The following is a 121,896-nucleotide window of genomic DNA, read 5'->3' as shown; positions in this document are numbered from 1 at the left end:
AGAAGGACCCTGAAGAGTCGTAGGGTTTTGGAAGCCAATGAATCACCATGAAAGGTGTCAGTTCTAACAGCTGGAGAACTCAAGGTTCTTAGCTGCTCTGATCTACAGTTTTCTGATGGGCAAAATAACCAAGAGGAAAGTCTGACCTCTAGCCTTATGGAGTACACGTTAGATATTAGGTTTGCCAAACCAGGAGCCAGAGCCATTGTCTCACACCTGTAATCCTAGCAACTTAGGAGGCTAAGATCTGAGGATCATGGTTCAAAGCCAGCGTAGGCAGGAAAGTCCATGAGACTCTTACCTCCAATGAACCACCAGAAAACTGGAAGCGGTGCTGTGGCTCAAGTGGTAGAGCACTTACCTTGAGCTGAAGAGCTGAGGGACAGTGCCCAGGCCCAGAGTTCAAGCCCCACGACTGACAAAATAAAAAGATACTAGGTTTGCCCACAAGTGTGTCAGTTGTAAGGCAACAAGGACCAACAGTAGTAGCTTGGAGCCCATGCTTCTCAGATCCCCACATGCTGTCTGAAGTGAATGCCTCCCCCAGAGCAAGAAGTTTCTCTTGGCTGACGTCCAGTGATGCACCCCACCTCCCCCCGAGTTGCTCAGCTTCCCTGCTCTGCAAACCACAGATAGCTGGATGGCCCGCAGTGTCCTGTAGACAGCTGGGACTGGTTCTGTCCTAGAAATGATACCCCAAACCTTAGCACCTGTAAACAAGGCCACACAGAAAAAATGTGGGATGCCCTCCCTTCCCCCACAACTTCTGCCAGAGTGGACGCCATGCGTCCACGTACGGTCTGGCAATGTACGTCTGGTCATGGAAAAAAGGAGGTAGAATCTAGACACTGGGGTTCTGGAACACAATATACTGTTTTCTAAGTGCTAGTTATCTTTCCAAACATTTCAGATACATGTTCAAACTTCATGCCTGAAACACCACCGATTTATTACAGTTCTAGAGGTCAGAAGTTCAACATGGATCGCACTAGGGTAAACCCGTGGTGTCAGCAGAGTTGAATTCCTTCTGTAGCCTCCCAGGGAAATCTTCCAGGTTCTAAAACCAGGCTGCCAACAGCCCGTGGCCCCTCCCAGCATTCCCGTTGCTCTGACACGCTCCCACCTTCCCGTCCCCCTCTTTGACTTAGCTCTCCTTCCTCCTTTTGCACAGTGAACGATCCTTGCTATTACACTGGTCTCCCTTGGGTAATCCAAGAGAACCACCTAGCTCCAGGCCTTAATCACAACTGCCGAGCCCCTATCGCCAAGTAAGGTAATGGTCACAGGTTCCAGGAATTAGGACAGGCATACACTTCATTGAAGAGCCATGTTCTACCTACCACATAGTGACCCCTATTACAACTAAGAGATGGCATGTCTGTGTCATTATGTCTAGATTAGAAACTGAGGTGTGTGGGGAGGTTATGTAACTTGCTCGGGATCACACAGCTCTTAAGTGGCAGAGACGGGAATGAACGCTAAGAGGTCAGTAGAACCCTTGGTGACAAAGGCATGAGAGAGGGGGAGAGGCCTGGAGTCCAGCCACTCCCAGATTAGCAGACAGAGATGCCAGATTCGTTTCTAGAAAGCTAGGGAGTTTCCTATGGAGATGGTGAGGGGCATATTTCTGCCCTAGGTCCCAAGTCCAGAGACACAGATCTAGGTCCAGCCCTGCTTCTAACTCAGAGATGACAGAGGTTGAACAAACTCCTGCCACTCTCTTCAGCTCCTCATCCAGAAGACAGGGAATGGGGAGAGGCTGAAGCAACCAACCTCAAAGTTCCTCTTAGGGGCTGGGAAGGTGGCTCAGTGGTAGAGTGCTTGCCTTACATGTATGAGGCCCTGGGTTCGATTCCTCAGTTCCACATAAGCAGAAAAAGCCAGAAGTGGCTCTGTGGCTCAAGTGGTAGAGCGCTAGCCTTGAGCTGAAGAGCTGAGGGACAGCGCCCAGGCCCAGAGTTCAGGCCCCATGACCAACCAAAAAAAAAAAAAAAAAAGTTCCTCCTAACTTGGGTTCCTCCCTGGGTGGGAGGGCCTAGGCTTTCCTGAAGAAACCTTAGACCAGGGCACTGCAGACATCAATCAACACACAGCACAGTGCAGTGCCTTCTTTTGATAGGTATGTGGGGGTGGGATGGGGGCAGCTGTTTCTTAACATCCCTGTCCTGTGTGTGTGTGTGTGTGTGTGTGTGTGTGTGTGTGTGTGTGTGTGTGTGTGTGTGTGTGTGTGTGTGTGTTACTAGGGCCTTGTACTCTAGGCCCTAAGTACTCCACCACTTGAGCCACACCTCCAGGCTCCATTTTGCAGACTAGAAAGTGAAGCTCAAATAAATCACTGTCTCACACTCCTCCACCAACACAAAGGCAAATGCAACACACACCAGTCCTCCTTCCCCCAGCCTCCTAGTCCACATGGGCTCCTGGATGACAGTAGGATTAAATGCTTCAGCTTTGGTTCTAAGACACTTTCTTTTCCTTCCTTCCTTCCTTCCTTCCTTCCTTCCTTCCTTCCTTCCTTTCTTCTTTCCTTCTGTTCTTTCTCTCTGTCCCCCCCCCTTTCCTCTTCTCTCTCTTCCTTTCTTTTTTCTTCTTACTGCTTCAAAGTGAAGGGGCCCTGATAGATCACAGGTGAGGTTGTGTTTGGAGTGGAACAGAGCAGTACCTGCAGGTGACACAATTAAAAGTGGGCAACCTTGTGTTGGCCTCCAGCACTCCCATGGAAGCATCAACCGGGCCCCCGAGCCACTGGGCTTCAGGTTCCCTTGGGTTTAGGGTCTGGGAGACCCGTGGAGGCTGCAGGGAATCGTGCCACGCCCCGAGGGCCAGAGCAAAGACCAATCCGGTGGGAGAAGGAGCAGGGGCAGGGCAGGCAGTGGCAGAACCATTTCCTGGAAGATGGCGGAGGGGTGATGAGTGGAGGAACCGGTCACTTCCTAGCTTCCCCCGTTCTGAGGAACAACGGCCCTCCACACATTCCCAATGGGGTGGGGAGAAGAAGGGGCTGAATGTAGCTGGTCCTCAAGCCCCACAACGCCTCCTCTCCTGCCCCCACCTGAACCCTTGACCCCCGGCCTGCAGCCCCCGCAGTTTCCTGTTTGCCCACTCTGTTTGCCCAGCCCTGGGGACAGAGCTGATCCTTGAACTCTAGGTTCCACATGGCCAGCACTGGGGAGCAGTGACAGGGCTGGGGCTGAGCTTATCAGCCTTCCAGCCCAGCCCCTGCCTGGAGACATAAATAGGCCTGGGGAAGAACTGGACAGAGCATTGGAGACAGTTAACAGAGCTCTAGGGAGGTGAGTGCTGCTACCTGCTCCGGGGTTCTCTGTGCCTCCCCCCTCCTTCCCCCCCCCCCCCCCCCCCGCCTCCAAGCACTTGAGACTGAGGGCCCTGGATACTCAGGACTCTCCCCACTCCCAGCCCTTCCTCCTCCTGGTCTGGCTGGAATGAGGAGCTTCTCTAAGACTGAGGCCCCCTTCAACCAGGCCCCTCTTCTCCTCCAGGTCGTGCCCAGCTTGCAGGATGAAAGCCGTGGTGTTGGCCGTGGCTGCGCTCTTCCTAGCGGGTATGTGTCTCTCCTCTTGAGTCCGGCCATGGGGGGAGCACTTCTCGCTCTGCTCTTGGGTACTGGGGGAATAGGATTCCTCACTAGTGCCCTCCCCACCCCTCGGTGCCGGCCACCTCGCAGCAGAGCTGGCCTGACCTGCGGGTATCTTCCCTTTCCCTCTGCTCCAGGGGGCGAGGCTCGGCATTTCTGGCAGCGAGATGAGCCCCAGGCGAGCCCCTGGGATAAAATTAAGGAGTTCACCACTCAGTATGTGGACTCGGTGAAAGACAGTGGCAGCGAATACCTGAAGCAGTTTGAAACCTCTGCCTTGGGAACACAGATGAAGTAAGACCCTGCCCCCCCCACCCCCCCACCCCCCCCCACCCCCCACCCCCGCCTGGAGCCAGGGACAGGCTGCTGGTTGCAGGGGGGTGGAGAGGGGGGCAGAGAAGCCAGTAGAAGAGAGGCTGTAGCCAGACTGGCCCCAGCCTTGCCTGCTGTTGGAGGAGCTGGCTCCCCAGCAGGGCTGGAAGGGGCCACCCAAGCTAGGTGAGCCAGGGCTAACTAAGCACAGCAGGGGATGGGGGCCACTGGCTTCAGAGACAATGGAGTGGTTTCTCAACACGGGGTACCCACCCAGCTCTATCCCCTGCTAGCTCCTCTGCACAGTGGGATGTGGCGGAAGAATGGGGTGTTGGTGTCAGAATGTATGGGGGAAAGTAGGACTAGACCTACAGCCCACTCAGCGTCAGGGGATGCCCAGGGGTCACCCCAGGAAACCTAGGGCACCCGGGGGGCCTGCAGATCTGAGCTGTCTGAGTCCTCGTCTCTCTGTGTCTGTGTCCCACTCCAGCCTGAAACTCACGGAGAACTTGGACACGTTGAGCTCCACCTTCAGCAAGCTGCGTGAGCAGCTGGGCCCGGTGACCCAGGAGTTCTGGCAGAATCTGGAGAAGGACACCGAGTGGCTGAGGCAAGAGATGAGCAAGGACCTGGCGGACGTGAAGCAGAAGGTGCAGCCCTACGTGGACCAGTTCCAGAAGACGTGGCAGGAGGAGGTGGAGCGCTACCGCCAGAAGGTGGAGCCCCTGAGCCAGGAGCTGCGCGAGGGCGCGCGCCAGAAGCTGCAGGAGCTGCAGGAAAAGCTGGCGCCGCTGGGCGCGGACCTGCGCGACAGCGCGCGCGTGCACGTGGACGCGCTGCGCACGCAGCTGGCGCCCTACAGCGAGCAGATGCGCGAGCGCCTGGCCGAGCGCCTGGCCGCGCTCCGGGACAGCCCCAGCCTGGCCGAGTACCAAGCCAAGGCCCACGAGCACCTCAAGACCCTGCACGAGAAGGCCCAGCCCGCCCTCAGCGACCTGGGCCAGGGGGTGCTGCCCGTGCTGGAGAGCCTGAAGGCCACTCTCGTGGGTGCCATCGAGGAGGCCTCCAAGAAGCTCAGCAACCAGTGAGGCCCAGGCGCCCTCCCCCCAGCCCCGCCCCAACGCACCCCACCCCACCGCGTTTGCTTTCTTACAATAAATGTTTCCAGAATGGGAAGCAGCTTCTCTCCCTGGGGCAACCAGCGGTCGTGGGGGCGAGGAACACGCAGTGGGAGATCTGGGGTGAAGGGCTGGAGGAGGGACTCCCTGCCCGAGGCTCAGCTGGGCCCTGCACGGACCCTGTCCTAAGCAGGCGTCCATGGAGGGGAGATGGCAGAGGGTCAGGCAAAGAAGCCGAGTGCCCCAGTGCCCCGCGCCCGCCTTGCGGATCGAGGGTCTGGAACTAGGGCTGGCCCCGCAGGAAGAAAATTCCCTGTCTCAGAAGTGATCTGGGGACCCTGAGCTCAGGGAGGTGGCCACCAGCCTCTGCCAGCTCTTTAGAGCTGGGGGGGGGCTGGGGTCCCCAAGGAGCCATTGGGACTTGAAGGATTTGGGCAAATGTAAATGAAATGCCTTCTTTATTCCAAAAACCTCTTCAAAACTCAGCACCAGACACACACACACACACACACACACACACACGTTTAGGGAAGCCTACTGGCCTGAGCAGGTGCCGGTGACTCACGCCTATAATCCTAGATACCCAGGAGGCAGAGAACTGAGGATTGCGCTTCAAAGCCAGCCTAGGTAGCAAAGTCTGTGACACTCTTATCTCTAGTGAACCAGCACAAAGCTGGAAGTGGAGCTGTGGCTTAAGTGGCACAGTTTCACCTCCAAGACGCCTGCATACCATCATGTGTCTTATTGCTCCCTTTCCCCAAATCCTGAGTAGACTGCTATTAGAGCTATGTTGCCGGCGGAAAGCCGAAGCGTGGAGGTGTGCAGTTGCTCACGGAATGCAAGACAGGATGGGCGTCTGTGATGATGATGATGGTGTGTGTGTGTGTGCACGCATGAGTGTGTGCAAGCATGTTCGCATGCCAGATCCCTGCTCAGAGGCCGCCCCTCCCCCATCATGCTCACGTCTGTATGTCCCTGTGTGCATCCACATCGCAGGGCACCCGGCGTGTCCCCTCCCCACGAAAGCCTTTTGGCCCCGTGTGTGGGCCTTTGCATGTGCCTCCCGGTCTCCATCTCCAGTGTATACAAGTGGGCTTTGTAGTTCCTAGTTGTTCAGAGCTAAAGCATGTGGCAAACTGGATTTGCTGGGGGGTGGGGGAGATTTCCCAGGTGTGAGGGCTGAGACCCAGGCAGGTTTCCAGGAGGAAAGCTGTCTCCAGCTGGGGCACTAATGCCATCAGGATCTAAGAGGGGCACACAACTTCCGGGTAAGGGGAGTTGCTTTCCTCAATGCCGATAGAACATAGGCCTCAGCCTCAGCTCTGCAGCACGGAGCAAGCGCCTTCACCTCTCTGCACCCCAGCGTTTCATCGGAGAGCGGGGAGTCTGCTCTGTGGGCATGGCACTGTCTGGTGTGACCATCTGCTGGGTGGTGGGGACAAGGGACAGCCAGCTGGGGCGACTCCATGTTCCTTCTTGGTTCCAAGGACACTGGGCACACACAGCCCAGCCCTGGTCTCAAGGACACTCTTTGTGCCACCATACCAATGATGACCATGCACCAGGCACCACGTGCATTTAAACACCGAGTCATTTCATTTGCACAACCCTCCTGCAGCAGCGGGGGCATCGACGTGCACGCTTAACAGGTCAGAAACTGAGGCAGGCACAAAGTGGTGAAGCCATCACCAGAGCCTCATTGGGTCTTACTCCAGCCTTCGCTCCATCTACCTCCTTCCTTCGAGTGTGCTTAAGAGGTCGGGCAGCCAGGGTAGAGCAAAGCCAGCTGCTCAGTGTTGGAGGACTCACAATCTCAATGCCAAGATTGACATAAAAGTGCCAGCCTGGCACACAGCACACGGTGTAGCCACGGACACTTTATCGTAGTGTCTATCAGCGAGTCGGCCATCCCTCTTGATGGCTTTAACAGCAGTCATTCTGCTCTGACAGATGAAAGAAACTCGGGCCTTGAGCTCTCTCCCGCATCCCAGCTGCTGAGCATGGCCCCCCAAAAACAGCCACAGAAGCAGCCTGGCTCATTCTCACACCGGAACACACACGGCACGCATGGGACACGCACTTGTGGCAGCTTCTCACGCGTGTTTATTGGAGGCAGCCTGCCTGGAGGTGGGCTGGGGGTTCTGACAATACTGCCCCTCTCCAGCTACCCCAGGGGCAGCCCAAGGCTGCAGGACCCAGCGTTGCGGGCAGGAAGGGTGGGTGGATGGATGGACGGACACGGAGCGTGCTGGTGTCAGGCGATGTCAGGAGCTGGGGTTGGCTGTGTCTCCGGAGTGGAATCCCAGAACCCAGAGAACTTGCCGGTGAACGTGCTCCAGTAGTCTTTCAGGGAGCTGAGCCCACCGTTCATCCAGCCCCTGGGGGTCAAGAGGAGGCCACAGGGATGGGCGGGGGGGGCGCATCTGCAGGCAGTGGGGCACACAGCCCCTGGTTCTCCTGCCCGCCCCCCATCTCCTAGCAACGTCCTGAGACATTGGGCAGGAAGCACCCAGACAAAGGGTGACCGCATGCTTCTCCACGCTGCTCCCACCCCCCCCCCGCCCTAACCACGGCCGTTCTGTGGCCCCAAGTGAAGGTCGGGAGGCTAGGGAAGGGCAGGGCCGCCGCCGGCAGTGCAGGCGTCCCCATGGGCTGGGGCTGCCAAGGGAGGCAGCTTCTCCTTTAGACATCTCTGGAGGATTCATGAGCTTTGTGAACCAGGCTAGGTCACTTCACCTCTCTGAGCCTCAATAAACTCATCTGCAAAGTGGAGGAAATCAGGGTCTCCCCAGCCCTGGGGACTGAGAACACGCATAAGGACATGTCAGCCATGGCTACGCAGGGCAGTGGAATCGGGGGGGTGGGGGGAGAACCAGACTGCAGACTCATGAACAGAGGCTGTGCGAGCAAGGTCAGACTCCTGGTAGCACAGGTCAGGACTTGAAGCAGGCACAGCCCATCCCAGCAGCCAAGGCGACAGGTGGGGGGTGGGGGTGCGTGGGGTTCCCAGAGCACACCTCCAGCGCCGTGCTCAGGGAGCGAGTGGGGAGGACTGAAGAGCCACCTTGGGGCTGCACAGGGCAGAAGTGGGGGGCGGGGGGCGGCCGAGGCTGCGATTCCCCCTCAGCCTCCCCGCTGCAGCTCTGCACAGCTCTGAGGGATCCGGACGGAGGCACAGAGACGCTCAGGGAAGCCCGATTGCATCACCAGAGCCTCGTCTGACCAGAAGAGAGGCCCTTGGCATACCTGGCCTGCTGTGCCATCGGGTACTCCTTCATGCTGGTCAGTGCGTCCTGGGCAGTCTTAGTGGCGTGATGCACGTAGCCCTGCATGAAGTCAAACAGGGAGGCGCTTTCTGCCTCCGATGCTCCTGTGAGGAGAGCAGGTTGAGCGGGGGTGCATGTACCTCCACACTCCTCCAGGACTCCCTTCCCAAACAGGGTGCAGGGTCCCCAACTCTCCCCCAGCCCAGGTCCACAAAGTACTTACGGGCAGAGGCCAGAAGTGCCAAGAGAGCCAGAACAAGGAGCACCCGGGGCTGCATGGCGTCACCAATCCTGCAGGGACGAGTCTTGGGTGGGACACCCCGTGATAGGGACCCCGAGGATCCCCCTCTCCCGATGCCCTCCCTGGGGAACAGTGCGGCCCCTAGATGGAGCCTGGGGGAGGGCATGGGGGGAACCTCCCCCGCAGGCCCTGGGAGGACTGGGGGAGCCCCCGAGGACATCTGCAGGAAAACCCTGCAGAATGGAACTGGAGGCCCTGGGGCCGGGGTCTGGCCTGGTCTCTGCTCTCTCACGCGATTCCCCCTCAGCCCTCAGCTGCCCTGTCTGGGGTAGGATGAGCATGGAGATGGCTTCTCCCGGCCACGAGCGTGCTCAGTGAGGGCAGCGTGCAATTGGTGCTTCCCGTCCCCTCCCAGCTTCGGGCAGTGACCTCCCTTTCCTGGGCCTCTGTTTTCTCGAGGGCACCATTGGGCTAGAGGGATCCTCGTGGAGCCCAGAGGCCTCCTTGGCTCTGGCAGGCTGTGTCCCGAGCTGGCTGGCTGGCTGGGCATGGGGGGGGTCTTCTCTGTCCCCTCCCTCCTGTTCTCCCCAGGGACATTACCTGGCGAGGCTGCTTGCAGGGATGGACTGGGTAGGCCGGGCAAGAGGACTCCGACTGTTTTATATTGCTCCTTGGACAGGGGGTACTGAGGGCCCGGGGAGCTGGACAAAGGTCACGGTTGAGCAGGGGAGCCAGGCCAGCCGGCCCATGTTGCCAACAGAATTGAGAAATCCCTGCAGACTCCCTGTACCACCTCCCCTGCCAGCCACAGGCAGATGGGCTGCGCCTTGGGGGGGGGGAGCAGGAGGGTGCCCTGGGGAACTTCCACGAGGCTGGTGAGGAGCACCTGGGGGCCCTCTTGGCCTGGTACTTGAGTTTTCAGGCCCCAGCCCAACCCCTCCTCACAGCCAGCAGGGGGCGCTGCCTGAGACTCAAGAGCCACTGGGTGGACAAGGCCAGGGGCACTGGGGTAAAGGCACAGAGAAGCAGCGGGCAGGACCGCTTGGGGGAGGCCACACAGCCGGGCTCACGAAGCCTGCCCCACCTGCAGCACCCCCACTTCAGCCTCCATCCCGTGCCGCCTCCTCCAAAGCTGAGCCAGGGCAGGGGTTGGTAGGAGAAGGGCAGAGGCCAAGCTGACTCTTGGACCTTTGTCCCTCCCACCTCCCCAGTGCCTCAGCTTGCCCTCTGGACCCACTGATAACACCCAGGCAGGAGCTGGGCTCATGGCTGGAGCTGATTCTCTCCCCCCTGGCCTCAGCGTGGCACCCACAGCCTCGGGGTGGGGGGAGGGGGGAGGGCAGGGGGTGGTGAGGTCAGTCCCGGGGTGGGGAACAGAGTTGCTGTGAGAGGCAGTCAGCCGTCCAGGCCCCACAAAGGGTCCCGTCAGGATGGCGGTTTCAGGGGAGATTGTCTTCTGGAGCCAAGAAACCCTCAGTTTATCATTTGTTTAATTAATTCATTTATTTATGTATGGCAGTACTGGGATTTGAACTCGGGGCCTTGTATTTGCTAGGCCAGTCCCCTACCATTTGAACTCTACCTCCAGTCCCCAAATCTCACTTTCCTCTCCTGTCCCAGCGTGTTTCTTACCCTAGAGTCCAAGGGCACCGTGGGGTTCAGCTCCCAGGCTGGGGTGCAAGCCAAGGTTCCTGGCCCTGTGCATGCAGAGAAGGGCTGACGCGGTTGTTTTCCATCTGTGTGGAGGCCTTGGAGGACCTGTCACCTCCCCTGCACAACCCAGGGCCACCGAACCCAGGAGTCCAGAAAGTTCAGGCAGAAAGGCCACTGAGCTAGGTGGAGACTCTGGTGTGGGCTGGGACGGGTCTCCCCCATCGCCGGTAGCAGGGGTCACTCCTGGACCCTGACCCGAGCTGCCCTGGTACCCACCGCTCCCCTGGGGAGAGTGGACCCCGAGGCAGACCCAGAACCTGGGAGGAGAGGCCGAGGGTGGGAAGGGAAGCGCTCTGATCAGCGGTAGCCCGGCCTGGCCTCTGGTGAGCGGGGCCTCTGCTCCTATCCAGGGGAGGCTGAGCACACGCGCCCTGGGATCCAAGCTCCTGCCAACACCTTGTGCAGCCTCAGCCCTCTGCTGTGCCTCTGTGGAACGGAAGTTCCTCTTAGTAGCCCACTCAGGTCTTTGCTGTGATAAGAGACACTGCCACCCCACCAGCACTGTCCTGGAAGCCCGGCCTTGTGACTGCCCCTGTGGAGGGGGCAGCAGGGAGGAGGGGGCCTGTCTAGCCTCACCAGCCAGGAGGTCTGCCTGAGCACAGACAAGGAGACGGAGGCTCGGAGAGGAATGGGTGGATTCTGAAGATCACAGGCCCTTTGTGTCTGCTGTCCCCTGAGCGCAAACCTGCCTAGAAGGCGGCCACGAGCGAGCAGTGCAGACCCTTGGCTCTCCTCCTGGCCCCACCTCTGATACAAATCACCTGCAGACGGATTCCCAGCAGGCCCCCAGCTTGAAAATGCACGTGCATGGGCAAACTGGCGCCACCCCTCCCCGGGCCCTGCTGGCAGCTGAGTTATTTGAGGCCGCCCGTGGCTCTGTCTTCTTCCTGGCGGTGCTCTGGGGTGCGCTCGGATGGCACAGGCGGGTACGGTTAGGCAAGCCGGTGAGACAGAAGCATCTTAGCCCATGTGACCAGCACCCGCTGCCCAGACTGCAAGTCTGGAAGGTCAAGCTGCAGCCGTGTGACTCATTCTTAGCTGGGGGGGCCTTTGCACCCAGTTCAGGCCGAACTGTGCTCATTTGACAGCAAGATGATGACCGATGGGTCAATGTTACAAGGAAGCGAGCTTTCATGAGTACAAACATGGCTGACGTTCAGGGAGCACCTACTGTGCGCTGATGGCAAGCGTTACACAGCTTATCTCACCGGATCCTCGCAGCCTGGAAACTGAGGCTCAAGAGGTTACAGAACTTGCCCCAGGTCGGGGCTGGAAAGGTGGCTCAGTGGTAGAGCGCTTGCCTTGCATGCATGAGGCCCTGGGTTCGATTCCTCAGCACCACATAAGCAAAAAGAAAAAAGCTGGAAGTGGCGCTGTGGCTCAAGTGGTAGAGCGCTAGCCTTGAGCTGAAGAGCTGAGGGACAGCGCCCAGGCCCAGAGTTCAGGCCCCACGACCGGACCCCCCCCCAAAAAAAGTAAAAAGAACTTGCCCCAGGTCGGGCAAGTGGAGCCCACAGACAAACACGGGGAGCCATCACAAAGCCATCATCATCTCCTGGCAAACGAGACTTAGCACCATTGTGGCCGATTCTCCTACAAATGACTGGACGTCCCGGACAGGCCCTGTGTTAATGGAGGCGGCGTCGCTTGGGTGGGCGGTCCGGGCTGGCTGAGGGGTGCCACCTTCTCGGTGGGTCTCACCGCATTTGGAGCTGCTGCAAGGAGTCTAATCACAGAGAGTGCCCTGAGCCGCTCCCGCCCGCCTGTCTTGGGGGGCTGGGGGAGCAATTGGGCTTCATGCTGGTCTCACCCTGTTACTCTAGTGACTTTCCAAGGGCAAAGGCCTCAGCCTGCTCCTTTCTGGAGGGCAGTGTTCTTTCATTGTGCTCCTGGCTTTGGTCAAATCGGGACAACATTACGGTTATTTATTATTTATTAATTACCTAGCTATCTGGGAGGCTGAGGTCAGGAGGAGCATGATGCAAGGCCAACCCAAGCAGAAAAGTCACAAGACCCCACAACCACAGGTGGGTGTAGCGGCTGAGCCCCTCACCCCAATCTACATAAGGGGCCCAGACTGGGAGTACCATGCTCCCAGGTAGGCCAGCCTGGGGAAGGAAAGTCTGCAAGATTCTACTTCGGTGGACTGAAGCCGGATGAAGGTTTACGTGCGATTTCAGCAGTGACAGGAAGTCTAAAGTAGCCCCAGGAGCCCCACTCCTGAAATTACAGCCCCCATCCCCCATCTTCAAAAAACAACTAGCAAAATGCAGGGCTGGAAGCATGGCTCAAGCAGTAGCGTACCTGCCAAACAAGCACAAGCTCCTGAGTTCAAATCCCAGTACTGCCCTAAATAATCAGCCCTGCGGGCCCCCACTTTGAAAGCACTATCTCATTTCAGGTACCAAGGACGCAGTGTCCACAGGTGACACAAGCTGGCAGTGTGATGCCCCCCTCACCTCCGTCCTCCTCCTCCCCGCTCTCCCCCTCCCCCCCTCCCCCCCACCTGAGAGGCAGCCCAGCCCTTCTGGCTCTCAGCTCAGCGGGGCAGGGCGGGGGCCGTCTCCACGTCTCCACCCAGAGGAGACTTGGCCCTTGTTCCTCCAGCCTGGCACAAACCCAGAGCTGCCGGTAGGGCCTTGGGGCATCAGTCCTGGCTCAGGGGCTCCCCTGGGCCCCCTAGGCCTTGTTTGTCTGGCAGCCTCTGGCTCCCTTCCTGTTCTCCTCCACAGGGTGGGGCTCCGGATGTTTCCCATTGCTGTCTGAGCCCCAGGCTTGGCTTCCACGTAGTCAGTCTTAGGGTCACTAAAGTCCAAGAGGCCTCCTGGGAATGTGTCACCTTCCAGCGTGGAATCACACTGGAGAGGAGGCGGGGAGGGCAGGCCGGAGGGGCTTTAAATGCGGGGCTGGCTCCGAGCTCAGACACATACCGAGAGACACGGGTGAGCCGCTCGCTCGAGGACCTCTCTCCAGCGTCCCCTGACGGCAGTGCAGCGTGACCCTTCGGCCCAGCCAGGAGCCCATCATGTTCCTGAAGGCTGTGCTGCTGACCCTGGCCCTGGTGGCGGTCACCGGTGAGTAGAAGCTGTCTTTGCTTGGGACTTTCAGACCCCCATCATGGGGGAGGGGGTAGAGAGGCCCAGCCAAGGCCAGAAGACAACACCGGGGGCCCAGCAGCTCCAAGATGGACCCGAGGACTGGTGGAGTGGGAGAGTGGGCCCAGGCCTGGCTCCCGGCTAAACCCAGAGAGGGACACATGTTGGGCCAGGAGCTGCTATGGAGGAGCCAGGAAAGCCGTCGGACCTCAACAAACTGCTTTCTGTTCTATGCCCAGGGGCCCGGGCAGAGGTCAGCCCGGACCAGGTGGCCACTGTGATGTGGGATTACTTCAGCAAGCTAAGCAGTGATGCCAAGGAGGCCGTGGAGCAGCTCCAGAAGTCAGAACTCAGCCAGCAGATCAGGTAAGGGGCACGGCCCACCGGGCACGCCAGCGGCCGGCCGGGCTGAGCGTAAGCACCGCCCCAGTGCTCACCTGACGCACCGCCCGGCCACTGCCTTCCAGAGAGAAGCTGGGGACTCACAGGTGCCATTGAACGGCCCCTATGGTGTCCTCCTGTCTGCATGAGTTCAACAAGTGCCACTTCCTGTCATGGAGGCCGGGGAAGGGGAAGGACCAGGCGAGTTGGCCTCTGAGTTATCAGGAGAAGCGACACTGGAAAGCCACTGAGTACAAGAAGGAAACACCTGGGCTGGGAAGGTGGCTCAGTGGTAGAGCGCTTGCCTTGCATGCCTGAGGCCCTGGGTTCGATTCCTCAGCACCACATAAGCAAAAAGAAAAAAGCCGGAAGTGGCGCTGTGGCTCAAGTGGTAGAGCGCTAGCCTTGCGCTGAAGAGCTGAGGGACAACGCCCAGGTCCAGAGTTCAGGACCCACAACCAGACCCCCCCCCCAAAAAAAAGAAGGAAAGACCATGTGATCCAGTGGATCTGGGCTGATAGGGACATCAAAGTCCAATCCTTACTGGAGAGTCAAGGAGGGGATGGGACCGGCGACCATTGACCGGCTTAGGTCACATGATAGTAGATAAGGACACTCAAGCACAGAGTGAGCGTCAGCGATTCAAATCCAAAGCAATAAGCAGGGGCCAGAGCAGCGCCTTCAAATCTGTGACTCTGGGCGGGGCCACGAGGGAAGATGGGGACAGACTTGGTACCCATGAACACTCACCTGTCCTAAGCAGAGGGTTGTGTAAGTGGGCAAGGCCCTCCTACTTAGTGCCAGGTGTGATGGCAGCGCTCTGTGCCCTTTCCCTCAGCACCCTCTTCCAGAACAATCTTGGGGACGTGAGCACCTACGCAGAGGACCTGCAGAAGAGGCTGGTGCCCTTCGCCACAAAGCTGCAGACACGCCTGGTCAAGGACTCGGAGAAGCTGAAAGAGGAGTTTCAGAAGGAGCTGGAAGACCTACGCGCCCGCCTGCAGCCCCATGCCGACAGAGTGAGCGAGAAGATCGGGGACAACGTGCGTGAGCTACAGCAGCGCTTGGAGCCCTTGGCCATCCAGCTGCAGACGCAGGTGAACACGCAGGCCGAGGAGCTGCAGCGCCAGCTGGCCCGGTATGTGCAGCAAATGGAGACGGCGCTGCGTGAGAACGTGGACAACCTGCAGGCCTCGGTCACGCCCTACGCCAACGAGTTCAAGACCAGGATGGACAAGAACGTGGAGCAGCTGAAGGGACAGCTCATGCCCCATGCCAATGAGCTCAAGGCCAAGATTGACCAGAGCGTGGAGGAGCTGCGCCACAGCCTGGCCCCTTATGCCCAGGATGTCCAGGAGAAGCTCAACCACCAGCTCGAGGGCCTGGCTTTCCAGATGAAGAAGAACGCCGAGGAGCTCCAGGCCAGGATCTCAGCGAACGCCGAGCAGTTCCGCCACAAGCTGGCGCCCATGGTGGACAACGTGCACAGCCAGCTGACGGGAAACGCCGAGGGGCTTCAGAAGTCGCTGGCAGAGCTGAGCAGACACCTGGACCAGCAAGTGGAGGAGTTCCGGCGCAACACGGAGCCCTACCGGCAGAGCTTCAACCAAGCCTTGGTGCAGCAGATGGAACAATTCCGGCAGAAGCTGGGCCCCTACACGGGGGACGTGGAAGGCCACTTGAGCTTCCTGGAGAAGGACCTGAGAGACAAGGTCAACTCCTTCTTCAACACCCTGAAGAAAGAGAGCCAGGACCAGTCCCTGGCCCTCTCCCTCCCGGAGCAGGTGCAGGAGGTGGTGCAGGAACAGGTGCAGGAGCAGGTGCAGGAACAGGTGCACCCAGCCACCCTAGAGAGCTGAGCTGCCCCTGGTGTCCTCACACTGTAGACACCTGTCCTGCCCCATTACCTGTGCCTGACAATCAGCCTGTTCCTACCACCACAGACACCTGTCCTGCCCCGTTACCTGTGCCCGTCTATCAGCCTGCTTCCACCCCTGCAGAATTCTGCCCTGCACTCTTACCTGTCAATCAATCTGTTCCCACCACCGCAGACACCTGTCCTGCCCCATCACCTGTACCGGTTGATGAGTCTCTTCCCACCACCTCAGACACCCGCCCGCCCACCTGTCAGTCTGCTCCCAATCATTTCTGGTATGAGCTTGAGGATACCTGTCCGGTAGGAGGTGATGTGCTCACTCACTGCTCAATAAAGTTGCCAAGAAATTAGCTCAGTCTGATTGCCACGTGACTCCTCATGACTCCCGTGTGCCGGAGAGGGGTGTGTGGGGAGGGCTGTACAGGGAAGGGGAGACAATGTCCCCTCTCATCTGCTACCACTTGCCTCCATTTAGCCAACGAACAGTCCGTATATGACGACGCAGTGTAGTAGTCATATAAGACTAGTATCTGGGTATCGATCAATGAGCAAATGACTTCTGTAGGGCTGTAAGGGACACATGGACTCAGTGTCTGGCCTTGGGCGCTCCTGTCCGGAGGAGAGCTTCACTTTGTATATAACGCTATGGCTTTGAAGTTATGTATGTAAAGTTTACTTTTAACTCAGCCCACCCCAGTCCCATAGGGAAAAAAAAAGTGATTCATAGCTGGGTGCCAGTGGTACTCCTATAATCCTGGCTACTCAGGATGGTGAGGTCTGAGGATCACAGTTTGAAGTCAGCCTGGGCAGGAAAGTCCATGAGACTCTTGTCTCTAATAAACCACTAAAAAGCTAGAAGATGTAGAGAGCCAACCTTGAGCCGAGAGGCTAAAGGTCAGGGTGCAGGCCCTGAGCTAAAGCTTCGGTCCCAGCACACACGCACAATCTGTGCTTGCTTGAGAAGTATCTTGATCCATGGTCTCTGGAACTGAGGAATGAAGTAGGGACGTGCAGGAACCAGGAGCTCAAGGACTCACCGTGGACAGCTGCAGCCTCTGGAATGGGATCTGCCCAACCTTCAGAGCCTCCAAGCAGGAAGTCCCAGAGAAGAGCCAGCCCAGGCCTGCTTCCCAAGTGACATCTTGGCTGTTGGCCAAGGTCTCCTCCCCAGTGTAGGCCTTCGGGTGGTCCTGGCAGAGGCCCAGGGGGCTGTGGGGGCTGCTCTGGGTCTCTTTTCTGCTCGCTGGCAGCCGCCCGAGTACCTGCTTGTTGGGAGGGATAAATGTTTGAGACCTGAGTCCACCTGGGCTTGAGGCCTGCGTGAGCTGAGTAACTCCTGGGTGACTTGGGGCTGTCACTGAATATCTTTGGGAACGTAGGGAGGATGAGCTTCAGCTCAGGGTTTTTCTGAGCATTGTATGGCCCGACTGGCGCTAAGGTGGATATCAGGTGCAGTGAAACGTGCTGTAATTGATTACCCCTTGCTGCTGTGGCATAATGACACTCAGCAAACATGATCCCGGGCTCCCTGTCACCCACCTCCTCATTTCCTGGCTCCAGGCCACGTGGGCTGGGGGGGTGCTGGGGGGACGATGACCCTTCAGGGCTCCCTGGCCCCAGCTGCTTGCACTCCAGGACAAGGCCACACACAGCAGTGAGACAATGAGAGGAACAGAGGCTGTTTCCAAGCCAGTCTGGAAGCTTCTGAGAGGCTCAGTAAACATCCCCTGGGTGCTCCTGGTTGCATACTGCCTCCAAGACTGGGGAGGGCGCCTTGGTGTCTTCCAGACCTCCGTTCTTGGTGCAATGTCTGGGCAAGACTGACTACAGGACTACTACTAGTTCTTGTTGTTGTTGTTGTTGTTGTTCTTCTTCTTCTCCTCCTCCTCCTCCTCCTCCTCCTCCTCCTCCTCCTCCTCCTCCTCCTCCTCCTCCTCCTCCTCCTCCTCCTCCTCCTCCTTCTCTTCTTCTTTTGTCGATCCTAGGGCTTGAACTCTGGGCCTGGGTGCTGTCCCTGAGCTCTTCAGTTCAAGGCAAGCCCTCTACCACTTGAGCCATGGCACTGCTTCCAGTGATTTATGGGAGATAAGAGTCTCATGGACTTTCCTGCCCAGGCTGGCTTTGAACTGAGATCCTCAGATCTCAGCCTCCTGAGTAGCTAGGATTGCAGGTGTGAGCCATCAGCACCCTGCTTGACTCCAGGCCTCCTGAGGATCACACTGCAGTCTTGTGTCTACCTGGATGAGGCACACCTGGTCTCTCTGCTTCACAACGTCACTTTGGTCTTCGGACTCTGTGTGGCAGCCATCTCCTGGCTGCCGCAGTGGCCGGGATGTGGCTGGAACTTTTGATCTTCCTGTTTCTACCTCCTGTGCTACTAGGATTGCAAACCTCCCTAGATTTGGATTTGCGATGGTGGATTTGTGGCCTTTTCTTCCACTTGTCCTGTTGGAGGTCTTGGAAAGGACAGAAAGAAGGGAGGGGATGGGAGGAAGGGAAGGAAGGGAAGAAGGGAAGGAAGAGAAGGAAACAAGGAAGGAAGGAAGGAAGGAAAGGAGGAAGGGAGGGAGCTATGACAGAAGGAAAAGAAAGAAAAGAGGAAAAATTATTTTTACTGTGACTTTAGGAGGGTTTCTAGCAAAAGCAAAGTCAGACACACGCATTCAGTTTGCCACACTTGTTTCGAAGTACCCAAAAGAAGCCTACACACATGGCAAAGGCCTGGGACACCTCCTCTAGAACCTAAACCATCATTGTAGTCAGCTGAGAGGCCTTTCAGACTCTGAAATTCTGAGTGTTGTGGACAGGAAGTGCTTGTTCAGAAAAGTATGTTCTTCTACTTAAACATTTATCTTAAGGAAATAATCATGGAAATGCTTGCCTTTAGCTATCAGGATGTGCACTGCACTGGTTTTTAGATTTTAAAAAATTTATTAGAAATATATTTATTGAAATGAATTCTAGGAAATGAACAAAAAATAGAAATAGCACAATGTACGAGAAGAGGATCGTTCAGCACAGTATCAGTGGTTCACATGTGTAATTAGGAAGCTTAGGTTTGGAGGATGATGGTTCCAATCTTGCCCAAACAGAAACTTCCATGAGACTAATCTCCAAAACAACCAACAAAAAGCCAGGCTGGAGACATGACTCAAGTGGGAGAGTACCAGCGCTTAGCAAGTAAGCCGAATAAGCACAAGGCTCTGAGTTCAAGTTGCTGTACGGCAAAAAAAATTAAAAAGAAAAACAAAAGGAGATTGCTTTATAAATCTCGGTCTGCCCATTTTACCGCCCACTAAAAGCACTCAATGGCATGGAGGTGTCTGTATGTTATACTCTTTAAATAAAAACAATCAGGTTTCTAGACAATTTGATCCCACAAAAGTAAACTTGCAAAATATGGCTGTGCACACAAGCCTAGATCAATAGTATGGAAGAACACACAAGTGCTGATGGTGGAAATGTCCATGGTTACTTGTCTAATCCCTTCTCTATACTTGATACTTTTTTCCATGTTATATTCTTTTGAAGATGAAACATAGCTATTTAATCATTTTAGTTAATATTTTACTATCTTAATAGATGCAACCTCACATTCTGTCCAGAGATCTTGACAGCCACCGGAAATCATTCTGCCAAACTGCCTTTCCTCAATAGCAATTTTTTTTGGTGTGGGGGGGCACACAGGCCAGGGCCTTGAATATACTGGGCACACACTCTACCACCGAGCTAACCCCCATCCAGTGGCCTTTTACTAGAACTCAGAGGGCACTCTACATAAAAATACACAGAGAGCAGAAAGAGCCTCCTCAGGAGGCTCATTAAAGCCCAGGAGTTGGAGGTAACATAAGGAGAGCCTGTCTCAAATAACTAGATAGATAGATAGATAGATAGATAGATAGATAGATAGATAGATGGATGGATGGATAATTCCCCACAAAGACATTTCTGTTGCAAGCCACCGATCAGAGGTGCCTTGTTTGCCCTATATTGAGCCTCTTTGTTTCTGATGATGACGACTACATAATGAATCCTCCTCTTCCCAGTTTCCTGGAAGCCCAAGGCCAGTGGCACTGCTCTTGCAACGCTGTCACTGCCTCTTGCCTGTGTCGTTTGCCTTCTGTACCAGGTCACTACTTGCTGATGTTGTTTATGCTTTTTTTGCTCCTCAAGTTCTTTCTCTCTCTCCCCCCCTCCCATCTCTATCGTCATTTCCACCATCATTTCCAGTAGCCTCAAATCTCTGGTGATGAAGAGAGGGCTACATAAACAAAACCGAAAAACAAACAAAAACAAAAAAACAGCTATCACTAGTGACGATCTTTTTATCTTTGTTGGCACATCAGCCTGGTATTGACTCAGTGGCGGGTACGTCCCGTGGTTTCATGGTCCCCGTCACTGGCCCCACCCCCCCGTTGCGCCACCAGCAGGTGCTGCTGACACAAACATGGGCTTGTGGACACTTGGAAGCCACCAGGGACTGTGGTGTGGGAGGGCAAGCGGGCCCAGGACCTGGTGTCCTGGCTGCAGCTTGAGCTGTTTTGCCTACGCAGGAGACAGACAGGAGAGGCGGGACACGGAGGGGCTGTGGTCAGAAGCAGAATGGGACCCCGGGAGGAGAGGCCACTTCTGCTCTCAGGGGTGACTGGGCAGCATTCCTGGACTTGGCTGATCCTTGGCCTGCTGGCCCTGAGCTACTCTTTCTGTGCCCTGGTCAGCTGACGTGGACTTGCTGTTTGTATTCAGTGTCTTCTCTCTCTCCTGAATGATAAACCTTGTCTTGGGGTGAAGGGAACGACTTCTTCTCTACTATGCTGGGTCCCTGGCTTTTCCCAATAAGAACCAGGGAAGTTCTTGTTTACTTGTTCATTTTTTTTTTTTTTTTGGCTTGTCCTGGTGCTTGAACTCAGGACTTGGGTGCTCTCCCTAAGCAGGACTAGTGCTATACCATTTGAGCCATAGTTCTACTTCTGGCTTGTTTTGTGTGTGCTAAAAGTCTCACAGACTTCTCTGCCTGGGCTGGTTTTGAACCATGATCCTCAGCAGCTGGGATAGCAGCATGAGCCACCCAGTGCCTGCTGTTTGGTCTTTTTTTGTTTTGCTTTGTTTTGTTTTGTTTTTGGTTGGTTGTGGGGCTGGAACTCAGAGCCTGGGCACTGTCCCAGGGCTCTTTTGCTCAGGACTGGCTGTCTACCACTTTGAGTCATAGCTCCACTTCCAGTTTATTTTAGTGCTTAGAGGTGACTCTCATGGGGACTTTTCTGCCCAGGCTGGCTTCAAATCCTAGATCTCAGCCTCCTGAGTAGTTAAGATTACAGATGTGAGTCACCAGCATCTGGCTCTGTTCCCTTTCTTTCTTCCTTCCTTTCTTCCTTCCTTTCTTCCTTCCTTCCTTTCTTTCTTTCTTTCTTTCTTTCTTTCTTTCTTTCTTTCTTTCTTTCTTTCTTTCTTTCTTTCTTTCTTTCTTTCTTTCTTTCTTTCTTTCTTTCTTTCTTTTTTGCTGGTCTTGGGGCCTGAACTCTGGGTCTGGGTGCTGTTCCTCAGCTCTTCAGCTCAAGGCTAGCGTTCTACCACTTGAGCACCTTCCCGGCCCCACTGTTCCATCTTTTCAAACCTTCTTAGACCAGACTCAAGAAGGCTGGAAGACTTGGAGAAAGCCCAGGCTACTTTTCCAGGCCACTTTTTACGCTTATGCAGTAGCCACACTGAGCCCTTCATCTTTATCTGCCACACGAGATTGAGGTAGTACCCCTTTTTCTCTCCAGGATCTGCAAAGATATCTTCCACATAGCGTGTATCCTATCCCTCCAGGGTCCAGCCACACGCACCTCAGAGTCGTCCGCCATCAGCAACAGCAAGCTTTGAACGTCTGACTCAACTTGAATCTCCCATCTAAACCTGGAATGTCAGTCATTCCTGGTCACAGAATAGAAGGCTCTGGACGGACAACTCGCTCATTGTCTTTCCTGCATCATCCTTGGCTTTCTCTCTCTCTCTGATGGTGCAGTGTTCTGTCCCCTCCCACTTTCCCTGGTGCATCTTGGCCTTCTTCTACTCTGTTTCCTTGGGAGCGGGTCTGGTCTCCACCCACTGTTCCTGGTTGTTAGACAGAACCTCTGTTCCCAGACCAGGATGTCTTGGAGGCCGCTCCTCTCCTTGTCCCTGTCGCTGCTTTTCACACCCACTGAGGTCTCAGGCTCTGACGCAGGCCAACCAGTGAAAAACCTAAGCAGGAGGGTGAGGCCCTGAGCACATGCGCTCCCCCCCATCTTTTCTTTTTTAAGTGTGCCTGGCTAATACCCATTGATCAACTGGAAGCTGGAACACTTTCAAAACATCGTTGCTTTTTCTCTCCTTTCTCTTCTCCTTGTGGATTTATACATTTTGCTTTAAAAATTGCATTTTAAGGTCTTTTTTATTGGGATTTTTAGGAAACGGCTGAGGCTAATGTAGTTGATCAATCTATCATCCCGTACCAGAAACTAATTGATGCTTTTTAGTGTCTTTCTCCATATATTGGCTTGAAAGTTATCCATTCTTTTGAGTCTTTTAATGGGTTTTCCTTAAAAATTTAATACTGTTGCCTGGCTCAACAAAGTCTAAAGATGATCAATATTCCTATCTTCACCCTGGATATTGCAAAGACTGGGCAGTGCTTCAACTTTGATCTCTCCTTGCCCATTTTTCATGTTATTTTGGTCTAATATTTTAGTTCCTCATTGTTTTTTTTTTTTTTTTTAACATTTTCTTCAATGGTGGCAGTGGAGATAGGGGAGTGAAGTAGACAGATTAAACTATATATATGGCTTATATATATAGTTTATATATATATATATATATATATATATATATATATATATATATATATATATATATATATATATAGTTTTAGGTAGAACTAGATGCAATTGCCAACATTTGATTCTTAGTTATAAAAACTAAATTCAACCGGGAAGTGGTAGCTCATGCCTGTAATCCTAGCTGCACCGGTTCAAAGCCAGCCTGGGCAAGAAAGTCTGTGAGACTCTTATCTCCAATTAACCAGCAAAAAGCCAGAAGTGGATCTGTGGCTCAGGTGGAAGAATGCCAACCTTGAGGGCAGTTTCCAGGTCCTAAGTTCAAGCCCAAGTACTGGCACCAACAAAACCCTAAAACCTAATTTCATATACACCCATCATATAATGTATATGCAGCACACAAGGAAATATGAGCGTGTCTTGCATTTGTCATTTGCATTAGTTTAGATTCAGTCAGAAAAACAGAAGTCATATCATGTATTTAGGTATGATAGGCTTTAATGAAGGAAATTAAACTTAAAAAAGTGTTGGGAGGGCCAGAGAAGTGACAAATGGTTTGTAATACTGAATAATTTTCTGCTTTGTAATAATGACTGATTCTCCAAAAACTCACCTACAAATGTAAAGCTCTCCTCCTTATCTGTCTATAACAGATGTGACCCCCAAGAAGGCCTCCAGGAGCAGCTTTAAGTTCCACCCTTCTATTTGCAACTTTAGTGAAAAGTAATGGTTGCTTCTCTTCAATTTCACATTAGCTGGCTCTAACCGTGGACCATGGACAGAAAGGGATTCTGGGGGATGTAGTCTGAATGACTTCTGTATCTCAAGAAAGACCTTTAGAAGAACGTCTTCAGTTGTATTGCCAACGGACAATCCAGCGCAGCTGTAATTTATGGCATAGCCTTCTTAAGTTTCAGTCCTCAATGAAAGCCATTAGAGTACCAAAAAGGCTTCCTTTTTTTGTTGTCCTGATAAAATCTACATAGAATTACCATTTTAACTTAGAGTTAGAGCAGCTGAACATTAGCCTTTTGTTGAAGATGAAGGTACAACAAGGGAGGGGCATCTCCCTCCCTCTCTCTCTCTCTTAACAAATATAAACTAAATCTGAAAAAAAAAAAAGAACATGCATTCACTGGGAGGTGGGCTATTTCAAATAGAAAGAATAGCATGCACAAAGGGGCAGCACCTGGGGAGGTGCCCAGGAAATGCCAGAGTTTTGTGCAGCAGGAGGTGAGATAGGAAATGGGCTGGGATGGGAGGATGGACGGAAGGGCAGGGCTGTGGTAGAGAGACCCTATAGGTTCTGAGCACACTCAAGGTGAGGGGCCACTAGGGTTCTGGCAGTGTGGAAGCAGCTTGAGAGTGAATCATTCCAGGTACACCAGGAGCACAGGTGAGGAGCTTACGAAGGTGTCTGTTTAAGCATGTGGAGGGAGGCTGTCACTGGAGAAAGATCTGAGCTTCAGGCCTCTCTTCCTCAGAGGCCCTGGGGGTGGAGTTTAGCCTTCCCCATGGATAGTCTTCCTCCTGCTCCAATTCCTGAAGTCCAGAGTCCCTGGCCCCCAAACCACTACACCTCACTTTCAACATGGCTTCCCCTGCTTCATCCAAGATTCTCTCATACATAGAGAGATGGGAGGGTCTTGAAAGCCATAGATGCTGGCTCTTCTCAGGTTGCCCAGTAGCTTGTCCTGGGGCTGGTAAGAACTGCTTAGACTCTAGACAGCAGCTGTTCCTCTAACTGGCCGGGCACAGTTGAGTAAGAGCGGGGCCTTCCACAGACAAACAGGCTGCGTGTATTGATGGGATGGCTCATGGGCCACAGGGAGGTTGCAGGTCATGGGATTTAGGGGAACTGAGTGAGGGAAACCCCACTCCTACTATCGGTTCTGGAAAGTACTTGTGCAGGCCCTGGTACAAGGGAATGTATTAACCCTCTGAGTGCCAAGCAAAGGGCAGGAGGTAGGAGCTCGGAGGTAGCTGGGGTCATCTTCGTTGAACTTCCACGTGTTATTTACTCAGAGCAACTGTTATCAGAGGCCCAGGCGCCTCCATATAAAGCAGAATGTCTGCTCTTGGTGCCCAGAACTGAGCAGGTGAGCAGCAGGGGTGAAGGAAGGTGGTGGTCTTAGTTGGAAGGAAGGGAGTGGCAGAGAACTTTCTGGAGATAGCTTGGTGGCAACTAAGGCTTCCCCCTCCCCACCTCTGTGTAAGCTTCAGTTTTCCTAGCTATGAAATGGGAGGCAAGAAGACGAGAGAGAGAGAGAGAGAGAGAGAGAGAGAGAGAGAGAGAGAGAGAGAGAGAGAGAGAGAGAGACAGACAGACAGACAGACAGACAGACAGACAGACAGACAGACAGACAGACAGACAGACAGAGAGCACCAGGGAACAGGGAGGATGATGGCAGAGCAACCTTTGTAAGGCATACCCTTCTTGGGGACTGAGGTAAGAAAGGAACCCCTGACCCATGTCGAAGAAGACTCCAAGACTCCCAGACACTCCTAGGTGAGCACCAACCTCCTCTGGGGTCCCTATAAGCCAGGGAAGGGGGTAACAGGATTTGGGCCAGGCTACTGCTAGAGTTCTTGAAGTAAGTCCCTTCCTTTTTTTTTCTTCTTAATTTGGTACTGGGGTTTGAACTCAGGGCCTTGTGCTTGCTAGGCAGGTGCTCTACCATGTGAACCACACTCCCAGCCCAAGCCTTCTTTGCTTCTTCACCTTGCCCAGGCTTCTATACAGTGTTCTTTTCAAGAGTGCATCCATATCCAGCATGGCTGCAGTCCTCACCTGGGCTCTGGCTCTCCTCTCAGGTGGGTCTGACTTCAATGTGAGGGTGGGGCGGAGGCTGGGATGAGGGGTCTACCCCCCTGGGGGAGGAGGGATGCCCCCTAGTCACCCCTTCTTTCTCGACAGTGTGTGCAGCCACTCAGTCACAGAAGGGCTTCTGGGACTACTTCAGGCAGAGCAGTGGGGACAAAGGCATGATGGAGCAGGTCCAGCAGCAGAAGCTGGCTCGGGAGTCTGTGTGAGTGGCCCTGGTTTGGGGGAGGAGCCAGCAGGAAGGTGAAGCGACACCCTGCCTCCCTCACCCTGTGGTCCTCAGCCTGACAGAGGAAGCACGCTGGGTTGTGCTTGCTCTGCTGGCATCTGCCACCCTGGGATCTTCCACACTTCCTGCCCCCGCTTCAGTTGTTGGCCCCATACCAAGGCATTCCATCAGATCAGTGGAGGATTCCCAGAATGGAAGGATGGTGTGATCCTCTTACTCATGTGTGCACTGACTTCTTTGCATGAAGTTTTAGGTCTGGATTTGCTTGCATGTGTAATGCGTCTGTGATTCCTGTGTGGTTGGTTGAGGGTGAGGACTAGACACCCCGGCTCTGGAGCTTTCTCCCTACATCCTTAGTTTCCCCAGAGGATCAGAGCATGATGGTTCTGGGGTAGAGATGATCTAGGCTAGTGGACTGATGGCCTGCTTGTCCATCCCTTTTCCAGGAGCTTGAAAGATAGCCTCAAGCAAGACCTCAGCAATATGAACCAACTCCTGGAAAAACTGGGCTCCTTGAGTGGACAGGGGAAGGAGCCAGCCAGTCTGGAACAGGACTCAGCGGGCATACGCCAGCAGCTGCAGGAGGAGCTGGAAAAGATGAGGGTGCACTTGGAGCCCTACATGGCTGAGAAGCACAAGCTGGTGGGCTGGAATTTGGAGAGCTTTCGGCGGCAGCTGAAGCCCTACACGGAGCAGCTGATGGAGCAGGTGGGCCTGCGAGTACAAGAGCTGCAGGAGCAGCTGCGCGTGGTGGGAGAAGACACGAAGGCCCAGCTGCTGGGGGGTGTGGACGAGGCCGTAGGCCTGCTGCAGGGTATGCAGAGACGCATGCTGCACCACACGAGCCGTGTCAAAGAGCTCTTCCACCCTTACGCGGAGCGCCTGGTGACTGGCATCGGCCACCATGTGCAGGAGCTGCACCGCAGCGTGGCCCCCCACACTGCAGCCAGCCCTGCGCGGCTCAGCCGCTGCGTGCAGAGGCTCTCGCACAAACTCACCCTCCAGGCCCACGCGCTGCACTCGAGTATCCAGCAGAATCTGGACCAGCTGCGCAAAGAGCTCAGTGCCTTTGTCCAGGCCAGTGCAGACGGGGCTGAGGAGGGGACTGGTCCTGACCCCCAGCTGCTCTCCGAGGAGGTGCACCAGAGACTCCAGGCTTTCCGCCAGGATACCTACCTACAGATCGCTGCGTTCACCCGTGCCATCGATCAGGAGACAGAAGAGGTCCAGCAGCAGCTGGCACCACCCCCACCAGGCCACAGGGCCTTCGGCGCAGAGTTCAGACAAGCCGACAGTGGCAAGGCCCTGAGCAAGCTTCAGACCCGTCTGGATGACCTGTGGGAAGATATCACCTACAGCCTTCATGACCGGGGCCATAGCCAGCTGGGGGAGCCCTGAGGGTCTGCCGTGTTCAGGCTCATTCCCTAACTCTTTGGCTGGGAAGCCCTGGGCCTGAGCTTCTAGCATGGCTTGTGGTAGGTGGAGGGTCCTAGCCTGGACAGATGAGGCTGCTTGCTGTTACTACCTATCCAGCCTCCTCCATTCCCCCATCTGGATGCATTACACTCACCAGGCTTTGCAAACCCAGCTTTGGTGCTCATTTGGGAATCCTCAGGCGTGTGACCTTTCAGGGGTGGAGGGAGTGGGGAGGAGATGGGGAGATGGCTTGGGAGCCCATGTGCCATGGTGCTAGAAGCCGGTGCCACTACAGCCCCGAAGTTCACTCCTGTCACTTCTAGCCTGGTGATGGCTGCAGCTGGTCCACAGGGAGGTGTTCTTGTTTACCCAAGGGGTTCTGACAACCTTCACGGGGAGCAGAGGACAGTTGGAGGAAAATGTAATGGTGAGAGCATGGGAAGGTGTGGGTAGGCCCTGGCTGGCCGTGATCCTGGTGGGTGAGTGGTGAAGCAGTAGGAGGATTGGGCAGAGTCCTTATTTTACTCCATCCCTGAATGAGGGACTGAGCTCCCCAAACGACGGGGTCTTCTTCTTCTTCTTCTTTTTTTTGGGGTCCGGTTGTGGGGGCTGAACTCTGGGCCTGGGGGTCCCTCAGATCTTCAGCTCAAGGCTAGCGCTCTACCACTTGAGCTGCAGCGCCACTTCTGGCTATTTCTATTTATGTGGTGCTGAGGAATTGAATCCAGGGTCTCATGCATGCAAGGCAAGCGCTCTACCACTGAGCCACCTTCCCAGCCATGGCGGGGGGGGGGGGTCTTCTTAAACCTTCTGGGGAGGGAGAGCATACTGTGTGCCCTCCGTATCTTCAGCCTTTTCTTTCTGACTCCCAGGCTGAAGTCTAGACTTCCAGCTCAAATGAAATAGATGCTTGTGATGGAAGTTCATTTGCCTGGTGTGACTCATTTGGATCCTGTCGAAGAGTGGTTGTCTCGCCACTGTCCCAAAGCACCCATCACTCACTCTAATCTCTTACTTCCCCGTCTCATTGACCCCCTTCCCATCCCAGTCTGCCTGAGGGCCGGCTCTGGCTGGGCTCTGTTTCGGGGTTGTCATACTTGATGTGACAGTTGTCTGTCACACCGGAGGGAGGGAACAGGTTTTGAGACCCTTCCTCTGCATTGGCATGGTCCAACAACCTGCTTGCCACCACTATGGAGTGCAGGATCCCTGACTTGCTAGCTCTGAGATTTCTAAAGATGACCTGCCCCCTTTGGATCCTGCTGTTTCGGATCCTGCTTTTTGTGACTAATTATCTTTTGGGGGCCCCACAACTCTTAACTTCTCCCAACTTAAGATACACTAAGGGACTTCCAGCATCACCTGGGAAATGGGAAACTGAGGGCTAGGGGGAAAGGGTAAATCACTCTTTCTGCACTGCCCTGCCTGCCTCCTTCCCTCCCAGCTCAGCTCGCGTCTGCTGGCACCTAGAGACACAGACCCTTCCTACCACAAGCCTGCGCTCCTCACGTCCACAGCCTCCTCATTCCTGACAGCCTGCATGTAGCCACTTTCAGCTCAAACACACAGAGAGGAAGTTTATCCACCCCCAAAAGTGTTTTGATTGTTAGGAAACAGGGTGAGGTGAGTCAGCTGGGTTCGGATGTGGTAGGGATGAGGGGGTGGGAGTAAAAACAAGAGCTGTGTCAGAAATAGGGATCTGAAGGGAGAGAGAGACAGACAGACAGAAGGAAGGGGGTGGGATGGGGGGGCGGAGAGGCTGGATACTGAGGGAAGGGAGGAAGCTGAGGGCAGGACCTAGAGTCAAAAGAGGAGGCCCTAGACCCGGGGCAGTGTCAGGCTCAACACTGGGCCCAGGCAAGGCTAATTCAGACTGCACCTTGCTCTGGACAATCCAGTCCCCTCAAGGCTCTGGAAGACAGACTGCGGGCCAGCGGGCTCCTGGGCACACCAGACGGCCTAGGGTCTGCCAGCGGGAGAAGCGCCGGCGGGGCGGAGCTCCATCTGTCCGGCTGTCGGTAGCTCTCAGACGCAGCTCTGCCAGGGTCTGAGTCAGCGGGCTCTTTAAGAAGGGGCGGGGACAGTGGCTGGCGGAAGTGGGCCCGTCAGGGCGGCGGAAGAGGTCGGGCCAGAGAGCCAGCGGAAGCCGGAAGCGGAGGTCGGAGCTGCGCGTGGGGCCATGGCGGCCGGCGGGGCGGTGGAGCCGGGCCCCCCGGGGCCTGCTGCCGTGCCTCCTCCTGCCCCGGCCGGGCCGTCGACCGCTGGGCACCTGTTCCGGCCCCTCAGCGCCGAGGATGAGGAGCAGCAGCCCACCGAGATCGAGTCGCTGTGCATGAACTGTTACCGCAACGTGAGGCCGGGCGGCCGCCGGGGCGGCGCGGGCGGGAGCGGGGTCGCCGGGCCCCGCCGGGACCCGAGGCGGGCCGGCGGGGGGCGGAGGACGGCGTCTCACTGACTGCTCCCCCAGGGCACGACGCGCCTCCTGCTCACCAAGATCCCCTTCTTCAGAGAAATCATCGTGAGCTCCTTTTCCTGCGAGCACTGTGGCTGGAGCAACACGGAGATCCAGTCGGCGGGCCGCATCCAGGACCAGGGAGTGTGCTACACCTTGACCGTTAGGGGCCAGGAGGTGAGAGCGTCCCAGGAGAAGGTCCCGGCTCTGATCCGAGGGGTGGGGGGGGGGGGGAAGCAAGGAGAGGGAGAGGGAGAGGGAGAGAAGGAGGGAGAGAGGGAGGACTGGCCCAGGCCATCAGACCTCAGATCCACTGTCCGAAAACTAGCCTCGGAAATGGTATTGGTGCTTGTCAGGCGCTCAAGGGAGTCAGGATTTGTGAAAGTGTTTTGTGAATTTTGTTGAGTTTGAAGTCAGCAGGAGTTGTTGGGCTGTTGTTGGGGCAAGATCAGGGGGAAGAAAGGAAGAGACATATCAACAGATCGGAACAGGCTTTAATTATTGCTGCAGCGGGACTCCAGGTAACACAGAACAGGGTCGGAGAAGCCAGCAGGGAAGTGAGTGGGTTTAAGGTTTTTATACATTCAAGGGTGAGATCTGCTTTGGAATGTGTTTGGCCTGTCCTATTTAGGGTTTTATATAGGGGTATCCTTCTGATCCTGACGGTCCTGCACTCTCAGATAAAGTCAGGGGGGAAGTTTTCCTGAGAATGAGGAGGGTTCCCCAGGGGAGGGTGGGACTAACATGGAGTTGTGAAAACAAAGCAGATTCCCATCAGAGGTCCTATATGTGCCCACCATTCGGGCAGGGTGGCTCAGCCATCTGTACTAGTGAATGGTTGGGACCTTTCTGAACAGGAGTGGGGTCTGACGGAGACCGTTGTGGTTATTTGGGGAGGAGAAACTGTACTTCTGACCTCTGGATTCAGAGTTGTCCTTTTTGCCCAGGACATGAACAGAGAAGTGGTGAAGACAGACTCTGCCACTACCCGGATCCCTGAGCTGGATTTTGAAATTCCAGCTTTCAGCCAGAAGGGAGGTGAGTTTGAGATCTGGGTATTTGGGCTGTGTGGGGCACGTGTGCTGCATGTGTGCGTGCATGTGTGTGTGTGTGTGTGTGTGTGTGTGTGTGTGTAAAAGTGAGATCTTACTCATTTTCTTGCAGAAGTCCTCGTGCCAGGCTTAGTGTATTTCCTATGGTTTTTGGCCATGAAATCATGGTGATTTTTTTCTTTCTGTCTTTGAGTAGGGCTTGAACTCAGGGCCTCTCTCATTTTCACTTTTTTCCTCAGGGCTGTTACGCTACCACTTGAGCCACACCTTTAATTCCAGCTTTTTGTTGGTTGGTTAGACCTGAGTTTTTTTGGATTTTTTGGTCTTGGCTAGCTGACCCTTAGATCCCAGCCTCTTGAGTAGTTAGGATTGATTATAGGCTACCAGTCATCAGTCACCTGGCTATCATTGTAATTTTTATTGGCTGAACATCAATGCAGAGTTTAGGCAAAATAGCTTGCATAGAGTTTAATGGTAAGGTCATGATGTGCTTATTTTAGAATTTTCCCTTCAGTTGTCAGAGATGAATGGAACCTAATGCTTGACCTCTTCCTTTTATAGATGAGAACATCAAAGCCCAGAGAGAACATTTGTCTTACCCAGGATTATATAGGCTTTTGATAGAAGAGCTAAAACTCATTTCTCTTATTTTTTTTTCACAAGCTCTGACCACTGTGGAAGGATTGATCAGCCGTGCTATCTCTGGCCTGGAACAGGACCAGCCCACGCGAAAAGTAAGCTGGGCATGTCTACTTACAATGGCTTAAGGAATCATTGCTTCTATGTGTCTGAGTTGGGGCACTTTTTGGAAAAGCCTGTGGTGTTGCTTTGGCTTCCTTTCTGAATCCCTCCCTCAATGTATATTCAAGCCTCGTCTCAGCCAATGTAACATTATTTCTGATCTTGGGTTACCTTTGCTTCCTGGGTATTTACACTGAACCATATATTTATTATATGAGTGATAAAGATGCATTTTAGTTATCTATCTCCCTGGCTGGCTAGGGAACCCCGTCAGAAGGTTTTGATTTACTTACTGTTATATCCCTATTCTGGCATGAATGCCTGGGCAAAGTGGTGGACTGAGAAATGAGGCTCCCTGGTACTACCTATAAAGTTCAGATTCATCACATCTCATGGTAAAGTTTGAGTCACACTGTTCCCATTCACACTAAAATCGGTATGGACTTCCTGTTGGAATGAACATGAGATGAACATGAGATTGGGGCATGAGGTATATCACAGGGCTGTCCCTGTTCATGACAGGAAAATGAAGATGCCATAGCTGAAAGAATTGACGAGTTCATTGTCAAATTGAAGGAGCTAAAGCAAGTGGCTTCACCTTTCACTCTGGTAAGTACCGAGGGACTATAGTTGCCTTCAATTCAAGGGAGGTTGGGAGAGATCATTGAGACTATCTGGGGCTGGGCGCCGGTGGCTCACTCCTGTAATTCTAGCTACTCAGGAGGAGGCTGAGATCTGAGGATCGTGGTTCAAAGCCAGCTTGGGCAGGAAAAGTCAGTGAGACTCTTACCTCCAATAAGCCACTCAGAAAACCAGAAGTGATGCTGTGGCTCAAGTAGTAGAGCCTTGAGCTGAGGAGTTGAGGGCAGTGCCCAGGCCAAGAGTTCAAACCGTTCAAACCCTTTGACTGACCACCCCCTCACCACCCCCCCCCAAAAAAAAAGACTATCTGGGAATTTTCCACTGTGTGCTCATAGTAGGTAGTGGGATGTATATGATTTTTTTTTTTTAATTACTCTTCACTCATCTGTCAGATCATTGATGATCCATCAGGGAACAGCTTTGTAGAAAACCCACATGCTCCCAGGAAAGATGATGATTTGGTGGTCACGCACTACAACCGGACACTTCAACAGGCAGAGATGCTGGGGCTCCAAGTAAGTGACTCTTGAGCCAGGAGAATGCTCTGGAAACATCTTGTACTGGGGATTGCTTAGAATCAGTGGGAACTTGTTTTCTTGCTGCTTCCTCCTGAGAATCCTGTTTTGTTCATTTCCTCTCATTTAGTTCAGGACTTAGCGTGACTTCCCAGGAAGGATGGTGGTGGCTGTAACTCTGCCTTCAGCCCTGGTCTTCCCTTGGCTGAGGTTTTACTGTCTGTCTAACCCATGAGTGGAGGAAGGCATTTTCTCTTGCTCCAGAGCAGGAGAAGGGAGAGCTGAGTCTACCTGCTTTGATTTGTACCTCTGCTCTTGTAGGCAGAAGCACCAGAAGAGAAGCCTGAAGAGGAAGACCTCCGAAATGAAGTAAGTCACTATGGCTCCTGTTAAGGAAGGAACAGAGGTGTTGACTGTGAGGCTGTTGCTGTTCAGGGTCTGTTTCTAGCCAGCACCATCTCTGTAGGGTACCACTATCATTCCAACTGTGACTGTTGGAATGCGACTATCCTGCTTAAGAAGGCTTATCTAGTGTCCTCATATTGTGTCCTAGGTGCTCCAGTTCAATACAAACTGCCCAGAATGCAATGCTCCAGCTCAGACCAATATGAAATTAGTGCGTATCTTTTGTCATCAAGACAGACATGGAGATTAAACTAGGCTTGGAAGATCCCTTCAAGGAAGTGTGTGCTTTATCAACAGTGATGAGGAGGATGTTGCCTTTGATTACACCATGTACCTTGACTGTTGGGTTCAAAGGAAATAACCAGGCCAGGATCTGGAGGCATCTGTGTGTGGCCTGAAGCATCTTTTCCTTCACACGGTCACGGTGAGGGAGTGTGTCCTCTCTTGGAGGACTTGAGCCTGCCTTGTAATATGCTTCTGGAAATCTTGGGACTAGCATATGTTTGTGTGGAGTTTGGCTTTGCTTTTTCCTCGCGGGTGGTCTTGTTCTCTTGAAAGTCAATTTCCTTGACTCAGTCTTCAGAAATCCCCCACTTTAAGGAGGTTATCATCATGGCCACTAACTGCGAGAACTGTGGGCATCGGACCAATGAGGTGAGCGGGCTCCATTACTGGGGAGGAAGACTGGCTTTGGGATAACCTCAGCACCCTCCTTCCTAAGAGATGTGAATGCTCCCGGGTGGGGTGGAGAATACTGCAGGTTGGGTCTTGACTTAGGCTTAGTGTAAAGAGTGTCCTTGAGGGACCTGAGAATTAGTCTAGAGAAGGAAGGCTAGACAGGCCATAGGTTGGCTGTAAGGGAGACAGCCCTGACCTACTTTTCAGGGAGGCAGATTGGACTTAGGCATTGAACCCAAGGCTTTATGCCTGTTACCACTGAACTACATTCCCAGTCCCTGATTAAATTCCTAAACCAGTATATAATGAAGGGGTCCGTACATCAGATGCATTGGGCAGAAGGACTGAAGTGAATCATAAAAGTCTCTTTTAATCCCCAAGTCAGTATATAATGAAGGGGTCCGTACATCAGATGCATTGGGCAGAAGGACTGAAGTGAATCATAAAAGTCTCTTTTAATCCCCAAGTCATCTTTTTTTTTTTTTGGTCCGGTCGTGGGGCCTGAACTCTGGGTCTGGGAGCTGCCCCTCAGCTCTTCAGCTTAAGGCTAGCACTCTACCACTTGAGCCACAGTGCCACTTCCGGCTTTTTTCTTCTTGCTTATGTGGTGCTGAGGAATCGAACCCAGGACCTCAGGCATTCAAGGCAAGCGCTCTACCACTGAGCCACCTTCCCAGCCCCCCAAGTCATCTTTTTGAAATGGTCAGCCCAGGGTTTCTTGGCAGTTTGGGTTAAGCTTTAGCATGCTGCTAGGGTTAGCACTTTGCTCTTACCACTGTTGGTGTTTGTGATTGGGTCCCAGCTGCTGCTATTGGTTTGAAAGGCTCTGTCACTGTAGCTATTGGTTGGCCAGCTTGCAGTTCCAAGCCTACAGAAGTCTGAGGTCTCCTTGGCACAGGTGAGGCTTGAGGTCTCTCTGCTGCTGCTCCTGACTGCTGTCTCTGCAGGTGAAGTCTGGTGGGGCAGTGGAGCCCCTGGGCACCAGGATCACCCTCCGTATCACAGATCCCTCAGACATGACAAGAGACCTCCTTAAGGTAATGTGCTGCCAGGAGAATGGCTGTCTTCTGAGAGAAGTGACATTTTAAAGATAAGATTTGGGGACGTGATTTGTGTCCTTAGTTGGAGGTTTGATTGGGATTATAGATTCAGAAGGTGAGCCCCAAGTTCTTTCTGAACAACGCTGTCCAGTGTCTGTACTGCTCCTCTTCTCTGACCTCTCAGGGCAGGACACCTGACAGTGTGGGACTCAGACTCAGCTTGTTTTATTATGTTTCATTTTGTTGGGCAGTAGAGGCTCTAGCTTTAACTGGGAATTCAAGAGAAAACTGGGATTTTGAGTTTGTCCTCAAGTTCTCACTAGTGGTGTTAATTTGGTAGGAGGCCTCTGGTTGGCTTTCTTTGCATCTGACTTAAATTTGTTTAGTTTTTACCCTCTGGGGATTGAACTCAGACTTCTTGAGTGCTAGGTTGATGTTCTTCTATTGAATTCTGCCCCATCTCCTGATTAAAGTCTTAATTTGACTTTGTCTTATAGTCTGAGACATGTAGTGTGGAAATCCCGGAGCTGGAATTTGAACTAGGAATGGCAGTTCTTGGGGGCAAGTTTACCACTTTGGAGGGACTCCTGAAAGACATCCGGGAACTGGTGAGTACCAGAGTTCATGGATAGCTACTTGTCACAAAAAAGGGGCTGGAGCCAGACGCTGGTGGCTCATGCCTGTAATCCTAGCTACTCAGGAGGCTGAGATCTGAGGATCAGGGTTCAAAGCCAGCCCGGGCAAGAAAGTCTGAGAAACTCTTATCTCCAGTAAACCACTGGAAAACCGGAAGTGGTGCTGTGGCTCAAGTGGTAGAGTGCTAGCCTTGAGCTGAAGAGCGGAGGGACAGCACCCAAGCCCAGAGTTCAAGCCACACAACCGACAGAAAAAAGGGGGGGGGGGCTGGAAAAACCTCAAGCTTCCTAGTTCTGTTACACATGGTGGTACACTCCTGAAATCTCAGCCCTAGGAGGCAAAGGCAAGCGGGGGTTATAAATTCCAGGATGGTTTGGGTTACCTGGTGAGACCTAGTTTCAAAAACTCCCTACCCCCAAGAAAAATAATGTTGATGCTTGTAACTGGGAGAGTCTTTGCCTTAGAAAGCTGATTTGAGAGATGTACCATCTTATATTATGAAGAGATGTTTATGGGAGATTTTGAATGGAAATTTATAAGACCATCTTTGGGTCAGTGTAGGTACTTTGTGATCTTTGATGTGGTGAGGGTCTTTTAATATGTTAAACGTTTTAATGTGGGCTGGGAAGGTGGTTCAGTGGTAGAGCACTTGCCTTGCATACATGAGGCCCTGGGTTTGATTCCTCAGCACCACATAAGCAGAAAAAAAAAAGGCACGAAGCGGTGCTGTGGCTCAAGTGGTAGAGTGCTCAGCGCCCAGGCCCAGAGTTCAGGCCCCACGACTGGACCCCCCCCAAAAAAAAAAAAAGTAAAAACGTTTTAATGTACATGTTTTAGTTGACTTCACCCATATATTTGGCAGTTTTATCCAACTACAGATTGAAAATACCTGAAGGCTGGTGCAGTGGTGTGTCCCTGTCATTGCTAGCAATGTGGGGAAGCATATGTAGGAAGACCTTGAGTGTAAATAAGACTTTACCTTGAATATAACCAGTGGAAAAATGGCTGGAGGCATGGCTCAGGTGCCTGTCTAGCAAAAAATGAGGCCCTGAAGTTGGGTGCCGGTGCTCATGCCTGTAATCCTAGTTACTTAGGAAGCCGAGATCTGAGGATCGCAGTTTAAAGCCAGGCCAGCCTGGGGAGGAAAGTCTGTGAGACTGTTACCTCCAATAAACCACCAGAAAACCAGAAGTGGCTGTGTGGTTCAAGAGTTCAAGCCCCACAAGCAACAAGAAAAAAATATGAGGCCTTGAGGTTCAGCCCCCCCCCCAGTATCACCTTCCCCCCAGAAAAAAAAATACGAGGGGTAGGGTTGAGTGTATAGGGGGAATTGTGTCTGTACTGAACAAGTACAGGCTTTTTTTCTTCTATTGTTTTCCATGATTGATATAACAGGACAACTGTTTATATAGCATTTATATTAGGTACCATAAGTAATCAAGAGATGCTTTTAAAGGATCCACGAGGATATGGTGTCTATTAGGAGTCCTGGAGCTAGCCCCTTGTTTGTGTTTTAAGACAGGGTTTCATACTGTAGCTCACACTGGTCTGGAACTCCAATTCAGGAGTTTGTTGCTTCTGCCTCCTAAGTGCTAGCATTATAGGTGTGCATCACCACTCGCAGCTTACCTTTCTTCAAATTATTAGAAGACTTTAGTAGATTTGGTTTCACATTGCTTTCTTGGCATACTGATTGATTCTCTAGGCTCCCAGCAGTAGCTTCCTGCAGTAGCAGGACTGTATAGGATGACTAGACGAGGCTTCTCTGATTGGACACCCACTGCCACTCCCCAGCTGGTTATAGTCAGGCCTTCTTATAAACATAAGTATTCTGGCAATTTAGATAATCTTTTATTACAGGTGACCAAGAACCCTTTCACCCTGGGTGACAGTTGCAATCCTGGTCAGTCGGATAAACTACAGGAGTTTAGCCAGAAGCTGGACCAGGTGAGAAGGATGCTGGTCAGTTGGTACTTGTGATCCTTGTGCCTGGCAGTGATGTAAACTGTATTTACTGCGCCCTTTTCTCTGCAGATCATCCAGGGTAAGGTGAAGGCCCACTTTATTATGAATGATCCAGCAGGAAACAGTTACTTGCAGGTACAACAGACCTTCCTGGATGCTTCCTGTAAATGTGTTCTCTCATCTCCCTTGAGTTGTATCACATTTCCACAAACAGAAAGACTTGATTCTAAATGTACTGCCCTTTCCCAGGGATCCTGCGGCAAGAGTTAGAAGAGAAGGGCAAAGGGGGAAGATGGGAGGAATTTAAAGATGTGTAAAGAAAGAAAAAGAGGATACTTCCAGACTCCTTTCTCTTTTAGTCTGCCTTTAACCCCAGTTTCATTCTGCATATCTGTGGATTGAGGAGAAATGGTGACCTGTCCAGAGGACAAGATAGGAAAACAAGGAGGCTTTAAGCTGGGGGAGACAATCTGGAAGTTCTTTGTGATTCAGACGGTTACTGTACTTTTCCCTTCCACTTTCCTTCTACATCTGACTTGCTATCCTTTCCATAAGAGGTTCAAACATAAAATGATTAAGCATCTGGTGATGTAGTTCAGTATTAAAGAGTTTAACCTACTGTGCAAGGCCTTGAGTTTGAATCCTAGTACCACCAAAGGCGGGGAAAACAGAAGCTGGGCACCAGAGACTCATTCCTGTAATCCTAGCTACTCAGGAGGCTGAGATCTTAGGATCGTCGTTCGAAGCCAGTCCAGGCAGGAAAATTCATATCTCCTCCAATTAAGCACCAAAAAATCTGGAAGTGGAGCTGTGGTTCAAGTGGTAGAGCACTAGCCTTGAGCACAAAAGTTCAGGGACAGTGGCCAGGCCCTGAGTTCAAGCCCTAAGACCTGCACACACAAAAAGGTTTTTTATTTTTATTTATTTTTTATATTTATATTTATTTATTTATTTTTGGGTCTGGTCGTGGGGCCTGAACTCTGGGCCTGGGCGCTGTCCCTCAGCTCTTCAGCTCAAGGCTAGCGCTCTACCACTTGAGCCACAGTACCACTTCTGGCTTTTTTCTTTTTGCTTATGTGGTGCTGAGGAATCGAACCCAGGGCCTCAGGCATGCAAGGCAAGCGCTCTACCACTGAGCCACCTTCCCAGCCCCCACAAAAAAAAGTTAAAAAAAAAAAGGGGGAAGACCTGCCTGGGGTTGAGTGTCCCACTCCTGGCCCACCTGGGTTTGGTTGCAGTCCACTAGTTCAGCCTGGCTATGGGGGGGAGGCTCTTAGGAAGGCAATACTCATTAAGGTCTTAGGAAAGTGGAAAGACCGCCAGCAGCTGTCTTTGGGAGGGGCGAGTGGCAGAATGGCACAGGCAATGATGGTCTGCCTTGATCTTGCAGAACCTGTATGCACCTGAAGATGATCCAGAGATGAAGATGGAGCAGTACAAGCGCACCTTTGACCAGAATGAGGAGCTAGGGCTCAATGACATGAAGACAGAAGGCTATGAAGCTGACCAGGCCCCACCGCGGTAGCAGTGGCAGGCTCAGGGAACAGCCCCAGTGGGTACTGTTTATACTGACTGCAGGGCTGTTTGATACTGTTGGACTAAAGCTGGGTGTGTCCTCTCCCAGCACCCCCCTTGATGGGGAAGATGCCAAGATACTTAGGATGCCACAGATGGGGCATACTTCCTAATAGTTCGTGATGCAAATTTAAGCCTGCTGCCACTTGACCTTATTTTGGAAGTTTTGAACTGGCCTTGGAAGACACCCAGAAATGAACCATGATCAATGTGATCATCACCATCACTCTACTCCCTCCACCCTGGTCAGCCTTTTTCCCTTTTTTGTCCTCTACCCAATGTCTGTCCTCTTAAGGTTGGACCTCTGAAGTTGGCAAAGGTGAAAGACACAGCTGCATTGTGGAGTTAGTTTTTGGCATGTGTAAAGTACTGGCTTTCAACAGAAAGGTCTTCTGGGTTTGTGTGGGGTTGGTACAGGTGAGGAAGTTATTAAGATGATGACTTTCAAACAACACTGGCCTCTGTATTTGTTGTCTTTTTGGATATCATGTTGGAATTCAGCCTCTCAAGTTCAAGTTTAATTCCCCCAGTGCCACCCCAAAATAAACCTAACCTTCTAAATTGGATTAGTTGTAAAACAGTTTTCTCCGGCGTGACCATGGTCACTGGAGAGAGCTGGTCTTCTGCTCATTCCTTCACCACATGCTTGCTTGCCCACTTAAGTAGGGCACACTGTGGTTGGTGATCATCTGGCCTTTATATTTGCTTTTGTAGAAACACCATAAAAATCTTAAAAGTATATTTTTTTGTGAGGGTACCGGGGCTTGAACCCTCTTAGCTTTTTCTGTTCAAGACTTGGCACTCTAGCATTTAAACCACAGCTCCATCTCTGGCTTTTTGGTGGCTAACAAGTCTTAGGAACTTTACTGCCCAGGCTGGCTTTGAACTACTGCCCTTGATCTCAAAACTCCTGAGTATCGAGGATTACAAGTGTGAGTGCCTGTCTTGTGCTTATACTTTGAGTCCTTTCTGGGAGAAAGTAGCTCTAAAGTTTTACCCACTTTACAGATAAGGAAACAACCTTAGAATTGTTAGTTAATACCCAGAATGGAAAACGTCCATGTGGCAGGCTTCAAACCCAGGCCAATCAAGCCCTGAAATCTGAGCTCTGATTTCTGAGTTCAAGTCAGTGTTGCCGTATTTATTAGATGCAAGTGGAGGGAGAAGCGAAGTCAGCCCTGGACACAGGATACACACTTAGCTGATCCTAGCATTGCCCTGCATGTGAAGGTTGAGACATGAGTCTCACCAGCTAACTGCCGAGCACTGAGAAATGCCTATTCCAATGAAAGTAAAATGTACTGAGAACTCTGTCAGACACGGTTCTAGTCGCCTAGCGGGGCGATATTATCTCAGTCCTCCCAAACACGGGTCTTTGTACCACTGTGACTCCCGTTGTCCGGTTAAACTACCCGGGTTTGCACAGCTAGGAAGCTATGGACGGGTATTCAAACAGGTGCACTGCAGACCTGGCGCCGTCGGTCCTCTACCCTGGCTCCCAAGTCGCGGAAGCGGGATTGGCCCGGGTCAGTGAGTGCTTGTTTTGTGAGGATACAAAGAAACAGCCGCGCCATTCCCGGAACGTCCCCAGCGCTCCCGAGGCGCGCGCGCCGCGCTGTACCAGTGACTTCCTCCTCCTGGAGCCCGCGCGCACCGCCTCTTCCGCTTCCGGCCCCGCCCCCGAACGTCCGCGCGTCTTACCCGGCCGCCTTCGTTTCGCGTTCTGGAAGTTTGTCCCCTGCGCTGAGCCGTCTCCGCTCCGCCGCCGCTGCCATGGCGGCAGCTCCGCCGCTCTCCAAGGCCGAGTATCTGAAGCGTTACTTGTCCGGGCCGGACGCTGGCGTCGACGGAGCCTCCGAGTCCTGTCGCAAACGGCGAAAAAAGCGTCCGAAACCTGGCGGGTCCGGCAGCAAGGGGTGAGTCGGCTCTGGCGGGGCGGGGCCTGCGGCGCCCGCCGCCCCCTCTCCCGGGGCTACGCCTCCCTGGGCCGCCAACCGCCGGCCCGGCCCGGCCCGGCCCCGGCCCCGGCCCCGGCCCGGCCCGGCCCCGGCCCCGGCCCCGGCCCCGGCCCCGGCCCCGGCCCCGGCCCCGGCCCCGGCCCCGGCCCCGGGGCTCTGCGGGCCCGACCCGCCGGCCCTCCGCGTCGTTCCTCGGAGCGGCGCCCCCGTGTGCACGCCCGGGCTTTTCCCGCCTCGGAGTCTCGCCTTCTCCCCCAGGGGTGGGATGCTGTGCCCCCACCCCCCCTCCACCCCGAGAAGGGCGGAACTCCTTCAGAAGTCTCCGGAGTCGGCCTGTGGAGTCCCCAAATCCCAGGGGCCCGCCCCACCCCAAAGACCCACCGCGCGGTGGCATGCGCCCCCCACCTTCCTAAAAACTGTGTATAAATTCATCTTGAGCTTCCGAGGCAATGGCCCAGTGGCTTTGAGTAACATCCCCCCCCCCCCCCAAGTTCCTCCATGTGAACCTCAGCGTGGCAGGATTGAAAGTAGGAGTTTTACACACAGTTAAAGGTGAGGCTGCACTCCCATTAGAGTGACTGCCACATTGGGCGACTGGTGCCCGTTTGAGAGGAAAGTTTGGACACAGGGAGGAAGATAGTCGTGTGGAGGTGGAGGCTAAGATTGGACTGGGTTTATGCTGCCACAAGTCATGATCTGGCTGGGCCAGGGAAAGCTCTTCCTCAGAAGGCTTCTTAGCAGACATGGCCTTATGGGCACCTTAATTTGGGGCTTGATTTCAGCTTCTAGCTTCCGGAACTATGGAGGAAATACATTTCTGAACCTTGTGCTTGTTTCTGGGCAGCCTCCGGAAACAGCCCCCATGAAGTAATTTTTTTTTTAACTTCTGAGTCTGAATTTCTGAATTTCCCAAACATAACTTATATTAAATGATTGAATAGATGTTGTATAGTGGCCTCTCAGATATCTTCACGTTACAGTTCATCTGTGTAGCATTTATTGAATACAGCTGTCCTTCAGTATTTTTGGACAGCAGGCACTGTTTTCTCAGATCCACAGGTACTCTCCTTATACTAAGTGGCATGGTATTCGTATAAATTTTAAATTATCCTAAATTACCTGTAGGTGGTTATCCACAGATATGTTAAAAACCTAATTATCTCCAGATTGCTTTTAACACCTAGCTCAGTGTAGGTGTTGTGTCATGGTGGGTTTTACTGTATTATTAGAGACTTGTGACCAAAAGAAAATCGGTAACTGCTTAGTACATGTGCGGTTTTTTCCCCCGAATGTTTAGAATCTGTGGTAAGTTGAGTTTTCAGATCCAAGAACGCATGGGTATGGAGTAAATACTTTCTTTCTATGCCGTTTACTGAACATTGTTGAGGAAACCTCTGTGAATAAGAATATTTTAGTCAGTATGATGTGGCAATGCTCATTTATAATCCCAGCACTTGGGAGGTTGAGGCAAAAGAATCAAGAGTTTGGGACCATCCTGGACTACATAATGACTGTGTCTCAAAATGAGGGCAAAAATGGCCAGGGATGATGGTATACTCCAGTGATCCCAGCACTTGGGAGGCAAAGAGATTTTAAGTACAAGGCCACCCTGGGCTACATAGTGAGACTTTGTCTCAAAACCAATAGTCAACTAATCAGTCCATTAGAGCATATAGTTTAGTGGAAATAGAGGCTTTATATAGCTAACTATACTGGTAATTGATTAAATTCTTTCATAAAAATACAATGAAGATAATCCAAGAGTATATAGTAGAGACATTTAGATCCAGGGAAGTTATATTTGTGCTAGGACCAGGAAAATGAGTAAGAAGTTCCTGGTAAAGAATGAGAAGAAGTTGGACGCCAGTGGCTCATGCCTGTAATTATCTCGGGAGGCTGAGATCTGAGGATCGAGGTTCAAAGACAGCCCAGGCAGAAAAAGTCTGTGATACTCATCTCCAATTAACCACCAGAAAAATGGAAATAGCGCTGTGACTCAAGTGGTGGAGCTTTTGCCTTGAGCAGAAGAGCTCATGGACAGTGCCCAGGCCCAGAGTTCAAGCCCCATGACCGACAAAAAAAACCCCAAAAAACAAGGAAAAAAAGAATGAGAGGAGTAGGCCTGATAGAGGGAAGGAACTGTGAAAACTGACTTGGTAAGGAATTTCACTCATTCTAGGCATCAAAAGATTACCGGCAATAAGGTGAACTAAGCTAGCAGTGGCATGGGATAAAGTTGTTTATATAAACAGAATCTGAACTGTGAAGGATTTTGAACTTTATTTTTAAAACAGGTAAGTTCTTAGACTTCTATCTAGGATCTTTTTGATCTTTTATTGTTGCCATATAGAATGCGAATTGTGGATGATGATGTGAGCTGGACGGCTATTTCTACCACTAAGTCAGACAAGGAGGATGAGGATGATGATGGAGATTTGCCTGTGGTACGTATCTTTTGTAAAATCCGTTTGTTAGGACTTTGAAATGATGCAGGCTTCTCAGTCTTGTGGGGAAAAAGGTGCACACACAGAAGCACTAGCTTGCTAACTTGCTAGCTTGGTCAGTACCCAAGTGTCTTTCTCTGCAGAAATATTTTGAGGGTGGAGCAGGAAAATACAGATGCAAAACAAGGTACCTTGTCCACAGTTACTCTGCAACTAGAATTCATTATGCCAGCCATTCTTTATGTTAGCTGTCACATGGGAAGAGATCTGAGTTAGGGTGGGGAGAAAGAAGTAATAAGAGAGGAGATATGGGTCCAATAGAACTAAAAGCTTTCTAACACTGTTGAAAATGCAATGGGGTTTTGTGAGATAACGAGCTCTCTGTCACTGAGCTCCCTGACAGAGGTTTTTAGTTGTAAGGGATAATACAGAAAAGATTCTAATTTGTTTGGGAGTTTGAAAGATGTGAAATGAGGTTTTACCTTTGAAGGTTCTACGATTTTGTGTATACCTGAATGACTTCCTTTGGTTTCGATTCAAGACCTGTCAAGGCTGGGCATATTGGCTCACTCTTGTAATCTCTGCTACTGAAGAAATAGAAGTTAGGGAGATTGAGGTTCTGGGTAAAAACTGAGACTATGTCAAATAAACTGGGCATGGTTTTTATACCTGTAATCTGTTATTTGAGAGGCATAAGCAGGAGGATTACAGTCAAGGCTGACCCTGGGCAAAACCTTGAGACCGTCCTTCAAAATAACTAAAGCATAATAGAGCTAGAGATGTGGCTCAGGTGGTAGAGTGCTCTATCTAGGAGGTGTGAAGTCTTGAGTTCAAACTCCCACCACCAAAACACCTCTGTCATTATGACTGCCTGCATGGTAAGAAGGGTTTTATAGGACCTAAAGTCCTTGACTATTAGGAAGGAGAAGGAAACAGCCTGATTTAACTCTGAATATAAATGTAAGACTGTGAAAAGAATTTCGATTTTGGCTCACAAGTGGCAGTTGTATACCTGGAAAGTTAATGAAAAGTTTGTAATGAAAGAAATTAACCTTTGAAGGGAAATTGAATAGCCAACAAACAAATCTGCAATGAAGCCAGAAGTGTGACATGAGATATTTATGGAGCAAAATTAACCGAGGATCACTGTGTACTTTTCCATGACCACTCCTGTATGGATGTGTGGGCACCATTCATGTTAGAGATGGGAATGGTCATGCTTTCAGGTTCTTGACACAACTTTCTTGGCTGGATTCTGTGTTGTCCTCAGCAGAGTGTCCTTACTCCCACAGGTGGCTGAATTTGTTGATGAACGTCCAGAAGAGGTAAAGCAGATGGAGGCCTTTCGTTCCAGCGCTAAATGGAAGCTTCTGGGAGGTGAATTCCAAAAATAGATAAATCTAAATTTCCCACTTACAAGATGGGTCTTTTTCCCTTGTACATTTTTCTTCTAGAGGAATGCATAGATTATATGAAGAATGATGTGTGTCATGAATCCTGAAAGATACAGTGGGAAAAAGAACTCAGTACAAGTAGCAAGATATGGGAAGTTAGAGACCATGCTTTGGTATTAGGGCTGTGAAGACAGAATGTGACTTATTTGGAGCCTTTTAGCACCCATTCCTCTGCTCTAGGATAGGAGAGCACTTTGAATAGCATTAGGACCTGGAAGGAGTCTATAGAGAGCAGTTTGGATGCCTTGGCTATTTCTATCCTCTCAAGGACCAATGTTTTTGTCCTTTGGTGAGCGAATTTCTCTGTTCTCTTAAATATCGACATTTTTCTATTGCATTCTGTGCTGCTTGCTCACTCCAGACCTATCCCTAGGCTAATAAGTTAACTCTCAATCCTGAGCTCTCACAGTTCTGTGTAGATAAGATTACAGGTGAAAGCCACCAGCTAGGCCCCATTCAGCTTTTATTTGTATTTGAGTTCCCCAGGAACTCAATAAATATAAGAACTTGATGGAGAGGAGGAACTAGAATTTAAATATGTCCTGATTGCTAAAAATATTTTTTATTCTATTAGGTCTCAAGCTACATATTGTTTCCTCAGCTACATATTTTTTAAAGATTGTGCATGGATGTTGGACTCAAACAAACCTGGATATAAATGTTTACCTCTGTATCACATATCAGCAATGTGGTTTTGCAAATTTAGTTTTTTTGAGTATATAAAATGGGAATAACAATATATCTTAGGCTTGTCATGAGGATTGAGTAATCTGTATAACATGTTGGTAAGTGGTCAGTTTTTTTCAGCCCCTCACACAAGGGCCATAAAGACATGGACTAAATATTCAACAGTGTTTCATTTTGGTATTCAGTCAGCTTTTGTTTTTGAAAGAAGAATGAGTATAAATTATGTTATGTAGGATAAATACCAGCAGGAGCCACTTAGTAGGAGCCCTTTATAATCTAGATTTTAGAAAGTAGATTGAAAGTAAGAAGATGGGCTCTTGCCTGTCACTTTATCTTTTTTTTTTTTTTTTTGGTCGGTTGTGGGGCTTGAACTCTGGGCCTGAGCACTATTCCTCAGCTCTTCAGCTCAAGGCTAGTGCTCTACCACTTGGGCTACAGTGCCACTTCCGGTTTTCTGGTGGTTTATTGGAGATAAGAATTTCACGGACTTTCCTGCCCAGGCTGTCTTTGAACCGCAATCCTCAGATCTCAGCCTCCTAAGTAGCTAGGATTACAGGCGTGAGCCACTGGCGCCCAGCTGTCACTTTATCTTAGTGGCTGTGATCAGTTGGTTCCTCAGAGCCTTTGTCTTCATGTCTGTAAGACGAGGATGTCTGTTATGGTATTACAGAATATTGCACCAAAAATTCAATTAAAATGCTTTGCAAATTGATGACTTGGTAGACAAGTGGAATTATTCTCAAGATATCTAGAGGGCTGGCTTGCTGCAGCTACACAAGAACCATGTAGACCGTTTGCACTTCCTGAATATCTCTGAGAAGTTTATTGCTGGGGCGTCTTTTGTAACTGGGGGAGAGTAGACAGAACATTTATTGGAATCTGATTATTTGCTTTTGTGTTAGGCCACAGTGAAGACCTACCGTCACATGGACATTTCCGTCATGACACCCCAGATCCCTCCCCGCCTAGAAGGGGCCGTCACGACACCCCGGATCCATCCCCGCCTAGAAGGGTCCGTCATGACACCCCGGATCCATCCCCGCCTAGAAGGGGCCATCACGACACCCCGGATCCATCCCCGCCTAGGAGGGGCCGTCACGACACCCCGGATCCCTCCCCTCCTAGGAGGGGCCGTCACGACACCCCGGATCCCTCCCCGCCTAGGAGGGTCCATCAAGACAGCCCGGATCCCTCCCCTCCTAGGAGGGTCCGTCACGACACCCCGGATCCCTCCCCTCCTAGGAGGGTCTGTCACGACAGCCCGGATCCATCACCCCCAAGAAGGGTCCGTCACGACAGCCCGGATCCATCACCCCCAAGAAGGGTCCGTCACGACAGCCCGGATCCATCACCCCCAAGAAGGGCCCATCATGACTCAGTCACATCTTCCAGGAGGGTCCACCATGACTCATCAGATGCTTTGCTCCCCAGGAAGTCTCATCATAATTCTTCAGGTGTATCTCCTAGGAGAAGCCATCATGGCTCCTCAGGTATCCCTTCCCCCAGAAGGGCCCACAATTCCCATGATGCATCTCAATCTAGGAGGACTCTTGACTCCTCAGATCCACGGCATCTCAGGAGGACCCCTCATGACTCCCCTGATTTGGCATCTAAAGTCGCTCATTCACTATCTAGAACCCAAAGTAGTAAGGTTCCAAAAAGCACCTCTAGCAGGACTTCTCCACACTGGAAGGAGCCAGAACCCTCTGATTCCTCACATTCCAAGAACAGAAAATATGTGCATGACCAGGACCTTTCTCCTCCTCGAAAAAAACAAGCAAAATCCCACTTCGGAGATAAGAAGCAGATTGATTCTAAAGGTAAGTACATGACTGTCCATGTGAGAGATTTAATGCTGGGAGCTTGCTTTTGAATCTTTTTAGATACGAATTTCTTTGGAAAAATTTTGAAAAACAGGAAGCTGAGTTTAGAAGACTTAGAAAGTTACAGTGGTAGCGAGGAAAGGCAAGATTTTTTGGTATGGCTAAGCCTACTTAGGCAGAACATGCAAGTTTTGTAAGTAATCTTGCCTGCTGTCTTCATTTAACATTTCCTCAGGTCTGCAGAAAGTTATATGTCAATATAATTACTAATGGTGTTACAGTCCATAAATTTAATTACCTCCTAATATTTGCTTTTGATTATTTCTAAGTTTATGCTATTATAATTATTTAGCAAAGATTGAACATAAACTTGGCCTTGTTTTGGACTTTTCCCTCATCTACTTCTGTAGATTAATTACTTTTAGATGGGTTTCCTAGAAAGCTAAGACATTGATTAGGTCAGAAAGTACAGATGTGTCCAAAACTGTTGATACTCACTGCAGATTGTCTTTTGGAAGGTGAATTGTGATGCTTTTATCTAGAATTTAGGCTTATGCAGTGATTTTTTTTTTAAACTCTATCTTCTTCCTAGATAGTATTTTTATTTTTTAAATAATTTTATTCAGAGAGAGAGAGAGAGAGTGCGTGTGTGTGTGTGTGTGTGTGTGCGCGTGCGTGCGTGCGTGTGCATGTGCTAGTTGTGGGGCTTGAATTCTGGGCCTGGGCATCAAGGCTTAAAGCTAGCTCTACCACTTGAGCCACAGTTCCACTTCTAAGTTTTGGTAGTTAATTGGAGATGAGTCTCATGGACTTTCCTGCCTTAGCTGGCTTTGAACCATGATCCTCAGCTCTCAGCCTCCCGAGTAGCTAGGTTTATAAGCATCAGGCTCATGGAGCTGGGCGCTGGTGGCCTGTAATCATACCTACTCAGGAGTATGAGATCTAAGGATCATGGTTCAAAGCCAGCCTGGACAGGAAAGTCTGTGATATTCTTATCTCTAATTAATACCAGAAAACTGGAAGTGATGCTGTGGTTCAAAGTGGTAGAGCACTAGCCTTGATCAAAAGTACTCAGGGACAGTGCCCAGGCGATGAGTTCAAGCCACATGACTGACAAACAAAAAGAGTCTCATAGGTACTTTTCTGCCTGGGCTGGCTTTGAACTGTGATTCTCAGAGTAGCTAGCATGATAGGTGTGAGCCACCGTCACCGGGCAGTATTTTTATTTTTAAATTAAAAAATACTTTGTAGTCTATGAAGCATCTGGGATATGTTTTGTTACACCATAGAGGGCTGAGTCCAAGTTTTTCCCATTCTGTTGTGCAGTTGGGGATTTTTAGCTGTAGCATAGATGAGTGTTTTGAGATCTTCCATATTAATCTCACTGACAGTCATTAGTTACTAGTCACTTGGGAATAGAAACTCATATGCTTTTGTTTTTGTTTTTGTTTTTGTCGGTCATGGGGCCTGAACTCTGGGCCTGGGTGCTTTCCTTCAGCTCTTCCAACTCAAGGCTAGCACCCTATCACTTGAGCAACAGTGCCACTTCTGGCTTTTTCTGCTTATGTGGTGCTGAGGAATCGAACCCAGGGCCTCATGCATTTGAGGCAAGCACTCTACCACTGAGCCACTGGTTTTTAAAAATGGTCTCTGATTTTATTTTCTTGTCCTCAGTATTTTTGTTTAGTAATGGTTCTTCACAAGAGAAGTAAATATTGTACCCTAGAGTGATAGGTTATTTTTTAAAGGTGCTTTAAAGAGAACTTTTTTCCTTTTTTTTTTTTTTCTTTGTTGGGGCTGTTGGAAATTAAAGCCTGAATTTTGTAAATGCTAGACAAGTACTCTGCCACTTAGCTAAATTCCCAATCCTAATATTCTTTAATGTATTCTTTAATTTCTAGACTCTTCTTCCAGCCATAGAATATTTCATGTAAGTCCTCATCTAGAGTCACACATCAGATTCTTCTTCCTACTTAGGTGATTTCCAGAAAGCCTCTGATTCAGATCTTTCTCCTCCACGGCATAAACAAAAGCCAGCTCATCAGGATTCGGATTCAGATCTGTCACCTCCACGGAACAGACCAAGACACCAAAACTCTGATTCTGACCTCTCACCACCAAGGAGGAAACAGAAGACCAAATCTTCTGATTCTGATCTGTCTCCACCTCGAAGGAGTCAGCCTACTGGAAAGAAGGTTCAAGTATCCTACCTTTATAGGCAGGGCCATATTTATTTTCTCCCTCTCCCTTTCTTCCTCTCTTTTCCCTTTTCTTGGAATTGAACTAGGACCTCACATATGTTAGGCCATTATCTTTCTTCACAGGATTCATCCCTATTTTTAGCTTTATGTATGTCCCAGAGAATCAAGTTGGGGGTAAAGCTGAATAAAAAGGAACTCTCTGGAACTCTCTGAAGGCAGAAGTCATTAACAAGTTCTCCTTGTTCATATCTTCTGTAGTTATTTTTATTTTATATTCGAAATTTGAGAACCATAGGTTTGCTTGGATTTGTACTTTAAATGGAATATTTCATTCATTAGATCTTTGTTAGAGGACTCAGAGCTTGATGCCAGTTTATGATTAGGTGACTTGAGAGTGAGCCATCATGAATATGGCTTACATACTGAAAAGTAGGGCATACAGATCCTTACCTTTTCTTTGATATATTAATGGTTTGATGGCACTGTTACATTTTTTGTGAAATTAAATTCCTTCTTTTTTTTTTTTTTTTTTTGTTGGTTGTGGGGCTTGAACTCTGGGCCTGGGCGCTATCCCTCAGCTCTTCAGCTCAAAGCGAGCGCTCTACCACTTGAGCTACAGCGCCACTTCCGGTTTTCTGGTGGTTTATTGGAGATAGGAGTCTCACGGTCTCTCCTGCCCGGGCTGGCTTTGAACTGCGATCCTCAGATCTCAGCCTCCTGAGTAGCTAGGATTACAGGCGTGAGCCACCAGCGCCCAGCTTAAATTCCTTCTTTTCTATGTTGTGAGTCATGTGGTCAATAATCAGGATGTAAAGCTAGTGGTTTTGGTTATTTCTGACCTCTAGATAAAAGTGAAGCTAAGCCAGGTGCTGGTGGCTCAAGCCTGTAATCCTAGCTACTCAGGAGGCTGAGATCTGAGGATCCAGGTTCAAAACCAGCCCAGGCAGGAAAGTCCATGAGACTCTTATCTCCAATAAACCACTAGGAAACTGGAAGTGGCGCAGTGGCTTAAGTGGTAGAGCGCTTGCCTTGAACTGAAGAGTGCAAGGACAGCGCCCAAGCCCAGAGTTCAAGCCCCACGACAGACCAAAAATAAAAAAAGTGAAGCTAACTATGTAGACTCCTGAACCTCTAAATCACCTAATTGATGGTGGATGCTCTGTTTTTCATTGCAACAGGCTACACACATGTATTCTGGGGCTAAAACTGGGTTGGTGTTAAGTGGCATTCAGCAAGAGCAGCAAGAACTCCAGAAACAGGACCAAAGAACCATGGCATTTGAAGGTAAAAATACAAAAGAGGTGATTTAGGCTGATGTACCTCCTCCTCCTCCTGTACCAACACCAGCATTACTTCTTTCTCTTCCTCTTTATTTTTCTTCTTTTACTATAGTCTGCTATACCTGATAATTTAGACTCTTATTTACTGTTACAACTGTTTTTATTTTGAATGTTTTTTGGCAGTACTGGGATTTGAACTCAGGGCTTTTCACTCGCTAGGCAGGTCCTCTACCACTTGAGCCATGTCCCCAGGTCTTATTTTACTTTAGTTATTTTCAGATAGAATTTTGTGTATTTGTCTGGCTGGTCACAGACCACAGTCCTGCTTATGCCTCTTATGTATACTGCACCCAGCTTTAGTTCTGTGCTGGGGGTGTGTGTGTGTGTGTGTGTGTGTGTGTGTGTGTGTGTGTGTGTGTGTGTGTGTGTGTGTGTGTGTGTGTGTGTGTGTGTGTGTGTGTGTGTGTGTGTGTGTGTGTGTGTGTGTGTGTGTGTGTGTGTGTGTGTGTGTGTGTGCGTGTGTGTGTACTGGGACTTGAACTCATGGCTTCAAGCTCTTGCTTGATGTTTTTGTTTAAGGCTAGCACTCTACTACTTGAGCCACATTCCCACCTCTGGCTTTTTACTGGGTAATTGGAGATCAGAATCCCTTGGAGTTGTCTGCCCTCTTGGCTCCAAATTGCAATCCAAAGATCGCATCCTCCTGAATAGCTAGGATTATGGACATGAGTCACTGGCGCCAGCTAGCTCTAGGTTTTTTTTTTTTTTTTTTTGTCGGCTTGAACTCTGGGCCTGAGCGCTGTCTCTCAGCTCTTCAGCTCAAGGCGAGCGCTCTACCACTTGAGCTACAGCGCCACTTCCGGTTTTCTGGTGGTTTATTGGAGATAGGAGTCTCACGGTCTCTCCTGCCCGGGCTGGCTTTGAACCGCGATCCTCAGATCTCAGCCTCCTGAGTAGCTAGGATTACAGGCGTGAGCCACCAGCGCCCGGCTGCTAGCTCTAGTTTTAATGGATAAAGTGGTTCTCTGTTCCTTGAATAGTGTCAGTTCTCAATCCCTTTCTCAGTGTATACTTAGATGTTGATAGGAGCTACTTGATCTATGGCTACAAAAATTCTTATGCATCAACACCCCCAACAGTTGATTCATCCACTGGAATGTTATTTCTGATTTTGATATCTAGCTCTTAAAAAGTATTTTGGGGGGTTGGGAATGTGGCTTAGCAGAAGAGTGCTTGCCTAGCATGTATTAAGCATTGGGTTTGATTCCTCAGTATCACATAAACAGAAAGAGCCAGAAGTGGCACTGTGGCTCAAGTGGTAGAGCACTAGCCTTGAGCTAAAGAGCTGAGGGATAGTGCCCAAGCCCAGGGTTCAAGTCCCACAACTGACCAAACAAACAAACAAACAAACTGGGCCGGGCAGGTGGCTCAGTGGTAGAGTGCTTGCCTTGCATGCATGAGGCCCTGGGTTTGATTCCTCAGCACCACATAAGCAAAAAGAAAAAAGCCAGAAGTGGCTCTGTGGCTCAAGTGGTGGAGTGCTAGCCTTGAGCTGAAGAGCTGAGGGACAGTGCCCAGGCCCAGAGTTCAGGCCCCACGCCGGACCCCCCCCCCAAAAAAAAAAATAAAAACAAACAATTATTTTTCTTTTCAGCTGAATTTCAGTTTGCTGAACCTGTATTTCGAGACAAGTTTGGTCGTAAGAAGAACTTGAAACTGGCACGGTTAAAGCAAAGGAGAAAAGCAGAAAAAGACTCAGAACAAGATGAACTGTATGCCCAGTGGGGAAAAGGGTAAGGGCACCACAGAAAGAGAAAACAAATCTGTAGGGACTGGAGCATGTTTTTTCTCTGCTCTTTTTTAGTGCTGTTATCTGGTATGAACTGAATTTCCTTCATACAGCATATTTTCTACTCCCAGTTTATATCGTGGGAATTTACCATTTGGCTTAGGCTACTACGAAGAGGAAGTTCTGCCAGGGGAACAGTGTGGTACATGTTAGTGTAGTAGTAGAAATGTCAAACATGCTTCTCTGTTTGTCTAGTCTTGCCCAGAGCCGCCAACAGCAACAAAATGTGGAGGATGCAATAAAGGAGATGCAAAAACCTCTGGCCCGCTATATTGATGATGAAGATCTGGATCGGATGCTACGAGAACAAGAAAGAGAGGGGGACCCCATGGCCAACTTTATCAAGAAGAGTAAAGCCAAGGAGAATAAGAATAAAAAAGGTAAGAGATCTGGAAATTATTTGAGCTAAAGGTGACCTTATTAGGTCACCTATATTTTTGTGCAGAGCAGGCTACCTCACACAATTGTATCTTTTATATTTTTATTTTGTGTTGGTACTGGTTCTTGAACTCAGGGCCTGGGTGCTGTCCCTTAGCTCTTAGCTAACACTGACACTACCACTTGAGTCACAGCTTCACTTCCTGCATTTTGGTGGTTAATTGAAGAAAGTCTCACAGACTCTCCTGCCGGGACTGGCTTTGAACTGTGACCCTCATATCTGAGCTAGAGTACAGGCATGAGTCACTCTCGCCCTGGCCACTTGTAACTCAGGGAGTTTAGAATCAACTCAATAGGAATTTCTACATAGAATTATTTTTTTCTCCATTGCCATTCAACTGAATTAATTTTGCACAAATAGCTAACTTCATTTTTCATTCTTTCCTTAGAAAGGCCTCGCTACAGTGGCCCAGCCCCTCCTCCCAACAGATTCAGTATCTGGCCTGGATATCGCTGGGATGGAGTGGATAGGTAATTCTATTTCTCTACCATTCTTAAATCACTCTACATTCACTTTCTTTGCTGTAATCATAAGATGAAATATTTGCTTGATTCTATTTCTGAGGTCCACACATACTATTCACGTTTGGAACATTCCTCCTATTTTCTTCTCAAAATACTTTTAAAAGTTCTGTATAGGGCTGGGAATGTAGCTTAGTGGTAGACTGCTTGCCTAGCATGCATGAAGCCCTGGGTTTGATTCCTTAGTACTAATAAACAGAAAAAGCCAGAATTGGCTGTGGCTCAAGTGGTAGAGTGCTAGCCTTGAGCAAAAGCAGCTCAGAGACAGTGCCCAGGCTCTGAGTTCAAGCCCCAAGATTGGCTTTAAAAAAAGTTCTGTACAAGGCTAGGCATCAGTGGTTCACACCTGATATCCTAATTACACAGGTGGCTGGGATCTGAGGATCAAGGTTCAAAGCCAGCCCAAGCAAGGAAGTCTGTGAGACTTTTATCTTCAATTAGCTCCTCCAAAGCTGTAAATGGTGCTGTGGCTCAAAGTGGTAGAATACTAGCTTTGAACACAAAGGTTTAGGGACAGCGCCCAGGCCTTGAGTTAAAGCCCTAGGACTAGCACCAAAAGTAATAATAAAAAAGTTCTGCACAAATAATTGGTGTGGTCCAGAATAGGATACCCTTTGTTTTGTGTATTAGTCACTTCTGAAGTTTAAAGATGAATGATGGCTTGTGGTCTGAAGTCTTCCATATGTTGTATCTTTAAAGTATAGTACTTGAACTTTAATTCTATTCATTGTTTTAGGAGTAATGTCTTCAGAACCCTTCCACGTCATCTATTTACCTACGAGTGTCTGCTCTCATAGAGCCTGACTTGCTCTCTAAGCTGAATAAGCCCTCATTCTGTTTCTGTGATACATACATCATGAATATTCCTATCATGGTTTATGCAATTTGTTTATTTTACACTTATGGGGATTGAATTCTACGGCCTTGTATGTTCTAGGCAGGTGGTAGCACTGAGCTACAACCCTAGCCCAGTGCTTTTTATTTTAATGATTGTTTAGATGTCTATTTCCTTCTTGAGTCTGTGAGTTCATGAAGATGGATGCTTTGTCACATTCATTTTTGTGCAATGCCTGCTACAATGCCTGTTTTCTAATATCTAATGATAATTAATGTTTATTAATGAATGGAAAAGTTATAAGATGTGGATGTTGGCTGGGAGTAAGTTGGCCTTTTTTGGAGGGTGGCAAGAGTTTGAAGTAACTATCAGAGTAGGAGGGTTTGAAGGGTTAGAGGAGGATAAATTATGTGTTCGCTTTTTGATTCTATTGCATGTGCAATAGAATATATCTTCACATAACTGCCTTTTCTTCACATTCATTATATTGCAAATTGTTACCTCTCTGTTAAAATAAATATCCAGTTCGAGGTTCTGGCTGATTAATATGTCTCTTTTGATTACAGATCCAATGGTTTTGAACAGAAGCGCTTTGCCAGGCTTGCCAGTAAGAAGGCAGTGGAGGAACTTGCGTACAAGTGGAGTGTTGAGGACATGTAATTCTCTGAGTCTGTGTTGGTGTTGTGGGTTGTGGTAGTGGCATGGGACAGCCAGACATCCAGCCTAAGCAGCTGTCTATGCTCATAATTAGGGCCCACACAGACCAGTGACTTGCTGAGTACAAGTTTGACACAGAAGAATGTTACAGACCTGACCTTTTGGGTGCTCCAGCATTGTCTATGGGTGGCTTTCATAGGAATCAGTGATTTCTACATACCAGGGTTTGTTCTTGGCTAGGTTCTTTTCTTTCCCACTTTCAAATAAACATATTTATTTTTTTAAAAGCATTTCCTAACTGGGTATTTTGTTAGGGGAAGAATGCTAGCTAATATTGAACCCCTGGGGGGTCTTGGATTTTTCATTGATCTAGCAAGCAATGTGTAAAAGCTTCCTTAGGTTAGATATTTTTTTGTTTTTTTTTTTCGAGAAAATAAGAATTAGTACTAGACTTGACTCAGGAATGTTGGAAACATAATGTGATAAAAATAGTGTAGTAAGAATAAGGTTAGTGGTGCTCAGAAAACTGGCTTATTTTATATAAGGACAAAAGGAGACCTAGAGCTGGGTGCTGGTGCATCCCACCTGTAATCCTAGCTACTCAGGAGGCAGAAAAGTTGCCGTGAGACCCTTATCTCCAATTAACCACTCAGAAAAACCTCTGCTGTGGCTCAAGTAGTAGAGTGCTGGCCTTAAGCACAAAGAGGCTTGGGAAAAGTGCCCAGGCCCTGAGTTTAAGCCCTATAATTGACCAAAATAAAATAAAATAAACTTGGATCCTTCCCTCTTACCATGTAAAACAAAACCTCTCAGAAGTTATTTAAAAGCCTAAATAAGATACAGCTGAGTGAAAGTAGTTAGATATTGGGCCAGTGGAGGTTCTAGGTTTGATCCCTAGCAACAGCAAATAGTAACAATAAAATGAAAAAATGATGAATGTTTTTGTTAAGATAAAAATGTTCGTTTTTTTTTTGTTGTTGTTGTTGTTTGTTTTTTGGCTAGTTCTGGGCCTTGAACTCAGGGACTAGCAACTGTACCTGAGCTTTTTTTCTCAAAGCTAGTTAATATTACCACTTGAGCCACAGCTCCACTTCCAGCTTTTTTTTTTTTTTTGGTATTTAGAGATAAATCTTAATGTACTTTCCTAACTTGGCTAGCTTTGAACCACGATCCTCAAATCTCAGCCTCTCCTGAATAACTATGATTACAGGCTTGAGCCATGGGTGCCTGACATAAATGTGTTTTTTCAGATTATTTTTTGAATAATACCCAAAGCACAACCTAAAAAAAATTGCTGGCTTGATTATTTCATAATGAAAGACTTTTCTCTTGTTGGTGGTAGTACTGGGATTTGAACTTTGGGTTTTGTGCTAGCTAGGCAGGTGTTTTACTTCTTGAGCTACATCCTCAGTTCCCATAATGAAGGATTTTCTATTCATCAAAGCAGCCCATTGTTAAAAATGGATAATGCATTAGAAGAAAACATAACTAGGGATCCCATAAGTAAGGGAATGAGTGTAGAACTAAATCAGGAAGAAAAGATAACGGAAATAGACTAACATGATTTCTCAGAAGAAAAATCCAGATAATCTAGTAAGTGTATTGTCTCACTAGTATTTCACTAAATGCAAATTAAAACACTTGAGTTTCCGCCTAAGTTCAGCAAGACCAAACTCTCATAAAAATGGAAAACTCAGAATTTCAACTGGTGTAAACATTGTGAGGTACAAGTGGACACTATGGAAATTAAGTTATGTTTGGGAAGCATCATTGCGTAGTTTTGGAGAGTGGGCTTTGGAGTTTGTACTGCTTAAAATGAACTCTCATTTATGTCGTGTATTAGCTGTGTTGGCAAGCTGCTCAGGTTTTCTGTGCTTTTCTTCTGTGAAATATAGATAGTACTACCACCTCAGGTTAATAAACCCAAGCTTACAACAAAAGCTTAGAACGGTTCCTGGCAGAACTTATGTGCTACCACACGCAGCCTTATCTGTCTTCTTTGTTCTAGCTATTCTAGGAAATACCAAGTGAGAAAAATAAGGATCATTGAATTTTATAGCAGAAACTAAATTAAGTATACAAAAGTTTTTGTGCAGCTGAAGATGACTCCCAAGGTCTAGTGTATGTTACCACCGAGCCATACCCTAGCCTACATTGTTTCAAGAGACTTTTCCTGTGGGAAGAAACCAAGTAGGACTAGAACGGAAGGAATACCTGAACCCCTGCAGGGGTGCATGTGCAATGTGCATGAAATGCCTCTTGGCAGCTCACTTCTGGACTCCAGAGGCCCTAAGTGCAACTCCAGAAGACAGACCTTGCTCTAGCAGAATTGACAAGTTGCCTCTATTTAGGTAGGCTTGGCTAAACTACTTGAACAGACTCCAAGGAGAAATGTCTTTGTCCCCCACCCCCTACCCCCACCCCCTGCCTCCACTCCTGTAATGCCCAGCTAGTTAGGTTGAAATGGTAGTTCATTAGGGTGCGTCTCCATGGCTTCCAAGGTTGTTCTGAGCATTGCCATCTTAGTGAGTGGAGCTTAGAGGATGTCATGGATCAGCTCTAGAAGTGGCACCTACTTCCACACACATTCCATTGGCTGAAACGTAATCACATGGTGCCTGTAATACAATGGAGCCTGAGAAATAGGTGTTCAGGAAGAAGGGAAAAGTGGATGATGGGAACTTGTCTCTGCTACTGTACACACTTGTCAGACTCCTGAGGAAAGGAAGGTGTCCATTTCCCAGACATCTAAGACACCTGGGAGTTTGAAAGAATTTTGAGATCTGATGATTCCAAAGAGACTCAATCTCTTAACTGGTCACCTGGTCATCTGGAATCATTACCAAGTTAGAGATCTCTTCCCTAACTTTGGCCAGGGGTTCAGAGAAGAACTGAGGCAATTGGGATTGTCTAGAGCCAGCATTGTGAAATGGAGATTAGTACTTTTAAAGGGCTCAGAAACAGGATTCAACAGTTAAGATATGGGCAGATTTGGGATTGGAACCTGGTGATCTTTCTCCTAAACTTTCTAATCCAGTCCTTTGCTACGTGCTGAAAACTTTCTTAAAGATCCTAGCTCAGATCATTAGTAAAGAAACTGGTGAAATCTAAATGTATATATTTAGTTAACAGAGATTGTCCATGTGTTAATCTTTTAGTTTTGACAAATTAGACCGTAGTTACATAAGATGTAATATCAGAGGCTAAACATGCTATGTGTTATGTACTCTCCTTACAATTATCCTTTAAAGCACAAAGTCATTCCGAAATAAGATAGATATTTAGAAAGGGCCTCAAAGAATACAGGATCTGGATACTGGATTCTGGTTCTACTTTGGGGGCCTTTTGTGAACAGTTTTGCAGGCAAGCCCCTTTTTCTTGGACTTTTTCTTGGCAGTGAGTACTTTCAGTTCCAAGTCTTTTGTCACAGTCCTTCTCCAAAGCAAGACTGATTTGTTTTCATGGGAACAACTTGCTTTAGGGCCAGGGGCTTTATTTGTTTTCAAATAGAGACTGGGTACAGTGGAAGCGGATAGATTGTATTCCAGGTGAGCTCTTAGGCCTTGGTGAAAGTGTACAAACTCGGCCTTGGTGAAAGTAGCGCATTTTAAAGAGCAAAGGGCCAAGCCTGCCTAGTGTATCCTGACTGTTATTCTGAGGATGGCCACTAGAGGGTGGTATGGCATGCCTTTCCTGAACTAAGGAATTTAGGTCCTGAATCTATACACTTCCCAGAATGCTAGGACTTAGACTTTCTCAGAGATTTAGGTGGCTAACCCCTGATTCATATCCTTCTGCTTAGTGGCCCTACCTTAATCCAGAATCACAGTCTTATCCTAGTATGGGAAAGATTCCCAGGGCAGAAAACTAATAGGCTTGGAAAGACTTCTATAACTGACAGGCCTTTTTCCTTAATCAAATCCAGTCTTCTGTTCTCCTATCCCTTCCTGTGCTCTCTACTCTCAGGTTTAGATGTAAGCAGTTAGTGATATTGAAGACCACTGAATAACATGTTAAAAAGATGAGCAGAATGTGGATTATATTTCAGTTTAAAAATGTAAAAAAAAAAAAAAAAGCAAAACAGGAGCAGACACTGTGATGTTGGTGGAGTCTAATGAATTGGTCATGCTGACTGGAGAAGCCGTGGTGCTTTGACATTGGCTCATTGGTTAGAAGAATTAATTACCCTTCTCTGAGGTTTGACCTCTCCAGGCAAACAGTGCATCATCCCTTGTTTATTATTTACTTATTTATTTTTGTCTTTTTGAGACAAGATCTCACCATCTAACACATGTTGACCTTGAACCCACTATGCTCCTGCCTCAGCCTTATGAGCGCTGAGATCACAAGCATGTGCCACCACACCCATCTTGCATAATCCCGTTGTAAAGAAGCTACTCACCCTCACACCGGGTCAATGAGGCTGGATGAAGACTGGGGTGGGAGTGTACCTGGAATCCACATGAGGGTGCAGTTGAGCTTGCAGCGGCTGTCAGTGACCACAGTTGTAACTGTGAGATGGTTGGGAATGTGTGTCCCGAACTGTGTATTTTCACAGAGCCTCTGCAGGCTATCTCTTTTGCCTGGTGTTCTGAGGCTTAAGTTCTAGTGCTAGTTGGTGGGAAAAAAAAGAGAGATTAAAGACTGGCTTGGAGCCACATTCTCCCTGTGTCATAGGTTTTCTTTGCCACCTGCCAACTAAGATACTCTACCTGGGACCGATCTGTCTCTCATACGTGGATGATTTTCTGTACATGCTGTCAAGTTGCTTGCCTCAGACTTTGTGCCATTGGACTTAGGCTTACACAACTTCACCCTTTCAGAAAACAAGGGCATATAGGTAGTGGCGGTAGTTCGATCCTGGAGAGATGCCTGTGAACCCAGCTGTTGGGAGGGACAGATCAGATCAGTCAGCTGACAAAGGACAAGTCCCCCTCTGCATACCACATTCTGCATTCTCTGTTAGCTAAGGAATTACAAGGAGCATGGCTTTGTTCTGTCACTGGTGAAAATGCAATCTTTAGTGCTTAGTAGTATGGCTGATTTTCTTTCCTTTTTTTTTTTGGTTGTTGTTGTTGATTGTCGGGCTTGAATTCTGGGCCTGGGCGCTATCCCTGAGCTCTTCAGCTCAAGGCGAACACTCTACCACTTGAGCCACAGTGCCACTTCTGGTTTTCTGATGGTTAATTGGAGATAAGAGTCTCATGGACTTTCCTGCCTGGGCTGGCTTTGAATCTCGATCCTCAGATCTCAGCCTCCTGAGTAGCTAGGATTACAGGCTTGAGCCACCAGCACCCGGCAAGGAGCCACAATTTAAACATCATCTTCCTCTGCCTGCAGTCCCCCTCCCCCACCCACAACATTCTCCTTGGAGATGAGATGAGGGGAATCCAGGGGACTGTCTTCTGCCTCTGTAGTTCTTACCAGAGGCTTCTTGTCTCTGTAGGGAGGTCTGGAGCGTTTGGGAGACTTAGTTACCCGATTCTGGAAGAATTGCTTGCTGGTAGTTTCTGTTTGGAGCTTGGCTTTGAAGAGCTCATATGTGTGAGAGGGGAACTTAACCTTCTCTTTTTTTACCCCTGGCTTGAGAGGAGGTAAAGTAGACATCTGGAAAGAGAGGAATGCACATCTGGGAAAACAACAGTTTTAATTGCTGCCTTTCATTAAGTACTTACTGTGTGTCAAGCATGCAGCAGAAGAGCTTGGAGGCTGAATGGTTGCAGGGTAGGTCAAGCCACATTTCTGGGATTCACCAGGATGGTGTGAGTGAGGTTAAACCTTTCCCTTGTCTCTGCCCCCTGAAGGAGAGGTGAGGACCCTCATGCTGCTGCCCTCAAGACAAAGAGCTTGAGATATTTACCTTGCTCACTGTGTCTCTGTCAGATTTGGCCCTGGTTTCTCCCTCAAGGACAGCTGTCCGTTGCTTTGGCTGGTTGATGTCCTGACGTACACCAGTAGCAGACCAGCCCGGGGCTGTTGCCTTCTGCACTTGTCGGATGTGTTGGCTGTGTAGGGAACAATTGTTTCTACAGGTAGAGTCCCTCCTGTGCCAGTCCAGGCATACCAAATGGGGTGCTGTGCCACAGGCTTGTTTGTTTGCCTTCCACTTGTGGGTTTGCCTAAACTAAACTGTATTTTCAGGTACTTGCAAATTAGAATTTCTTTGTCTGAAAGTGAAGTTTTAATCTATTTTAGCTCTATTTTTCCTCACACCTTCCCAGTTATCATAATCCAACTCAGCAGAGATGACGGGACACCTGCAGCCCTAGGACAGGACCATGAGAAGTGTTTGTAAAGCAACCAGAGACTGCAGTTTAGAGGGTGGAGCCCAGGGAGCCAGGCGCACGAAGGAGCATTTGCTGATGGGGAGCAGAGCGGTCCTTGCTGCTAAGTGGAGGGTCCAGTATTGCCTGAAGTGATTATTATCCCTCCAGCCTCACTTTGGGATGTGCCTGCCTTTTCTTTAATATTTGTGAGCCAGGCAGGTCAGCCTAGCTCCTCAGCTCCTGGCTTAGAGTTGGAGCTGTGTCTCTACTGGGTGCACAGGGGCCAACCCCAACTATGCACAACATGTAGTTTGTCCTTACTCAAGCCTTAAGTGAGAGGAGGGCTCTAGGTGAAGCTGAGCTAGTGGGGACTCCTAGATTGTAGCAGCTCTGCTTTCAACAGCTCTGTCTCTGACATGGGTGATGACTGACTTCTGACCTGTGGCTTGCTCACAGTTGTGGCTACTCACGTGACCCCCTGGCTGCACTTGTCTGGGCCAAGTGGAGGTAGGACTAGCCTCAACACAGGGCCCTGGAAGTCCCTCTGGTGCTGGTTGACATGCTCCATGTGGCCCGCATGCTCTTTCGATGCTAGTCCTCTGCCTTGCAGGTTAACTGGAGGTATTGACCAGGAAGAAGGCGGCTCTGGAAGGAAATCTGATGAGTGATGGTCATGCTCTGGTCCTCTGAGGGAAGAAGAGAGTATGCAGAGGGTTCTGCTATGTGGGGAAATCAGGTGGCGGCTCTGGACCCCAGCCTTGGCCCCTGCACAGCCGGTTGGCTCAACACTTGAGCTTTGAAAGCCTGGACTGCAGGCTGCCATCTGGCTAAGAGGAAAGGCTAGATGAAGGTGGTTGGTGTGGGGCAATCCCACAGGGATCCTGGCTGATCTTGAGTCAGAAGCTCCCAGAGGGCTGATGAGAGATGGAGCCTTTGCTCCTGAGTACATTCTGGGCTGTGGGTCTCCCCCCAGCATCTGCCTGGGGATAGGAATACCTTGGGTGGGACAGAGTGAGGGGTGGGGAACAAGTTTCAGATTTTTCTTCATGGACAATGCCATTCCTCTTTCCCTGCCCTCTCGGCTAAGTCTCACCTGAATTGAAGGGCTTCTCCCCATAGGAAACCCCCGACTCTGTCTTCAGGGGCTGAAAATATGGTCTGTGCGTTGTACTGAAGATAGGCAATGGAGGCTTGAGGTACCGGCTGTAGCTTGGGGGCTGCATCTGGAGTGGATCTGCTGTGATCCACTGCAGGCGGTACTTAATATCTCCAGGGTCTATTTCCTCTTCGGCTTCCATCATCTGAAAAGCAGTCTCCTGATGCTGCTTTCTCTATTAGGGAGTTGGCTTTGCTCAGGTGAGGCACTGGTGGGGCTAAGTAGGGGGTTAGGCTCCCAGAGCGAGCAGCCATCTGAAACCCGGCAGGCATTAGCTCCTAGCATGCTACTTCTCTGAGCCATAATATTTTTGTGTAAATCAGGATCATATATCACTTTTTGGGTTGAGAAGCTCTGCAAATGTCTAGCAGTGTCAGGGATGCAAAAGGTACATAATAAACAGTCTCTCTCTCTCTCTCTCTCTCTCTCTCTCTCTCTCTCTCTCTCTCTCTCTCTCTCTCTCTCTCTTTCTCTCTTTCTCTCTCTTTCTGTCGGTCATGGGGCTTGAACTTGGCCTGGGTGCTGTCCCTCAGCTCTCCAGCTTACGGCTAGCACTTTACCACTTTAGCCACAGCACCACTTTCAGTTTTTTGAGTGGTTTATTGGAGATAAGAGTCTCATGGCCTTTCCTGCCCAGGCTGGTTTTGAACTGTCATCCTCAGATCTCAGCCTCCTGAGTAGCTAGGATTACAGGCGTGAACCACCAGTGCCTGGCAGTATCTTCTCTTATAAGACAGTTTGAGAGTACAGCTGCTGTGTTGGTGGCTGTCTCTCTTGACTACCCAATCCCACTGCTGACCTACCTGGACACCAGAGGCGATGTTCTCCATCTTCCTGTGAACTGGCAGGGTCTGTTGCTGGCTGGTACTGAGGACTGCTGTACTATTTGAGGGAGAATGGCCAAATGGCCGGAGTCTTCTGTCTACAGGAGCTAGGGTGTCAAGATTAGGAGGAAGAATAGGAATCATCCTATTGTGATTCTTCCTGACCTACCTCCCAGCAGCCTTCTGGTCCCCCTTACCCCACCAAGGGTGGGGGTGGGGGGATGAGGATGGCATGGTTTTCAGCATTCAAAGCAGTGCCGTTTCAAAAGCATTTGCTCTTGACGGCGTGGTGGGTATGTTTTGGTTGTGTATTTTGAGCTTGAAACCTGTGCTGGCTGGGGGTATGGCTTACGATGATAGTCAATGGTGGACTCCTGAATGAGCAGGAGGAACTCCTGTGAGTAGGGCTTCTTTTCCGATGTGTCACAGGTGGCCTCGGCTCTCTGTCTCCTAAGAGGTAGGAGAAAGAACAGTAGGATCCAGGGACCAGGACTTCCCCTTGGTCTTCAGGCTTCCCCCAGGACACTGGAGGGCTTTTCAGTTCCATGGGGAGGGAGAGGAAGTGTGTCTGTCTTGTGCTGATCATGTTTTGGACACTAAGGAGAATGTGAGGGTCAAAGGGTAGGAGATTGGGAGAGGATAGGCAGCTTTTGGCTAGTGAAGGAAGTGATGTTTTTGGCTGGCTGGTGTCAGTGGAGGAGGTAGAATAGGGCAAACCTGTGGGTATCCTGCCAGATTTAAACAACAGATTCCTCGCCCTAAAGTTCTTTATGACCTCTAGCCATTTTACTTGCTATAGATGTGGGACCCTGGGCTGTAGTGGGTGGGGATGAGAACTCTGTGAGGAGGAGCCATCTCTGATCCCCAGAGGCTGAGCAGGACTCAGGGCAGGAAGTGCCCTATGTTCTCCTGACTGCCCAGCCTGTGTGACTCTGTGTTAGAGGGATGGACGCAGAGAGCAGGCACTTGAGAGAGGAGGAGGGACAGAGAAGGGAGATGCTAGCTAGTGGGGTGGCTAGAGGACAGTCCCCCACACTCACAGAGCACGTAGGAGCCCTGTGATCCACTGGCCAGGTTGGCAGGACCTCTCTGCTCAGCCTGTCCTCTGCCCCTCTGCTTCTGAATGGGCCCATGCTGTGACAAACGAACATCGGTTCTGGCCCTTCTCTAAGTGTGAAAACTGCTGCACTGGCCGAGAGAGAGGAGGTGGGGACAGCCTCTTGTGAAGTGAGAGGAAGGGGTGATTGTGGAAACACTCAAGCCTCAAGTTCAAGTCTGAATCTCCATGGTATGTGCATGCATGTGTACTCCTTTTCCTGCCCATTTCCAGTCAGTTCACCATCTGTACTCACCAGGTGTCCTGAGACAGAGAGCTGTGTTGCATCTTGTCAGCAACGTAAGGCTTGCCCATCGTCGTGGTGTCCCCTTGAGAACCTGGAGTCACAAAAGAGCTGTCTTGCAGTTGTAAGATAACTTCAAGTGGGTTCTATGCTTTCCCCTTTCTGCCCATTTAATTTAAAAGTTACTGACTCAACTGCTGTCCCTCCTCTAGTTTGTGGGAATGCAATGCTAATTATATTAATCTTAGAATAAAAGTTGGAAAGGTTTTTCAACAAGAGTAAATTCTCACACCCACTCTAGCGCTAGGGTCCTCTGGAAATCACATTTCTATGAAGTACCATTTCCTCCCACAGTTGGACGTTTTTCTGCTGTGTCACCTCTCCTGGAACATATGTATATTTCCTTCCTGAGTGACTTCATCTGTTGTCAATTGACTTTCCCTGTGTCCATTTGTTGGAATTATCTATCCCGAGGCCTGTAAAAACATGTATGTATATATGTATGTTGGTTGGTTGTGGAGCCTGAGCTCTGGGTCTGGGCACTGTACCTCAGCTCTTCAGCTCAAGGCTAGGGCTCTACCATTTGAGCCACAGCCCCACTTCCAGCTTTTTCTGCTTTGCCGAGGAATCGAACCTAGGGCTTCATGCATGCAAGGCAAGCACTCTACCACTGAGCCACCTTCCCAGCCCCCAAACATACTATTTTTTAGTTAAATTTTCCTGTTAAATTAATCCTTTGCTGACTAGTGTGAAGTTGGGCTGTAATGCTGAGGGTTCTCTTACCCAGGAAGGCTAGCTATCTCTTCCTTTGATTTTAATTTTTTGAAATTTATTTATTGTTATTGTAAAGGTGATGTACAGAGGGGTTACAGTTACATAAGTCAGATAAAGAGTACATTTCCTTTAGAAAAATGTTATCCTTTCCCTCACTCCCAGTTTTTCCCTCTCATTCCCATCCACAAGTTGTATAGTTTATTTTCATAATTATTAGTTTTTTAGTCATGATTAAAAGTGGGAGGCACTATTGCCTGGCGATTCTAATGATTTTTTTTTTTGAATCAGGTAGCAGTGTCTCATTTCTGCAATCCTAGTTATATGAAAGGCTGAGATTTGAGGATTGTAGTTCAAAGCCAGCCTGGGCAGGAAAGTCTGTAAAACTGTTTCCTTAACTAGCAAAATGCCAGACTGGAGGTGTGGCTCAAACAGTACAGTGCTAGCTATAAGTGGAAAAAGTCAAGACTGAGTATAAGACCTTAAGTTCAAGTACAACCTACCAGATGAAATTAGCTTTCATGGTGACTGAGTCACGGTTCTTGCTGCACATTGTCAGAAGTCCCTAGGTCTCCAAGGCTGTGAGTTCGCCTTATCTGTATATATGGGTGGCTTTAGACCCACTGTAGTTACCTTTAGCCTTTAAGAAATCCACTTTCGCATTCTACACTTGTTTAGCATATAAAGTGGTTGGGTGCTAGGCCTTGTCCTTGTATTTTTTGGTGCTGGAGAAGAGGCGGTTAGGATGGAGATCATCTGGGTCTTCTCCAGAGGCTCACATGAGTCTGGCCAGTTTGCTGGAACGCACGTAGCTTTGGAGTTGCAACTTGAATCTTTTGAGTGAACTGGAAAAAGTATTAACAAAGACAAAACCTTGACTCACCCACCTGGGAGCTAAGAAAAGCCTAGGTTCTATGGCCCAGTGCCCAGTGCCCAGTGCCACTTAGGAAATTTGCTAGGTTCCCAGTGTAGGCTGATTCAGCCTTTTTCTGAGTTCCCATGGCACTTTGAAGACAACATTTATTTTGCCATTTGTGTATTGTGAGGTACAATGGCTGGGAACTTGAATTCATTTTGAAATTCCTAGCTGCAGGCCCAAGGCCTTATACCCAGAACTAATAGCTGCCACTGATTTAGCACTACTTTGGTCATTAGATGTGGGGTCTCTCTCTACATCATCTCACCAAAGCCAATACCATTAGCACTAACATTGCCATGAGCAGATGAGGGCTAAAGGCCACCAAGCCTCCAGAGCCTATGCCTTTCCTCCAGAGGAATGAATGAGTCTGGTTTGGGGTGGTGGTTCTGGGCAGGAGGAGACCAGGGTAGGTGCAGCCTATGGAATACCCTGCATTCCCTCTGGCTCCTTAGGGGAAGTGTAATCGGCTAGTGGACAGGCATGTCTATAATGTCAGATGAATGTATTCATTAGGACATGTTCCCAGCAGCAGGGAATCTGCGTCTTAAGTGGGACTAGGGTCAGGAAAGCATCATTGTCTCAGTACCAATGAGAGGCTGAGGGTGGTGATGTCCTCCAGGGCCCTGTGGGCACGCAGATTCTGTGTGGGGCCCATGGACAGGATATGTCTCGGGTCCTCCGTCTTCTTCCAAGACCCCTTACAATCTGACTTAAATGCCTTTTCTGTCAGGCTCTGGACTTCATTCACACTTTGCCTGTCTGAGCACCATTTCCAGGCCTCTGCTTTTCTCTTTCTCCTCCTCTACCTCCCTCATCCTTTAGAGCCCAGCTCCAGTATGATTTCCTTCCTGGAGTTTCCCCTGGCCCTTGGCCTCCAGTGGAGTGGTAGGATTAAATGCCTTCACTCGGCTCCTTCCATCTGTGCAGGAGCCTGACTCCAGCATGGATCTCCTTATACACTACAGTGAACTGTGATGTGTTTCTCTCCCACTGCTAGACTTCGAGTTTATTAAAGGCAGAGGTCACAGTCCCCAGCATCCGGCACAAAGCCTGGCCTGTATAAGACATTCAATAAATATTTGTTGAATTCAGATGTGGGTTCCATTGTAGGTAAGAACTGGCACATGTGTACTTGCAGAATTCAGCAGCTGGTTTATGAATGGAGGTACAGATACATGGTCAGGCATTTTTGAAATCTTCCTGGGGATTTAGTGATCTTTCTTTTTCTTTTTTAAACTAATTCTCTCTTACCTGGGTCAAAGGGGGAAATAAAATTCTAATCAGCTTCCCTGTGCCTGGGGGTGGGGGGAGGGGAGGGAGGATCTTGGCATCAAGCTAGAAGGCCAATGTGGAAGGTGACTCTCCCCCCCCCCCCCCCCCAGTTAATTAGATTACAGCTGGGTGTGTTGAGGACACCAAGCTGGCTACTGCTCCAGCTCAGGAGAGAGAGGCAATATGGGTAAACCTGTCTGCATCAGCCCTGGGTCCTCTCTTCTCACTGCCCCACAGGATGCTATACAGCTGGGGCTGTAGCTGCCATCCGAGGCCTTCACATCCCACGCCAGGGGGCTCCTGGTGTGAAGTGTGCATTGACTTTATTACTTGGTGGTTGATTTGCAATAACTCCTTTGACTGACAGACCATGTAGAAATCCCCTACTTTCTGTGGGCTCCCATGCCACAAAAAGCTCACTGGTTCCTATAGTCCTGTAGACAGAACTCCTAATCAGGGTGGCTGGAGGAAAAGGGGATGTATCCTAAGAGTCCTATATCACTCAGGCATGGGCACAAGAGGAAGAAAGGTCCAAGAGTCCCAACCCCCCTGCGGCTTCTCCTCTCTGGGAAGTGGGCATGTGGGGCTCACTGAATGTCCCATCTGATGGAGGTCTTAGGGGAAGCTAGAAGCCTCATGCAGATATCCTACGCTATCATTTGGACGGGCAGCTGTGGGGATGGACCTATGATACTGGCTGCTCCGTGTTACTGTTTGCAGACACCGGGCACAATGACATTTTACCACTTCCATGTTTCTATTTTCCCACAGCACCTACCATCTTGTCCTGTCAGGTGTTTCCTGCCAACATCTGCTTTCCCTTTTCCCCCAGATGGGACTGACAAGATGCCTCTTTCATGCCCAGGACAGGGCCTCTGAATTCCCTCCTATGGTACTGACTATAGAAGGGAGCTTCACCTCTATAAACTGAGCTCTTAGTTTTCATGCTCAATCCTTCTGCTGTCTCCTAAGCTCTCTGGGACCCTGAAGTTGGTGGTGATTAGAGGCCATTCATTTGTGATTTCAACTGGGACAAAGTCTGGGGATGCATATACATGCGTGCATGCACACGCACTATGAACAGTGCTGAGGCAACAGGTAGAGAGGCTAGACCTGCTAAGTAGAGTTGGGTGGGGAGGGGGCTGGTATCCATGCCTTTTTTGTTTCCATGTAGGAGAAGATGGCCAGCAGAGGCTGCTGCAGCACTATGTCTCTCTATGTAAAAAGCTCTTTCCCCATTTAGGGGCTGTGGGAGGGAGAGGGATGATGTGGGTTGTGGGTGGTAGGTCGTTGTGCAGGGTTTGATGTATCCAGGAGGATTGTCCTGGCTCCTATGGGCCGGGTTCACAACTGGCTTCCACTAGCTTGGCTTGGGGACACAGCCCACAGTCCTCAGCCCTGGTGTCTCCTTAACTCCCTGCTATTACGGTCCAGTGCCCATCAGACTGTGCATTTCCTGATTTCCAAAAAAGTCTTGATTTTGCCTCTTTAGGCAGATTAGTCAAGAGGATTCCTAGGACTACCAGCTCTGAGGCCAGCGCCTTTCAGGTGGGTTAGTTTGCTTGGATGTGCTGGCAGGAGGCCCTGAGCTAGAAGGGCCCAAAGAAAGGCCGGTGACGTCTCTGCCTCACTGGGCCTTCAATCAAGACTCACAGTCCCCTTGGAGGACACCTGGAATTTGCTAGCCTCTCTTCCTCCCATCCAGTCCTGACTGGCAACAAGATCCCACTGCCTTCTTCCTCATGGACAGGACTTTCCCTCTCCTGTCTCCCAAGGGCAGAGTGGACAGGAAGGGATTTCTGGTGGTGAGGAAATAGCCTTGGTGGCTGAATGGAGTGTGGTTCCTTCCCCTCCACTGCCATAGCCTTGTCCCCATTTACCTACTTAGTCGCTTATGGTCCCTCATCTCTTTTCTCCTCCTTACCTGGAGGCAGAGGCTTTACAGACTATGTGCTGGTGATCAAACCATAGTGAGAGGGGAGATATTCTGAGCAGGCATCGGGGAGAGCTGCCCTGCCCAAGCAGAGAATTCTGGAGCAGCAATGGGTATCCTGGGTAGCCACAGGCATTGCCATGGCAACAGGCGAGGCAATACAGCAGGAACAGCGGGGAGGCAGCGATGGAGCTGGTTTGGGGCTGAGTTCCTGGGGTGGTCAGAAGAGGGACTTGAGGGTAGGAGAGAGATCCATAAACCCACAGCTGCCCCCCCCCCCCCCCCGCCCCATACAGGGCCATGTGCCTCTACTTGTTGTTCCTTGTCAGTGGAAATCCTACACGCCCCGTTACACATCTGTGAGGCTCTCGGCCTGGGCAGAGAGGCTCTTGGTGCAATGAGGGGGTGGGGAAGAGGGACCAAACTCAACTGCAGAGATGGGTTGTACCTGGAAAATTACAATGGGTTTTAGATGGCTCCAGCCGTACCTGTGGGGGACTCAGAGCCTTCAAAGTTAACCTGGACTAGTAACCAGGGATCAATTACTGGCCGGTAATGTGCTTCCCAATGTCCCCTTGCACAAAGCAGCCTATTTGGAAAAAGAAAATAAATGGAAGTGCTTTTCTGTGATCGCAGTGCCGCTGTGCCAGTGCGATCCCTCCTTTCATGTCTCCTCTGCCCACACCTCACTCATTACTTCTTCTCAATTAGCCAAGGCTGGCTTAACCCTTTAGTGCCAGGTTTTGGGTGGGGACGCTTACTGTTGCTTTGTTCCAATGCCCTGCTCCCAGCCCAGTTTTCAGGAGTGGAGCGGGCCAAGTCCAGTGCCTGCCAACCTCCCTCCCACCCTCCCTCTTGCTGCCAAATCTGACTTTGATTAGCGTGTGGAGGGGAAGAAAGCAGGAAAATAGAATATTAAAATCTTAATTCAATTTAAAACACTGTCATTCACAGGCATGCCAAACAGTGAGATGACTAATTATTATGCAAATGAGGGAGATAGAAAAGTGATTAATAATTGCACAAATTAAAAATTATTGTAAACATCCTGTGACGAGCGATAAGTCTGATGGAGAGACGAGGGCGGTGGGCCGGGGAGGCCGTGTCGGCACCAGCTTCTGCATCCTTATTTCCTCATTAGGGAGATTTAATTAGCACCCCAGGATGGGGTCTGTGTTGCCAGGGTGGAAGAGTGGATGTCCAGTGTCCGGTAACTCTGTCCATCCCCAACTCCTCAAGTGCCCTGTGGCCCACAGGAGCTGTTGGGGAGGATGGGGTGGGTTGTGGGAGAAGGCTGGTCACCATACAGGCCGGGCACTGTACAGTCTCTGTGACTCCCCACCAGCCTTTATCAGTGATCTCGTCACTTAAGTCCTCAGACCAGGAGCGATAGTGAGGAGTGACAGTGGTGGGCATTTCCCAGTTTTCCAAGGCAGATTTCCCAGGGTCCATCCAGGGACCCTGGTCTGACCCACTGGAGGCGAGGGTCCTAGGGCACACACAGCCACAAGAGATGTGCGGGGCCTCCTGCTTACCCAGTTTCCCTGTCCCAGTGTCTGAGCCCAGTACCTGATCTTTGTCCCCTATTGGTTTTCCTCCCAAGTTTCCCATAGTGGGGCAGCTTGGAGGGTTTGGGCTGGATTTACCTGATGGCTGTGAAACTGGGCCCAGGTGAAGCTGAGCTCCTGTAGTCCAGTAGCAAGCACAGCAATGTCCAGGGCACATGGCCATGTCCATCCCTCTCTCTGGAGTGGGAGAGCAGCTGGCATGTTCTTGACAAAACATACCTGCCAGCCGCAGGAGACAGCACACCCGCTTCCTGCAGGTCCCAGAGTCCCGGGTTCTGGCAAGTGTGGAGGGACTGGAGCTAAACGGAGGTCAAGGGGCTGTAGCAGGCAAAACCATCTCCCTGACTTCACCTGATGTCACCCAGTCACTGAGGACCTTGGGGAGGTGGCCTTCTACATCAGAAGGGAGCACAGGCCCTGGGGGGGGGGGGAGCAGGGTCAGGAGTGACAGGACTGGCAATCGGAGCAGCTATGAATATTTCTTGAATCAGCCAAGATGGGAGGTGGCTTTGGAAGATGAGGTTGGAAATGGAGAGCACAGAGTTACTCAGGCCTTTATCTCTTCCCCATGGAGTCTGGACTTTCCTGTGAGAGCCAAGGAGCTGAGGTTTTCGTAGGCCGCATCCTCAAATTTCTGCTCCTGAGACCGTGACAAATATTTTTCCTTAGTATTGGTTTGGGGATAAGAAAGTGGTGTTCTGGGCTTCATACCCTGTGGCAGCCTTGTCACCCTGGCCCACGTTCCTCCACCTTGTGTCTTGTCTTTCCTGCAGCCTCAGGTATGTTTGGATTCCTGGAGGAGGAAAGTTCTTTCTTTCTGCACCCTGCCTCTGAAGGGGCTTCCTTTGTTGCAAGCTGGTGATGGAAGGTGATGGCCTTCCACAGTCTTCCTTTAATTGTCTCTTTCCACTCCCTCCAGAGGTCAGGAAGGGCTTTGGGATGGCTGGAGGTGAGGTGATGTTTGGGAGGGGTTGGACGGAAGCCTTCATTCCTGCAATCTTGATACTATTTTGTGGGACCAGAAGTGGAAAGAACAAAGTTGATGTAAGGAGCAGGAGTGATTAGAATGTTATTTACTTTCTTAATTAATTTTGAAGACAGAGCGTCACTATATAGCCCAGGCTGTCCTCAATTTCAGGATCCTCCTGCCTCAGCCTCCTGAGGGTGGGGATTATAAGCAATAGCCACCATGCCTGGATCCTGGAATTGTATTTGAAAGACCATGTTGGCTGCAGTGTGGAGATGTGCAAGGGTGGAGGCAGGTGGCAGCCGCCTGTGGCCCTGGTGGGGGACTGTAGAGCAACAGAAAGAGGAAGAAAAGAGAGGAGTCTGGCATCTGTGAGATGGGGAGAGGGGGCGTGGTGGCAACGTGGGCCTCTGGTGAGGTCTGTGGTGCTGGAGGAGAGGAATCAGGGTAGATGAGCTGATGAATCTTGGGTCTGCCTCCACTGGGGGGAGCCATCTGCTTTGAAATGGGTATTGATCTGCTTCTTGACAGAACTTGGCAAATCCAATACTTTCCTACCCTTCCTTTTAGGTTTCCTGCTGACCTGGCCCTACCTTTGCCCCTTGTGCTGAGTGGCTTGGGCACTGCCTTCAGCTTATTTAGCCAGACTCTAGGAATCTCCCCAGAGGCTCCTGACATTGGAGGACCCAGATAGGACCCTGAAGCTTTGCCCTGTGCCATGGCAGAAGGCCATTCTCTGATGAGTCCTATCAGGCAAGTACTGAATATCCATCTTTGTTAGAGGACCTGCACTTTCTTCTGTACGAGAGGGCTCCTGGGGGCCCCGCTGTGTCTGTGGTCTGGACTGCCCTCTTCCCTGGGCAGTGGGTATGAGTTTTGGGTAGATCAGCACCAGGCAGGGCTCCAGGCAGTGAGGTCGAGTTGCTCCTCTCTTCAGGGCTCATTTTCTAAACAGGCTGCACATTTTCCTGTGGCTCCCATCACCCCCAAGAAGCTCACGCTGGGCAGCTAAGGAGGTGCCGCTGGCAGCAGCTTCTAGGTCAGTAGAGCCCTGTTCTGATTCTCCATGGAGCACTGACCCCCTCCCACAGCTGTCCCTGCTCAGAACAGCCTAGAGGCATAGTGCATTACCTAGTGGAGCCCTTGTAGGCCCTTTAAGACTCCTAATGAGCCCCAGAGGTCCCCATAGGCTTCATGATGCTGCCTGCAATCCCAGAGTGCTCTGGGGGTACCGTGGGTGCCTCTCAGGAAAAGCTTGGCCATAAGCAGGGAGCCAGGCCTTGCCAAGAGGCAGGTAGAAGGGGCCAGAGAGAGTGGCTAGAGGGTGACAGGAGTCAGGGCACCTCAGAGGCTGGAAGCAGCTGGTGCTGCCAGTCCATCCACACCTGCCCTCCTCCAGCACCGCACCAGATGCCCATACCAGATGCCCAACCATGCAACAGTTCTTGCCACTTGCCTCTGAGGGGGACAGAGGTTCTGCTCCTCCTCCTGCTGCTTTACACCCTGAACAGGGACTGATTTGATGAGGAGAGGCTGCTGGGAAAGAGGGTCTCCCATTGGGTGGGCTTCTGGGAAGCCTCTTCTGAGGGAGACGCCCCTTCTGAGAGGAACGGTCTGCATACAGTGTCACCCAGCGGGGATCAGGCAGCCATTGGGATAGCAGGGCAGGGCGGGGCCAGGCCATGCAGGGAGGAGGAAAGGGAGGCCACCCCTGACCAGTATGTCTCGGTGGCAGTACATTAGGGTCTAAAAAGCCAGCCACGCTTAATTGTAGAAGAACTGCACAGTCAGAGACAAAAATCACTAAAATGTTGATGTGAGGCCTCAGATGTGTGCCTCCGCCTTGCACATCTCAGTGTGAAATAAGTGTGTGTGTGTGTGTGTGTGTGTGTGTGTGTGTCTGTCTGTCTGTCTGCTGTTCGACTCTCTGGAGTGACCTGAGGGGGTGGGGTGGGAACAGGGATGTTTCAGAGTCTTCTTTTCTCTTTTTCTTTTCAATTATGATGAGACCTCAGGTCCTGAGCTGCGGATAATCTTTTTAGAATGGATCTTCTCTGGCTGGTTCAGCGGGGACCAGCAGGTTTGGAGGAAGGAAGGATACTGGGCCTGGCAGAGCTATGGCTGTGCGTGCTCCTCTCCTGGCAATGTTCAGAGCACCATCCACGCTTGGTCCTGTGGCTGAGGAAGCCACGGGGATTCCCAGCGTGCCCGAGGGCAGCAGACTGCCCAACCAGGGAAGCAAGCTCTGTGGTTCCTCCCACTCCTGGCTTTTGCTGAGGACTGGGCCCAGCACTCAGACAGAGGCAATGCACTGTTAGGAATGGATTCTGTCTTTGGGCATGCGATCTTACTCTATACCCAACCTGTTGATGGCCTCTTCTCTGCCCTCCCTTCCCGCTTCTCCAGTGCAGAGATTTTTTTGAGGCAGATTGAGTGCCAGAACACGCTTCTCCTTCTGAATGGTCGAGACAACTGGTGAGAGTCAGGTATGGGGGTGAGGTGAAGATCTATGATGGTTTTCAGCTCAAAAGATGCATTTATTTGACAACCTTTTCAGTGAAGCCCAGGGTTTAATGATGGTCTCTGTCCTCAAGGAGCGCATTGCTGATGGTCAGAGTCAGACCACTAAACAAGAAAGTACAACACAGATTATGCAGAGGACAAGGAAGAAAATACCTAATTAGGGAGGGGATAGGGTGGGGGGAAGGGTTTACACAGAGGTGATATTTAAATAGGACCTTGGCAGATAGAGAGGACCTTGCTGGGCAGGTACGCTGGAGGGCGGGAAGCCCATCCCAGCAGAAGGTGCAGCTCTGCGCGAGGCAGTGGAGGCTGGGGGAACGGAGATTGCTTTGAGATGGGTGGAACACAGGGGTGCAGAAGATGGCTAGAAGGAGCAGCAGAGCCAGCCCATGAAAACTTTGTAGAGCTGACCTCTCTTGCCCAATAGGGATCTAGCTGGGGTACCGGGGACAGTGGGGCTACACTCCCTGGCTGATGGCATCAGCTCACATGGGGGGGTGAGGGACAAGATCTGGCCTGGCTTAGTTTCCCAGGTTTCGTTCTGTTTTGCTTTGAGAGCCTAGGGGCTGAAGAGCCCCCGTCTCCCCCTGGGAAGCTGCTGCTCTGACACTGGGGATCAGCTTGGGGGGGTGGTGGAGGCAGCATCCCCTCCCTCCCCTCCTGGTCAGGGCCTCACTGGAGGTGGCTGGTGAAATTCTGTTGGGGTGCAGTGGTTATGCAGGAGGCATAAGAGGAGCTCAGGGAGGAGGTGCAGGCTAAGGTTTGGGGACAGATGCATCCTGGGCAATCCCCGCCCTGAATAGGCCACGTCTAGCGTGGCATCATTAGCTTCTTAGTTGGGACCCAGCAGTTCAAGCCTCCATTCTCTGCCCCCTTCCTGCTGGTTCAGTATTTCCCCCCCCTCTAAGACAAACAGCCACAAAGCCCCATCTCCTAATGAAACTGTTTGATGTTAATTAATTATGCAGCTGCCTCATTTGCATGCACAGGCTGTGGCTTCTCTCTTACCCTCCTCTGTCAGGAGCCTCTGGGCAAAACAGAGACTTGATACTACTGGCTTCTGCCCATTCCCAGCCCACCCTCCCTGCCGATCTAGAGCAGCACGCAGAGACTGGCCTCAAGAGTGGCCTGTGAAGCCCACTTGGGGACACTGCCCCGGAGATAGCTTGTGACCTCTAGAGCTAACCTAAGGAACCAGGGCCCCTTTGTGCTGTCTAGTTCCTCTCTTGATACATCAACTGTTTGCAGGCAGGCGCTGCTCTGGCTGGCTTCTGTGGCCACTTCTGTCAGGGGAGAAGAACAATATCCCCCAGTCGAGAGTATCTGTTTCTGTGTCTCCTGTGTTGGGAACATGGATGGACCTAAAGAAGTGGGTTGTGTTCAGTGTGGTTTTTCTGGGTTCCGTTAAGAGGTTAACTCTAGGAATCTGTGGGGACTCCACTTTTTCACAGGTCTCCCGTTCTGCAGGCTGTCTGATCTTTAACGGGTCACAGTGTCAACACTGCAGCTACAGTGTGTGGAGTCCACTTGTCACTGAAGCTGCCTGCTAGGGCCTGGCCTTGCAGGCCACGGACCTTGGCTGAGTGTTGGAGGAGGCAGTTGAAAGCAGAAACTGTCTCAATACTAAACCCCTGGTGGAACACCACGGCCACGTTTCGTGCAGAGGCCTGGACCGAGGGGAAGGGACCTACGGTCTGTGGCATGGAGGAGACTAAAGTAAGCACTGGTAGGTAATCACCCCTCTTTTAAGTTACTTCTGTACTTTCTTTAACACCCTGACTATCCCTTTTCTAGTGAGCAGAAGGACAAAGCCGCCAGCCATCCTGGTGTTAGAAGTGATGATGGGCCTTAGAACGTATGCATGGCAATGTATACATGCAGTAGCAGTAAATATCCATCCCTTGTGACTGAAAGAATCTGGAGAAGCACCAAGTAAGTGCACACACACACACACACACACACACCTGTCACCTCTATGGAAACAGGTAAAACTACAAAAAATTAGGAAGGACAGTTTTGGAACATCTTTAAAACTGAGTATATCTGCTTTTATGAAAAACTATGCTACCCTTCTTCTCAGTGGTGGCCACTTCTAATCTGAGCTAGCACCTGATTGAGTGTCTGGGCTCAGAGCTGCCAATTTAGTCAACCCTTTCCAGAGGACAGATTCTGAGGTGCAAGGGCTCCAGGGAAAACAGGAGACAGGGGCCTCCACGGCAAACTCAGCGTTACGCTTCATTTCATGGGGGTGGTTCCAGCCTGAGGGACGGAGTTGCCTGTAGAGAAGGCTGGGGAGGTCTCAGATACAGCAGTGGAGACCTCGTGTCACTGTGAGGGAAAGAAATCAGAGACAAGGCAAGGAACTGGGAACAAGTCTCTTTTTGCCTTTTTTTTTTGGTTGATTGTGGGGCTTGAACTCTGGGCCTGGGCTCTTCAGCTCAAGGCTAGTGCTCTACAACTTGAGCCACAGCACCACTTCTGGTTTTCTGATGGTTTATTGGAGATAAGAGTCTCACAGACTTTCCTGATGGGGCTGGCTTTGAACTGGAATCCTCAGATCTAAGCCTCCTGAGTAGCTAGGATTACAGGTGTGAACTACCAATGTTTGGCTGGGAGAAAGTTTTATTGCAGGGCAAAATATGCTGAGAGAGAGAGAGAGAGAGAGACAGACAGACAGACAGACAGACAGACAGACAGAGACAGAGAGAATATCATTGAGACATTCTTAAGAGAGTACCATGATTCTGGCGTTTTATGGGTGAATTTTAATAGGGTGAGGAGAGTTCATGAGGTAAGTTGGGCTAAAAAGTGAGGAATACCAAGAATAATGGATCAGGATTTTCCTGTACTAAGTTTACTCCCCTCTTCTGTGTCATAGTGTCAGATACATGATAGGACAGGCAGTTTTGCAAGGCTAAGGATATGGCGACGTGGTTGTAATGGAACAAAGGGCTGTTGATGGTCTTCTAGGCTGGCCCAGTTGGTCCCCGGTGATTTGGGGGTGTGGCTAAAGCCCTGCTCGGTGCAGCAGCCGCTAGCCACTGGACAGCTTGCCTCTGCCTATCTAGCCTGACTCATCTGTACTGCAGAGAGAGAATGAGGGGAGAGAGAGAAAGAGAGAGATCCCAGGTGGCCCCCACCTCAGGTTCTTTACCCCCCACCCCCATGTATGGCACTTTTCACCTGTCAGTCCACCCAGGAAGTTGCTGAGTACTTGGGAAAGTGCTCCTTAGACAATGGGTGTGTGGCTGGGGGGGAGCCAGCATCAGGTTCACGAAGCTCGGCCTGGTGTGAGCCATGGGGGCTTTATCTTGCCATTAATGGTTTTCTAAATTGGTGGCAGTGGAGCAAAAAACCCAATTTGCGCCTGGAGCACGCATGATTACTATTGTAATAACCTCAGCTAATAAGAATATGATGTGGGGCTAGGCTGGGAGAGAAAACACATTTCTCATTAGCTTTTGATTAATTACTCTACATAATTTCTTAGCCGTGGTGGCCAGCGGGGTGGGTGTTACCATCTCTTTACCTCCCCTTGACCCCGGCAGGCTATGGGTCATCCTAGCCCCGATGTGCATCCACAGTGGCCATCAGCTCCTCTCCTAAACTGCCCTCCCTTCTCCTCTCCTCACAGCCTTTCCTGATTGTCTCTCACCCGCCCCGCCCCAGCCCTCCTTTTCCCTGCCTTCTCCATCTCTTCTTCCTGCCTTCCCTTCTCAGCCTTTCCCTCTTCCTCACAGAGTCCACACGGCCTGCCTGCACTGCCAGGAAGGTAAGGAAAGGCTTCTTTTCAGGTGCTTGCTCCGCCATCTTGCTCTTGGCGCCCAGACTAAGTGGTTCCTTCGGGTCCCATCCGTGGCTGGTGCGTACTTCCTGTGTCTCCCTGTCTCTCCTGTCTTCGCCGTCTCTTCTTGGGTCATCTGCTTCTCACCAGGTTTGTTTCTGGCCTGGCTCAGCAGCCACATTCTGGATCTTCTTTGAGGCTGCTGAGTGGTTTGGAATTACTCTTACCCTTACCACACAGCACACTTAAAAGGCTGCTTTGGGGGCTGGGAAGGTGGCTCAGTGGTAGAGCGCTTGCCTTGCATGCCTGAGGCCCTGGGTTCGATTCCTCAGCACCACATAAGCAAAAAGAAAAAAGCCGGAAGTGGCACTGTGGCTCAAGTGGTAGAGTGCTAGCCTTGAGCTGAAGAGCTGAGGGACAGCGCCCAGGCCCAGAGTTCAGGCCCCACGACCGGACCCAAAAAAAAAAAAAAAAAAAAAAAAAAAAAAAAAGGCTGCTTTGGCTGAGGCTTCTCAAATCCTTGATGTACTTGCAGCCCTTTGGCTTCCCCTTCTGCCCCATTTCTTCTCTATAGCTGCATCTCTCTGACCTGTGCTGGAGACAGTGCCTGCTTTCTGGCTCACGTGGTTAGACTGGCCAGTAATTAGGGATGGTCTCCATGTGCTATCACTTGTACCATCAGTCACATTTGCAAAATCTGGCTCAGTAATAGAATAATATATTCACAGTTCCAGGGATTAGGACACAGGCATCTTTGAGAAGAGTCATTATCCTGCCTACAGCATCAAGCAAAGGAGAGGCAGTGGTCAATAGTCCTGGTGTGTGGAAAAAGGACAGAACTTGGGGCAGGAGGAACATGGAAAGGCCGGGCAAGTGCCAAATCATGCCAAAAGAAAGCAAGAGTCTGTTTCATGGTTGGTTGATAGATTGGTTGTGTGGGGTATGTGTGTGTGTGGGAGAGGGGAAAGACAGCCTAGAATGATAGGAGGAGAAATTCATTTTTTTGAGACAACATCTCACTTTTAGTCCAGGTTGGCCTTGAACTCACTCTGTAGCCTCAGCTATCCTCTCATGATCTGCCTGCTTCTACCTCTCAAGTGCTGGGAAGGGGCTGGTTATCAAGGATGTGCCTGGGGAGGGGTGGAGAGGGAGGGACAGCAGGATTTTGCCCACCCTGGAACTGTCTGAGGGGCAGTTGAGGATGCTGACCGGACATGTCAGACCTGTTGATACGAACCTGTGAGCTAGCTACCCACATGGGAAGCGACGGTTGAAGTCTTGTGGGGAGAGAGCAGGAAGACAGTTGGATGGAAGCTTTGGGGGATGGCCAAGGAAAGGAAGAGGAAGAGGAGCTAGAACGAAAGAAGAGGCACAGGAAGTGAGCAGCAGGGAGACACCAGGGAGGGTTGATGGGCCGGGTTGGGGGCAGAGGCCTGGTGGGAGATCAGGACACAGCCGTGATTGGTGCTGGGCAGAGCACTCAGGGTGCTCAGGAAGGACTGGATGGTGAGGCGGAAGCCGTGTGTGTGTGTGTGTGTGTGTGTGTGTGGTGTGTGTGTGTGGTGTGTGTGTGTGTGTGTGTATGTGTGTGTGCGTGTGTGTGTGTGTGTGTGTGTGTGTTCAGTAGGAGCTACATGATGGTGTCAGCCTGTGGGCAGGGAGGAGGGCAGATGAGGAGGACATCTGAAAGCAGGGCAGAGGAAGACTGGCCCTGTTGCAAGGAGCAGGAGGAGGTGCAATGTTAGGACCAAGCACAGAAGGTGACAGGGGCTGATGAGGTTGAGAATGGAGCTGGAAGGTTTGGGAAGAGGAGATGGGGTGGGGGCAGTTCATAAATGCTGTGTGGAGGCCACTTCAGATGGGGCCCAGAAACTGGCTGGGAGTGGATATCACACATGGCTCGGGGCAGCTTCCTGGCTGAAGTCTAGAGTCAGAGGAGGAGAAAGCCAGGCCCTGGGTCTTGCAGTACCCCTGGGTCTGAACCTCTGGGTCTCTGGGAACAGGAAGCCTTTGGAGATGGAGGCCTGGCCTGAGATGAAGGTGGAGGAGACAGGGCCAGGCGGGGTAGCAGAGCTAGCCAGGGTTAGGTCATTTCCATCTCCATATCCTCTCCCTTGCTTCTCTTGGAGGACTCCAAAGCTCAGCAGCCTCTGGGGGTGAAAGGAGTTGATGTTTTCAAGGGCATTTGTGAAAAGGAGGCGTATACATGGGTGTTCAGCCTGCTGAGGGCTGTCTCCCGGCCCCTGGCTTCAGCAGCATGCAGCTTCCGTGCCCTCCTCCGCATGCCAAGATTTGGTGACGCCCAGGCCTCCTGCCACTTCTGACATTTCACAGGCCATTGTTTGAGGCCTAATTGCCTGCTCTGAGCCCCCCAGCCATTTCAGCCATTTACCATTCACTGTTCTCAGTGGCTGCCTCTGATAGGCAAGCCATTCTTTGTGGTCACCCAGTGGGAGCCTCAAGTGTGCGTGTGTGCATTCCTGCAATCCCTGATGAGAGGGGGCAGGTGCAGCCCAGGCCTTAGATCCTTTGGGAGAGCTTCAGGCTTTGGGGATCATGGAGGAGAGAAGGGAATAGATGAACTGAGTGGGCACAGGGAACAAGCATGGCTACCAGGCTGGGCAGGGGCCCCATTGCCCAGCAGAGAGGCAAAGAGGGTTCCAGGGGGAGCAGGAAGGCACGAGAAGCCCAGGGCTCTGTGGTTCCCTCTTTGCCCTTCTCTACCAGGTCCCGGCATCCACTGCTGATCGCCACCCCCTGGCAAGAGGAAACCTGGCCAGAGATCCATGTGAAAATAGATGTATTTCTGGATCAGTAGCGAGCCTGAAAAACGGCTGAGCCAGAGTCAGCTCCACTGACAGAAGATCTATGCACCAAATTCCTCTTCAAAATCTATTTCTCCCGAGATTTATTCTTGCCGGGCGCTGCTGGGCTGGGAGAAGTTCAGCACCAGGCGACCGGGCAGCTGCGGCTCTTACTTGTGACCTCACACCCCGACCCTCTTTCACTGCTGACCATTTCCCAGCGTGAGCGGTGGTCAAATTAGGCAGCGGCTGATAGGCCCATGGCAGGAGCAGAAAAGTCAGGGCGGAAATGCAAGAGGGATTTGAATGGCAAAAAGGTCATTTTCATGCATTCCCCTGGCTGGGTGGGAAGCCTGTGTGAGGCAGCATGACACCCCGTCCTGAAAGCCAGGAGAGTAAGTGATGGCTATATTTATGTTTCCATCGAAATGCATGGATCAAAGCAGACACTTTAATCTATTCAACAACAGCCTGAGGATTAAAAAGTTGCAGTCAAATCACACTCTTAAATTGGTAATATATTTTTGCTTGTCACCCGACAAATCATTTTAGAGAGAGAACCTCCAGGCAGGGTGAGTGGGAGACCTGGAGACTTGAACCTGGGTTCCCAACCTGGAAGCCCTTCCCCCCCCTACACACACACGGCCCAATCTGCCGTGATCGCCACAGTAACCTAAGAGATGGATGCCATGATTATTCCCATTTCATAGGCCAAGAGACAGAGAGCGGCGGTTTGTCTGCATCACACATTGCAAGAGGAAGTGGGATATAAAACTATTCCTACTCTTCTGCTGGAGCCGGGGGTCAGAGCGTACATCTCTCACGGAGGGTGGCGGAAAGAAGCGGGGACTGCTCTGTCATGGATGGAGCCCCTACAGCAGGTTCCTTCATCTGTGAGTGGGCCTAATGAGCGTTCACAACGAGATGAGATTCACTAGCACAGGTAAGAACTTAGATATGTGCGGAGCTCTGAAGACTTCTAAGGGAGAGAGGGCCGTCTTCTCAGGTAGGCTGGGCTGTGAGCAGAAAAGGACATTTTGTTACCCTGATCTAATCTTGTACTACCTTAGTGAGCTAGTGGAATTTCCACCCTGTCCCTGATCTTGTTTATCTTTGAGGACGGGATGACTTTAGGCCAGAAGTCCCTCTTCTCGGGGTATCTAAGAACAGCCATTCAGACAACCTTGTTATACCCGCCTGCATGTTAAGGGACGTACTACAGCGTCACAACAGTACACAACTGCCCTGCTGTCGGCCAGAACAAAGCCATGAGGCGTGAAAAGAGGTGGCATCTACACGTCTAGAAATCCCTACTTGTTCCCAGAAAAGACACGGATAGCCCTCTTCCTTACTAGTGTATCGCTCCCCCTATTTCCATTGCTCTCTATCTAGAACCACTTGACCCCCAGGAAAGTTGATGTGCCAGTCTTATTTCTTTCATCTTTTATCCTGGGCTGGGAATGAAAGAAAGCCTAGTTCAGGAACTGGGGGCTATAGCTCAGTGGTAGAGCACCCAACTGACAGAGGCGAGGCACTGGTTTTGATCTCAAATACACAATTCCTGGGGTGGTGACGGTGGGGAAAGGACCTGCTTTGGAGTTGAAAACTAGAAACAATTTGACTTGCTCTGTGTGACTCCAATAGGGTTAACTGGATCTTTAAGGAGATCGATGAATTTCAGCCCAGGACAAGCAAGAACTCTCTAACCACGTGTGTAGGGCACAGAGGAAATAGTGACCTCATCCAGAAGTTGCTATTTCTAAGACCAGATTTCTTTAATGGTCCCTTCCCTTCCAGGCTTGACTCAATGTCTCTAACCTTTGAGTTTGTGGGATGGGCATGGTGTTGGGGGAAGGGTGGAGATGGCTGGGCTGCAGGAATGGAGGCAAAGCTAGCACCAGCAAGGCAAGAAATCCGTCCCCCGGCCCCCCCCCCCTCCCGGCCCATAACCAAAGTGGTTCTTGGAACCATAGCAGTCTTGAGTCAAGAGAAAACCAGGGCCAAGGGGTTCCTTCTGGTTAAGGGGTTCCTTAACCCGTGGGAATCCATCTGCCAGTCAGCTGCTCTCTCTGAGCCCCAGTGCCTTTGTATGGAAAGCAGAAAGAACATCAACATCTTCCCCACTCAAGGCAGTCAGCCCTGCACTTGTAGGGAGGAGCTGTTCCCAGAAGGGGAGGGGTGCGGCAGGCAGCCCACAGTGTAGGTATCCATAGCTGGCAGGCCAGGGTCCCCTCTGCACACCCACTCCTGGGGCGCTGGCCATGCAGGCTGAGGGTCTGGGGAGTGGAGCAAAATGGCCGGATCACACCATCTGCCTGTGTGGGAAGGGGGCACAGGTGTCCGAGTAACTGCTGATGCCTGAGCCAGCTCTCCTTGCATCTGGTCCTGGGGTACAGTGAGCCCTTGCTGGTCCCAGGTGTGCGCAGAGGTGGCCGTTCCCAAGGGGCACTGGCACTCCGTCCTGCGCCCACGGCCCCCTCCCTCTGGCAAGCCTCGCAGTTGCTAAGCCAGGGAGGTCAGGGCATTATCAGATTCCTTTTACCAACGTGGAAATCAAGAACCAGAGAGGTTAAATCTCTGGCCCCAGGTCCAAAGCCAGTCAATAGTGGGCCTGAACTAGCCCTCGAGGTCACCCCGACTCTTAACTCCATTTTCTTGTGTGACCCTGTGATGCTGTGCAGCTCAGGAAATGTTTAAAGAGAGCCGGAATGGATCAGGCCCGAGTGAGATGTGGGGGCTCTGCTGGGGCTCTGGTTCTGTTCATAGGGAAGCACAATCTGATTGTCCTGTTTAGACTTGAGGTTCCTGGGTGTCCCGCACACCCTGAGCCCACCACCTGCCTACCTGAGCACTGGTCTTACTGGTGATTCCCCTGGGGACAAACCCCTGGGCTTGTGGTGCAAGGCCTTTCTCTGGCCTCCATCTTCTTTCCAGACATCATAGCCCCTTGCTCTGGCCAGCCCTAGCTGCATACTACCTACACCCTGTGTTCTTCAAGGCTCCCTTTCTAGGCCTTCAGTACTCCTTGCAAGCCCTTGGGATAATCTGAAGCACATCCCTGTTCCAGCGTTGCTTCCCCGACCCTTTTCACTGGATTGTGGCTCTTCAAGGCCTGAGCCTAGGTCTTCCCTAGTCTCCCCGCCTCTCCTGCATCCTTCCTCCATGGAGGAAACACTCGGAGATGCACATGAGGTGATGTTTGTGAGATCTTTTTGTCGGTTGTGGGGCTTGAACTCTGGGCATGGGCACTGTCCCTGCACTCTTCATCTCAAGGCTAGCGCTCTGCCACTTGAGCCACAACACCACTTCTGGTTTTCTGAGTGGTGTATTGGAGATAAGAGTCTCACGGACTTTCCTGCTGGGGCTGGCTTTGAACCATAATCCTCAGATCCCAACCCCATGAGTAGCTAGGATTAAAGGCGTGAGCCACCAGTACCTGGCTGTGTGAGATCTTTTCTTATCAAGAACACCACAATGGTTCAACCCAGGCTAGAAAAGTTTGCTAGATCCCCCTAAAACCAAACAATCATTTGGCCATGGTGGTGTGTGCCAGGCTGCCTGGCTACTGCTTGAAGTGTAAAATAGAAAGATCACGTCCCAGAGTGGACCCCAGCAAAACAATGAGATCCTATCTCAAAATAACCAGTGCAAAACCAGGCTGGAGTTGTGGCTCAAGTGGTAGAGCATCTGTCTAGCAATGCTTTGAGTTCCTGTAATGTTAATACTGCTATTGCTAAAACTGAGAAGTGGGAGGGGAGGGATAAAGGATGTTTAGTTCAATAACCTCCCCCAATGTTATGTTCTAGATTATTTTTGTTATTAATGTGAAAATACAAAAAAAATAGCCACAGTCTTTTGTGTTCAAAAAGTATTAACTATCTTTGTTATGATGAATACAGAGGCACATATACATGTAATTATATTCATCTTCCACTTTCTGTCACTAGCAAGTCACTAGTAGGGCAGCGTCACCAACCTTCAATGACTGTGTATCTCCGGGGCTTTTTTGTAACCTCTGGCGTCTGAGGACTTCTGGGAAAGGAGGCTGTGGCTGACTTGAGGCATAGCGAGGCATTCCATGCTCCGTGGAGTGGGACGCGGTGGTTGGGGCCCTGGGCAGTGAACTTGCTGAGCACGAGTGGGTACTTGGTGTCTTCAGAGAGGACATTGCAGCTCTGTGAGTTCTGTCCCCACTTTTATTTCAGGTTCAAACGACTTTTATGGAGGACACCAAAAGGAACTGCTCTGAGTAAATAAACGGAGAGCATTGCAGGCCTGTCTTCCTGGTGGGCATGGGTCAACAGGCAAGCAGCCTGGGTGTGGGAAGGGGGGTGGCGGGGCTTTGTGACTTGGTGGGAGTGGAACTGTGGTTTCCAGCTAGCTTCTGTGTCTATTCACGAAGTGTGGGCATTGTGAGCTCCTCTGCCTTCAGGTGTGAACCAGCCTTCGGTGGTTGTGTTCTGTGTCTACCTGTACGTGTCTGGGAGCGTCCCGGTGAGTACGCAGATAAGCACGGAGCTGTGTCGATCCTGGAAAACATGGGCTTGTGTGTGGATTAGGTGAGCATCAAGCTTGGCCTGTGCGGGGTCTGTGTGTCTCCAGGATGTGCAGCGGGGTGAATGGATCTTCTGGGTGTAAATCTTGTATGGATATCTATCAAGGGTGAGTGAGTGTTTCTAGGCAGAGGTCTGTGAGTCTGGGATGTGTGTGGTTGAGAGAGAGTTGGCTGGCTGGGTGAAATGTATAGACAAGTCCCCGTGGACTGGGCATGTGGCTCTGCTTGGCTTGGTTGCTACTGTTGGTCCCTAGTGGCTCTGCTCTGCTGGTCCACAGAGAGATCAACACCCTTCTCACCAGCTGCCTTGTTGGCCACGGCTCACTCCATAGGCCTCCTGATGCTTGCAGTTGTTATGGAAACCGAAGTAGCTCTGCTTCTGTCTGCCACTGGGTTCTTGGGCTAGGAAAGCTGAGGGCGGGCAGAAGCCACTGTGGTGAGGGCTGGCCAGGGGGCGGCAAGGCGGGGTCTGAGGGACCCCCCCAAGCCTGTTTTGCCTCATATACCCCCTGGGACCTCTTTTCTGCCTTCCCACTTGAGGGCAGATCCCTTCCTGTCAGACAGCTGAGATCAAAGCCTGTCGAGGGAGGGCCTGAGCAAGGGAGGGCCTGAGCGCTCTGACTCTATTGCACAGATACAGAATCCCTCCTTGAAAAAAAATTCAAGACGTATGCTAATTCCACATTACTTTGCATGCCATTTGTACACTATGAATTCAAGGCTCGCAATAAAGTGGCTTTTCAGAAGATGCTGGCAGTATCGGATGGACGGGCTTTGCATGTTTTTGTGTCCTGTGTTTTCTAATAGGCGTCCACTCTAAGTTCACCATGCTGGGAAGACTTGGACATAATGATGTTAAGCACCAAAGAGATCATAGATCCTGGTGGCTCTGAAAAAAATGGAGTAATAAGCACACACCCAGAGGTGTAAGCAGAAGACAATGCATCATCAGGGAGATACACAGAAGAGGCACAAACACAAAGCAAAAGGAGCCGCTGGTTAGCACAGGAGTGGGGAGTGTGGGACTGAGTCCAGAGGACAGCGGGTGTGGTCACCACAGTTAGAGGGGGGGCAGGAGCTTTCAAGGCCCTGTCTTAACTCACTGTCTTCACTATGTGGTGGTAGAGATGCAGATGGGTGTCTACGCTGATGGGAATTCTTTTGAACTTTACAAAGATATTCCTGTACTATTCTGCATGTGTGGCATGTACGATTCCTAAAGTCACCAATCCTGAGCGTGTGACTCCTGCCTTTTTCCAGGTAGTTAGGAGGTGGTGTGGATTCAGGGAAAGAAGCAAGGGAGGATTGCGTTTTTGATGGACTTGAGCTGTCTCCAGCACCAAGTGGCCTTGGAGAAGCCACTCAGCCTCTCCCAGCTTCCGTTTCTTTGTCAGTTTTATGATACCACACTGGGTCTCTTTTTTCTGATGCAAAATTAATTTTGAGCTTTCTGAGAGGCAGGCCCAGTGCTAGGAATAGTCATATACACGTCACAGCAGGACAGGGGAGAACCTGAGTGTGCTGGGAGTGGACCCAGGCCCTAGGTAGGGACAGAAGGACAAGGGAGGAGGTCAGTTTTGATTGGGTCTTAAAAGATGCAGGCAAAACTTTAATTGGCTGAGCTGGGGAAGCACTAAGCAATGGAAGGGCAGCCGCAGTGTTGGTAAGGGTGGATAATCTAGGCCGACCCACCCTTCTCGCTACCACACTGCCCAGGCCGTGGAGAAAGGACGTTTCCTTTAGATGAACACCCTCTGGCTCCAGAGATCCTGACAAGCCCACCCTAAGCCGGCTTTGGGGCAGTATGGAAGCAATGCTGTCTACTCCTTTGGGGCTGAGTGATGCTAAGCAGTTTCTTGGGATTCAGTCTGCTCTTACCCTCCCCACCCCAACACACCAACTCTTCACTGGAGGGGCCTGAAAAGCTGGGTCCATGTCCTTCCTCCATCTCTTAAGAGGGGTGGGGAGTTGTTAGCTTTCTCTGGTGGCAAGTCTTAGTTATCCTGGTCTATACAGTGAGGTGGTGGAGCAGGGGTCACCTGGGAAGGGAGATGATTTTCCTGGTAGAATCATTTGCCCCTTCCAGGAGGAACAATTGGTTCATGTCTGACCTTCCCCTGCTCAGCCCTTTTGTTAGGAAGCCACACTGCCTGGCTAGGTGGGGATGATATTTCTCACTGCTGAAATGTGTAAAGTGGTTTTTTTTTTATATTTCAAGAGTATAGCATTCATGCTCAGAAACACCTTCTTCCTGGGGCCCCCTGAGAGATCAGTTGTTCCAGAGTACCCGCAGGAAGTAAGGCAACCTGTACTTGTTCTCTGAGTAGAGGCCTGATGGGCAGGTCAGCTCTGCGAGCAAGCTGGTCGCTGCAGGCCACCGGAGGGGTGGAGCCATGAGAATCCAACAAGAGAGGGCTTTCTAGACTTTGATGCACAGAATCCAGTGTTAGGGTGGGAAGGCCAAGTTAGAACCCCAAATGCCAGACCAAGGTGGTGTCTGCAAGGACCATATTGACTAAACGTATACTTGTTGGTGCTCAACATGTATTGAAAGAACGCCTCTGGGGAAAAGCCACATTCATCATTACTGATCTGTTCTTTAGTTTGGGGCATAGCGCTTGCTAAGTAGGCAATGAGAAATTCCTCTAGTCCTTTCTCCCCCTCTTTTGGGATAGACTCTTGCTTTTGGCCTAGGCTGGCCTGAATCTCAGGCCTTCCCAGCTCTGCCTCCTGAGTAGCTAGGATTACAGGGAGAAGTCATTGATACCTAGCTAACAAACGTCTTTGCTAGTTTTGAATGCAGTGGTTCATGCAGGGAGGCAGTCCAGTGAATGCCGGAGGCCTAGCACCACTCAGCAATAGAGCACATTGGTTTTGGAAGTGGGCAGGTCAGGATCTGGGTTCTGGCTCTTTGTTCATCTCTCACATGGGTGCAGCGGGAGCAACTATGTGCAGGACCATGAGGCTGGAATGAGGTCGTCCAGCACCGGGAGGAGGGCTACCCCAGTGTCGGCACAGTTGGCATGGTCAGTGGGTGGAGGGTGCAGTGTGGCGTGAGCATTGCTCCTTTTTAAGTCATGCGGGGAGCTTTGGTGAGGGGAGAAACTGTGTTTACCATAGCTCAGAATCATCCTTTGACCTATTCATCCATCTGCCCATCCATCCATCCGTCCGTCCATCCGTCCGTCCGTCCATCCGTCCATCCATCCATCCATCCATCCATCCATCCATCCATCCATTCATCCATCCATCCATCCATCCAACAAAGTCTATTGACCATCTATTAGGTGTCAAAAGGTCAAAACCTCTGTGGCCAAGGACCTTACTCTAGTGAAATCTGCTGGCATAATTTTTTTTTTTTTTTTGGTCCGGTCATGGGGCCTGAACTCTGGGCCTGGGCGCTGTCCCTCAGCTCTTCAGCTCAAGGCTAGCGCTCTACCACTTGAGCCACAGCGCCACTTCCGGATTTTTTTCTTTTTGCTTACGTGGTGCTGAGGAATCAAACCCAGGGCCTCGAGCATGCAAGGCAAGCTCTCTACTACTGAGCCACCTTCCCAGCCCCTGCTGGCATAATTTTACCACTCAACATGTGCAGAGCATTGGTTCCTTGCATGGTTTGGCATATATCTTCCCTTTGCTGTTGTTATGGATGTGTTTGTCCAAGACTGGAACTCAAACTTGCTATCTGACACTTGCTTTTGCTTATTGGCTGTTGCTCTATCATCTGATCTACGACCTCACCCTGCCCTTTGATTTTAATAAAAGCATACTTCTAGAATGTTCTAATCTCACTCCGGCCAACTACAAGGAAAAGGGGAAAACAAATCTATGCTGACATCAGGACATCAGGAGTATGGGGCTTCCCTGCAGCCCCAGGCCATTGGGCTGAAAGGTGGAGAAGCAGGCTGGATCTGAGTTGAATGCTAGTGGGAAAACCAGACCAGGAGTTCAGCCACATGACAAATCCTTTTCTTTCCTGAGACAAATCCTTTACCAACCTCAGGGCCTTGGGTCTCGTGGCCAGTGTGGCTGTGGCTTGGCTGACTCCAGATAGTTGTGTACCCAGGTTACTCCCTCTTGTCTTTCCCACTTCTGCTGGTTGTTTCCCTTTGATGTCTACCACCTTTAGTGTTGTTGCTGTTTAGATGTAGATTTCACATATGAGACAAAATGTGCTTTATTGTCTTTCTGAGTCTACCTTGTTTCACTTAACATGATGATCTCTATGTTACTTCTCTCTCTCTCTCTCTCTCTCTCTCTCTCTCTCATACACAACACATACACACACACACACACACACACACACACACTTTTTCTCAATTCATTTGTTGGTATTTACCTGGAAGGCTAGGCTTTGGAGTCACGTGGTCATATGACATGGATTTCAAGTCTGCTATTTTCTGGGGTATGATGGGCAGGTAGGCAGGGCCTTCCACCCCTGGTAAGGGACTCAGCAGATGGCTGCCTTCGGTGGCTTGGTTTCCATTTTGGAAAATTGCATGGTATGCATACCCAAATTTCAATGTAGCTGCCAGAAGGCTTGCTCTTCCATGAAGCCTCGAGGGAGCCTGCTCCTCCATCCCTGTGCTCCTCCATTCACAGGCCCTGGGACCTTGGCCTGGGCTTCCTGAGAGACCGCCCCCAGGCAGGAGTCCACATCCATAGCAGAGCCCTGATGACTGGTGTGGATGCCATCTGGGTGAAGGGAGGGTGGGGGCTGGTCCAGGATGGCTGCAGGGAGGGGGCGGGGTGACCCACAAGCCATCTCTCTGACTCAACCCACATCTTATCTCTGCGTGGGGTTCTCACCTCCTTCTCCCTGACCTTGTTTCTCCGTGGCTCATTCCAGCCTGCTAACGAGCTTAGCCAGCCGCCTGGCGCCTGCCCCTCTGATGTGCTGCTGACTCAGTCCTGCGGCTCCCCCTTCCTCTGCCCTTGTTTTAAAATGCCAAGTTCATTGTTTTCAGCCCTGGGCGGCACTGGTGGTGGTGGGGGGGAGCCTGGCCCCTTCCCCAGCTCCGAGGGAGACAGTGTCCTGCCACCCCCGGCCTGCTGGCGGTGCACAGGCAGTGGCCATGTTGGGTAGGGGTGGAGGGGGCAGAGAGGGAAATGGCTCAGAGTCTAATAGGGAGGAAAGGATGTGTGGGAGGGGAGGCTGGTATCCTTGAAGCCTGTTCTCTATATTTCTTGGCCTCTGGGATCCAGGAGGTGCTAGCTTCTGCCAGGATGGCCCTGGGGAAGATGGAGTTGGATTGTGAGCACTGGTTGCTCAGTGTCAGGGAGAGGACCAGGAGAAGAGAGATCTAGGCCTCGAACAGGACAGAAGCCAGATGGTAGGGCCTCACACCTATAATCCTAGCTACTCAGGAGGCTGAGATCTAAGAATTGACGTTCAAAGCCAGCCTAGGCAGGAAAGCCCTAGAGATGCTATCTCCAACTAACCAGCAAAATACAGGATTGAAAGTATGGCTCAAGTGGTAGAGCACCAGCTATGAAGGAGAAAGTGGAGGGAGAGGCCTTGAGTTCAATTCCTGATACCTGCTCCAAACCAAACAATAAAAGGCAAAAAAAAATAGAAAGGGGGTTAGAAAGAGAGGGAGGAGGAAAGGCAGAAGGATAGAAAGGGCAAGAAGGAAGGAAAGACGATGGAAAGAAGGAAAGAGGGGAAGGATGGAAGAGAGGAAAGAAGAGGGAAGGAAGGAAGGAGAGAAGGAAGAAGGATGATGGGAAGGGAAGGCATACAAGGTAATTTTTTTTATTTTTTTGTCAGTCATGGGGCCTGAACTCTGGGCCTGGGCACTGTCCCTCAGCTCTACCACTTGAGACAGAGCGCCACTTCTGGTTTTCTGGTGGTTTATTGGAGATAAGAGTTTCATGGACTTTTGTGCCCGGGCTGGCTTTGAACTGTGATCTGCAGATCTCAGCCTCCTGAGTTGCTAGGATTACGGGCATGAGCCACCAGCACCCGGCCCAAAGTAATTCTTACCCAGAGCAGTTTTCATCGAATCTGCACAGGCTGAGCTTACGGATTGGTCGAGACTTAAAATATTTATCAGGAGGCACCAACCATGGAATAGAGATCCTGCAGGAGCTGGGCTGGGGCCTCAAAGCCCCTGTGCCATGTCAGGAGCTAACCCTTTGGGTACTGGGCCATGGGGAGACTGGCAAGAGTAGAGCAGGAAGTAATTCCATCTCCATGATGTGGTGGCTCTCCATTTCCTGGTGCATTCTCGGTGCCAGGGCAGGGCTTGGGCCAGGTGGGGGTCTGCTGTGTCGAATGGATGAGGGACATGGGAGGTGGAGCTGGGTGGTCAGTCCAGGGGAGGGCAGTGCACTTAGGGATCTGGGGAACCTTTCAGGTTTGGGTTTGGGGTCCCTGGCTTGGGGTGTGGGTACGGAGGGACAGGCTAGTTTCTGGAAGACTAGGTGGGAGGCAATCATGGAACGGCACAGCGCAGGAGTTCAAGTCTTTTTATTATGAGAGGGGGGCAGGGAAGGGCTTTGGTGGGAAGGAGGTCCTGTACCCCCAAGCTCCATGATCATGAAGGCACGCACGGGCAGATGAGGGTGCACTCACCTACCCCCGTGGAGGCAAGTCCGCAGCAGGCAAAACCTCCAGGATGCCCGGGGCTTCCCCATGGGCCTGCTGGTCCCGATGCCCTTGAAATGCCCTGGGCCAGGGGAATGGGCCCTTCTGCCAGCTTTCTTTTCCTTCCTGAGATCTAGGGGGGTTTGTTGTGTATGAGAGCGAATGGGGGACAGAGAGAGGGTGGTAGGGAAAGATAGAAGGGTGGGTATGGAAATGGCCCCATGGCTTTGTTCTACCTGAGTTCCAGGTCTCTGGTGGCCCCCTGTCAGAGCAGCAAGGGGTTGGTGAACTTCTGAGCATCTAGGACACCCACTATAAATGACAGGCCAGACCTGGGGGAGGGGTGGGGGAGAGGAGCCAGGGGGAGGGAGAGGGCTGATCTCCCGGCTTGTCAGGGGCCTGCTGCAGGTTCCCCCTGCATCGGCCATACTTACTCGCACCCTGCCCATCCCCTGCTCCTCCTTGCTTCCCTCCCTGGGTCTCCAGCCAGCCCGCCGGCTTGATGAATTAGCCCCATAGATATTCCGTCGGGAAAGCAAACACATATCATATATATCTTTGACAAGTTATTATTCTCCCTTATCAGGATTCGGGTGCATCCGTGGCCACCATTACTCACACAGCGCGGGCACCGGCCTCGCTGCGGCCCAGGCTGTAGCCACACTAAGGGGCACTGTCTGGCCAGGGTCCTACCGTGCATCTAGGCTGTGCTGCGTAGGTGTAGGTGAGTGTGTGCCAGTGTGTGCGGAGGTGAGGGTGTGCAGCCCCAGCTCGCCCAATCCTGGTCTCAAGGTGGATGGACACTTCTCCAAGCAGAGGCTGGCTGGGGTCCGAGATGAACCTGGTGCTGCTCTGGGCCTTCCATCTTCTCACCAAGCCTCAAGGAAGGTTCTAGTTTGGGCCTTGCCCTTGTCCACTTTGTGGGGCTAGGATGGTGCCCTCATTCTCCTTTGCTCTGGACCTGCCAAGCAGGGAGGCTCACCTGGCCACCTCCCATCACCGGTGGGTTTCTCAGAGCCCAAGGGGGTCCCCTGGGCTCCCCGCTAGGCCCTGTGGTAGCCGAGGCCCAGTGGCTGGCTGGGGAGGGGTCTGATGAGTGAGATGTAGGCGGGTGCCAGTGCTCTGGAGGGCAGTGATTTGTCATCTTTCACCCAGCACATTCCCACTTCCCCAGGGGCAGGCCCACATTAACAAGTCCTCTACTTAGGAATATAAATGGGGCCTCTGGAATTGCTCCCGACAGCCTGCAGGCCGCTAATGCACTCGGGCCTTGGGGAGAGGAGGAAAGAGGAGGGGAGGGGAGGAGAGGGGAGGAGAGGAGAGGAGAGGGGATAGGGCTGGATTCTGAAGGGAAGGGGGACACCCATCAGCCTGCTCCGGAGAGGGAGAGGACGGGGCGGTCCCTGCTGCCTCACACTCCCCAACCTGACATTGCCCCGGTGGGTGGTGAAGAGGTCGGCTCCCGGCTCTCCTGGGCACGCCCACCTGTCTGTCCATCATGACAGTAGAGCAGAGACCTCAGCCATTGCCGCCTGAGAGGCATGCAGGGGTTTGATGAGCCATCCGGGAGCCTGCTAGGCAGTCACTTCCACAAGCCTAAGTGGCTGCCTCCTTTTCCTCCAGCTCCATCCTGAGCCTTGCCCCGCCCTGCCCCATCAGAGGAGGCCAGGAAGAGAGGAGCCCGGGTCAAAGGTAGCGGTGACCTGGCCACCTGTGTTTGCCCACACTGGGGGCCTGTGCGGACTGGTACAGCCAGCGGAGCTGGCATAGGTGACAGACACTGCAGGCGGGCACCAGTGAAGGCACCATCGCTACCCTTGGGGGTGGTCGTTTGTGGTAGAGATGGCAGAGGGGAATCCGAGTGTCCTGAGACACATTCTGGACCTGTAAAGAGGTGCCATGGACCCTTCAGGGGGTCAGGCAGAGAGGCCGAGGGCCGAGCCGGTGTAGTGGGAGGCTCTGAGGACTCCTGGAGAAGGAGGTGTAGGTGGGTGGGACTTAGGTGTACCTGGAAATGGGGCAATCAGAGCTTTGGAGGGAAGCCACGCCTACATTTGGGAAGGGACTGTGGACGTTTGCTCATCACCCCCCCTCCCCCACTCCCATTTCCAATGCCCATCAGGAACCAGAGGCATGAGAAATGAGGACAAGCTGGAGCAGGAAACAGTTTAGCCTTCCGGGGCTACAGGGCTACTTCCAGCATCTGGGCACTGTCTGTGTCTGATGCTCAGTGGCCTGGTACTGCTGCAGGGAGAACACTCATCCAATCTAGGTTCCATAGAAAGGCTGGAATCGAGACCCCGGGTGCAATTAGCATTATAACCACTAGAGGGAAGCCCAGGCCCTCGTTTCCTCTCTCAGCCTGCAGCGGCCTGGGCTGGGGAGTGATGGGAGGTGGGAGTCAGTGTTGCTGGTCTGGGTTACAGGTGTTTGTGCGGAGATGAGGAGACCCACTCCGCTCCCTCATTGTTTTGAGGTCTCTTAGTGCACGAATCAATCCATTTTGAGTTAGGCAAGAAAAAATCTCTTCAAATTTTAGAGCCACTAAAAAACAATGTTCGTTTACACATTGCATGTGTGCAATACTTTTTCCAGTGCCGTTTACAGAAATGGGCGGTGGACATTAAGAAGGTTAAAAGACTGTCTACATGTGGTTGGTAGTCAGAATCATGGGCATGGTGCCACACAGAATGGTGGGCATCCCAGGTGGGCCACCGACTTGCTGGGTGACCTTGAGCAGGTTAAATGACATCATTGAGCCTCAGTTACCCCATCTATAAAAGGTAGATTATAATACCTACTTCCTAGGGTTATTGCAAGAATAAATGCTGTACAGACTTGTTCATGTGTGCAGCATATGGCAGGCATTCCCGCCTAACCTAACTCTTATTTTCATGATAAACAATCACAGTCAGAGGCCAGCACAAGGCTCTACTTTAAACCAGAACCCTATTCCCTGTCCCCTTCTTTTAGTATCTGAAAGATCTCTGTATGTCAATAAAGTAAAGGAATTGGAAATAAATATTTCTTCCACTCTGGCATTTTCTAGACTTTCCTATAGAAACTTTGTATATTATGATTATTATTTTGCCAGTCCCGGGGTTTGAACTTGGGGCTTAGGCACTGTTCCTGAGCATCTTTATGCTCAAGGCTAGCACTCTACCACTAGAGCCACAGTGCTGCTTCTGGCTTTTTCTGTGTATGTGGTACTGTAGAATGGAACCCAGGGCTTCATGCATGCTAGGCAAGCACTCCACCACTAAGCCACATTCCAGCCCTTATTAATTGATTAATTAAATTTGTTGATTGTGGGGCTTGAACTCTGGGCCTGGGCACTGTCCCTGAGCTCTTTAGCTCAAGGCGAGTGCTCTACCACTTGAGCCACAGCACCACTTCCAATTTTCTGGGTTTATTAGAGATAGGAGTCTCATGGACTTTCCTGCCTGGGCTGGCTTTGAGCCATGACCCTCAGATCTCAGCCTCCTGAGTAGCTAGGATTATAGGTGTGAGCCACCAGTGCCCAGCCCTTATTTATTTTTTAAGTTATGACTTTTTGCTTTTAGTAATTTCCTTTGCTGGGTTGGGGCCGCTAGCATTTGTGGAAGACACAGCCCAGTCTCACGGGGAGTGGGAGATACCTCTGTGCTTGACTTAGAAGTGCACGAAGAACAACAAACAACAAGCACTTCGAGGGGCTGCAGGAGCACAAGAGCCAGGCCCAGCTTCCCTCCAGCCCATCCAAGTGCCCTTGGTCAGGTGCTCCCTGGCCTGGGCCCCTGAGAGGCCTTCCAGACCGTGGGACGGAGTGGAGAAGGGGGAGGGGCGGGGAGGGCAGGCTGGACAAAGTATCCTGTGGGCCAGCTCCTGGGTACCAGGCGCCTCATAGTCTAGTGGGTGACGCTCTGAGGGCACAGCTCCTACACAGTGTGGCAACTAAGAAGTTGGCTTGAGAGGCCCCAGGGCCCTGGTAGTGGTGTTCTGTCCAGACAGCCAGGGGATGCTGGAGGCTTGGCCAAACTCCTCTTGGCCTTGGCGTCGCTGGGGGAGAAGTGTAGAGCAGGAACAGAGAAAAAGGCCTGATAACGCTCCTGCAGGAGGGTCCAGAGCCGGTCCGGAACCTGGTAAGTGCAGGGTTCCCTCCTTCCCTGCCTCCCCATCTGTGCCCAGGGACTCACCAGGCAGAGGGTGTGTGCATGTGGGTGTGCATGTGCAGGTATGGAGTGTGTGTGTATGTGTGTACAGGTGTGTGTGCAGGTGTGGGTATCTGTGTATGTACATGTGCAGATGTGGGGAATGTTTGTAGGGCGTGTGCAGATGTGAGGCATGCGTGTGCAGGTGTGGATATGTGTGTGTGTATGCAGGTATGGAGTATGTGTGCATGTGTAGGTGTGGGATATGTGTGTGTGTAGGTATAGGTACATGTATTGCAAATGTGGGGTGTGTGTGCATGTGCAGGTGTGGGGTACATGTGTATGTGCGGGTGTGGGGTAGGTACATGTGTGTGTGCAGGTGTGGGGCAGGTACATGTGTGTGTGCGGGTGTGGGGTAGGTGTGTAGGGCGTGGGTGCTGGCCCGCTGCCTGCCAGGTGTGCATCCACATTTGTCAGGGGCGAGTCCCTGGGTGGCAGCCGGAAGCTGAGTGTGACAGGCCATCTGCTCGGGGCAGCTGGGCCAGCCCTGGCCAGCCCCTGGAGGAAGGAGATTTGGAATGTCCCCTCAAGCAGTGGGACCCTGATTTGTCCCACTGACCGACTTGTGTGGTGTAACTACTCCCACTGCGGCTTACACCAAGCCATCAGTGTGAAGCCAACGGGTACACCGTGCTGGAGAGGCCCTGCTGGACTGTCCCTTCAGAATGAGAATGGATTGGGGATCCGTCGGACTACTGCATTGGAGAGTGTCTTCCTGGGTCCCCTTGCTAAGGGGTCCTCGGGGACAGCGGGGAGAGGGACGCAAAGCACAGACTGGCCATCCACAGAGTTCCGGGAACTCTGCCATCCAGCCTGGGCCAGCCCCAACGGCCGGGGCCGCAGGGAACAGTGTTCTCTAAGTTCCTTCTTGCTTTTGTGGCACCCCAGAAGCATGTGTTTTTACCACATCTCAAAAATGAGAGAACAGAGGCTTAGAGACAGCACGTGATTTTTTTCCAAGTTTGTATGACCAGGAAGTGACTATGCTTTCTCCCAAACCCAAGTCTTTTGAACCCAATCCTGGCTTATTATTATTATTATTATTATTATTATTATTATTATTATTATCATCATCATCATCATCATCATCATCATTATTTTGTCAGTTGTAGGGTTAAACTCTGGGCCTGGGTGCTGTCTTTGAGCTCTTTAGCTAAAGGCTAGTGCTCTACTGCTTTGAGCCACAGTGCCACTTCTGGTTTTCTGGTGGTTAATTGGAGATAAGAGTCTCCCTATCCAGGCTGGCTTTGAACCTGGATCTTCAGATCTCAGCCTTCTGATTAGCTAGGATTACAGGTGAGCCATTGGTGCCTGGCCTGGCTTAGTTTTATGGTGACTTGTTGGTATTTTTCTTGTACCTCCTCTCGGTAGGATTTCCTAGAAGATTAGTCCTATTAGGCAATCTGTTATTTCCACTCAGGGCCCCAAGCTAGCTCTTTTGTGAGTGTGTGTTAATTATTTTTTCATGTAGGGTCTTGTGTTTTTGTCCAAGTCTGGTCTCAAACTTTGATCCTCCTATCTATGGTCTCCCACATGGCTGGGATCATAGATGTATGCCACCACATCTAACTTATTGATTGAGATGTTGTCTCACTAACTTTTTACCTATGCTGGCCTTGAGCCATGATCCTTTCCATTTCTGCATCCCAAGTAGCTGGGTTTATAGGCATAAATCACCATGCCTGGTTTATTAATTCCAATTTTTATAAAAATCAGAGGCATCCCTCTTGAAGACCTCCATTTTCTTTGTACCTGGGTTGATTGCTCCCAAAGCTTGCTCGATCTTTGTAATCCCAGGCCTCTACTTCCATTCTTGGGGATGTTTGCCATGTTCTTGTTTTCACATCTCATGCCCTCATCTGCTTGCTCTTCTTTCTTGGTGAAGTCCTTGCTCCAGAGGTTTCCTCAGATTAATGGTACAAATGCAGGAGAAAGCACGATGATGATATTTCTATCTCTTCAGTTGTTGTGCTCCAATAAATTGTCTTCACTCCTGAATTGCATTCTAGGGTGAGTTGTCACTCTGAAATCTTTTTTATCTTCATCCAAGACCTTTCCTTTGCTTTTTCCTGTGGTTTCCCTCTTCTTGGCTTATTCATTTGTTTTGGTGGAAGACAAGTGCTATCGTTTTATGAAAAAGTTCAGGAGAGAGATTAACTTTCTGTGATCTTTCCAAATTGAAAAATCTACCATAGAATAATTTGTCTGGGCATAGCCTCTGCGGCTGCTTTTAGTGTCATTCACTAATATTTCTTGTTCTTCCTTTTCCGGGAACACGATGACATTGTGTACCTTTATCTTCTTTTTTTTTTTTGTCCCCTCATCCTTAAATTTAGGTGTTATGATGGGATCAACAAAATGTTGAGTAGAAGTGGAAGATATTCCTCAGATAAGAAGGAGATGGCGCATGATTCACGGTACTTTCTGCACATTTAAGATGCCGGAAGCTATTAGCATAGGATGAGAATGAAAAGATATATTCCTCCTCACCATGAACTAAGCAAAGAATTAACGTTCATTGTTAAAGCTGTGGAGCCTTCGTGGTTCTTTGTCATCAAGGCATAAGTTAACTCCTCCTGACTGACACCAAGGTCTCAGGTCAGACTCCCTGCAACGGGATGCTGATGAAACAAAAGGCCTAAAATAGGAGCCCTGCCCGTGGTGCGGATTAGTGGATTGCAACAAGACTCTACTAAATGTTGTAGAAGTAGATGTTTGTGTTACATACTGGGAAATAGCGTCATTTCCTGGGAGTCAGATCACATTTTTAAGGAAACTATAACTCACGGAGACGCTATGGAAAAACATTTTGTTAGCATAGGTTTGATGATTCTTGACTGTGCTTGGCAAAGGCTTATAAGAAACAGAGGGTTTGAAAGAGAATCGGCTGAATGCAAGCAGGAATTAAAGCGAGTAGGTTCCAATACTTTAGAGCCTTGAAATATTTGGGAGAGCCACAATTTCACGACCCAAATAGTGGGAACTAAAATCGAGGAAGTTTCAAATGGCAAATACTACAAATTCATTCTTGTGGCCAGGGTCAACAAAAGTGTCCAGCTGTCATCTCCACTATTAAAAAACCTCCCAGGATGAGCTGTCTCGGAGTAAAGCTCTTTCAGGGATATGAACCTCAGTTATTCCTTTGAATGTCACAAAGATCTCAAGGAAAAGAAGCTAAGTCTGTGAGTCACCCACATAATCCTGGTAAGCTTGGGGATACACTGGTCTTTAGATGAAAGGAGGTGATACAGAGGTTAAAAAAAAATCAGAGGCACATAATTCTGAACCGTGTCTAAGTGATACGTGGGCAAGGAATGCTGGTTCTACAGCCAACAGAATCAATACACAAACAGCCCAGGTGATGAGAGAGCTGTTTGCCATGAGAACCACAAGTCTGGGCTGAGGAAGAATGTTCAAGACCTCACAGGACCCTCTCTATCTGTAAGAAGTGAGAACTGAGAAAGAGGCTCAGCTTCCAGAAAACAACAACAACAACAAAACCCCAGCTAACCAAAAACATTTTCCCTTGGTCACCTTGGTATAGCCCAAGAGAATAATGGAAAAGAAAGAATGCCTTAGAGAAACAGCAGGAAGTGATGTCCAGTAGAGGACATCAAAGAATTGATTGGTAACTGATTATCTACCTAGCTTCCTCCCATTTATGTATCTATCCAGGCATCTGTCTGTGTGTCTGTGTGTCTGTGTGTCTGTCTGCCTGCCTGCCTGTCTGTCTGTCTGTCTGTCTACCTACCTACCTACCTACCTACCTACCTATCTATCTACAATCTATTTTGTCCAAGTTCATGGTAGGGTTATCTTACTCTGAATTCATGTGAGTTTATGTAATTAACTGTGATCAAGGAAATGCGCACCTCTCCCTGATACAATTTTTGAAAGAATTGGTGAGTTATTCATCATGCTCTCCTTGCTACTGTGGAACTAGGTGGGAGCTCCCGGCCCTGCATCTGTGATTGTGGAATTGTCTGTTACTGTGGCAAAAACAAGCCCATCCTGACTGATACAGAATTCTAATTTGTAAAAGACTATGCATATTACTCCAGTCTTCAGTTTAATTTTGCTCTTGGAAAGTCCCAAACCATTTTAACTCCTGATTCTTTTGATTGTGACTTCTTTCTTCACCTATTTTTTAACTTAGATTTTTATCTTCAACCTTAGTGATCTAAAATTTCACAATGATGTATGTTAGAGTAAATTATTATTATTATTATTAATCAATTATGCTTAGTGCATGATGTGTCCTTTCTAACTGGTAATTTATGCTCTCTAATTTTGGAGAAATTCCATTAATTATTTTGTTGTTAACTTCTTTTTCTCTCTTCTCTTCCTCATGCTTTTCCTCCTCCTTCCTCTCTCCTTCTCCTTTTTCCTACCCTTTCTTATATTTTCTAGTTGTGGGGACCAAGCCCAGGACCTTGAGCTTGCTAGGCAAATGCTCTACCGCTGAGCCACGTTCCTTCAACTTTGATGTTCAATCTCTTGAAATTGCATTCTAAGTAATTTTTTTTCTCTCGTTTCCTTTTTCTTTCTAAGATATTTCTCCAAATACATCCTCTGTTATTCTCTCTCTCAACTATCCTTATAACTTTTTTAGAGTACAAAATCTTATCTTTCCAAGGAAGGTGTTATTATTTTAAAAAATTTTCTCTGTCTAGTTTTTGTCTTCAAGCTATGTATTTCCTGCTGGCTTACTTTGGTTCTGTTAGTGACTTTTTTCTGATAACCGTGTGGCTAGCCATGTGTGGGTCAAGCAGCAGACTGAAGAGCAGAGTGGAATCTCTGAATTGAGGGTGCGCTTGTTAATGTCTGGGAAATGTTAGGGAATATTGTCTTGTCTGTGTCCTGGGCCTGTCTCTCTCTCTCTCTCTCTCTTTCTCTCTCTCTCTCTCTCTCTTTCTCTCTCTCTCTCTCTCCAAGGTCTCACTAGGTCACTATGTAGCCTGGGCCAGCCACTCACTCCCAATCTTTCTTCAGAATGGCTTAGAAAGACAGAAATGAAATGAGAGTTCATGGCATATTGGGATGTTGTATTTATTTCTTCTTGACATTTTCAAGAAGTCACTGTGTTCTTAGCGTTTGTACTTCTCTCCACCAGGGCCATGTCTGGGACTTGGGGAAGTAGAGGTAATAATGAGATAGAACTTGCTGAGAATTTCCACAGGTCATGGCATGAAGCTGCCCTGTGGAGGTGCCTTTCAGTATGGTCACCTGACAGTGAGGGGAGAGAAGGGGCCAGGGCCTCCTCTCCTTAGGGACTGTGCACACTGGACCACATTTCCCAGTCTCCCTTGCAAGTACATATGGTCATGTGAGCGAGTCCTGGACAATGGGATGTGAGCAGAGGTGCTACATCCTGCTATGACCCTTCAGAACATAGTCTGTGTAATCTTTGCTTACTTCCTCTGTTTATTGGCCCTTGTGGTCTTAAAGGAGGGTGGGGCTTCAAGATGGAAGGAGACTAAGTTTATGAATGGCGATGTAGTGCAGACCCCCCCACTGGGAAGTGCTGTGAGCAAGAGATAAACTTTTGCTGTGTTCCTCTGGTGAGATTTAGGTGTTTAGCTACAAAGCAGCTAGGGTCCCTTCTGCTGCCAGCTGCCATGCAGATGTGACAATTCAAGGCTGTGCTGGCCCTGGAGGCTTCAAGGGGACCAGTGGGAGGTTTCCAGAACCTGGCGGAGGAACTAGTGGCTGACTAGATCTGTGGTTTGTCCTTGAGCACACATGACTCCATTCCTGGGGAAAGTTTTGAAATACCACTAGCCTTTGGGGTCAGTCCTACAATTGCAGTCTGGTAGAAATACCAGTCGTCATTCGGTGCTGTCCTTTTGCATGAAGTGTGTAACAGCATAGTAGTATAGTATGTATAGTGGATGCCTGTCCAGCATTGATCTTGATGGTTCTGAGTGTGGTATGAGCAGGGAAAGCAGCCACACCAGATGCTAGCCGCTAACATTGTGCTTCCTGTTCCTAGTCATCGTAGAGATGGGATCAAAGCCAGTTCTGTGACCAGTTCCTGGTCACACGGTAATGCTGGGATGGAAGCTGGGAAAACCTTACAGGTCACCTGGATTCCTTTCTACAGGTATGTAGACTAGGAAGTCGGCAGTGTGGGATTCATGTCTCAGAGCTGGCTTTAGAGTAGCACCGAGAGCGGGTAGAACGTGACCCTGTGGTGTGTCACTTCTGTGCCACAACCCGGGTCTGAGGTCTCCCCTGCCAAGTCTCCAAAAAAGAAAAGTAATAAAGTAATTTTTTTTTTTTTGGGTCCGGTCGTGGGGCCTGAACTCTGGGCCTGGGCGCTGTCCCTCAGCTCTTCAGCTCAAGGCTAGCACTCTACCACTTAAGCCACAGCGCCACTTCCGGCTTTTTTCTGTTTTGTTTGCTTATGTGGTGCTGAGGAATCAAACCCAGGGCCTCATGCATGCAAGGCAAGCGCTCTACCACTGAGCCACCTTCCCAGCCCTAAAGTAACGATTTTAAAAGAAAAGATGGGAGCCAGGCGCCAGTGGCTCATGCCTATACTTGTAGTTACTCAGAAGGCTGAGATCTGAAGATCACAGTATAAAGCCAGTCTGGACAGGAAAAGACTCTTGTCTCCAATTAAGTGATAGAGCATTAGCCTTGAGCAAAAGAGCTTAGAGTCAGTGCCCAGGCCCTGAGTTCAAGCCCTAGTACTGGCACAAAAAGAAAAAGAAGAAGGGTAAAAAGAAATAGTTTTTATATTTACAATGCCTAGACAGATGACCACAGTTAACATTTTTTGTTCTTTTGGTAAGTTTTGCTTATGCATGTATTTATATGTTATAATCTTGTGTATTATATATCGAGATGAATACATATGCAATATTTATACTATATATAGAATATACATAGGCAGAATATATTACATATAGGATGATAATATGCTACACATACATGTATAATATGTACTGTGTAAAGAATAATAAGCACATATGGAATATTATATATTCATACACGCCTGTAAAACAGGAAGAGGAAAAAGAATTCATGTAGCATACATTGCCTCCTGCTTTTTTCACTATAAAAGCACAAGAATATTTTCCACATGAGTAAATACTATTTTATAACCAATATTTATAACCAACATTAGGGGTGAACCATAATTTAACTGATGCATTATTGATGAACAACAAATGATTCCCAGTTCTTGTTGTTAGGTAAATACTGAAAAGGTAAACATTCCTTACCACACCTTGATTTTTCTTTTATTCAGGCCGAGTTCTACATGTGGCATTTGGGGATCCAAAAGTAGGGGAAGAAAATCAGAACAGCGTGTACTCTGCACTGGCATCGGCCTCCAGCGCCGCTGTGCTAATGCCCACTTGTATCAGTGGCGAACAAGGCGGTCCTTTTCCTCTTGTACCTGGTGGGGACCAGGTGTTCTCATTTTCTCATTCAGACGGTTGGAGCAAGGGAGAGGAAGCAAGCGTTGGCCTGGCCCCTAAAGTCTGGTCCTGTAACAGGTGGGCTGGCTCAGGTGAGCAAAAGGCTGGCATAGACATGTGTGGGCCTCCTTGGGCATCCGGCCATCCTACTGTTTTCCTGGCCACGGAGCTTGGGGGTGTGGCCACGTGAGCTTGGTTCTAGCTATGAGAGGTTGTGCGGATAGATGTCTGTGCCCAGAGGGGCCTGGGTGACACGGTGGCTGGGGGTGGAGAGTCAAGGGGGACACCACCGGTCCTTGGCTGCAGGACTGTCACCAGAGCAAGTAGTTGGAGGCTGGCAGCGATTTGCCTAGCATTCTCCTTGGAATCAGCAGACTTTTGGAGGCTGGGATTAATTTGAAGAAATTTACTAGCAGAGTTTGTGGCAGATAAAACAGTTTGCTTATTTCACACTTGTATGGCCACCTGCTAGGAACTGTTTGTTCGGTTTCGAATTCTTTAATTAAAATCAACATAAAACAGATTGAAAACATCCCAAGAAGGGGATGCTTGATTTGCTGGAGGATATTGCAGAAAGATGGAGTAAAGTGGCTCAAAAACCGCTTCGTCACCAAGCGAGGGGCCCCTAGGAAACGGTGGGGTTGGAGTCTGCGTGTGTGTGCGAGAGACCGCCGGGAGCAAAAGAGCGCATGCGCAGGCGTCCCATTCTGCACTTTGGGTGATGGTCATGGGATCTCTGCGAATTAACATGTGGAGCCCAGAACCCAGGGCCCCATTCAGGAGAGTGAAATGGTAAAGACAAAGCAGTGCCGCCCGTCTTCAGGGAGGGCAACTGGGGTGCTGTGGGAGACCCGGGAGGAGCACCAGGTCCTGGCCTATACCAGAGGCGAAGGACTCAGCCTAGACTTCCACAGGACATGTGACATCTGCTTCAGCTGAGAGCTCAGGAATGGAGAGAAAAGATTCCAACTAAACTGGTGTATCAGATAGCTACCACTTACTTGTGCTGCGTAATAAACATCTACAATATCCCAGTGGCACATGGCAGCGTCATTTGTCCACGCTGGGCCTGGTACTTGCTCCGTGAGTGTGATATCATGGAGTCATACCTCCACCCCTGCTTATACTTTAGAATTGGGTCTCACTTCTCACCCAAGAATATGTCAAACTGAGATCCGCCTATTTTAGGCTTCATGTCACTGTGGGATCACAGGTCCTTCCCACCTTGTCCAGCTTCCCCTCTGTGGAGATGAAGTTTCATGGATATTTCTACCTGGGCTGACCTTGAACCACAATCTTCCTGATCTTAGTCTCCCAAGTAATAAGGATGACAACTGTGAGCGCCTTCCACTCGTGAGGCGCTGGCCAAGACATTTAGCTGCTTCAAGTTGCAGTTCTTTGCTTGCAAAATGGGCTAAGATGCCCCACTTAAAAGGTCAAGTGATATGAAGAGTATTTTACAAACGGATCACAGGGAATCTTATACGTTTTGGACACTTTAAACTGTGCAGACTGAAGTAGTCTCACCCTGCGCCCCGCTCGCTTCTAGCCTCTTGGCGCCTTACCCCAGGTGCCTTTCTCTCTGTCATCTTTGTGGTGGGTTGGAACCCTGTGGTATCCAGCCAGCCTGAGCCCTGGCCTGGCCTTGGACCTTGGCACCCCTGCCCCGTAACACTGCTTTCTAACACCATCCCCACCGTCCATCCCTTGGCCTAGGGGCTTGCTGCAGTGAATAGGGTCTCTTTTGTGGCGTTGATTAGAGGCCTCCTCCTACAAACATCAAAGCTTCAATTAACATAGGCTGCTCGCAACCCTCTTGCAAAACTCTGATAAGAATAGAATTTTCTCTTGGAAAATGGATTTTTATTTAGTTGTGTGTACTGTTGGTTAAATGACCTACTCTATACACTGGTGCTGAGATTCTGGGGACAATTAGGAGGATCGTCAGGAACTGGTTATCTGAAGGAAACAGGCGCAGGCTGTTTAGCTGTCTAATATCCTGGTGGGGGGTGGGGGGCAAAGGCAAATTAAAAACAGGCTTCTCTTTCCTCTCCAGACCCTGGCAGCGGGGGTGCTGTGCTGAGCTGGAACTCTGTGTGTGGAGTGAGGTAGCCCTGGCTTCTGTGGGTTAGAGAGAGAGAGAGAGAGAGAGAGAGAGAGAGAGAGAGAGAGAGAGAGAGAGAGAGAGAGAGAGAGAGAGAGAGAGAGAGAGAGAGAGAGTGAGAGAGAGAGAGAGAGAGAGAGTGTGTGTGTGTGTGTGTGTGTGTGTGTGTGTGTGTGTGTGTGTGTGTGTGTGTGTGTGTGTGTGTGTGTGTGTGTGTGTGTGTGTGTGTGTGTGTGTGTGTATCTCTGAGTGCTATCCAGAGCCTAGCCTGAACTTGGCTGGCTTGGTTAAGGGAGAATAGGATTTAAGCCCAGAACTGGGGAGCACTAGCAGCTCAACCTGGTAGGTCCCTTAGTTTTGTTTTGTTTTCTGATTGGTTGTGGGTCTTGAACTAACTCAGGAGCTGGGCACTGTCCCTGAGCTCTTTTGCTCACAGCTAGCACTCAACCACTTTGAGCCACAGCGCCACTTCTGGTTTTCCGGTGGTTAATTGGAGATAAGAGTCTCATGAACTTTTCTGCCTGGGCTGGCTTTGAGCCTCAATCCTCAGATCTCAGTATCCTGAGTAGGTAGGATGACAGGTGTGAACTGGGTTCCTTAGTTTTTTGATGACCACCATTAAACTTGACTTTGTCCAAGAGTATGCAGTAGGAGGGCTGGGAAGGTGGCTCAGTGGTACAGCGCTTGCCTTGCAGGCCTGAGGCCCTGAGTTCGATTCCTCAGCACCACATAAGCAAAAACAAAAAAAAGCCAGAAGTGGCGCTGTGGCTCAAGTGGTAGAGCGCTAGCCTTGAGCTGAAGAGCTGAGGGACAGCGCCCAGGCCCAGAGTTCAGGCCCCACGACTGGACCCAAAAAAAAAAAAAAAAAAAAAAGAGTATGCAGTAGGAGAACACTTAGGAAGTGCTGTGGCCTCAATCTTATTGCTTCTGTGGAAGGAAAAGAATAATCTGGTACCCAGAGGTACCAGAGGAGCCATTGAGCCAGACCTAGACTTAGTCCTTCATTGGAGACAAGTTCTCAAGGAAAGGGAAGGCCTCCAGCTCTTCAAAAGTTTTGTCTACCATCAGAAATGCCTCTTCCTGTTATCTAATCCCGCCCTGTACTTTAGAGCTGTCTGGAAGGATTAGGTGAGTTTGAGGAAGGAGTGGTTGACCGGGGACTGGCTGGGGAGAGGACGAATGTTGGAAGGCTCATAGCCGGTCAGGCAGCTCCTCTTCCAGGAACGGGGTGGGGGCGGGGGGCTGCGGTAACATGGCTATTGATTCAATTATTCCCTACAATGTAATACTCTGCATTTGTGTGATAGCAACAAACAGAGTTGAAAGACATACAAAAATAAATGATCTGAAAGTTAATATGGCTGAATGGGCATCTATGAATTCGAGGAGAGAGGTTTTTGTTTTACATTGTAAAATCAATAGTGTACAGAACAATGTCCTAACTTCCCCGGGGGACCCCAGTAAACCTACCCATATTGATCGCCATGCAAATTAATTGAATTCATGAAATCCACATTGCTGGGTAATTGATGCTTCTTATAATTACCTCCGAGTTATGAGCTTTTAGGGGATTGCATTGATTCCCGGGCAGAAGGGCGGGCAGGGAGAGAGGGAAGGGGCTGCTTCCTGGAACTGCAGGCAGCACTGCCCAGGTGGTGATGGGAGACAGGAGTGGGCGGAACCCTCCCCGGACCCTCCCCTCACAGCCAATCCAGTGGAGGAAAGCCAAGCAGGGCACACCTGGGCATTCGTAAGGAGTCCCGGGAGGGTGGGTGCTCCTCTTGGAGTCTTAGGCTCCCTGGATGTCAAGAATACCTGTAGAAGGTGATGCAAGTGTTCTTCCGGTATTGAGTGCATGGAGAACTCATTAAATCCTCAGAGCAACTGAGGATCCGTGTACGTTCCCTGTCTTCTTTGGCTGTTGGAGATGAGGTAAAAGGAGGTTGCATGGCCACTAGCTAGTCCATGGATGGGCGCCGGGAGCTGTATCAGTTTTTGTATTGCTCTCATCAAATCCTGGACACAGATAGCTTAAGGGAAGAAGGATTTACTTTGGGCCCACAGTTGTGGAGAGTTTGCTTCGCTGTGGCAGTTTGGTCCATTGGCAGAGCACCTCACATCATGATGGAGAGAAAGTGGATGGGGAGAGGAGGAAGGGAGAGGGAAGGAGGGAGAAAGACAGAGGAAGAGAGTTGGAGGTTAGGAACAAGAGCCCTGCCCCAAAAGTCTGTCCTAGGTGACTTAGGAACTCCCTTCAGCTGCCTCCCAAAATTTCTGGAATCTCCCAAAATAGCCCCACCAGCCAGGGACCGAGGCTCTGGAGGGCTGTTTTCCATCCAGACGGAAGCCAAGCCTGCTAAATCCTGTTTGCACATTGACACCCAGGCCTCGTGTTCACCTGGAGGGTCTGTGACTTTCATAGGTTATGTCAACGGTGCATCTGTGAATGACCTTGTGGGTCATTCTCAGTGGGTGTGCGAATTCGTGTTCTTGCGTGACCTACTGTGTGAGCTGGGAGAAGTCATACAACTCCTCTGAGCCTTTCCACAACAGTAACGGTAATGCCAGGCGGTGGGGATGGATGCTCTCTGGGTCTGTGTGGGGAAGCTCACACCCAGAGGGCTAGGGCTCTTAGGGAGACCATTGGCACACTAGAGGCAGGGTTCTGATGACAGAAGAAGCCAGTCTCTAAGCCAGGAATGCCTTAGGCTTTCCTGTCTGGTTGGCTGGGTTTCCTCTGGATGGGGGGTGGGTGGGGTGGGGAGGGGAGTGTCAGGTTTCAGCCCCCCCCCATGTCTGTTGTCCCTCACAGCCACAGAACAGCAAGAGAGCAAAGAGTCCCATCTCTCTCCTGCCCCTCCCTGGGCTTAGCAGTTGACTGCAGCACTGGCTGACTGGTGGTGGTGGTGGGGTGTGTGTGTTTGGAGCCAGGCACGAAGGATGCCCTGGCACAGGGGTCCCAGAGGGAGGCAAGGAGTCCATACCGAGTCTGTTTCCCATTCACACCCTAGTCTGTTCCCCTTCCCTGGCTTTGGCAGGTGAGAGCTGCCCCTCTCTTCTCTGGCTCCGTGTTGGAACCCTCGAGGCCAGGATTCAGGGAGGAGCACTTTCCTCATCGCTGGAGTCTGGCCTGGGGGAGCGGAGGCACTGCGATGCTGTCCGCTGGCCGTGCTGTCTGGACCGGTCCGGTGGCACTCCGAGCAGGGAGCACAGGGATCAGCATTGAAGGCGCTGGCTGGGGCAGGGCCTGTCTGTGTCTGCAGCTTCTGCTGGGCTCTTGAGGACTGGGGTCGGGGAGGATGAGCCACGAGCCCCTCTGGGAGCATTACACAGCCACTCTACCTGGAAGCTTTGGGGCTGGGAGAGTACCAGCTCCCGACAGGGTGTGTGGCATGCCCCTTGACTCCCGTCTCTGCCAACCCCAGCCCAGGCTCCAGGCTCTGCTTGGGAACCAGTCACGCTTTGCATGTGTGAATCATTCAGGCCCCCAGGTGGCCAGCGGGTAGCAGAACTCTCGTGAGTCCATCCCACGATCTAGATCAAGCTCTTGAATGACCTTGAAGCTTATCTTCTGGATTCATGAGTCTTGAGAGATGAGAGGGAAATTTATACGATCATCCAATCTAACCTCATCCCAATGAGGTTCAAAGAGGTCAAATGACTTATTCTAGTTGTCAGAGTTGTATCTTTGATCCAAGGCTTTTGACTTAAGCCCTGGGATCTTTCCATGACACTAAGATAATCTCCCAGCCACAGGCAGCCACAACTGCTCTGGGTATCTCTGGGGTATGGGCTGGGCGGTGGCCACACCTGGAGGAGTCCTGTATGAGGCTCTGCTTGCTTTCCTCACCCCGCTGCTCACCCCCAGAGAATCTGGACTTCAGGGGCTCGAGGTCATGGTGTGAGGCCCAGCTTCAACTGTTTTCCCCTTGGGTTGGACTCCTGACCATGAGGAGCTCAGGCTTCTGACCTACTTAAAAGTCTTCTCTTCCCTCCCATCTCCGGAGAGCAGCCTTGCTTCCCTCAGCATCCTCCCTCCCAGAGATGGTGCCAGGGTGGCCTAATGAGGTGAAGTTGATAAATGCACCAGGAGTGTGTGCAATTACAATGAACAAGGAATTGTAGGATGGTTGATGTTTCATTCTTTCATCTTTCTCTGCAGGAGAGGAATTCTCTCTGTACACACTGAGGTCTGGCATCAGCCTTAGAGTCAAGGACAGTCTCAAACCATCCATCCATCCACCCACCCATCCAGCCATTTACTTGCCCATCTGTCCATTTACCTACCCATCTACTTCCCCACCTATTCATCTCTCCAGTCATCCATTCATCCATCTATCTACTTTCCCATCCCTCCCTCCCTCCATCCACCCATCACCCACTTATTCACCCATCCCTCTCTCCCTCCCTCTCTCCCTCCCTCCCTTCCTCCCTCCCTCCCTCCATTCATCCATCCATCCCTCCATCCATTCGCCCATCCCTCCACCCATCCATCCCTCCATCCCTCCATCCATCCAGTCATCTTCTTCCCCTCCATGCACAGGACACGGATGTGGGAGGTCTGCTGGTGAGTAGAGAGATACTGCTGGATGGAACAAGGCAGATAAGACTACAGGGAGGACAGTGTGTGGTGTGTGTGTGTGTGTGTGTGTGTGTGTGTGTGTGTGTGTGTGTGTGTGTGTGTGTGTGTGTACACCAAGAAACCCTACAAAGGCCTCAGAAAAAGATTAGACATCTTTCTTTCTATGACCGAAGTCTAGACGCTGATATGTTTAAGTCCTGTCTACAATAGCATATTTAGGAGTGAGAGAGTCCACAAGGCCACTCTTCCCCACCCTAGCGCATCCTGTGTGCCCTCACAGCTACTGCTCGGATGCGGATTCGGCACTGTCATTGGCCTTGTTGGACCGATGAAGAGACTGAGGCTTGGTAGAGCGGAGTACAGTGCCTGAGCCTTCCTGAAGGACCCGGGTTGAGGTGAGAAGGGAGGGAGTCAAGGCCAAGGTTTGCTCTATAAACAAGGTGGAGGATTCCCACTACACAGCAAAGACCACTGAACTCTTTTTTGGGCTTGGGTGCTGTCCCTGCGCTCTTCAGCTCAAGGCGGGCGCACTACCGCTTGAGCCACTGCGCCACGGTTTTCTAGTGGTTTATTGGAGATAAGAGTCTCAAGGACTTTCCTGCCCAGGGTGGCTTTGAACCAGGATCCTCCGATCTCAGCCTCCTGAGTAGCTAGGATTATAGGCGTGAGCCTCTAGGGCCTGGCCTAAACCCTTTCTCAAACTTCTCTCTCTCTCCCTCTTTTACCATACATTTTTTAATTGTAAAGGTGCTGTCCAGAGGGGTTACAGTTACATAAGTCAGGTAACGAATACATTTGTTTTTGAACAGTGTTACCCTGTCTCGCATTTTCTCGCAGTTTCCCCCCTCCCAACTGCCTTCCCCCCCAAGTTGTAAAGTTCATTTTCAACATAGTGTCTGGTGAGTATCACTGCTAAATTGGCTCACCCTTTGTCCAACCATTTCTGTGCTTTTCCCTTTCCTCCCCCAAATCAGATAAACATATATTCGAGATAAAGGGCACAGAAATCAGAAACAAAAGGGAATAAACCAAAGAGAAAAAAAGAAATAAAAGAACCACAAACAGTAAAATAGAAAAACAACCCACTTCCATTTCTTGGAGTTCATTTTAATAACTATCATTTTATGCGACCCTATGCACATAGCTCTTGAGCCTTTGTGATCCTCTTAAACTTTTCTTAAACTTCCTCTTAAACTTATAAAAGATGTGAGCAGCTCAGGAGCCAGGGCAAAGAAACCAAGGAGGCTGAAGGCAGCCTCATCCCCTCGCCCGCCCACTGACCCCGGAGAGGACGAGCACGGAGCAGCAGCTGCCTTCCCCTGCCACCCCTGCCACAGACTCTTGGTTTGAAGCGAGTCACTGCTTGCTCATACTCAGTGGAAGGGAATTAAGCATTTAAAACATATTTTCAAAGACATTATTTAATATCTTCGATCACCATAATAATTGTGCATATTTATGTGGTGTGATATTTCGGAATGTGTATGCGTTGTGAAATGATTGGACGAGGATAATTAGCATGTCCATCACTTCATACATTTACTCTTTCTTCGTGGCAAGAACACTCAAAACTGTCTAGCTGTTTTGAAAGATACATGCTGTTAATTAGACTCACCCACTATGCAGTAGAATGGAACTCATTCCTTCTATTCACTTGTTAACTTTGAAGTTTTTTTTTTTTTTTAAATGGGACCAGGGTTTGAATTCAGGGCCTTTTACTCTCTGAACTTTCTTGCTCACGGCTGGTGCTCTGCCACTTGAGCCACACTTCCAGCCCTGCTTTTTGCTGTTTAATTGGAGTCTTGTTGACTTTAATGCCCAGGCTGGCTTTGAACTGTGATCCTCTGGATCTCAGCTACCTGTGTAGGATTACACAGGATTAACTAGGATTACAGATGGGAGCTACTGGTGCCTGGTTCTAATTATAATAATAATAGTAATTATTATTATTATTACTATTATCATTATTTGTGTGTGTGTGTGTGAAAGAGAGAGAGAGAGAGAGAGAGAGAGAGAGAGAGAGAGAGAGAGAGAGAGAGAGAGAGAGAAAGAGAGAGACCACTGGAGCTACACTTGGTCCTCTTCATGTCCTTATTCTTTATGATAAGGAAAGCTACCACTTACCGAGCATCTATTATATGCCAGGAATGACACAGCTATCCAGAATCTCCAACAGTTCTGCAAACTAAGGAAGGGATGGTTCGTTAAAGTAATGATTTGTCAAAGGTCACACAGCTTGATGAATGGCAGATGCAGATTCAAACTGCGCTTCTCTCTCCTCCCTGCCGCTGAGATCTGGCACCTCCCGCCCAAGCCAAGCCTTCCCAGAGTCAAAGCAAGTTAAAGCCAGAATCTGGGAAGACAGGGCAGGTCGTGCCCTTCCCCCCTTCCCCTCCCCCCAGCCGGCTGAGGCCCAGGCTCCGTGTCCCAGCTGCAGGCAGGGGTCATCCGGCTCCCTGCCCATTTGACCCACTTCTACCTGTGTCCCTCTGCCCAGACCCAACCTTGTGGCTCCTCCCGGTTTGGGCAGGAATGGCCCATTTGGCTGCGTCATCTCCCTGTGGCCGGCCTCCCCCCATCCCCGTGGTTTTCCTCCCTGCTCCCTCTGCCCAAAATGGATTCTCAGTGAAAACGTCTCTCTATTCTGACCTATCTTCAGGCCTCTATGTTTCTTCCTGGAATCTTTTGTCCCCCTCTCCCTTCCCCCAGCTCATCCCCCATCTCTCTCTCTGGCCGATGTCCCTCGTCTTTTCCTGCCCCTCCTCTTCCCTCCCTCCTGGGAGGCTGGGACCTGTTGCTGGGCGTCACCCCCCTCCCCCTTTCTGGGAGTGCCCCCCTCCCTGTGCCCATCTTCCTGGCTCTGTCTCCAAGGTTACCCTGCGGCTTTGCAGTCTCTGCCTCCTCTTTCTGCCTCCTGTTTCTCAGCTGTTACTGCAGGGAGGGCTGGTGGGGGGTGGGGGGGCGCTGTCCTTTGTCTCATTCCCTTTCTTTTCTCCCTTCTCTGGAACCTTTGCTTCTTGTTTCTTGGTCTCCTGTCTCTTCCCTCGTTTCCCTCCCATTTGTCTTTGTTTCTCCATCGTTCTTTCTCTCTCTGGGTCTCCCTTTGTTTTCTCTGGGTCGCTCATTTGTCCTCTTTCCTGTGGGAATTCAGAAATGTTAGAGCAGCCAAGATGGCCGTGCTCAGCTCCCCCCGGGGCTCACTGGCGCCTGCCCTCCATATAGTTGGTGCTAAAGGGCTTTGGGGAGAGGGAAGCAACATCTGGACCCCAGGATAGGTGGCCCCCATATTAGCCTGTGGACCCCACTTTCCAATTATATATCAAGCCTTAGGATAGACTAGTTTCCCGTGGTGGCCAGCCTGGCCTGCTTCCTGTGTGTTGGGTGGATACTATTGGCTGGCAGGTTTCCTGGAGCTACAGGTGCCCGTGATCTACAGGTAACCCCATTTTTGCCACCAAAGGACCTGTCCCAGGGCTTGCCTACAGCTCGTCTTCGATATGTGGGCTTCTCCCTGACGGGGGTGGAGGGAGGCGCGTAGGGCTTCCTCGTGAGATAAGCATTCTGAAATGTTCTAGGTGGAAAGAAAGCTACTTCCAAGAATCTTTTGAGAGCTTTTTTTTTTTCCCCCAGAAAAATCAAGAAAAGGTTTTTTTTCCTTTCATAAGTTTTCTTTTTCATTCCCCCTGCTGATATTTTCTCTCTCAGATGTTCGTATCCGTACCTAAACATAGTCGGCGCTTCCCTTTTTCCCACGATCATCCATCGTAATGCATCTGTGTGTTCCCACGGCAATAGGACTATGACCAAGGGCTGGGCAAACAAGACCTTGCATACATCAGGACCCCTCACGTGTTCCCCTGGGCTTCAGCATTTCTAGACCGTCCCTGCCCTTAGGCTCTAGATTAGAGCCCTGGAGAATCAGGCTGACCCGACACCTACCAGGGGCTTCTAAACACAGGCCTGGGAAGGAGGCAGCCATCCAGGATCACCCGGCCTGGCCGGCCGGACCCCCACCCAGCTTGGTCGTGCTCAGACCCTGACAGACTCAGCCAGGCTGAACCCAGGCTCCAGTCCTCAGCAGGTCCTCCCAGGTTCTAGAGAGGGACTCGGCCTGGTTTTACATCAGGGAACTGGACTTAGCTCAGACATTCTGCATCCCAGCTCTCCCCTTCGCTCCCCTGTAGACATTTGGGAACACGTAACTAACTGTTAGCGCCATTCTCCCATTCCTGGAGTGATCCTCACCTTTTCTGTGATCCATTTCTACTGCCTTAAAAAAAATAGATGTCCACTTCACCCCCACCCCCATCCTTGAAGCCTTCCTTGATAATTTTGTTATTCATTTAACATATAGTCGTGGAAGCTGCTATGTGCCACATATAGTAATGGACCTGGTGCCTCAGGGAGCAGGGCATATAAGCTTCACGCCCTGTGAGGCTTACATATGTGGGACAAATGGAAATCTCTGGTGTCACAATTGACTGACAGGGGGGGATCCTACCCTAGTTGGAAGGCCTGGAATCATCCAGCTCTTCTTGAAGGAGAAGCCCCTATTCAGAGGGAAGTTCCAGTCCATCTTGTCCACTAACTTGTGGCATGATCTTGGACACGTCAATACCTCTGAGCTGCTTTTCTTTTCCTGTGAAAGACAAGTCCCCATCTGATCGCGGGGTCATTGAGTTGCTCCTTGAAAGCAAACTTACTTTCCGACACATCTATAAACAAATTATGTGTTGCGATGGTCATTGTAGAAAATCACGAAATTAGCCGGGAGGCGGTGGCTCGGGCCTGCAATCCTAACCACTTGGGAGGCAGAGACTGAGGGACGGCAGTTTGAGGCTATAAAGAAGTGGGCATAAAGAAGTTTGTGGGGTTCCATCTCCAGCGGTGCCTGAAGACAGTGCTGCATGTAGGAGGAAGTGAGCGGAAGAGGAGGGAGGGGGGATATGACCGGCCGCATCCTCTGGAGAGGCCGCCCTACCAGGGTGGCTGGCTGGCCCTTTCTGGGAGGTAGTCGGCCCTCCTGGGTACCAGGGGAGGCAGAGGCTGGATTGGCCCCACCTGGTGGCTGGGGTAGCAGTACCGCCCATGGCCAAAAGATGGCAGCACTGTACCACCTCAGGCCTGTGCTGCAGAGGAGGGGCCTTGCCCTGTGTGCTCCAAACGGTGCGCACTGCCATTTTGGCGGGGCTCTGTGGAGGGTGTGGCGCGTGCGGCCTGGACTCAGAGGCACTGGCAGACCACTGCATCTTGGCGGCTGCAGGCCCTGGCCTCCATCCCTGAATTGCTCTAGGGGTCACTGATGCTTTAGGATGGACCTCTGACCCTGGAGAGTCCCAGCCTGGCATCCCCCCCCCCCCCCCCCCCAGCTCAGGGGACTTTGCCTTAGATACTAGGGCAGGGGAGAGGGGGAGGGAAGTGAGGAGCTGGAGATCTCAGGTTCCATTCCTACTGCTCGGCCTCCAAGCCCACCTCCATGCTGAGCTACCTTGGGTACATGTCATAACCTCTCTGATGTTACGTTGAGGTGAAAGCAAGACCATGCTAAGTTTTTATTATTCTTAGCTAGTTTAATGATGGCTCTAAAAGACCTCCCTGGCCCCCACGGGAGAAGTGGGTGCAGACGTGTCTCTCAGTGGTTTTAGTTCCTAATGGTCCCACAGTCTGGTCCCTGGGGTCCCTCAACCTCTGCATCTTCCCCCTCAATAACAACTCTGTAATGTCTACCTTCATTCAATCCAATTAACCCTGGGGAGGAGCTGTGAGAGTTCAGCTCTCATTAAAGGAGAAACTGGGGCAGAGAAAGATGGTGTAGGTCACTCAAGGTCACAGGATAAGAGTGAGGCTCCAAGCAGGTGACCCATGCCGGGGTCTTCTGTTCAGAAGCCCCTCTCCCAGGCCTCCCTGTGCTTGGAGATCTGCTAAGCTCCTAAGCCCGGTGGGCAGAGGGTGGTCCGGCCTCGGCTGCCCTTGTGTGCGCGTCCTCGGGTTGGGGGCTGGAGGAGGAAGGAATAAATCACAGGAGGTTGGCGACACCCCCCACCCCAGCTCCCCTGCCCCCTGCCAGTGCTGACTTGTTAGGCCGAAGGAGCTGACACCCTAACAACGCCTGTCAGACGCCAATGAGTTGATGAGGTGGAAACTGGTTATTAAGTATAATAACAGTGGTTTGGTTTTTCCGTGGTATGCTGTAAGTGCCTCAGTGACAGCTGGCTTGTGCCTTGGCGGTGCATTCTAAGGACCCAAGTGGGGAGGGGATGGCCTCTCCCAAGGCCTAGGGGGGAGGGAGGGCCAGAGGGGCTGCCTGTGACTCTTCTCGGGGCGGGGGCATCTTTCAGCCCAAGTGGGGGTGATCCGCCATGACTGTTGGACCAGCTCTGGGCCGGATGGAATGCATGGACTCAGAACGTCAAACCACGTGGGACCCACACACATCTGTACACATCTGGGCTGAGGCTCATACCTGCACACCAGCCATCACCCTTGCTGCTCTGATTCCCTAGGCCCACAGTGTAACAACTGGCTGGGAACCAAGTTCAGTGACTCATGCCTGTAATCCTAGCTTCTCAGGAGGCTGATATTGGGTGGATCACAGTTCCAGGCCAGCCTGGGCACAAAGCTCACAAGAGACCCCATCGCAATCAATACAAAGCTGTGTGTGCTGGCGTGTACCCGTCATCCCAGCTCTGGTGGGAGGGATACATAGCGAACCACAGTCTAGGCTGCTCTGGGCAAAAAGCAAAAATCTGTCTAAAAAAAAAAATAACTAGATCTGGGCACTGGTGGCTCACGCCTATAATCCTAGCTACTCAGGAGGCTGAGACCTGAGGATGGAGGTTTGAAGCCAGCAAGAAAGCCTGTGAGACTATCTCCAATTAATTACTGGAAGTGGAACTGTGGCTCAAATGGTAGAGTACTTGCCTTGAGTACAAAAGCTTAGTAGTGACAGCACTTAGGACTGGCGGGTACACACACACACACACACACACACACACACACACACACACACACACACACACACACACACACACACACACACACACACACACACACACACACACACACACACACACACACACACACACACACACACACACACACACACACACACACACACACCACGACATGACGCAAATAGTAGAGCACGTACCTAGCAAATGCAAAATCCTGAATTCAAGCCCAGTACGGCCTCCTTCCCTGCCAAGAACTGGGTGCGGGAACTTTGGAGAGTTTGGGGGTACACTATGCTCCTAATTGGATTGCTTACAAGCTCCCTCTTTAGGCTGCCCCCCCTCACAAGGAAGGATTCCGCAAGGCTAATTTATTCACTTAATTACAAATGTCACACTGGTGGGCAACGGATGGAAACTAGCTGTCAGATGAAGAAAATGTGGTGCCCGTGTGCCCGTGTGCACATGCATGTGTCTAGAGTCCACAGATGAGCGAAGGCAAGTGATATTTGACTTCTGGAGCTGGGCTTCCTCCCATGCACTGTGCTGAGGGACAGACCTCGGCTGGAATGCGTTTCTGCAGCACAGCGGGCCCTGCTCCCATGGCTAACGCCTCCCCACGTTCCCCCCTCAACCCCAGGACAGCTTGCCAGGAAGCCCTGGCACCCTTAGCACAGCCAACTGCGACTCTGTGCTCCTCCCGGAGTGCTGAGATCACAGGCAGCTAGGTGTGGAGCAGCGGTCGCCTAGTGTATGCAGGCCCGGGTTTGGCCCCCAGCACTTTAGAAACAAAAGTAGACAAGTTAGACAAGTGGCACCATGAGACATGTGTCTTTCTGTGGCCAACTTACTGTATTCCACTCAGTGCAGAATCCTCCAAGTTTGCAAATGACAGCATCAACTGCTTTTCAAGGCTAGAATTCCAGAACTTCCCTCCCTCCCTCCCTTCCTCCTTCCTCCTCCCTCCTTCCCTCCCTCCTTCCCTCCCTCCCTCCCTTCCTTCCTTTCTTCCTTCCTTCCTTTCTTCCTTCCTTCCTTCCTTCCTTTCTCCCTCCCTCCCTCCCTCCCTCCCTCTCTCTCCCTCTCTCTCCCTTCCTTCCTGCCTGCCTTCCTTCCTTCCTTCCTTCCTTCCTTCCTTCCTTCCTTCCTTCCTTCCTTCCTTCCTTCCTTCCTTCCTTCCTTCCTTTCTTCCTTCCTTTCTTTCTTTCTTTACCAGGGCTTGAACTCAGGACTTTTCACTCTACTCCTACCTGGCTTTTTTTGTTCAAGGCTGGTGCTCTCCCACTTGAACCACAGAGCCACGTCTGGTGATTTTGCTCAATAATGGGCGGTAAGAGTCACTGACTTTTCTGCCTCGGTTAGCTTTGAACTGTGATCTTCAGATCTCAGCCTCCCGGGTAGCAAGGACTACAGGCGTGAGTCATCAGCACCTGTAATCTATTGGACTTTCAGATAGAGGTCAACCTGTATCCCTTTAGGAATGGTTAGGGTTGGAGACTCTGGACCCGCCTGTCTGTCTGACAGTTGGCGGTAGAAATCCCTTTGCTGTGCAGAGTTTACCTCAGTCCCTGCCCCTCCCGACCGGCTCCCAACACAGAGGCTGAGTGCCAGTAACTACTTGTAACCTCTCACCTGTCTTCTTCGCAGGCATTCTACTCCTGGCTCTCCTTCAGGTATTTCCGGAAGGCCCATTCTGTGCAGGTACCATTGCTGTCCGTGTCCTAAATCACTTCAGAAAAAAAAAAGCCAGACAGCTTAGAACAGGAACACAGAGGCCTGTGTATAGACCGCAGATAATGCCCCCCTGCCTTTCAGTTCTGTCATCCGAGTCTTTGCCTCTCATTCAGGGCAATTGCTATCATTCGCTCAAGTCTGCACGGAAAGTCCTCATTTTTAACACTTGACTCTGCAAATAGTTTAGGTCTCCTGAGATTATGTATGTGTCCAGGATAGGGGTGGTTTGTCATAAACAGCCACGTGCCTTCTCTGCCTCAGTTTCCACATCTGGAAAAACAGCCTGCTGGGCTGTAGAAAAGCTTTGAATGCAAAGCCTTGAGTTCAAACTCCAGTATTGCCCCAAGGTCACAAAAGTGACCTTGGATAAGTAGGCCCCCCTGCTCTGAGTGACTCTATGAAACGGGGAGACAGCTCTCCACGCTCTGGCGGCTGGAATGCGCTCCACAGATGTGCTCCTCATTCCATTATCCACGGTGCGTGGTCAAGTGTGAGGGGACACAGGGCTGGAGGGCAGTGGCCTGGGCCTGCTGCCTCACCGCCGGGGATGCTGGTCCTCTGACTGTTAATACAGTTTCACCAAATGGTCTTGTCTGGACTCCCCACGATGCAGCAGCGGCTGCCGCACCGAGCTCCCCACCCAGGCGGCTCCCCCGCCAGCCCACCGGCTCCCCCTTCTTTCCCTCTTCCCTGCTTCTTTCCTCTCTCCCTTAGGATTCACCAGGCCATCTTTTTCCTAGGAATTTTCCTGGATGAATGGAGTGCTACCGGTACCCTGCATGCCCTGGGATTCTGAGTACAGTTGCCAAGGGCTGTGGAAGGGTTGTAGTGATCATTAGTGATTTGGTGAATGAACACTATATATATATAATGTTATCTATCTATCTATCTATCTATCTATCTATCTATCTATCTATCTATCTATCTATCTATCTATCTATCTATTGATCATCTATACATCTATTTTGTCAGTCCTGGGGCTTGAACTCTGGGCCTGGGTGCTGTCCCTTAGCTCTTCAGCTCAAGGCTAGCACTCTACCACTTGAGCCACAGTGCCACTTCCGGTTTTCTGGTGGTTAATTGGTGATAAGGGTCTCATGGTCTTTCCTGCCTGGGCCGGCTTTGAACTGAGATCCTCGGATCTCAGCCTCCTGAGTAGCTAGGATGACAGGCGTGAGCCACCAGCGCCGTCTCTCTTCTGTTCTCTCACTCAATATATATTTGGTGCTGGTACTAGGGCTTGAACGCGTGGCCTGGGTGCTGTTGCTGCGCTTTTGTGCTCAAGGCTAGTGCTCTACTACTTGAGCCACAGCTCCACCTCTGGCTTTCTGGGGGTGGTTGACTGGAGATGAGAGTCTCATGGACTTCCTGCCCTGGCCTGGAACCTCTGTCCTCAGATCTGAGCCTCCTGAGTAGTTTAGGATTATAGATGCCACTGGCACCTGGAGACAAATGGCCTTTTGGGGTCTCACCAGGAATCCGTGCTGGTAGGATTGGTGTGAAATGCTAAGTTCTACAGTTGAAGAGAATCCAGAGCTAAGCCTCCCCCCTCCCCCCATCAATGAACAAGGTTAACCCAGCCACCATCCTGGCAGGGGTACATTCGCTTTACAAAGAAAACAAGAGAGAGACAGGTGCTAGAGAGGGCTTGGGTGGCCGGCCGTCACTGGTAACAGGCCGATGCTTAGTGTCAATCTGAGGAGCTGATGTGTGAGCTGAGATTTGACAGCTGCCAAACAGGAGGTGTAGCCCAGGCAGGGCGAACGAGATGGCATATCTTGACTCCAAAGTTAGCCAGTGGAGACCAGGGAGGAGCAGGGTCTTGCATGAGGTTGCACAGTTGGGCGGTAGCAGCAGCAGAGGTGGACTCCCAGAACAGTGCTCTGTCAGCCCAGCCCTCCTTTCTTCCTTAGGTCATGTTGGGTCCTCTGGGGTAAGGCTGGGCTCCCTGAACCCCCCTACCTGTCAATCATGTCTCTCTCTGCACCCCGGCCTGCCTTCCATCCCGTGGGGCAGCTGGGAGTCTGCTCCACCCCTGTCCTCCCCCCACAGTGTAAAAAGGGACAGGCCACAGGTAGAGAGGAAGAGCACAGTGGCCGAGCAGCTCTCGTCATTAATTGCGGAGCGCAATAAACCCAGTGGAATCCCAGCCTTATAATGGCCTCGTTTAATTAATGCTAAATGACTGTGGGACCCGTATGGATTTATACATTAGATCCACATTAACACCAAATCGTTTGATCACGAATAACTGTTAAAATAATGAACACAGGCGCCTTTTACAAGTAGACAGGAGGATGTGACTCAGCCTCATGTTCAGCCTGGGGTCACAGCGCTGTCTCCTTTCCTTCCCTCCTGCTCTATTAGCGGATGTTTCCAGAAGGCATTTATTGAGCTGCCTGTGTGCTGGGCATAGTGCTAGCCCCACTGTGTGTGGCCAGGGTGGGATGGAGCTTAGACACAATTCCCCCTACCCCAACTTCGAATCTGGCTAAGCAGATGAGTTATGCACTTGAAAACCAACTTCATAACTAGAGAAGCACTTTATCAAGTGATTACTAGGTCCTGGTGGTTTTCCAAATATTAATACACAATATTGGGAGGTAGATAACCACACGCAAGTCACTTGGCAGCCTAGTTCTGGTGGCTCACCTATAATCTTAACTACTTAGGAGGCTGAGAGCTGGAGGATTGAAGTTTGAGACTCTTATCTTGAAAACAACCTACCAAAAGCCAGGCTGGAGGGGTGGCTACGACACAAAATGAACAAGCAAGCGGAGCAGGTGTTAGTCTTTGAGTTCTAATTCCAGCACATGGAGGGAAAAACCAAAGTACTTTGCTCAAGTTTGCTGATCGGGTTGAGCCAGAATTGGAACGAAAACGTCACCGCATGGTTTGGCATCCTAAGATGACAGGCTTGAGACTG

The 121,896-nt window shown here is 50.4% G+C and overlaps 7 protein-coding genes and 2 long non-coding RNA genes across 13 annotated transcripts; 7 read left to right on the top strand and 2 right to left on the bottom strand.

The window, feature by feature from the left end:
• Window positions 1-3,208: 3,208 nt before the first annotated feature.
• On the top strand, window positions 3,209-5,083 carry Apoa1 (apolipoprotein A1). The gene is made up of 4 exons (XM_070038534.1): window positions 3,209-3,293; window positions 3,501-3,562; window positions 3,733-3,889; window positions 4,398-5,083. Exons 2-4 carry the CDS (start codon window positions 3,520-3,522, stop codon window positions 4,993-4,995), a joined length of 798 nt encoding a protein of 265 aa, XP_069894635.1. The 5' UTR covers window positions 3,209-3,293; window positions 3,501-3,519; the 3' UTR covers window positions 4,996-5,083.
• A 2,022-nt stretch (window positions 5,084-7,105) lies between these two features.
• On the bottom strand, window positions 7,106-9,211 carry Apoc3 (apolipoprotein C3). The gene is made up of 4 exons (XM_070038532.1): window positions 9,133-9,211; window positions 8,515-8,582; window positions 8,272-8,395; window positions 7,106-7,403 (listed from the first exon to the last, which is right to left on the bottom strand). The coding sequence occupies exons 2-4, from the start codon at window positions 8,567-8,569 to the stop codon at window positions 7,280-7,282; spliced, it is 303 nt and encodes a 100-aa protein (XP_069894633.1). The 5' UTR covers window positions 8,570-8,582; window positions 9,133-9,211; the 3' UTR covers window positions 7,106-7,279.
• A 3,828-nt stretch (window positions 9,212-13,039) lies between these two features.
• On the top strand, window positions 13,040-15,947 carry Apoa4 (apolipoprotein A4). Its single transcript, XM_070038531.1, has 3 exons — window positions 13,040-13,319; window positions 13,580-13,706; window positions 14,560-15,947. The coding sequence occupies exons 1-3, from the start codon at window positions 13,271-13,273 to the stop codon at window positions 15,578-15,580; spliced, it is 1,197 nt and encodes a 398-aa protein (XP_069894632.1). The 5' UTR covers window positions 13,040-13,270; the 3' UTR covers window positions 15,581-15,947.
• An 8,558-nt stretch (window positions 15,948-24,505) lies between these two features.
• On the top strand, window positions 24,506-27,784 carry Apoa5 (apolipoprotein A5). The gene is made up of 4 exons (XM_070038530.1): window positions 24,506-24,903; window positions 25,126-25,208; window positions 25,312-25,423; window positions 25,894-27,784. The coding sequence occupies exons 1-4, from the start codon at window positions 24,866-24,868 to the stop codon at window positions 26,843-26,845; spliced, it is 1,185 nt and encodes a 394-aa protein (XP_069894631.1). The 5' UTR covers window positions 24,506-24,865; the 3' UTR covers window positions 26,846-27,784.
• A 1,206-nt stretch (window positions 27,785-28,990) lies between these two features.
• Zpr1 (ZPR1 zinc finger) lies at window positions 28,991-39,016 on the top strand. The gene is made up of 14 exons (XM_070038529.1): window positions 28,991-29,213; window positions 29,331-29,492; window positions 30,263-30,353; window positions 31,031-31,101; window positions 31,631-31,717; window positions 32,143-32,265; window positions 32,587-32,634; window positions 32,819-32,885; window positions 33,254-33,324; window positions 34,296-34,385; window positions 34,886-34,996; window positions 36,885-36,971; window positions 37,059-37,124; window positions 38,380-39,016. Exons 1-14 carry the CDS (start codon window positions 29,043-29,045, stop codon window positions 38,512-38,514), a joined length of 1,380 nt encoding a protein of 459 aa, XP_069894630.1. The 5' UTR covers window positions 28,991-29,042; the 3' UTR covers window positions 38,515-39,016.
• Window positions 39,017-40,280: 1,264 nt separating this feature from the next.
• Window positions 40,281-54,996, top strand: Bud13 (BUD13 homolog). The gene is made up of 10 exons (XM_070038523.1): window positions 40,281-40,480; window positions 42,873-42,966; window positions 44,259-44,343; window positions 46,010-46,927; window positions 48,908-49,125; window positions 50,310-50,415; window positions 52,066-52,204; window positions 52,456-52,640; window positions 53,088-53,169; window positions 54,622-54,996. The coding sequence occupies exons 1-10, from the start codon at window positions 40,338-40,340 to the stop codon at window positions 54,713-54,715; spliced, it is 2,064 nt and encodes a 687-aa protein (XP_069894624.1). The 5' UTR covers window positions 40,281-40,337; the 3' UTR covers window positions 54,716-54,996.
• On the bottom strand, window positions 44,085-69,272 carry LOC138838956 (uncharacterized). 5 transcript variants are annotated; one of them, XM_070038525.1, is made up of 12 exons: window positions 69,185-69,272; window positions 65,703-65,914; window positions 64,311-64,392; window positions 63,311-63,408; window positions 62,938-63,065; window positions 62,072-62,279; window positions 61,449-61,635; window positions 60,573-60,717; window positions 60,137-60,319; window positions 59,425-59,596; window positions 59,115-59,323; window positions 44,085-44,463 (listed from the first exon to the last, which is right to left on the bottom strand). In XM_070038525.1, exons 3-11 carry the CDS (start codon window positions 64,367-64,369, stop codon window positions 59,283-59,285), a joined length of 1,221 nt encoding a protein of 406 aa, XP_069894626.1. In that variant the 5' UTR covers window positions 64,370-64,392; window positions 65,703-65,914; window positions 69,185-69,272; the 3' UTR covers window positions 44,085-44,463; window positions 59,115-59,282. The 5 variants fall into 5 exon arrangements, with proteins under 5 accessions (XP_069894626.1, XP_069894625.1, XP_069894629.1 ...); XM_070038524.1 differs by having other exon boundaries at window positions 59,164-59,323; XM_070038528.1 differs by having other exon boundaries at window positions 59,164-59,323; window positions 61,449-61,623.
• A 6,552-nt stretch (window positions 69,273-75,824) lies between these two features.
• On the top strand, window positions 75,825-81,738 carry LOC138838785 (uncharacterized). Its single transcript, XR_011375754.1, has 3 exons — window positions 75,825-75,967; window positions 76,046-76,183; window positions 81,550-81,738. It is a non-coding gene; the product is annotated as an uncharacterized lncRNA (long non-coding RNA).
• A 20,433-nt stretch (window positions 81,739-102,171) lies between these two features.
• LOC138838784 (uncharacterized) lies at window positions 102,172-104,634 on the top strand. The gene is made up of 2 exons (XR_011375753.1): window positions 102,172-102,276; window positions 103,429-104,634. It is a non-coding gene; the product is annotated as an uncharacterized lncRNA (long non-coding RNA).
• Window positions 104,635-121,896: the final 17,262 nt, after the last annotated feature.

The sequence above is a fragment of the Dipodomys merriami genome, unplaced genomic scaffold (genome assembly GCF_024711535.1).
Source record: "Dipodomys merriami isolate MVZ:Mamm:240054 unplaced genomic scaffold, mDipMer1.0.p SCAF_29, whole genome shotgun sequence".
Classification (NCBI taxonomy): Eukaryota; Metazoa; Chordata; class Mammalia; order Rodentia; family Heteromyidae; genus Dipodomys; species Dipodomys merriami.
This window is presented reverse-complemented; position numbering and strand designations above follow the sequence as displayed.

Excerpts from the sequence above, each read along its gene's own strand:
- Bud13 (XM_070038523.1), top strand. The coding sequence starts at position 40,338 with ATGGCGGCAGCTCCGCCGCTCTCCAAGGCCGAGTATCTGAAGCGTTAC. Across the intron at positions 49,126-50,309 it reads GTCAGCCTACTGGAAAGAAG|GCTACACACATGTATTCTGG; the intron begins GTTCAAGTATCC and ends TCATTGCAACAG. Across the intron at positions 52,205-52,455 it reads TATGCCCAGTGGGGAAAAGG|TCTTGCCCAGAGCCGCCAAC; the intron begins GTAAGGGCACCA and ends CTGTTTGTCTAG.
- Apoa1 (XM_070038534.1), top strand. The coding sequence starts at position 3,520 with ATGAAAGCCGTGGTGTTGGCCGTGGCTGCGCTCTTCCTAGCGG. Across the intron at positions 3,563-3,732 it reads GGCTGCGCTCTTCCTAGCGG|GGGGCGAGGCTCGGCATTTC; the intron begins GTATGTGTCTCT and ends CCTCTGCTCCAG. Across the intron at positions 3,890-4,397 it reads GCCTTGGGAACACAGATGAA|CCTGAAACTCACGGAGAACT; the intron begins GTAAGACCCTGC and ends GTCCCACTCCAG.
- LOC138838956 (XM_070038525.1), bottom strand. The coding sequence starts at position 64,369 with ATGGGCAAGCCTTACGTTGCTGACAAGATGCAACACAGCTCTCTGTCT. Across the intron at positions 63,409-64,310 it reads TCTCTGTCTCAGGACACCTG|GAGACAGAGAGCCGAGGCCA; the intron begins GTGAGTACAGAT and ends CCTACCTCTTAG. Across the intron at positions 60,320-60,572 it reads ACAGAGACACAGTGAGCAAG|ATGTCTACTTTACCTCCTCT; the intron begins GTAAATATCTCA and ends CTCTCTTTCCAG.
- Zpr1 (XM_070038529.1), top strand. The coding sequence starts at position 29,043 with ATGGCGGCCGGCGGGGCGGTGGAGCCGGGCCCCCCGGGGCCTGCTGCC. Across the intron at positions 32,635-32,818 it reads AGGAAGACCTCCGAAATGAA|GTGCTCCAGTTCAATACAAA; the intron begins GTAAGTCACTAT and ends ATTGTGTCCTAG. Across the intron at positions 33,325-34,295 it reads GTGGGCATCGGACCAATGAG|GTGAAGTCTGGTGGGGCAGT; the intron begins GTGAGCGGGCTC and ends CTGTCTCTGCAG.
- Apoa4 (XM_070038531.1), top strand. The coding sequence starts at position 13,271 with ATGTTCCTGAAGGCTGTGCTGCTGACCCTGGCCCTGGTGGCGGTCACC. Across the intron at positions 13,320-13,579 it reads GGCCCTGGTGGCGGTCACCG|GGGCCCGGGCAGAGGTCAGC; the intron begins GTGAGTAGAAGC and ends TTCTATGCCCAG. Across the intron at positions 13,707-14,559 it reads GAACTCAGCCAGCAGATCAG|CACCCTCTTCCAGAACAATC; the intron begins GTAAGGGGCACG and ends CCTTTCCCTCAG.
- Apoa5 (XM_070038530.1), top strand. The coding sequence starts at position 24,866 with ATGTCGAAGAAGACTCCAAGACTCCCAGACACTCCTAG. Across the intron at positions 24,904-25,125 it reads AGACTCCCAGACACTCCTAG|GCTTCTATACAGTGTTCTTT; the intron begins GTGAGCACCAAC and ends CACCTTGCCCAG. Across the intron at positions 25,209-25,311 it reads GGCTCTGGCTCTCCTCTCAG|TGTGTGCAGCCACTCAGTCA; the intron begins GTGGGTCTGACT and ends CTTTCTCGACAG.
- Apoc3 (XM_070038532.1), bottom strand. The coding sequence starts at position 8,569 with ATGCAGCCCCGGGTGCTCCTTGTTCTGGCTCTCTTGGCACTTCTGGCC. Across the intron at positions 8,396-8,514 it reads GGCACTTCTGGCCTCTGCCC|GAGCATCGGAGGCAGAAAGC; the intron begins GTAAGTACTTTG and ends CTCTCCTCACAG. Across the intron at positions 7,404-8,271 it reads CCGATGGCACAGCAGGCCAG|GGGCTGGATGAACGGTGGGC; the intron begins GTATGCCAAGGG and ends CTTGACCCCCAG.